General features: G+C 57.0%; 8 protein-coding genes across 13 annotated transcripts in view; 2 read left to right on the top strand and 6 right to left on the bottom strand.

Annotated features, from left to right (window-relative positions):
- The window catches only part of DMAP1 (DNA methyltransferase 1 associated protein 1), a 27,518-nt gene extending 7,402 nt beyond the window's left edge, over window positions 1-20,116 (bottom strand). Inside the window, exons 1-8 of the mRNA XM_058030554.1 lie at window positions 20,078-20,116; window positions 19,550-19,705; window positions 16,930-17,021; window positions 16,349-16,544; window positions 11,885-12,043; window positions 10,619-10,786; window positions 9,490-9,675; window positions 6,558-6,629 (exon numbers count right to left, since the gene is read on the bottom strand). Of these exons, the coding sequence (XP_057886537.1) occupies window positions 6,558-6,629; window positions 9,490-9,675; window positions 10,619-10,786; window positions 11,885-12,043; window positions 16,349-16,544; window positions 16,930-17,021; window positions 19,550-19,651 (975 nt within the window). The 5' untranslated portion in view covers window positions 19,652-19,705; window positions 20,078-20,116. The remainder of the gene's footprint in view (window positions 1-6,557; window positions 6,630-9,489; window positions 9,676-10,618; window positions 10,787-11,884; window positions 12,044-16,348; window positions 16,545-16,929; window positions 17,022-19,549; window positions 19,706-20,077) is intronic.
- Window positions 20,117-23,573: 3,457 nt separating this feature from the next.
- On the bottom strand, window positions 23,574-28,780 carry LOC131086938 (Krueppel-like factor 2). The gene is made up of 4 exons (XM_058030227.1): window positions 28,683-28,780; window positions 27,458-28,427; window positions 24,929-26,677; window positions 23,574-23,894 (listed from the first exon to the last, which is right to left on the bottom strand). The coding sequence occupies exons 1-3, from the start codon at window positions 28,773-28,775 to the stop codon at window positions 26,502-26,504; spliced, it is 1,239 nt and encodes a 412-aa protein (XP_057886210.1). The 5' UTR covers window positions 28,776-28,780; the 3' UTR covers window positions 23,574-23,894; window positions 24,929-26,501.
- A 31,684-nt stretch (window positions 28,781-60,464) lies between these two features.
- SLC6A9 (solute carrier family 6 member 9) lies at window positions 60,465-77,830 on the top strand. 3 transcript variants are annotated; one of them, XM_058030418.1, is made up of 14 exons: window positions 60,465-60,538; window positions 62,957-63,100; window positions 71,415-71,571; window positions 71,727-71,858; window positions 72,941-73,193; window positions 73,273-73,405; window positions 73,836-73,970; window positions 74,050-74,153; window positions 74,231-74,468; window positions 74,557-74,691; window positions 74,988-75,087; window positions 75,333-75,433; window positions 75,622-75,792; window positions 76,012-77,830. In XM_058030418.1, the coding sequence occupies exons 2-14, from the start codon at window positions 63,071-63,073 to the stop codon at window positions 76,222-76,224; spliced, it is 1,902 nt and encodes a 633-aa protein (XP_057886401.1). In that variant the 5' UTR covers window positions 60,465-60,538; window positions 62,957-63,070; the 3' UTR covers window positions 76,225-77,830. The 3 variants fall into 3 exon arrangements, with proteins under 3 accessions (XP_057886401.1, XP_057886400.1, XP_057886399.1); XM_058030417.1 differs by lacking the exons at window positions 60,465-60,538; window positions 62,957-63,100 and adding an exon at window positions 67,336-67,444; XM_058030416.1 differs by lacking the exons at window positions 60,465-60,538; window positions 62,957-63,100 and adding an exon at window positions 67,336-67,456.
- Window positions 77,831-78,336: 506 nt separating this feature from the next.
- On the bottom strand, window positions 78,337-84,885 carry B4GALT2 (beta-1,4-galactosyltransferase 2). 2 transcript variants are annotated; one of them, XM_058030427.1, is made up of 7 exons: window positions 84,783-84,885; window positions 82,182-82,568; window positions 81,587-81,822; window positions 81,325-81,515; window positions 80,927-81,049; window positions 79,771-79,875; window positions 78,337-79,637 (listed from the first exon to the last, which is right to left on the bottom strand). In XM_058030427.1, exons 2-7 carry the CDS (start codon window positions 82,495-82,497, stop codon window positions 79,487-79,489), a joined length of 1,122 nt encoding a protein of 373 aa, XP_057886410.1. In that variant the 5' UTR covers window positions 82,498-82,568; window positions 84,783-84,885; the 3' UTR covers window positions 78,337-79,486. The 2 variants fall into 2 exon arrangements, with proteins under 2 accessions (XP_057886410.1, XP_057886409.1); XM_058030426.1 differs by lacking the exon at window positions 84,783-84,885 and adding an exon at window positions 84,660-84,736.
- Window positions 84,886-87,486: 2,601 nt separating this feature from the next.
- On the bottom strand, window positions 87,487-93,887 carry ATP6V0B (ATPase H+ transporting V0 subunit b). 2 transcript variants are annotated; one of them, XM_058030429.1, is made up of 8 exons: window positions 93,753-93,887; window positions 90,811-90,859; window positions 90,244-90,327; window positions 89,726-89,803; window positions 89,079-89,148; window positions 88,715-88,766; window positions 88,179-88,369; window positions 87,487-87,803 (listed from the first exon to the last, which is right to left on the bottom strand). In XM_058030429.1, the coding sequence occupies exons 1-8, from the start codon at window positions 93,817-93,819 to the stop codon at window positions 87,780-87,782; spliced, it is 615 nt and encodes a 204-aa protein (XP_057886412.1). In that variant the 5' UTR covers window positions 93,820-93,887; the 3' UTR covers window positions 87,487-87,779. The 2 variants fall into 2 exon arrangements, with proteins under 2 accessions (XP_057886412.1, XP_057886411.1); XM_058030428.1 differs by lacking the exon at window positions 93,753-93,887 and having other exon boundaries at window positions 90,811-92,124.
- A 255-nt stretch (window positions 93,888-94,142) lies between these two features.
- DPH2 (diphthamide biosynthesis 2) lies at window positions 94,143-97,892 on the top strand. The gene is made up of 6 exons (XM_058030419.1): window positions 94,143-94,294; window positions 95,690-95,802; window positions 95,915-96,135; window positions 96,328-96,966; window positions 97,088-97,273; window positions 97,363-97,892. Exons 1-6 carry the CDS (start codon window positions 94,148-94,150, stop codon window positions 97,491-97,493), a joined length of 1,437 nt encoding a protein of 478 aa, XP_057886402.1. The 5' UTR covers window positions 94,143-94,147; the 3' UTR covers window positions 97,494-97,892.
- A 451-nt stretch (window positions 97,893-98,343) lies between these two features.
- On the bottom strand, window positions 98,344-129,371 carry IPO13 (importin 13). 2 transcript variants are annotated; one of them, XM_058030414.1, is made up of 20 exons: window positions 129,266-129,371; window positions 119,181-119,917; window positions 113,639-113,779; window positions 113,349-113,490; window positions 112,217-112,383; window positions 111,736-111,856; window positions 111,302-111,449; window positions 110,977-111,158; window positions 110,073-110,099; window positions 109,264-109,398; window positions 108,895-109,038; window positions 108,420-108,500; window positions 107,703-107,840; window positions 107,530-107,626; window positions 105,651-105,703; window positions 99,780-99,846; window positions 99,549-99,607; window positions 99,339-99,428; window positions 99,008-99,189; window positions 98,344-98,893 (listed from the first exon to the last, which is right to left on the bottom strand). In XM_058030414.1, the coding sequence occupies exons 1-20, from the start codon at window positions 129,329-129,331 to the stop codon at window positions 98,794-98,796; spliced, it is 2,877 nt and encodes a 958-aa protein (XP_057886397.1). In that variant the 5' UTR covers window positions 129,332-129,371; the 3' UTR covers window positions 98,344-98,793. The 2 variants fall into 2 exon arrangements, with proteins under 2 accessions (XP_057886397.1, XP_057886398.1); XM_058030415.1 differs by having other exon boundaries at window positions 98,344-98,890.
- Window positions 129,372-129,910: 539 nt separating this feature from the next.
- ARTN (artemin) lies at window positions 129,911-134,802 on the bottom strand. The gene is made up of 4 exons (XM_058030431.1): window positions 134,757-134,802; window positions 131,778-131,848; window positions 131,451-131,646; window positions 129,911-131,081 (listed from the first exon to the last, which is right to left on the bottom strand). The coding sequence occupies exons 1-4, from the start codon at window positions 134,800-134,802 to the stop codon at window positions 130,645-130,647; spliced, it is 750 nt and encodes a 249-aa protein (XP_057886414.1). The 3' UTR covers window positions 129,911-130,644.
- Between the last annotated feature and the right edge of the window lie 1,575 nt (window positions 134,803-136,377).

The raw sequence follows: 136,377 nt of genomic DNA, 5'->3' as shown, positions 1-136,377 counted from the left end.
CAACACAGTCCTGTTGTGTCTCACAGCATCACCACCTGGCAGGTAGAGGCTGTCATGGGGATCTGCAGTAGGAATGGAAGAGGTCTGCAGGACCTACAGATTCAGTCAGGGCCTTGTGAGTGATTGTATTTGTGTGGTCATCTTAAATGTCCTGCTCTCAATCCATCACTTTCCACATAAATGCTCCTTTTCTGATGCTCCCAATTTCCCACTCCTCCCCAAAAAAATCTTCTTCTGTGCTGAAACCTTTTGTTTGGTCTACCACCAAAATACAAGGTTTTTAAAATTAATCAGTGGTTATTTAAATATTTCACATGAACCCTCCCTGATGCTGCACTTCATTTTAATTCAATTTTAAGGTAAGTTTTTTCCTAAAATCAGCCTTCCCCAATCCTAAACAATATAACTGTCCTAAAACATTAACCCTAAAATCTCCACACATCTGACCTATGCCTGTACAGCCTGTACAGCTGTACCCGTGGTTTTATGCACCAGCACCAGTAACAGTATTGTTCAGCATTATAATACAGCTCACTGACATTGAAAACCACCTTCCTTATGGATTTCAGCAGCAAGAAAACTTTCTCATTAGGCACTTTCTTCATGGATATCTTTAGAGTACTGAATGGTTTAGTGGATTTCCAGGAAGGAGTGCTAAAGTTTCAGATGAATAATGTTTTTTGCATTTTCTGCCTGAAGGTCAAACATTCCTGAGTTGCATGGCTCTACTCTGCTGGAGCAGAGAGCCTCCACTCCTGTACAGTTTTAAGACCCAAGGAAGGAAAGAACCATATTAAGTACTTTAGTCTTAGAGCTCTGGAATTTGAAAAACCTCAGCTGAAAAATTCAGTTTTAGATATGAACTTGTACATTTCTGAAATTCTGAAGTGCTTCACTGCATGGAACTGAAGGGCTGCAGAAGAAAGAACTGCACAGGATATTTTTACTGGGGGTATTTTATGCTAAAAGTACATTACCAGAATGACACTACAGTAGTTTGTTTTAAGCAGATCTGCAGATTCCCAGTAAGTCCTACCCCTGCTCTCACTACAGACAAAGACCAAGCTGAGACCTGCAGAAAATGGAAATGGCTGCAGCCTCTGACAGAAAGAAACCAAGAGCACAGCAGTGTGTGCTGTGATTGCAGGGAGGACCCTAAGACTGGCCACAGGAGGGGGAATTCCAAGGACACTCCACCATAGTACAAGAACATTATGTAAACTTCCAGATCAGACACAGCAAAGTGTAGCAACACATGCATCTAGTCTTGAATTGATGCTTTTCTCTTAAATAATTTAAGTGAATCTCCACTTACACAAATACCAACAACAGAGTGACTAATTGCAGTCCAATCATTATATTGGTTACACTAATGAAAGAAAAAAGTGATATATATGGAGCTCTGCACACAATGAAACTGGCTGATGAATGACACCCCAGACTGTCTCACTAGAGCCACACAAAGATACTAAAAGCTTCTCAAATCCAGGACTGACAAAGCTCCCTGAGGCCTCATACTGCATGGACACTGTTTGGTACTGGATGTTTCAACAGAAGCAGCGACGTGGAGTGTCCTTTCCAGAACTGCAATTTATTTTAAAGATCCCACTCCTGGACCCAGAGTGATCCCACTCCTGTAGCCAGAGTGCTCTCCTTATACCCAAGAACCTACTAAGGCTTTGGTCCAGATGCTCTCCTACATCAATAACCTCCACAAAAAAGGTGATGGATGGATTTTCTTTCAGCAATTTAACATCAAGTGCCTTTCAGTTTAGCTAAACACAAGAATGGAGGAAAAGGCATGTTGGATTCACCTTCTCTAGTTCATTCAAGATTTTGTATCCTTTGCAGTTCTCTCTAAAAATAAATACACCAATATTTTCATCTTATTTCATTCTCTACAGACAGGAGTTTGATTAGGAAATGCACCAGCACTCTCTTGGCCCTAATTAAAGGGCATATAGTACAACAAATAGATGGCAATGCCACAACATGAATTCGATGCAGCCTGCATCATTTCTTCATAAGTTTTATTCACAGAAATGAGAGAACTACTTCCCTTCTACACCTGTCAGACTCCCTGTGGAAATTACTCCCAGCCACTCTCTTGAAGAGTGCAAAACATACAACTTCACTAATGAAAAATTGCTAGCAGAAGCAACAAGCACATCTCAGCTAACTAATCCATGGGATGTTCAGACCTGGAAACATAAACTTTCCCCACCTAATAGGGGCGTGCTGATCTCCATGAGATTGATGTCAGAACGCCTTGGAGTGCAATCAATACAAAGCAAATAAATAATTAATTGCTTCAAGTAATTAAATTTATCAAATCCAAATAAGAATAACTGGTATTTTATGGAACTGCTTTCAAAAGCTGAACCTCTGAAGGGACAGTATTGATCACAGGAGGACAGACAGATGTGTCACATGCTCACTGCCAATGAAGTCTGGGTTTGCATTAATGACAGGGAAGGAACAGAAGCCAGGAGCCTCCAGTGCAGGGTAAACAGCCAGCGTGCTTGGCCATGTAATTATTGGTCAGACCAAATACAGAGAATGAACATGTCTAAACACATACATACAACCCATCTTCCTCCAGAAATATCATTCACCTTGGACTTGCAGGAAGCACTTAGTTCTCACTCCAAGAAAAAAAAAATGGAAGAACTCACACACATGCTTCCCCACACAACCACAGTAAATTCTTATTCATTAATCAGTGCTAAAAAAGTGCTCAGAAGGCTACTAAACATTTAAAAGCTGGTGAGTGTGAATTTTTGAATCAATGGGTACTAAAGCTCTACTTGTAATTTTCCTTCCTTTATTTCTTTCTTAATTTGTTCAACTGGCAAAGGTCGACAAGATCCCAGTTAAGCAGATGGAGTCAGGCTGCTGGCTGGAAGCCTTTTCTGAGGGGAGGAGGCCAGCTTTGAATGACTAAGCTGGAGCATCCCTCAATCCTTCCTGCAGACTGAGAATTCTACAAACATCTTCTCATCACAAGGTTTCGTTTTGTTTCCAGATGAGACACCACTTAAATCAATTCTCTTCCAGTTCCTTTGCTTCCAAACCCATGAGAACTGAGCAAGGACACAGACATACACCTCAACATGCAGGAGTGGGTACAAACATCCACCCTTTCCCATGCATCATCTTCTTTCTTAAACCACTGCTGCAACAATTCAACAGCATTACCAAAATTGTAAGTTAAAATCCACTGACAGAGCTGAGAGAGAACTTAAAACACACTGCAGAGATGTTAAATATGGCAAAGTCAAGTGCTCTGAACACAACAAAGGTTAAATTTAAAAGAAAGCTGAACATACATGGTACAGAAACACTGTGATGAAATCAGAACAAACTCAGTTCTGCCATACTGAAGCAGCATCATGCCCAGATAACAAACATGAGGTTACTGTTTGTTTGTCTGGATCCTGGAAAAGATCCAAGTTCAACAGCTCCCATCTTCCTTTCCTTCAGGCAGACCCACAGCAAAGCATTCCCTTCTCATAGCTCCCTGCTTTCCCTTTAGTCTTTTCTTCACCTTTCCCTGTTCAAATTCCCTACACATCTCTCTTTTCCTCTGGCTCTTTGGCTGTCTGACCTCCCAGCTGAGCAGAGCTGGTACAACAGGAAGTTTTCCAGAAGCAATGCTTAGGATTAATAACACACTTCTGATGCTATTTTCATAACACTGTTTTACTAACATCAAATGCAAAGATCTAAAATTCTTTTCAAGAAACTCTTAGAAGGCTCACCCCTCTCCAAACATCTGCTACTGCCTCCTGTTCTCAGTGGCACCAAGGCAATACACTGCCTTGAATTAAGAGGGAGCTTTTCATAATGCCCAGCTTGCCACTGCCTTAGAGAAACGTGCAGTCTGTGCTGTCAGGAGGCAGAGGGAAATCCCAAGCAGAGCAAGGGCACGGGGGCTGTGGCCTCCTTTGCCTGTGGCCACAGTGCCATGGAGAACAATGGGACACTGAGGCCAGTCTGATAGCAGCCAGCTTGTCCAAGTCCCTGCAGAAGATTACTCTTCAGCGTCTGCTGAAGGAGAAACTTTCAGTTATGAAGAATAATGGCTCTAAGTGACCATTAATCCTCACAGGGGGAGAAAAAAACAGTCCTCAAATTCAGCCTGTCCATAAGATTGTGTAAGCTGTAATGACAGGGAATTTGAAGAGCCATGGCTATTGTCACAAAAACTACTGGGAACAAATTAAGTTGAATGCGGATTCCTAACTTTTTCTTCAAGGACTCATTTCTATAAATTAATTTTAACTCAGATTTCAGACTAATTGTAAATCCTCAGGAAAAAAAAAATCTCTAATCAAAGAGTAAGTGCTATTATCCTGGGGATGATATGGTACATTTTTCACACATGACAGAGGTTGAGCCCTGATCTCACTGCAAAATCCAACTTCACCTAACCACGAAAGGCATAAAGCACAGTAGCAAAGTATGAAACAAAGGAGGAAAACAGAAGCCTTTAGGTGAGGAACTCTTGAGGTCTTCAGGCAAAAAGAACTTACTGCAGGAAAGAACAAGCTTTTAGAAATCATTTTTCAATGTGCTAAGGGCAAAACATCTTATGCTGGATGTTGCCAGAGTATGAATTTCCAGCACTTCATTCCAATTCCTCACTTAGTCCTAGTCAGCCTCCACCCTGATCAATTCCACATCACTGGAGATCAGAGGGTTTACCATATAAATCCCACAAGTAAAATAATTTGGATTAGCATGGACTGTCAACTTCATAACAGTTGGCACTTCAGCACCTCTTGCCAGTTCAAAAGGCCTGTACTGACCTCATGTAATTAATTCTCCCCATCATGCATCTCTGAAGCAAGTGAGTCTCATAGCTTCCATTTTAAAAACAGGGAAGGCTTGGATAAGGAAGCCAGGTGACTGGCTAAAAGCCACAAATGAATTCATTTTTCTGGCTTAGAGGTAGGTTTCACACTTCCAAACAGCAAGGTGCTGTTTTTTCACCTAGATCAGTGATGAACCATCTTTTTAACTCACAAACCACTGGCAATCCTAAGAACAGCATTTATCTCCTTAAAAATTTCAAGAAGAACATAGAAAGTTGCTCTAGGTCACTCCAGGAGCTTGGACACTGCAGGCTAAGAGTTGCTGAATCAGACTGCCATGCCTCAGCTTAACACTGCATCTTGTGAGCATGAGGGAACAGATAAAAGCAAGTAGCACCCATTTTCATGAAGGCTGGGATTTGAATTGCCTGTTTGGCACACAAAAAGGCTGCTGGCTTTGCCAGATGGTTCCATCACTGATACATTATTGCTCAGCTTCTCTTCCAGAGGGGGTAAAAAAAAATAGAAAAGATCAACCATTACTTATTAGTTTTCAAAATCCAAATCAATCTCCATAAATTACTCTATTTATCTTAGTGCTGGAGAACACATCTGCCACGTCTCAATAAATCTCAACACCTGCACTGCAATCTTGCTTATCTCTGGACTGTGACTTCCTCAAGGCTGTAGCCCCTCACTCAAACACTTATCCTGCAGATGGTGGCACTGGTACACTGAAGGGGCCCCCCAGCAGTGGCCCTGCTGAGGCATCCCACCTCTAACACACACATGCACCAGTACATCAAAGCAGCATTATCCCAAACACATTTCTATTAACAGCCAGCAAGATCTGCAACCAGTCTGATATCAAAAGAGCATTCCATAAAAACTGTCATTTAAATTTACTGTGCCAAGTGAGGATGCCAGGCAAGGAATGTACTCATCCAACTTTGCTATAATAAAGCAATTTAAAATCCTTTTTTTTTTTTTTTTTTTTTTTTTTTTTTTTTTTTTTTTTTGCTAGGAAAAAAGCAAAAAGTACTTGTACAGGCACACAGGATTTTGATATCAAAACTTCTCTGAAAACATTCAGTTGACCCAGCAGGTTTAAGTTACTTGATATCCCAAAACCTGTGGCAAAGAGGCAGGGGTCAAGTCTTGCTGATATATGAAAGCAATACAAAAACAGCAAAAAAGTTCTTTACTCAGGAGTATCTCTGCAACAGACTGAACACGGGGGGTTTAAAAAAAATCTTCTAAGATAATGTAAATAGAAAAGCTAAAAATTCTACATGTTTATGTGTTTCTGGCTTTTTTCAAGATACAACCTGAACATGCAGTCCTTAATCATCTTAACTAGATGATTTTTAAGGTCCTTTCCGGCTCAAACCAATCCAAAAGAACCTCTCAGCTAGCAACACACATGCTCCAAGAGGCCCATTAGTTCTGGCTGTGAGCTCTGTTTGGACTAGAGAGCTCCATTTGGTTGTGTCACAGGTGTCTAACAGCAGAGCAGGCACATTAGTGACAAACACCAGCAAGTTCAGGTGCCTCTGCAAGGCAATGAGTTGGCTTCCACAGAGCCAGCATTCCAGGTTTCTGAGTCTCCACATTTATAGAATTCCTTTCTTATTTTAGAGGCAAGAACTCGACTTTCTTTAGCTATAAAAGGATGAGGAGAGAGGGAGGCAAAGTGAAAGACATTAACAGAGGTCCCATGGGAACAGGACAAGAGCCTACCCTCTGGCTCCGCAGCGTGACACCTGCAGATTTGAAGTCAGGAAACTTGATGCCAGCAGTCTCAGGAACAGCCTGAAAGAGATTGAAACAGGATGTGTTGATGGAGGAAACACAAGAAACACAACATTTCATATAGAGGCTATCTGAAGGGGAAACACCATTTCCTATGACAGAGAACCACCTGCCACGGCCACACGTCAGAGCTGAGGCAAGAGGAAAATCCCAGACAACAGGATTCAGTGGGAAAATCCCAAGCAATTCATTGAGAAAACTACTCAAGGCATCTTTGGAAAGCTCAAACATTTTTGGTCAGTTGGTTTAAATGCGCTGCTCTGCACAGGGACTTACATCCACCCACACAGAAACCCTGACTCCACATGGTAGTTATACATATTTGCACAGTATCATCCTCATCCAAATTTGACCCATTTCACTGATCAAAACAGCCCAGGACTTCCCTAAATCTTGCCTTTTGACTGTAAATTCTCAAAGGAATGAGCTGAGAAACCTCTGATCTGTACAGACCTGAGGCCACTAATGAGGATGCAAGGACTGCCCCCTCCCAGGGAGGCCTGCTGTTCATACGTGTTTTGCCATTTGTCCACACATTAGACAGTTTTATTTCTTTCTTCATATTTTAAGTACAGCATTAAAATGCAGCAAACTTCCATGTTTCTGCTGCTAACAGTGGAGCATATAGTTGCATTTCAATGAAATGGAAAAAAATAAATACAATCCCTTAAAAATCTATGCTGATGAGGAAAGCAAAAGGTGAGCAGATTTTTAAAATACTAAACCAGGCTATCTGTGCAGTGAATGGTTTGGGTTCCCCTGAGTGGATCAGCAATACTTATGATTCAAGCTAAGAATAGCCACAACCTCTGCAAAACACATGCACAATTGTGTTTTTCCAAAAGCAAGTCAACTCAAATCTCCCCATTTCTTTGGAAACAGCATTTGCCTTGCTGTACCCAGATTTCTCTGCAGAGAGGCTCTGCAGCTTGCTCTTTCTTTGTTCCAGACAGAGCTGAGACAGCCAGGACTGCCCCAAGATCATAAGAGATGCTGAAGGACAGTGACTCAATTTCTCAAGTTCCCTGCCAATAACTCTCACATCCCCATCAGCTATCTCTAGGTCTTGGTCTTGAGGTGGCACCCTGCAAACCACTCTGCATGGTCAGGCATTAAGATTATTTCAGTTATCTGCTGTCTGTCCAATAAAGAGAGGACCTGGGAAAAGACTCCTACACACGGCCATGAAGGAAAAAGTATTCTCTAACTACCAATAGGGCTAATGAACTTGTAGAGATCACTTTGATCTTTGGTAGGATACAGCCTCCCTGCTTGCCTTATTAGAGACAAACAAGGCTGCAATCAAAAACCAATCCTGTCTGCTTCCTTTGCACAAAGGCTGGCTTCCAAACTCCCTGAACTCTGCCCCTCAGCTTGTTGCTGAACACCCTGACACAAGCAGTGTGGGGAAATCAGCATCACTGCCTCAGCCAAGCCAACTCTGACTTGCATTCAGCAATAAGCAATTAAATGGGTTCTTTTGCCTCATGTGCCTGTACAGCCTGTACATGCTGTAAACGCTTCAACCTCAATTGACTCTTTGCTAAATGATTTTCCTTTGTTGAAATGATGCTGATGCAGCTCCCGATTCAAATTCTTAGTTAAAATGCCATTTTTTTCTTAACATTTCCTGGCTATAGTTGGTAATTGACTCCTAATGGACTCTGTCATGGATGAAATGATGCTACTGCAACAACAGAAACTGCTTCTCTGCCCACCCTGGTGTGCCTATGCACTACATGCCTGCAGACAGGTCCTAGACAACGTTTAGGGGTGAACTCCCTTGCCTTGGCACCCTCAGCATCTTTCCAGTCCCATTCTCTAGCCCCCTTTTGTTCATTCCCACCAGTGACAAACTGCTTTCTTCATGGGAGATATGCCAACCATGGCTGAGCTTTCCCAGAACAACCCTTTGGGGAATTCAATGCAAAAGGTGCCCAGTGGTATTATACTCATCACACAGCAGGGACACACACAGGACGTGACACACCAAAAGAGTGTTTTGAGCAAGTGGTGGCCATTAGGCACACTTCAAGCAATAACTGTCTAGAATTCACTGCTTCTCCCCGCTCTCTGTACAGAACTTTTTGGAGAAAAATTACTCAAGTACTCTCTGTTCACAAGGTGAAGGGACAAGAATTCTGAGGGACTCACTGGAAACATCTGAGATTTTTTTAACAGCCCTTTCCTACTGAAGGTGCTGAATTTAGATCAGTCCATGCTGTCCACCTCTTTCCAGTAAGGGAAGCTGAGGTAGCACCAAATGTGAAGTGAAAGCTGTGTTCTGGGCTCCTTAGAATGCAGCTCAGCTCATGGAGAAATAGCCAACAGCTCCCAGAATACAAGAGTCCCACAGCAAGGCTGCTCTGATCACAACTGAGGATCAGGAGAGAGGCATAGCTTGGGGAGATGCTGCTGAGATCCAGGAGCTGGGGACAAAAGGAAAACTTGAACTAGAAAAATAAGGCAGGTGAAAGACAATGGCTTTGTGGGCCAACCCTACACAGCAGCAACAGAGTACACTTGGAAGAAGCAGGAAGACATGCTCCTCCCTGCCATGATGCATTAACAGCTGGCATTATTTCATCCCTTTTCTCAGGCAGGGAAAGATAAACAGGACTTAAACCAGCATTTTTCAAATGGGAGAGAGACTGAGAGCACACCAGGGGATTCAGACAATGGCTGCCTTACACCAATCTGCCTTCCAAAGATGTAACCAAAAAACATGTGCCAGAAGGCAGCCAGCAGTTACTCCTATCACCCAGAAAGGGCCTGATCCCCACAGGACTGCTGCAGAAAACGTTACCCAGCCAGAGCATAAACAGGGTAAAGGGGAAAAAAAAGAAAGATAAATGTTTACAGGCTTCTCTGTCTCCTTCTTCTGTGGCAGCTTCTTCTTGGGAGCCTTGCGCTCAGCACGCCTCTGCTCAGTGGTGGTGTCGGCAGCTGTGATGAGCTTCTGCAGGTCTTGGGTTCTCTTTTCTCTCTCTTTCTTCCTGGTTTCAATTTTACGGAGCTCCTGGATGAGGTATTCTTCTTCTGCCACCTGCAGAGCAGAGCGCGTCAGGGCAGTCAGAGAGCAGAGGAGGCCTGGCAAGGCAAGGGGGCCCTCTACCGACAGCAGCTCTGCCCTGGGCCAGCCCGGGAATGATTTCATGCTCCTGCCTAACTTCTTGGATTTGTAGAGCACGTTACACTCCATAACCTTACCCTGCACCCACGGCAATGCCACTCTACAGTCTGGCAAGTACTGCACCACAACCTTTATGATGCACCCTTCAACAATCCATAAATTACTAATCCCATTTTCCAGAGATCAAAAGCACAGAAGGGTTAAAAAGCCCAAATGTGCTGTGGTTGTAAATACAGTGTTGTGAAAAGAAAAAAACTCCCCGCCCCAGTCATAGCATATAGAACCTAGAGCAGCTATGCCTAGTTCTCACACCTATCAGTGGGGTGAAGAAGCAGAGTAAGTCACATATGAACTTGTCCTTGGGGGGAACTAACTGAAAACTGAAACTGATGCTCTCCCCCAGCCTATGGAGAACACACTTTCTTAATCTCTGAACTGTAGGACCCTCAAATAGCTTCAACATAGAGAAGAACTAAGCATGTAGATTTAGTCTTTGATGCTTTCTGGAAAGATTTCTACTCTCAGATAAAAAATTCTCTCTCCACGAGACTCTGGTATACTCATAACAACACTGAGAATTTGCTTCTATCAGAGGACTAATACAGTCAGTGTCACTGAGAAGGTCAGACCATTACTCTGTTCATGTAGACCTTTCTCCTGGATAGTCAGGTTTCTCAATGATTGTCCTTTTAAACTCCTTAAAGGGACATTAACCCAACAACAAAAGCTGTACCCAGGTGTTGCTTTTTTCTTGTCCAGCCCTTCTTTACCTTTCCCACCCTCTGGCCTGCATCATACACCTCCTGATTCAACTTATCAATCTCCTGGAGAAGTGATGCTCTCTTCCCCAAGTTACCTGCTCTGGTGTCCTATTGTAAAGCCTTTCCAGCTGTTCCTTCCTTCGTCTCTCATGGCCAGCATCAAAGACTGGGATTTTTAGGTCTGTGCCGGGAGCTGCACGAATGTTTGCCAGCTTGGCACAAATGTGGTAATACCGTTCCTTCAGATCCTCCACTGACCTTTTCTGTGGAAGACATCACAGGATGACAACATTATGGAAGAACTAAGCAAAACCTTGTGCAGTAGCCACCGAAGGACCACAAGGATGTCCCATACAGTACAAGAGACAGTGCCTGGGAAGGCCTAGAGGGACCCTTGCAGTGCCAGGGGAAGGACGAGCTTCTCAGTGAGCTGCATGAATTAACTGCCAGAGTTTACAGCTACTGCTCTAAAAATACCCACCAAAAGATTCAACAGTGCTAAGGGTTTAGAGACAATACAGCAGTGGAGCATCCCAAGCAGTGAAGATAAAAGGATGCAAGGAGAGTTGAGAGGAGAAAGCCTGCAAGCAGGAAACTGCAACAAATGTGCAGGTCTCCAATTTGCTCTAGACAATGGTCATTCAAGTCACAGCCAAAGTATCAGCAGCATCGATTCACTGCCCATCATTTCACGAAGTCTGAGCTGTGCTCCATTAACCCAAGCCCAAAACATGTTTAGTTTTGGCTGCTTAGCTGGGCATACTCTTGTTATTTTACTTTGCTCTTCATGTAAGCATTTCAGAGGATAACAAGGAGGTGTTCTGTAGATGTCACATCATTCCCTATGTCACCAGAAAGCATGGAACCAGTATAGCAGATCAGCAATCATGACACCAGGGCTGCAATTTCAGACCACTGACAGTCCCTGTTTTACAGCAGAGATGATAGAAACCTGCACCATGTCAGACCACAAGTCAGGAGCAGCACCAGGGAGAAAGTCTCAGCCCCCAGGGTTTTGGGAGATCCTTCTCCAAGGGCCTAGACTGAAATACAGAACACCTAGCCTGCTCCAATAAACTCCCCAGCTGCCTTATCTTCAAGGAACAACGAGCTGTTCTACTGGCAGGTGCAAACCCTCTAACTTTCTAATAAAACACAACATGGAATGAGAACAAGTCACAGTGGATTTAATTACAAACAAAGCAAACAGCAATGCCTTGTGCTGGAAATTCAATATTCCTTGCTGCCAATAATTCATTCTTTTCCCCTAATTAAGTTGATATAAAGGGTAATTTGGTCTTTCAAGTGCAGAAAACCCTGCACATGCCACGGCAGCAGGTTGCTTGGCCCCCAGGACTCACCTTGAACTGCTGGTGATCGTAGCGGTCGTGAATGACCACGAAGCGCAGATCGAAGCGCCGAGCCAGGTCGAAGAGATGGTCTGTCTCAGCCTTGGTCCACGCGTCGTCGTGGAGATACATCTGGTACTCCTGCTCTGAGTACACAGGAACCTGCACTGTCTGTGGAGAGAGAGAAAACCATGGTAGCTCTCCTGCAGCACTGCCCTCCTCGCTGCCAAGACACCTGAGCCAAGAGCGTGAGTACAGCACTGACAGGAGGGGGCTGCCAGCACCCTGAGCAATGAGTCCGCATAGGAAACACGATGAGCAGGCAGAGGACCTGAAATGGAGCAATGTGTGATCCCAAGGCCATAACGTGACATTCAGGGAAGCCTACAAGGAACTACTGCCTAGGAGGCTGAAACCTATTTCAGATGGTTTAGGCAGAGGTCAGCAACCCACATCCTGACTATGGGTTTCAAAATTTCAGGCTAACATGACAGTGAAACCAAGATTCAGCCTCCCTGCATTCCTCCCATACAGCAAAACCAATACCTTGGCAGAAAGTGCTCTGACAGTTGACTCTTAGGTTGGGACATGCTCACTTGTACAGGAAGAACAGGAAAGGCAAGGGGCAGTAATCCCCAGCCTTTAGCACACCTTCTCCTTTGATACTCAGACTACTTCTTTCATGTTTGGTGCAGACAGTATCATGAAGATCTGAAAGACTGTGTACTGTACAACTGAAGGCTATAAACTTGGCAGATAACTTTGTCCCTCCCTTTCCCATAGATCTTTCCCCCAGCAGAATGACAGAGCCGAATGACAGTCCAACTCTCACAGTGTCCTAAAGGACCAAGCCCACACTCCTGTCCCCAGCCTGGGACTGCTCTGCAAGGCCTCTATCCAGAACACAAGTGTCACATGAGTACTAAAGCAACAGCAAAAATACTTACTACATTAGGGGAAATCCTAGCATGTGGTAAAGCAAAAGTGTAAATAACCCTGTGCTTTCCTCCCTTATTGCCTCTCACTCCCTCCTGCAGCAAAACTTTGCTCAGCCTGAGGAGGTCCTGCCTCCAGAAGAAAACAGTGTGCATGCAAGCAGGTGTGCTTCAACACCTCTGTGGTTTTGTGTCCTGTCACGAGGAAAGTCATCCTCATGAACTCCCTGGAGCTCAGAGGAGCATTTCTGAGCCTCCAAGTAACAGCTTCTTTAGGCCTACTGCCCTTCCTCTACCACTTAGACACAGAAACTCAAAGGTGAAGCAGATCTCTTGGGGATGCACTGAACCTCAACCTTCAAGTACCACCTCCACCAGGAGCAAAGCATCTTACCAGACACTATAAGGATGTCCCATGCACATCACGAAACAAAAATAATTTCTAGAGGAGCACACACACACTTGAGAAGAGCCAGCAGGGCCCTCTGCAGTGGATCATGGCAGATGCCTCAGTAGACAAGAGAATGTGACAAGAACAAAGATACTTCCAAAACACTTCCTCAGCCCCATTCATGGCTGCTCAGGTGAGAACCCCTGAAAGAAATCAGAAGGTGGGAACAGATGGAAAGCTTGAGCCAACCATGGGCTGACAATACATTCAAATGCAACATAACCATGAAAAGGCAAATATGATCCCCAGAGAGGGATTTCCAGCAGAAACTGGCAGTGTTTCAACTGCACAACAAGAATACTGGCAGGAATAGCAACTCCAACACTACTGATCCCTGGTCAGGAGAGATGCACTGAAATGGAAACAAGTACAGAGAAGAGCATGAGTAATGGGGTGGTGAGTCTGCCTTCCTAGAGCAGACTGGAAGAGAACACAGCCTAGCAAAGCAAGTCTGAAGGAGAATCTGACTGCAGGCTTCAAGTATGCTAGATGAAATGAAAGGAATACTCATGGGAAGAAAAGAACAACTGAAATAAGAACAAAGAAATTGACTTGCAAAGAAATGCCAATTTAACACGCACGGAAAATTTAACCTGGAAATGAAATGGAGCAAAGACAGCCTAGAAGAGCTTCCCAAGGAAGCACAGGGGCAGGAAAAGCCAAGTGCTATTCAAAAGGAACTTGATCAGTTTATGAAAGGGACTGGATTGTTGGAGGACCTGAAAGAGCCAAGAGGAGGATTCAATAGCCCAGAAAACCTCTCTCAGCCCAACATTTCACACTATAAATTCACAAAATTATGAGTATTAAATTAGCTGAAACTGCTCAGGATCCTGAAGCCACAAGACAGCTCTGTGAAAGCATCAGCACAATGCCTAATAGAGGTAAAAATTCAAACTGAACAGTAAAAATTATGAGAGAAATAGAGAAAATAGCCCACATAAATCCACCATGCTCTCCTAAGTGGAACACTCACTCCTAGTCCACACATTTCAAAAGAAAGGATATTTGAGAACAAGAGAGTGCACAGGAGGGCATGTCACATTACAGAGAACACAGCACACAGCAAGGACAATTTACTACATCATGTAACACAAGATCTCTGAGGGACTAAACCTCAAGGCAGCAGTTTGAAATGAGCAGAGGAAGCACCTTTGCACACCACACAAAATTAACTTGAAGAACTCATTAGCATGGGTTACTCACGAAGCAGCTTTCTGCCCTGAATGTACCTAGCAAGAATTATTAAACACAAATTTCAAATTAAGAAATCCTTAAGCTAAAGACCACCAGAAAATAGGAAAATATGTATTTGCCCCATTCTCATACTCTTTCACTAAGCCTTTACTGATGGTAATAAAAAAAAAATAGTATTGGCTGAGAGAGGGCTTTGCTCTGACACCAGCAAAGCTGCTTTTATACTCCTATTTCACAGCCTGAAACAAGGCTCAGTGTACATGGTGAAACCCAAGTTCACATTTTGGATCTCACAGCAAAGAGGAGGGAATTGTACTGGAGACTGGAAGCACAGAGAAAAGGGAAAGCAACTGAGCAGTGACCCAGGAGCTTGGTTAAAGAGCTGGAGTGATCAACAGGACAGACTACACAGGAAAACAGGCTCATGGCAAGGGGAGAGAAAGATTCAGGCAGAGGTATCAAGTATGTGAGAAGAAACCCACAAGAGTCTGGAAAAGTAGGTAAGCTTCCTCTGATAAAGCAAATATCTGCAAAACTCTTCATCAGTGCCTTCAACTTTCTCAACTACAGCACCACAAGGGTAACAACTTGCTCCTGATATTAGGTAATTGTGCATTTGCAGATGGCAGAGGTCTGTATCACTAATCTAAAGGTTACAGCCTTGCTGAAGGCTCTTCTGCCTGTCAGCTCACAGTACCTGATAAAGTTAAGGAAACGAGAATCATGTAATTAAAACACCCAGATGTGATGTGTGGCCCCCTCTGATAAACTCAGTTGAACTCAGCCAAAACCAGTTCCAGCAGTAGAGTCTTAGAGACAATTAGCCTCACAAAGTTTCACTCAGACAGCTAGGTAGGTGCCTCGACTGAGTGAGTCATACTTCAGACTTCCACCCCAGACATCAGAGAAGAGATACCACAGGAGGCTCTTACCAATGTCCCAGCTACAGGAAAAGCATCAGTCAGAGCTGGAGCCTTCTAACATATAAGGTCAACCAACCACTTAACTCTGCAGGAAGCCAAGCTTTGTTAGAGCTGATGCTCTGTGGGTTACAAACTTAAAATATTGTATACGGTTACACACAAGCAGAGCTTTTGTGGAATCGTGTTAGCACACGGTTTTCTCCCTCTTTCATATTTGCATCATGAAGGGAGTGAAATTACATTATGGAAGCACCCTAACTCTGCTCCTTCCTAACTTTGGAGGTCCTGACTTTGAAGTATAAATCTTGATGTAGTTTTCTTTGTGCATACACATAAAAGGCGCAGCCACTCAAAGCAGATACATCTGGGACAAAAGACAGCAGGAGATTACAACAACACATTGTGACAATTTAATGTAAGATGCAAAGAACAGGGGACTGCACCACACTGATACCACGGGAGCAATTTCAGAGGGAACACAAAGTAATTCAGCATCTGTGCTGGAATCTGGCCAAGAGGTTCCAAGCCACCTTTTTGGCCATGATGCTCAAGCCATTTTTTTCATACTGAGCAAAATAGCAAGATTTCTGACTTTTATGTCTCACTTAGAATAGAATACCTTTTACTATCCTGAGCCTGTAATCAGGGGGAGGGTGTTGGTCAGGAATAGAGGTAGTTATCACGAGTTCTCCTCACCAAATCACCAAATCCATGACTGCACACCTGAAACACCAGGGTCTCTACCAAGCTCTGACCACATACAAAGCCTGTTTGCCTGAATGATTTGGAGACATCAGTCCATGGTCACAAGCTTGCAGGTCATGCTGCAATTCAAAATGCAATTACCAAATATAACTCAGCCTTCACGTGTTGAAAGAATCAACTTCCCATCTGGACAGCCAAGGAACTGACTGAAGGGTATTTTCCAGCTGCTGTTCATATGCTTTTGTTTGAAAGTGCTCCCACTTACTTTATTAAATCTGGCAAAAGGGTAATCCTTCCCCTCCTCTGCTGCCCTCCTCCAGTGGTAGAACATGGCTCCATCTTTCCTCGCTGGGTTGGTGAAAGGCATCCACTTCCAAGGCCGGACTTTCTTGGAGCCCAGTTTTGCTTTGACTGTTCGATAACCCTGAGTTGTGTCGCTTGGCAGCAGCGGAGGTGCATCCCTGTGGGGGAGAAAAGTGCTGGTGATGAGAAGCAAGAAGCAAACCCAAAGAGATTTCAAGCTCAGAACTCTTTTTGCAGATGGAAAAGCAGGTGCTATTCCCAGCTGAGATTAAGAAAAAATTAGATACAAAGGCTAAGAGCACTGGTTTGTCTGCATTAACTGTTTTGCCTGTATCTAATTAATTTCCTGTATCAAGCAAACCCCTCAAATTTAGAAGAGGGAAAACAGACACTGTCCATGACTGAGAAGGGCACAAGCATGGGCTGAGCACAAAGGGGAATCAATCTGAGAAGCAAGACTGCCCCTGATTTCAAGAGGATGATGCCCTGCCACCAAAAGCCCAGGCCACCCCACAACCAGCACAGATGACCATGTGCTCTTACTTTTTGTCAGAATAGAGAAGTGCATAAACTTCTCGGTGCATTCCTTCTGGCCTCTTAAACGTCAATGTCTCTGAGGATTTCTTGGATTTTTTCTGAAACAAAAAAATTGCACTTTAGATTCAGAAGTAGAAATTCCTGAGGGAACATTAAAACTGTATAACCTGGTGCCGTGTGATGGCTTTTACTTTTATCTGGTTTTAGACACCTTGAATTTCTCCAGCAAAGTGCCTATTCCTGCTGGAAGACACTGACAGACAAAATGTACCCAACTTTCAGTGATAGGGCTCACCAGTACCCACATTTGCTCTTGCTGATAACACACTTAAATTCCAAGCTGAACATCTGGCTGTAGATTGCAGGGGCTGGTGCATTAAGCCCTTCCTTACTAGGCATGCACTCAGTGGTATTAATGCACTTAATTACGTGATTCTCCACCTTTTCAAGTAAGAAATGTCTTCTCAGCTCTTTATAGTTTTTGTCACTTTGTTCTGCAGCAGCTTCAGTTTTTCCATCTGTGATTACACCCTTGCAGTAGCCCCTCGGCAAAACCCCCAGTGTCACCTACCAAAGTTCTCTGGCCCCCAAAATTCTGCTCTCCCATTTACACAGCAAACAAATTTTTTACAGTTTCCTCATAAGAGGAATTCAGTGTACACAGCCCAACGTGGCCCCTAAACCCTTGACAGAGTTGATGGTCTCTAAGACACAGCCCAGCTCATACCCATACACAAGTTTATCAGTAATCACCTGTATCAGGTGACCAGCTTTGGATTCAGGTAGGTATAGTAACAGCCACACTAAAAGTTACATTTCATTCGAGTGGGAAAAGTTTAGTGAGCATTTGGTCTAACTGTACCATCTTTATAACTACTACCCCACACACTAATATTACATACTTGCTTACCATATCACTACCAAATTTTAAATCAGAATGTTTTTCGTAGTAAAACTAACATTGCATCATAAATTCTGCTAAATCCATACAGCCACCTTTACCAAGCAAATTCAAGATTGCACTGAAAAAATAAGTCCCTCTCATCTTGGACTACAGCTGCTTTCCATAAAACTTCATGACAGACATGCATTATATCAGCACCTTTTCATCCCTAGCCAAGCACCTCTCTCTAGTGTGTCCATCACTTTGCCCAGCAGCAATGTAAGGCCAACCAAGGCAGCTACCCACAGGTCACCACACACCCTCTATGAACACAGGCTTCTGGAACTCCCCCAAAGTTCCCAGATTTATTAAAAGTTAATATCAGAAGGCCAGAGATCAGCTCAGCCAGCCCTTTTAGGAGTTGAGAACAAATTACTTGGTCGTGCTGATTTAAATGTTTTTATGCCTAGTAATTTTTATTTTAACATTCTCAGTCACTAATGGACTGGAAAGTACTTCATGGTTCTCCTGTGATTTCAAGACATCAATCTGTTTCTTTTTTAATTGAGAATAGATCTATTTCCTGACTGAGAACTGCACTGTTATGAGCAACTCTGCACTCTCCATGTGATAACAGCTTACATCTTTGGTTTGGCTTCACTTCTGTACTTTGCAGAAATTCAGAATGTTTCATTCAATCCCTCCTGCATGCCTCCCAGAACTTTTCACTGCACCTTCCCTTCCTCTCTCTTCCCATTACAGCAAACTTGAGGAGAAAACCATCTTGTCCCCTGCTCCAAAGAGACAGCCAGCACCCAGTACTCCCTTGGCTCTCTGCTGCCTAACACAGACTCATTTAAATCAAAGAACTCACAACTCCAAAGGAACTCACAACTCCAAACACTCAGTGGCAACACTCAGGCTGAATCCAGCCATCAGGCTGCTCACCAGATACTGTTCACCAACACAGCCCATGACCAGCAATTCCAACATTTCAGTCTTTAAATGACTGAAACTCACTGGTTTTCCATCACACCAATTATACTGTGTGCCCTAGCCAGGCACTGAAACCACAGTGCCTCTCCTTCCGTTTTGTTTTGATTTTTTCCCAAATGCACAGGCTTTACTTCAAATCAGACCATCTCTGTACCAGAGAGCTCATTTCAAAGCACCTCCACATCCCATAACTACTCCTAAATTGACCTTCCCAACACCTTGCAAAACATGGAACGCCCATGACCCTGCCCAAATTTAAAACACAGAACACAAGTTACTGTAGCACATTACCACACAGAATGCAGCACATCATGTCAGACATCCTTAACAGAGCTCACTAACTTGCCACATTCCCCCAGGCAATGCAAACCCCAGTTGTCCCAAACCCCAGCCACACACTTTCCACACACAGTTTGGAAGACTTCTGTCATTCAGTCGAGTCAGACAATATTTTCTGTCTTCTAAAACAAGACGGTGTTGTATTATTTCCATTTGCTTTAGAGCTGGATACTTCACAAAATGAGAGTTTTAAAGACAGCTGAGAATGTCCTGAGGCCTGGCCCAGCTCAGCAAGACACAGCTTACACAGCTCCAGCTTAAATCCCACACCAGATGCCATAGCACAGGTAACTAAGAAGGTACACGCTTAATTCCATCCTTTCTTCCAATATTCACCCCAAACACCACATGCAAGGTCAGAAAGTGCCCAGGAATCACGCAGGAGCCCCTCGGGGCACTGCACTTCACCTTATCCGAGTTGATGATGTCCTTTTTGTTGATGGTGCCCGTGTTCTCTGACTCCACGCCTCCCAGCTCCAGGATGTCCCGTACATCTGCCCCCGTCGCCATGGCTCCGCCTGCCCTCTGGCCTTCTCTGCGCCGTCCTGTCCGTCCCCTCCAGCTCTGGGAGGGCGGGAAACCGGGGGTCGGGGGTTAACTCCCGCGGGGGTGTCCCGGACCCATACAAACACGCGTGGCTGCGTGTGTGTACACATACCCGCACGTATATCCGCGCACACACACGCGTATCCGTGCACACGCACACTCACACACTTATATCTACATAGACACACACCCCCCTCGGCCGCCTCCCATCCCCCCGCCAGGCCCAACAACGGGGCCTTGCACCCGGCGGGTCCCGGGGGTTCCGCACGCCGCGCCCGCGGCCCGCAGCGCCGCGGGGGGATCCCGGGAGGCCCGCGGGAGGGCGTGCGAGACGCGGCGCTCCCCGCGCGGCCGCGGCCGCCCCGCTCCGAGCGGGACCCGCGCACCCACCGGCGCCGGCTCCGCGGCCACCGGGACGTGCGGCGCATACGGCGGCCCGGGCAGCGCCGCTTCCGCTCCCGCCAAGAGGCGCCCGGAAGTGCCCGGAGCGCTTTGGGGAACGCACCGCGCGGGGGTGAGGGAGAAGGGTGGCGGGTTCGAGTCCCGCTCGCGGCACGTCGTGGCCGCCTAACCCGAGGCCGCCGGCGCCGCTGTCCCTGCGGGCCCGCGGCAGCGCCCGACCCCAGCCGGGTCCCGGCACCCCTCGCCCCGCTCAGGGCGCAGAGCCCGCCGCAGGCGCAGCTCGCTCCCGCGCCGGGAGGTGGCAGCACCGCCGCGCCCGACCGGCGCCTCCGAGTCCGGCCCGCGCGGCGGGGAGGGGGCGCCGCGAACGCGCTCGTCGCGCCCGCCGTGCCCCGAACTGCCGCGACCCCTTTCCCTCGGGGACTCTGAGATGGTCGCTGCTCTCCCGGGGTCCCGAAGCCGACCCTGGTTTCTCATCAGGAGTTTTCCCGTCTCCTTTCCCGAGGCGCTCGCTGGTGGCTTTGCCCTGTCCCGTTCTCCCCGGCAGCCGTGCCAGGAGCCAGCCAGAGCCACGGCTCACATGAGGCAGCCGGGAGCGAGAGTTTTATTAATAATACTGTCCTGTTTCCTCTTCCCTGTGGGAAGAGATGGGGGAAGAAGGAAAGGGCAGCAAACAGTGGTGTGGGGCCAGGTGAATCACCTTCCTGCGAGAGATCGAGGCAGGGCACGGCCGCCTGGCAGGGGTTCGCCTCAAGCAGATGGTTTCTGCACAGGGCACAGAGATACACCGGGACCTGCCCGCCACCCCAGGAGAGGGGTACCTCTGAGGGGAATCTCTTCTCCTTGCAGCCCTGGGATGAGCTGAACCCCACTTGCTCTTGCACGGAATCCCTCACTGCCAGCCAGGCTGTGCTGAATTTACCACCGTTCCCATCCTGCTGGTGAGCCCTTCCCACGAGGATTGGCACATCACCTCTGTAGCAGGGCGCAAACAATGCCCGTGTGCCACAATGGGAACTGGTGACACCCCCAGAGTACCATCTGTTGTCCCCAGAAATAATTTAATCCCTTTTCCACGCTACCAGGGATGGCTTTTAGCACCCTTCCCACAAGGACAGAGCTGTTCCCGAGGTTTTGCCTGCCCTATTTGCTCTCAGCTCTGCCTCACCTACCCAAGTCCTCCCCCATCAGTGTATGTGGACATTGATAATAATTTCTAGCACATTTCCTTGCTCTCTTGCCACAGCTGGCCTGGAAGTGGGGTCCATACTCCCCCAAGGTGGGCTTGCAGAGGGACACAAGGCTTTCCCAACTTTTGCGGTCTCTGCCTGCCTGGCTAGCCTGGCACTGCTGTTTCATGGAGAGCTTTGTAATACCAAAAAAGGGGCCTCTCTTTTTGCCACGAGTTGTTCGGTTGTTCACAGTCGTTCATCCTGTTAAAACGGCACTTAAAGAAAACAAAAACCAGTTCCAAAAATAAAGCCTTGAGACAGATGGGGCCATTCAGCGCTAGTTTTTGATTATATCTCCCACTTGTTGGCCTGCCTCCCCCACACCTCAGTGAGCCTCGGGAGCTGTGTCCCACCTCTGGAGCTGTATGGACCCGCAGGTGAAACACATTAGCCGGGTGCTTCTGCTAATGGGCTCATCAGCGGAGCAATTAGCACTGCTTCAGGGGGACCTGCAGTTATTGTTTCTGGCCTGGAGTTATTGTTAATGGCCACTGCATCCCCAAGCTAGCACAGAGCAAAGGGGAAAGGCTGGAAGGCTGAGTCACGTACCTGGTCTGTCATTGAGAGTCCTGCACTGGGACTGTGCCCAGATCTGACCACCAGGGTCCTGCCTCGCCAGGGCACAGGGAGTATGGAGGGAATGCAGGGAATCAGGGAAAGCCAGCAGCGACAGGGAGTTCAGCGCTTCCGTGCCCTGGAACTCTGGCATCACTGTCCTGTCACTGCAACACCATCACCCACCTCCAGCTGTCCTGGATACCAGGAATGTCCAGAGTGATCTGCCACCAAGCAACTGGGGGAGCGATGCGCCCCCAGATTTAGCCCTGGCAGGAAGGCTCCCTCCAAGCCAGCTCCTCACCCACGTGGGGAAGGATGCACCTCTTGCCCTTTACCCCTGCCCTGGCTGCCAGGCATGACCCAAGGTGGCCCCAGGCCAGAGGTGTGCGTGCCTTCTGACCAGGGCTCAGGGCGTGTGTGTCTCCCAGCCTGGCACCAGCGGAGGAGGACAAGTGCAAACACTGTGGCCAGTGGGGCAGGAGAAGGTTATCTGGGGCCCGGCAGTGGAAAAACTCTCGGTGTGTGACTAAGGCACAACAGCGCCAGGTGTGGGTCCAGGCAGGGCAAGGGAGCCGGGAGTTATCGCTGCCCGTGGGTTCAGGTGCCTGAAGCCAAATGTTTCCTAAGGGTGCGGTGACAGCCACAGCCCCGTTATCGGGCACCTGGCCCACCCCAAGCAGCATGGACATGGGGACAGGTTGCTGGACCTTCCCCCCATGGTAGAGATGGGGCACTTCCCACTGCTCCTCCAATGGGAGACTCAATCCCTGGGAGCAGACTTCAGCAGGGACACCTTGGTCCTAGGGATCCAAGCTCTGGCCTCACGGTGAGGAATAGTCTGTGTCAGCCTGTCCAAGCACCCCAAAATTATCCTCCCACCCTGGAGCACCCAGGCTGCATCCCACCCACAGCACTCTGGTCCCCTCCCCAGCTCTGTGCTGTCCCCATGGACCGCAGCATCCCAAAGGTCAAGCCCTGGCTAAGGAACCCTCAAACCTGCAACACTCCTCCTCCCTATGGATCAACAATCCCAGACCAGCTGTGGGACCTGTTGGCTGTAGCATGGGGGATCCCCATGAGTTGGGTTATCCTCAGACAACCGAAACCCACTCAAGCTTCTCTTTCACCCCTCTCCAGCTCTGAAGACCCCAGGGCCCTGCTCCAGCTGGCAGGTGCCAGGCCATACTGTGGCCATGACTCACACTTCTGCTGGGAGGTGTTTCTCCATACCTTGCTCCTTCCCTTACTCCCTTGCCTCCTCATTGGACCAGGTCAGCTGTACCCCAAAACCTTGGGGCTTAAGAGTTACAGAAGTTTCAGGGAGCTCTGCACAGTTCCCAGGGTCCTTTTTGACAGGAAGTGACCAAGGTGGAAAAGGAAGGGAGGGAGACATGGCCTAGCTTAGGGTTCTCCAGCTCACTGCAGGTGCACATACCACAGGGATTGCACCCCAGCCGTGCCTCCCTCAGTGCTGCCAAAGGTGTTTTCTTGCTGCCCTCATCACTTTGCAGGGCAGGTTTTACTGGGGACAGGACTGGCCTCCCTTCTCCCATGGAGAGTGTGTCTTGGCCCAGGCAATTGGAAGAGGGTGTTTTTTATTAACAACAAATTAACCGTAATTGTCTTTTCCACTACAGCCACTCCTCCCCAGCTATGCAGTGGTGATTCCCAGCATTGCTGGTCCATCCATTTGGCTGCCATGTGCCCCATCGTGTGCCTGAAGGAGTGCCTTGCCCCAGGCACAGGGGAGCAATCCCTCTGTTTGGAGGAGCCCAAAGCACCTTCCCCTGCTCTTGCCTCCCCGTGTAGGCAGTGGCAGCTGAGCCGGACCTCACTCCTGCCCTGGCACAGCAATGATGAAAGGCGAGAAAGAACTGGTTTGTGCTCTGATCTCAGAGCTGAACCTCAAAACAGCCGTGAACCGTCACTCCAGCTCCCAGGATGCTTAGGGAGGACAGGACAGCAGAGCCAGCCTTTCCAGTGGGACAGGATGGTTGGAGAAATTCATCGTTCCCCTGGAAATAAAAATAATAATCATAATAAAAACACAAAGCCAGAGATTACTTATACGCACACAAACACGCAGGCACGCACTCTCCCCATCTGGCTTTGCCAGCCTGACTCATCGCTAATTCAAACAGCCCACACCTTTCCCTCTCCCTCCATGTGACGTTTTGAACAAGTTTCCAGGGAAGAGGCAGAAGTTTTGCCCCAGCTATCCCCTGGCATTGTAGCCTTATCCTTGGGTTCTGGTGGTCCCAGGAACAAGACACCCCCAGTATCTCATCACAGACCACATGTGTCCCAGCACAGTCACCCCTACACAAGCACCTCTCAGAAAGTGGGGCAAGCAGAGGGTGGAGACAGCAGTGGAAAGGACAAGTGATTGAACCTGATGGATCTGTGACACCTGTGGATGCAGCCCCATGGTCCTGATCTCAGGCCTACAGGCAGAACATGATGTCCCAAGCTGCTGCCACCCTGCCTGGAATCACCCATGCTTTTGTACCTGCTCAGGGGCAGACCACAAGGGTCGGTGCTGGCCCCAGAACAAAGAGCCCAACACCAAAATATTAGCCACTCCTCAGGGGAACATCAGACCTGCCCTGCCATTCCCATCTGAGCAGGAAAGAGTGGGATCAGCCCAGCTACATCCCACTTCCACTTGCAGGGCAAGCAGCCCCAGGGCACCCTTCAGCCCTGACCAGCTGCTGGGGGTTACAGAGATGAGCAGCAGGAGGGAGCCACTGCCACCACCACCCTGGGCCAGGGCATCAAACAGCTTGTGTGCTCCCTGCACTGCCAGCATGGTGTCAGGTCTGGACAAGTTCCTGCCTTCAGAGGGATTCGTGCATCACAGGTAATCAGCTGTGGGAGGGAGGGAGGGATGGAGCCAGACCTGCTTGCTGAGCTCCGGGACCTGCCAGCATGCTTGTGCTGAGTCACCACCTATTAACGCAGGGAAACCTCAGCACCTGAGCCCCGCCAAGCTGCCAGGCCATCCCCAGGAGGACAGCAGAGACAGCACCCAGGACCAGCTGACACCAACCTCCCTGCTGGCTGTGACCACAAGGCCAGTACTGCAGAGCTCCCACTGTGAGGCACAGCAGGACAGGACTGCTCGGGAAGAATTCAGGACCAGCAGGGCTCTCAGTGGAGTTTCGGCTGCCATTCTCCTCGGAGATGACTCACCGCAGGACCAGTCACACCATCCCAGTGCCGCAATTGCCCCATCTGCAGATTAGGGAAACTGAGGCACAGGGAAGTGAGGTGACTCAAGAGCTGTTGCACAGGAGATGCTACTCAGATGCCGAGGCTTGGGCGTTCCCCATCGATCCTCCGCAGCTAACTTAAGCAGAAATGAACATCGATGTAAATATTTACTGACAAACAAGCTCAGCCTCACCCTCTCCTCTTAGAAGAAACCTTTAAAGTAAACTCTCCTGGCTCTTTCATGTTTACATCTTGTTTATTTATTATACAGCAGATCACAATATTTCAACAGTTTGCATATAAAGAAAAGTAACATTTCAGAGTGCAAGAGACCTAACGTGCCCAAGCAGAGAAATGTTAATTAACAATATACACAGATGGGAACAGTGCACTTCCCAAAGCTGAGACTCATCTGTGTTCCCAGCTGGAAAAAAATATATTAAAAAAAAGAGAAACATTATATATTACTGCTTTGTTTAATTTACAACTTGCTTTGCAGAAGCTGCACATAAAAAGACTCATTTTCTTTTGAGCTTTCTTTTTTGTCCCCCCCCCCCCCTACAAAAATTTCAAGTATAGCAGAGACCTGGGCATTCATAGCTGGACTCACTGTCCTTTACATACTAAATTTTAAAAAGCAGCATGGGGAAGGCAGCTGCAGCAGTACCTGGTGTCATCCTGAGGGGAAGAACAAGACAAAATAAAGCAGACAAGAGCCAGGAGAGACATTTTAGGCTCTTGAGTGGAAAATTGGGAATGGCCAGGGGGGTCCCAGGCTGGTGACAGGAGCTTCCCTGTCCTCTGTGCAAGGTGACGCTGTGCTGCCAACACCTGCAAACCTTTATAGCCATGAGCCAGTCAAATCCCACCCTCACCCCATCCACTCTGGGCTTTGGGTCAGGTTTGTTCTGATGATCACAACCGAGACAACCAGCAACCCATTTCCCAGCACCACATATAATGTGCCCAACTGGCATGGTTCTCCAGCCAAAAAGCAGCCAGAGTCAGCCACCACAGCCCCTAGAGGCAGGGGGGTGCCAGAATCTGGGGGAAGAAGGTGAAGCTGATGCCAAATACAAGCCAGGAGTTCTGGGGACAGACCCCTTTATGCACCAGCTCCCCCACTCACTGGGTACCTGGCTGGGGGGAACCCTCCAGGCATGGGGAGCTGAGTGGTGATGACTGGGCAGATGTTTCTCACAGTTTTGCTCCCCACATACATCCCCAAAGCAGCCCTTCCCCACCACTTGGCTGGGCCAGCTCTCACAGGAGCAGGAGGAGAAAACTAGTTATCAACTACAAGCGGAGGGGGCTGGGTGGCCAGGCTGCTCCCCACTGCCATCCCTGGCCCGACACTATTTACACCGTGAGCTGCCTCCGGGGACATCGAGTCCGGCCGCAGGCACCGCTCACATGTGCCGCTTCATGTGGAGAGCGAGGTGGTCCGAGCGGGAGAAAGCCCGCTCGCAGAGGTGGCACTGGAACGGCCGGTGCCCTGTGTGCTTGCGGTAGTGGCGGGTCAGCTCATCGGAGCGGGCGAATTTCCAGCCACATCCTTCCCAGGTGCAGTGGTAGGGCTTCTCGCCTGCAGAGGAGAGGGGGTGTCAGTGGGCTTGTAGGTTCCCACCCTCCTTGTGCCTTCAGTTCTGGGCTACCCTACCCAGCATCCCCTTTTCAAAGGGATGGGAGGTCCATTGCGCACCTCTGCCTGCTCAGCTTTCTTTCCCCATCTGTCCCCCATTTTTCTGCCCTTCCCCATGTGCCAAGGTGTGTTTTCTGGGCATCCCTGCCCCATTAGAGCACCCTTCCTCTGTGCCCCTGCTTCACTTTAAACTGTGGCTGGTCCCCTGCTGTGGGCTGGCACCGTGTGCCCTGTCCCAGCTCGGCCAGAGGGTCTCAGCGTACAACCCCTAGTCTGCCTCCTATTCTGTTTGTCCCTAGCCCAAATGGAGAGTATCTCCATGTCCCTCAGTCCTACCACCTCAGGCACCCCCGGGCCCCAAAACCAGCAACTGGAGGCGCCACAAGTTGTCTCGCTACATGCCAGGTCCCTATGTGTCCCTGCCCAGCGCCACCACGGGGTCCTTCTGAGCGCTTCGGGGCCATCCCCATTGCCCCCTGCCCTACACGCAGAACGCCTCCACGCGGGCTATCCCTCGGTGGCGTCACACAGCCCCACCACGGGACCCACCGTGCACTCCTTGACCCACCGCAGGGGTCCTCCCCACGCGACACGCCCCCACTCCCGGTGTCACCTCCCGCGACGCCCCTTCCCAGCCCCGGAACCTGCTCGGGGTCTCACCACGTGCCGCGGTACCCGCGCCCGGGACCCTCCGCGCGTGTCCCCGCCCCGGCGCGCCCTTACCCGTGTGGGTCCGCATGTGCGCCTTGAGGTGCGAGCTCTTGGTGTAGGTCTTGCCGCAGCCCGGGTATTCACAGTTGTGCGTGGCCGTTCGCTTGCGCGCCCACGAGCGGCGGCCGCGCTTGGGCTTGCAGTCCTCGGGGGGAGCCCCGGCCGGGAAGTACTCCAGCACCGGGGAGTTGGGCGGCGTGACCAGCAGCCCGGGCAGCCCCGCCGGGCCCGGGCCCTTCAGGGGCTCCCTGAAAACACTGAAATGTCCATGAAACTGCGGTGGCGGCTGGGGAGCGAAGTGGGGCGCATAGCGGTGCGGGGCCACGGCGTAGTGGGGCGGCAGGTCGGCCAAGAGGTGGGGATCGGCGCCAGGCAGCGGCTCCTCGGGGGGCCCCAAGCGGCCGTGGGGGAAGCCCGGGTAGGGCAGCGGCGGCCCCGGTACCGGTCCCGGCCCGGGACCCGGCGCCACCCGTGGCTTGTGCTCGCCGCCGCCTGGTCCCAGGTACTCGGCGGCAGACATCCCCATCATGCAGGCGCGCTCCTCCGGCTGCTCCTTCTTGATGCGGGGCCCGAAGGACTGCGCGGGGTCCAGGGGCAGTGGGCGGGCTAGGGCCGGGTGGAGGGGCGGGTGGTGATGGGGGTGAGGGTGGTGGTGGGGGCCGCCGGGCACCCGCAGCTCCGTGTACTCCCTCCGCTGCGGGTCGTAGTGGCCGGGCAGGTCCGGGGTGAGCAGCTCAGCCACGTAGCTGTGGCCCTGGGCCTCGGGGTAAGGCGCCGGGAACTTGCCCGGCGTGGAGTACGAGCCGTCGCTGTCGTACGTGGTGCCACAGCTCTCGGGGGTCTCGGGCAGGGGGTAGTTGGGGCCGGTCGGCCCCTGCCCGCCACTGCTGGTGTGCGCCAGGATGAAGTCCAAGTCCACGAACTTGCCCAAGTCATCCTCCTCCCGCTTGACGGCAGCGGGGCCATCCTGTTGTAGCATCCTCTGCGGGAAAACGAAGCGTCAGGATCGGCAGGAGACGGTTGCGGCGGCACCCGCCGCCCCAACACCGCGGCCCGCGCCTCCCCCCAACCCGTCCGACGGGTCGGCACCACTCCGGTTGCACTGCGCCGCCCTCGGGGCGCCCTCCGACGGCGAGAAGGCGGCCCGCCCCCCACTCCCTGGCCGGGCTGAGCCCCCGCCCGGAACGCTCTGTCCCGTACCCACCTTGCCACCCTCTCCCCGGTGCCAGGTGCTTACGTGGAGCATGTCGGCGGGCCGCTCCTCTAGCGGCATCAAGTTGGCGAAAGTGGAGATAGAGGGCAGAGCGCTCTCGTCCACGGCCGCCGCCATGGCGAGCCGGGCCGAGGCAGCGGGGCCGGGGCGGGCTGGGGGAGCGCGGTGCGCGGAGCCCGGCACCGCTCCGCTCCCCGTGGCAGCAGCGCTGCTCTGCGCCGCCCCGCGCCCCTAAGCTGTTAACAGCATGGCTGCGCCCCGATTGGTCCGGCCGGCATTGATATTCACCGCTGCCACTTACCATTGGCTCTGCTGCGGCCTGAGCCACGCCCCCTCCGGCGGGGCTGCCCCGGCGGGCGGGGGTCGGCGGTTGCCGCTGCCCCGACCGCGCTCGGAGCCCGCGCGGGACGGGACAGGACGGGGCAGAGCGGCGGGAGCTCCGCGTCCCGCTGTCCGCGTCCCGCTTTGCCTTGCTCTGCGACACTGTCCCACGGGCTAGAAGAGACAAGGGTGCTGTTGTGGATCGCGGAGGCCAGAATCCTGCCCGTGACGTGAACGGGGCAGCGGCGCCCTCAGGGCTTGCCCACACTACGAGCGAGGCGGGGGGCTGTAGGTGGCAGAGCTGGAGGTGCCCCGGCACCTTATCCCGAGTGGGGCAGGGGCGATGGCAATGGCTCTGTCACAGGCGCCCTGTGTGGAGGCAGAGAGTGCCGGTGAGGTCTGGCGCAGGGGTACATACAGGCAAATGCATTTCAGCCACTGTGCCGGGCGCTACACTCGCCACGGGGGTGCCGAGCGCGTCAGCGAGCGAAGGTGCAGTCCCAAAAAGGTGTGCTTGTGCCTCCATAGGAGATGAACCAGATAACCGAGCCCCGGTGCCCCCACACCCCCACGCGAATCGTTTCAAGTAAGCGCACCCATGAAGCCGCGTCCTCCCGCGCCTCTGCTGTCGGTGAGGCAATCAGCAGCACAGAGCGTACCAGCTCGCATCTGGCTGCGCGCAGGGTGCGTGTGCGAGCCGAGATAACTGCTCCTCGACCCTGCCGGGGGCTGGCACCCTGCCGACATTGCCTCATCTCGCCCCACAGCCCCCACAACACGTTTGTCTGCCCTCCCTAGGGACCAGTGCTGTAGCTGAGTGTCCGAACGCCCTGGCACAGGAGGACATGGGCCGGCTGTCCCACCCTGCCCACCCTGAGCAGCCCCTGGGACAGCGCTGTCCTGAAGACTTCCCACGGCGGGGGACACAAGGATACAAAGTGGTTATCCTGCTTTGAAGGAGACACTCAAGTCACCCACCCTATTCTAGCTAGTTGGATGATGGTGCAGAGACCCAGGGCACTGGGCAGGCCTCCGCGGGGGCTCTCTGCCTCCCTGTCCGGCTCACACAGCAAGATCTTCTCCGTCTGGCCCCCATCCAACCAGTACCAGGAATGGCCCTGCTGCTGTTGCGCTGGAGAAGCAATGTCCCTTATCTCTTGGAGCCTGTCTCCCTGCTCTCTGGAGCTGTCCATCTCCAGATACCTTTCTAAGAACTGAGGCTGTTGCCTGCTCTATTCAGAAGCAAGGAGTCAATTTAAAAAAAAACAAATATAAACACCAAAGGTGAGGTGTGCACACACACCGCACACACATGCCGCTTCTGAATCCAAAGCTACTCTACCAGTTGCTTTCATCACCGTGCTTTAATTATAAGGGTGGAGCATTGCAATAAATTATTTCAGTAATCCAGTGGAACAACAACAATTCAGATCTTCCCCCTTTTACCAAGAATCCCTGCCCTGGTTTCCAGAGCACATTTTGGGCTGCTGCCTGGGCCCCATCTGCTTGTCTGCTGGGAAGGCAGCAGGTTTATTAATGGCACCTATTGGGTCAAAACACATGGGCTCCAAAGTCCTTCCTCAGAAAAAGTCACCACCAAAGTAGCAAAGAAGCATGTGGGCATTAGTTGAAATTACTTTTAGCTTGCCTCCCAGAGTAGTTTATTGAAGTCACCAGTTAATCCCATTTCTTGTTTCTTGGCCAAACAATAATTAATAGCAAGGCAGTTCCTGCCCCAGACTTTTACAGATAAGTGAGAGAAGATGCCATAGGAGACAAAGTAATTCCTCTTGGTTTTCCCCTTTTCCAGGCAGTTTTGGCATTTGGACCCGTGCTGATTTATTTTGAGAGGCGTTGCCAACAGATCAGCTTAATTTTTACAGCCAATATTTCTTGCAAATGTGGGATATTCCCCAGGAAACTCTTTTTACTGATGCTCCGGTGGGAGGGCCAGCGCGGCGGGGAGCGGCAGCATGCCAGGCACCGCAGCAACACAGGCACGGCCAGCGCTGAGTGTGCAGGGAGCCAGCAGTGCGTCACGGGCAGGGCTTTCCTGCTCTGAGCCATGGGATAGGCACAGGGGGTCCCTGCCACAGCCCTCTCAGCCCCTGGGCCACAGGGGAGGCAAGCAGGAGCAGACAGTGCATGCACAGCCCGCTGTTGACAGGAGCCCATTTAGGAAACGTGGGTTATCTCCCGCGCCACTACGGCAGACTGTAAAGTCGCTGGCATCTCAAGAGATCAAACAGCAGCCAGGCAAGAGAGCAAACAGAAAGTGGGAAGGGCCACCCACCCAGGTGATGGCTAAAGAGGAAAGGGTTAATGGTTATCCTTACTTTTGACACATCTGGCAGCAGAGGAATGAGGAGAGTGGCTTGCCCAGCATGGTGTGCCAGAGGTGGCCCCGTCAAAACAAGAGCATTGTCAGCCCTGCCAACACTTCCCCAGTGCCATGGCACCCTCCCCAGTGCACACAGCATGGGTGGGATGGACAGGGGGACAATGCCCTGGGACACTGCCAGAGGTGGAATTGGTGCCCTGGTTGCTGAGCAGGGCTCCCAGGAGACCCAGAGGGGTCTCCTACCCCACAAAACACTGGGGACTGAAAAACACTTACCCTGCGTCCTTTTCTGTGCTGTCACCTGGAGTTGGGAGACTGGAGTAAACCCAAGGACTCTCCTCTGGAGCATCTCCAGTGTCCCCTCTCCAACATCACCTACAGCATCACAGCCCAGAGAGCTTCTGCTCCAGTGGGAGGCAAAACCCAAGTCCCAAAAGCTCCACAGGGGACCCCATGAGAGCTGCGGGAGATCCACAACACAGAACACCCTAAACAAAGGTGACACTTCAGGGTTATATCCCTGAGAGCAGAAAATGAATCTGGATGGGTTTTACTCTCTGTCTTCCCCTCTGCATGGTACTGGCCTGCCTAGAGAAGGGTCCAGGAGCCCCCAGACCTGCCTGTACACCCAAAGCCCCCTTCTCCTCCTGAAAAGAAAAGAGGAACTGAAAATGAAATTAAAGCATAATTCAATCCGGAGCGGGTCCAGAGTAAAGTCATCTGCTCTTATCGTGTGCTGGCAGGCTCTTCCCGCTCCGCAACAAACACAATGTTATCAGGGCACAGAGGGCAGATTCGTTTGCACCGGCCCAGCAAGCTGCTGTGTCCGCCCTGCCTACCCTGGGGTCTGGGGAGCGCCGGGATGCATGGCCAAGGACCAGGGCTGACGGGGACTCGGGGAGACCCGAGGCAGCACCCCGGCAGCACCGACAGGGAGCTCAGTCCCAGGAAAGGGTGCTTTGGCTGGAGGCCATATCCAGCCTGCCTGAGCAGCTCTCTGGCCATGGGAGATGGGTCAGGGTGCTCCCAGTGAATGTCAGCACAGAGTAAAGGCTACAGAGGGACAGGGTCCGTGAGAGATGTCTTTGCCTATGGGAATACACACGGCCTCATCCTCCATGGGTGCTGCCCAGCTGCTTGGCCAGGAGGCTGCCGAGCTGGCAGATCTTGGCATCCCACCCCTGGCAGAGCAGCCCAGCGGCACCCACAGACCCTGCACACAGTCCCAGCCCCACTGCATCGCCTGGACCGCATCCTGCTTTGATCTCTGCCTGCTGCCTGGCTGTGCCCTGGTGGCTGCAGGGCCAGTGCAGCCCTCTCCGTCCTTCTTTATATACCCCTGTTATTTTTAACTCTGCCTACGCAAATCCCGAATCCGGAATGAGCAGCAGCCGGGGGCCAAGGGGAAATGGACATGGTGCAAATTTCCTGCCCTTTTTACCTCTCTTCCTCTATAACATACAGCAACGTTTTTCCTCCACTTCTTAACTTTCACTGGTACAGGAAAGCTGAAAGCTCCAGGCTCTGCATAGAGCCGCAAGGTCCAGCACCACAGCGGACGGGGTATCCCACTCGGAAGGGACATCGCACTCAGCGTGGTGCCAGGAGTTGTCCCTCCCCACAGCACACAGCACAGGCTCCATCAGCAGTGCGATGCGCTGGAGGCATCCGGGCAGCCCTCGCAGCAGCAGCCTCACGTGCAAACACGTGTGCTCACGTGCCAGCCCAGGGGCCCATCCTTCCTTCCCTCTGGCCCGGCAAGTGCTCTGGCCCCAGCCACAGCAGCTGGGACTGGACCACAGCCATGGGAGCCGTTCCCTTTTGCCACTTACAAAAGTGCTGGACAAGACCTGTGACACCCCAGCAGCTCCGGGAGTAACAGCAGGAATTGCTGTTTTCCTTGTGAGCAACAAGGAGGAGGAACACAAGATATTTTTCCAACATTTCTGGCTTAATCTTTAAAAAAAAAGCCACAACACAGAGTGCCACAGCGAGCTGAACAGGGAATTTTGCAGAGGATATCATGGTATGGCTGCAGTGCCCACGGGATGTGCATGTTAGAACCCTTCTTTCACATGCTGGAGATTAATAGCTGTACATCATGTAAAAGCAATTTGTCTACAAAAGTTCCAGATGGCCCAGGTAAACATCTCTGCCACTCTTTTCCAAGCAGTGTCCATCCCTCCTCCCAGCTATACTCTGAGGTATTCAGTCTCCAGTGAACCTGGATTCTCAATGAATGGGGAAAACCCCTCTTAAACCATGCACAGAGATGGGAAAAGTGTGGATGCTGAGGCCAGTGCTGGTGAGACCTGATCCACTCAGATATATGGCATTTGCCAGCCTGGAGAAAGCCTGGCTAGCCCTGGAAGCTGGGCACTGCTGTGGCTGCAGTATCCAACCACTGCTGGGCCAGTGGGGGAACAATTTTCCAGCGGGAGCTGTGGGATAGGATTGAGTGAAAGGTCTGCACCATGAGTCACTGGGGGGACACAGCTCAGTGTGAGGCAGTGGGGGACAGCCCAGGCAACAGCAGAACAAACAGGGAGCTGGAGAACTTTGTGTGGAAACTGTTTTCCAGGTAATTTGGTTTTGTTATTCCTCCCTTGCAGCTATCTGCCCAGAGCCCCCCACCAGTGTAAATCACATAGCATAGCACATTGCATGGAAAACTCATCCTACCACCATCCCATGCCCCTGGGACACTGCAGCAAGAGCACCACTATGGCACAGGATGCTGAAATAAATCACAGTCAGCCACATGTGGCTGCTGCAGTGGTTTTACAGAAGCAGCCCACAAAACTGCATCCTCCCACCCACAATGCTCGTGGGGTGTCTGGCAGGATCAGTGGCCTCCCTGTGTTGAGAGCAAACCCTTCTGCACTGGCATTACACAGGGTGCTTCATTCTGCTCCAGGAAGTGGCATTTAATTACCCAGCCTCCTGGTAGTAAATAGGTTTCCAACATATTACAAAAGGCTGTATTACATTTTTTTTATCCCCAGCCTTGCTCATGCTCTGCGCCGGTGAGCTCATCTCCTGGGAATACCGTCTCCAAAATAGATTCACTCCCTTGTTGGAAATAATCAAATGGGAATCCAAGCTGCTGAGCCCAAGCCCAATTCCTCCCTTTGTTCTGGGGCTCTGGCAGCGAAGGGGTTCGGAGCAGGGTGACAGGAACTCGCCTTCTTTTAATTGACCTCCGATGATGAAACAATCAACCAAACGATTTAGAAATGTGCATCCAGTGAGATCATCAGGAAAACTTCTCCACAAAGGGGCCTGGGGAAAGGAAGGTGCAGTAATCCACCTGCCCCAGCCGCCTCGGCAGGCCTCACTGCATGGCACAACGTGGCACAGCATGGCATGGTGTGTCACAGCCACTCAGTGCCTCTTGGGCTACCTTGCTGTGGCTTCATGCCAGAAGCTGCCTCACTAGGTCCAAAATAGGGAAAGAGTACAGCTAGACCTGTCCAGTAAGGACATCTGCTCCCATGGGAGATTTATCCTCCTTGTTCCCAGCCCCAGCCCATCCTTAGCTGCTGGGCACTCATGTATCCCAAGCCAGCACCGAGGGGTAGTGCTGCCGGTCTCCACTCCCAGACTCACTGCAAGTGCTGCCACCCAGGCATTTCTAGGACAAGATTCCATGATATTGTGGGGGGAAAACCCTCCCAGCCCAACAAGCAGTGCCTCTCTGGGGATTTCCGTTTCTTGCACCCTTTCCCCAGCTTTTTGTAGCCTGTTGGGAGGGGAGCCACCCGGGAAGGGCTGGCATGGCTCCCTGGCCCCAGCTGCGCCACTGGGGCTGCCCCGGCTTCCCCAGCCCAGGGCAGTGCACGCTCCAGCTTGGCATGTGGCAGGCACTAATTTTGGCCCAAAGGTTTTCCCTTCAGCAGACTCTGCCGCCAGGGTGGTTTTGAAGACAATCTTAGCCAGAGTCTTCCTTCCTCGACTGCCAGCAATCCGGAGCCAGGCTGGTGTGTTTGTGTTGTGTGTACATGTGTGTGTGTATCTCCAAACCGCAACAAATACTTCATATTCGTTTTCTTTCTTTCCCTTTTTTTTTTTCCCCCTCCAAGCCCTTAGCTGCGGTATTTAAATAGTAGGTGTGGTCCCGGTGCTGTGTGCCAAAACCAACACCAGTTCCAGAGCAGATAACCCTGCGAGCAAACGCAGCAGCGAAACCACACTGAACTGCTGGGAGAGCTGTGCCGGGAAGGGCAGCGCTGCTGGCTGTGGCCACGGCATGGCCCTGTGGGCAGGCTGGCAGCAAGCAGGCACAGTGGCCACATGGCTCCCTGGCCCAACACGAAAGCTCAGCCAAAGGGGCCAGGTAAAGGGAGGAGGTGGTGGAGTCAGCACATCCAGCTGAAGAGCCATGCACTAGCTGTTCACTGTGTGCAGCCAGGAGTTGTTTGGGATGGACCCAGATGGTCTTTTGGAGTTTGTTTTTTTATAAATCAAGGCAAAACTTGTTACTTGATCATCTATTTTCCATGTTATAAACAATCAAAAAGATTTGTTTGTTAAAAAGGCTGCATTTCTCCCCCAAAAACGTAGACTGTGAGCAAGTGGGAGGAGAAGTCCCTCCAGTGTTTTAAAAGCAGTTCGCAAAGAAACTTTCTTACGCCCTGATGTTTTTCTCATCCAAGCTGAAAGCCCTGAAATATGGTGAACGTCATGTATTTCAGCATGAGTCACCCAGAGAGAACCAGCTGCGTCACCTTCCCTGGCAGAGCTGGCTGTGCTTGTGTGTACTGGGGACAGTGGGCATGGAGGGCACCCCTGGGTGACCAAGGATAGATAAAGATAAATCAGCTCGGGCAGGAGAGAAATGAAGGATTGCTGCAAACCCCAAGCCGGAATGCCACCCTCCCCTTCCCTGGGGCAACTGCCATTTTTGGGGATGGAGAGGGGTTGCCTTACCCATGAAGTTTTGAAGATTTGTGGTGTGAGCATAATCCCCAGGAAGTCTGCAAACTCATCCAGAGGGGAGTGTGCACACACTGCTGCAGGCAATCAAGTGAGTGAGGGCCACAGCACCCCAGCTCCAGGACAGCCTATGCCTTGCTGCTGGTGTCCCTCCAGAGCAGGACCTACATCCAAAAAGACAAAGGAAAATCCTTATTACAGCCTTCAATCCCCCAGCTTTCCACACGGCTGGCAGGGCATCATGTTTCTTGAGGGGGTGGTTCTCATAAGATTTTGCTCCAGATGGGAGCTGTTTGCTTTCTGCAACCTGTGGGGTAGTGGGCCAACATCCTGGGACAGAGACTAGGGGAAGCCTGAGCTTTTCCAGACCTGGCACTCACATCCCACTGTCTTCCTGGCTCCCTGGGTGGCTCTGGTATGGCATACCCTGTTTGCTCCTGCCCTAAGCCAGTGCCTTGTGGGAAGTAAGCAGTGACATCCCACAGTTATGGTCCCAAGCAGAGACCACTCAGGTGAACGGTCCCTGGAACACTCATCTGCTGCAGACAATGCCAGGACACGGGGATGCTCCTCTCCGGGTGAAGCCCGACACCCTGCCCTGAGGATGACCAGGGATAAGTGTCCCCTGGCTGGACAGTGCCTGGGGGTGGCCACAGGCTGCTTGTCCCTGGGCTGAGCTGGTGCACGGCGTGTGGCGGGCACAGGCAGCACCCCGCTCCCTGCCTCCCGGCCCCGCCGCAGCTGCAGCTGGAGAGGAGCCGGCCGGGCGTGCAGCGCTCCGCCAGCAGCACAAGGTGCACAGCGGGGCCGGATCCACCCCGCCCCTGGCAGAGGAGGAGGGTCCTTGGCAGACAAGGTTCTATTTGAAAACCCACAGCCAAGCCGGCTCCCTGCCCGACCTCAGCGCGTGTTCTGGTTATGGGCAATCCGCCTCGAGCCCAAACCCAACCTCTAGTGGCCTCCATTTTGCCTGGCTCCATCTTCCCTGACCTTCCTCAGTTCTGCTTCGCCACTGCCTCCCACATGCCAGCTCAGTGTGGTGTCCCGTGGCTCCCCAGGGACCTGTTGGCCCCACTGGCACGTGTCCCAGCGTGGAAAGGAAAATAAAGTTCGGATGTCACCTCCCCAATCAAGAGTGGAAAAATCTTTCCCAAAAAACACCCTTTTAATCCTTCACTGAGCATAGCCAATGCTGGAGTCCCCAGCCCCACAGATTCACAGCCAAACAGGGAATTTTCCACCTACATCAAAGCAAGACCACATGGTTTTACAGGAACGGACATGGAGGTTGTGTCCTGTGCACCTGCCCGGCTGTTTTCTTGTTTTGGAAAATTGTAGTAACCACGAGGCACTGTGCAGGATACCGAGGTCCCCTGCTCCACACCATGTTGTTTCAGTCCCTCCTGCCCCCCACCAGTGCCCTGTGTACTGTGAGGTGTAGGGAGCCTGGGGGCTTTCCCAGTGATTACCCTAAATCCATCTCCCCTCCCAGACACTTAAAATGAATGAGGTCTGACTGAACTCATGGCACATGTGATGGTGAGGAGGCTGCTCTGCCTACAGCAGGGGAAGAACTGAAGGGGGTGGAGAGGGGATCTCAGAGGTTTAGAGCTGTAAGTCTACCCTGACCCACTGCTGCCCCCCATGCATGACCCTCCATCCCTCCCTCTGCTCTGAAGGGGAGGATGCTGGGGGGCAGGGGGAGTTTCTAAGGGGCTGAAGTGAGGTTCTGTTGCACTGCAGAGCTCTCTCCATGGGGCTGGGGGACTCCACAGGACTGTTTGTTGGGCTGTTCCTGGGTCATTGGGCAAGGGATCACATGGGGAGAGCCCAGCCCTGCATCCCAGGCTTTCCCCAACACCAAGCCCTTTGCAGAGCCTGCCCTCACAAACTTAGAGACCAGGGGTGGGGGATAGGATCCATGGGTTGGTGGGCAGCCCGTCCCCCACCCATGACTGCGACATTCTAGTGGCCCAACCTCACTCTTAGCCCTTGGTTGGATTCAGGAAGCCCTTGGTTGGATTTAGGAAGCCAGGATGCCCCTAAAATTACTTGAACCCGGCTTTGCCCCAGCAAGCCTGTTCCAATTCACTTGGTGCACACGGGGCCACCACGGGCACAGGGACTTGGGGATTCCCGGTCATGCCTGGTTACCTCCCCCACAGCATCTGTGGCCTGGGCAGGGGAATCGCTCCTCCAGCCCTGCGGTGTGGATCAGGTGGCTGTACCTTCCCTCCAGCCCAATCTGATGCACTTCAAAGCCCGGCAGGAGCACGGGCCGCCTGCCCCGGGGACATTAGTGTCAGGCAGGGGGACATCCAGGCAGCCCCGGCTGCCGGTGGGGATGGTAGGAGATTGCTCTGGGAATCTGCACTTCCCATAAAGGGGCTGATTCCGGGAAGCAACCCCGGACCGGAGCCATCAGTGGGACCATTACGGGCCACTGCAGCCATCTGGATCTTTTAGTCTCCAGTCGGGTCTGCTTCCACAGAGGGTGATGTGTGGGGATTCTTCTGCCCTCCCAGCACACAATTGCAGGGTCATTTGCATCTAAAATGGGAGCTGGGCCCTTTAGCGGCTCCTCTGCTCCTGATAGGGGCCGGGAGCCTGCTCGGGCACTAAACCCGTTAATGCAATCAGCGGGGCCGGGCTCTGCACATCAAAGATCCCCGGCTCCCTTATAGCAGCCTCCCGGCCACAAACCTCCCCTCGGCCACCTTTCATCACTGCCAGAGTGGCTGTCACCCCTCTCCTGGGGAGCCCTGGCTGGGGGAAGTCCAAGGAACAGGGATGATGAAGGGCCACCAGGCCTCCTTGAGTGCAGGATGGGGTCAATGCTGCATCCTTGCCTGCACCCTTTTCACGGAATTGTAAGATTATTTTGGGTTGAAAGGGACCTTAAAGACCATCTAGTTCCACCCTGCCTGCCATGGGCAGACACCTTCCACTAGAGCAGGCTGCTCAAAGCCCCATCCAGCATGGTCACTCCCCCACTGCTGTACTTTGCTTCCCCGTAGGACTTCTTTTGTCCCCATTCATGTTGTGGAGGAACACGACCATGGAGAGACTGGGGAGGGGGCCACAGCCCCCATCACTGACCCGAGGGAACCGTGGGGCCAGCACAGGACAGGAGCACCCACAAACATTGACTCATTAATGGGGTTACAAATAATATCTGAAAGGAAACTGGCTGAGGCAGCCCTGCCCCACATTCTCTGCACCAGGGAGTGGCACCATCTTCATCCCACTGCAAGGTGTCCCTAGAGAAAGGACTGGCAGCCCTGGTGACACGTACTAACAGGGAGAGTGCTGCTTGGCATCCATGTAACAGGGTGCTGGATGCTGGAGGCTCAGCTGAGTGGTTCAGCCAGCCCCTCAGGGTGCCCTGCCTGGGGCTGCTACATCCCCCAGGGTGTGCTTGCAGACCAGCCAGCATCTCCTCCTCTTGGGAAAGTGCTTTCCTCCTTGTTCATCCTCTGCACCCCCAGGGTCACCACAGAGAACCTTCCCTGGGAGCAGAGAGGACACTGCCCAAGGTGGTATCACACGGCACCTGCAGGCAGGACAGACCTGAGCCATCCCTGAATCCAGAGGCGTGCACTGGGTACTCCCACACCATGGGCTGGTGGCCCTGATCCTCCAGCTCAGGCAGACCCTGGAGCACCCTTGTGTCACTGGATAACCCTTGCCACAGGCAGGTTCTGGAAACCATGCCCTCCCTGGATGGCTGCTGGCTACAGCTCTGCTCAATCCACAGCAGGGTCTCGCTCTGCTGAAGTGACAGCACAGTGCTCCTGGAGGGACACGAGGACACCTCCTCAGAGGCACGGGGGTGCTGGCTGTGCTGGCTGGGTGCCATGCAGGGCGCTGGCCCACGGCTCCTGGCCAGCAGTCGCTGCTCATGGCAAACACAGCTGCTTCCCCATCCTTCTCCATGCCCGGCTCCTGGCGCCAGAGCCTGTTGCCATATGGTGCTGATGTGTACACAGAGCCTGGGTACACACAGTGTGCCAGGAGCACTCCCCTGGGGTCTGCCTGGCCTCAGGGGGGCACAACACCCTCCAAATGGCTGCACCCTTTGGCAAGGAGCGGGGTGGAGACCCTCAAGTGCCTGTACAAGAGATAGGGACTCACCACTGGCTGAGCCATGTCTGATCTGGCCTGCTGGAGATGGGGATGGGCTCCTGGCACAGTCAGGAGCTGCTCCCCTTGTGGTGGTGGGGAGCACTTGGGGCACAGTGGTGTTTTTTCATGTTTTTTTCATGCCTGCTGGTGGCTTGGTGCTCCCAGTGCAACCAGTGGGATGCCAGGTGGCTGTGGCAGTCCCACCCTGGCAGGGAAAGCGGGCAGTGACTCACTACCCTCACCAGCCCTGCCTGCTGGGTGACTCCTCCTGCAACCCATCCCACTGCTATTGCCAGTCCCTGCTCCCTCCATGGGCACAGATCCTTTGGCTGGGCTGGCTGCCACCCATGGGGGATGACCCCTGAGCCAGGGGGACCCCACACCCCATGGCCAAGGCTGCCATTGACACCCTGTTCCTGTGCCCTGGCTTGAGGGTGCCAGATTCAGGACAGGGGGGAAAGAAAGTCATCCTCCGCTCCTTTTTCCCTGTTTTTCTGCCCTCTCAAGGGGAATCCCCAATGTCTTCCACAGGGTCCCTCAATCCTCCTGCTCCCAACCAGTGCATGGGACAGGGAGAGGGGGAGCCCTGTTGGGACTGCTGTGGTCCCCAGGGCAGTACCTGGGGCTGAGCTGAGCCCTACTCAGCCAACACCTCACCCAGCTGCCCCAGGGCTCACAGGGATGTGTGTGCATCCTGGGGGAAGGATGCAGGCAACGTTTGCATGCATGCAGGGAGAACGGAAAGTCACGTTGGGATGTGTCCCAGTTGTGAGTTGCCATTTTGGGAAAGGGGCTGTGGGTGTGGGAGGGGCAGATGGGCCCGGTAGGGGTGAGGCAGTAGGCAGGAGGTGGGGACAGGACTGGCTTTGGAACCCTCCCCAGAGGTTCTGTAGAGTTTAGCTCCCTGCACAGCTGTTGTGGCAGCAAATGGGTCCCTAAAGAGCAAGAGCCTCCTGCAGCGTGTGATGTGCTCTGCTCTTGCCACATCCAGGGTGGCAGCAAGCCCAAGAGGAGCCCCTGAGTGTGCATGGGGCTTGGCCCCTGCACACTGATTGCAGCAGGGAGGATGTGGGATGATGCCCAGGGTCTGGCAGGAGCAGGCTGGGGGCTGGGGCCGAGTCCTGCCTGGCCCAGCTGTCCTGCACGAGTCCTGCAGGCACTCAGCTCCCAGCCAGGACCCACAGGCTGCAGGAGCACTGATGCAAAGACAAGAATACAGAGGCACCGATGCTTTGCTGCTCCCTGCACTCCCATGGCTCAAGATTCATTGCATGAACCAGCACATGGAGCCAAGGACCCCAAAAACAGCGTTCCAGAGAAGTGTGGGGTGACAGCACAGGTGATGGTTGGGAGATGCAGGAGATGATGTGGTTGGTGGGAGCTGGTGGGGTAGGCAGGGAGAGGTAGGAAGCTGGACATCAGCCCTGCTGGGTGGTGGTGATGGGGGGATTACAGGGTGGTTTGCATTTTTGGGGGTCTCCCTGCAGCCCTGCTGGGAAGCTGGGAAGCGAGGGGAGGAGCAGAGGGATCAAAGAAGTGGGGGAGTGGAGAAGCTCGTGAGTTGTGGGTCATTATCTGCTATTAACATCTGTAATCTCCCAAGAGCAAACTGAGATTTACAGCCTGTTATTAGGCTGTTACTCAACCTGTTGTGCAACAGCTCAATTAAAAAAAAAAAAAAAAAAGCCCAACCTGAACGTGATTAATAGCCTGCTAATAAGGGGGAAATCTCTCCTATTTAATTCAAACAGCCTCTGCCTAGGTACTCCAGGAAGGTATGGGCTCTCAGCCCAGGTTCCCAGCCTGGCTGCTGGGCTCCTGCTGGGATTCCCCCTGGAGCTGACACTGGATGGATATCCTGGAGGGTCGGTGGGTGCTGCTCCCCACCACAGATCTGGACTCTGGGTTCCCAAAAGCTTCGGGGTGCAATTGCAACCTCCTCCCAACACTGCCTCAATGCTAAGGGAGCACCAAATAGTTCCTGGCCATTCTCTGTGGTCACCCTCTGGAAGAGGTGGAAACTCTGAGTCAGCTGCGGTTCTTATCCAGGCATCTCACCTTTTCTTTGGCCATGACTTGCACTTGAGTCACTTTGACCCCACAGCTTCCTGCCCTTCCACCTTTCACTGCCTGTGGTCCAGAGGGTGCTCTCTGTCCCCAGATGTTCATAAGTGCTATAGCTTCACCTCTTGACTCTCACCTCCATTTCCAGACATACAAACTAGTCCTTCTTGTAAACACCTCCATGGCCTTGAAACCACCCCACTGGGAGTGCTCCCTGGTACCTGAACTCTTCTGCTCCTGGGACTTTGTTTCTTCAAATTGTCCCTTCTTAGGAGAGGAGAAGCAGTGTCACATGGCTGTTCCCCTCAAATCCAGTCTCTGGACACTATGTGCACCCCACTGAGATCCCAAGGACTTGTCCCGTGTCCAAGGTGGAGTCTTCAGCACAGGCTTAAGTAGAAGAGAACATGCCAACAGACCCACTTACACTTTGCAGCCTGGATTCAGCCCATGCACTAAGTCAATGGCCTCCCTCAGCCAGCGTTTGACCCAGTGACTGAGCACCATGGTTAATTGGATTGCAGCCGGCCTCATTCCTGTCCCTGCAGCCAGCCCAAGTCCTGCCTGTGATCCTGGCATGCTTCAGGAAAGCTGCCATCCAGGATCCACCTCACTGAGCATTTTCCTCTCCCTGTGGCGTTAAATCCCTTGGCCACTTCCCTTTGGACACACGCTGGCCCTGCCCAGAGGGACTCTCAAGCTCTGCCCTGGGTGAAGAATTTGGCCACGCAGGAGCTGCTGCTGTCACCATCCCTGGCTGAAGGCAACATCACCTGCAAATGCTGGTGCTTCTGGTCTTGCCAGCAGTAGCTGGTCTCCAGGGCCATTCTTTGACTGTCCTGGGGTGGTTGGAGGCAGCTGGGATGAAAGAACAGCCCATGCCACCTCAAAATGACACCCAGGGAAGACTAAAGTGGCCCTGGGCAGTTTCTTCCAGCATCCTGGTGTCTGTTTGGGAGCGAATACACCTAGGGAGGGCTGGGCTGTGGTACCACAGGGTAGCATGGCCACAGACAGCATCCATGGGCACCAGGGCAGTGGCACATCACAGGGGGCACAAAAACATAGAATTGGGGTCCCTGCTCTCCACACCTGTCCAACCTGCAAGGCCAGGCAGCATCTGCTCACCCAGCCCACATACTGGTGATTGGAGCTGCCACTCACCACCACCTCCAGCACAGGGCTGCAGTGGGCTGGGGCTTTGTTGGTGGCCCCTGGGCCCCCAAGCATCCTGTCTGGTTGCTGCTGTGGGATGTGTGGGCAGCCACACTGTGGCAGCTTCCCTCAGGCTTGCTCAACGCTGCGTTGGAGGGCGAGCTGAGCCCGTCCTGGCCGCGGCCCACGCGGGTAATGAGGGCCCGGCGGTGCCTCGTCAGCAGCGCCCCGGCTGCCCCGGCCCGCGGCCCTCACCCAGCGCGGGCACGCGGCACCAGGCCGCCCGCAGGCCCAGCCCTGCCTGCTGCTCACGTGGCACTGCGGCCGGGCTGCATTTTCCACATTCTGCCCCGCTCTGAGTCATCCACACCTCTGCTGCCAAAACCTGTACCTGTGCCTGGCTGTGCCAGCAGGCAGGGCTGGCTCCAGTGGCTGTGCATGGCTCCATGCGAGGTGAGGGCACCTATCCCTGTGTGTTTGCTCCGGGGCACTCTCCCCTGCCTCAGAGATGAGCTTCCCAACCTTGGCCCCAGGAGAATTGCAGGAATGCTCCTGCCTTGCTCTGGGGAAGCTTTGGTGCTGGAGGTCCTGCACCCCATGGGGAACACCCACCTTTGTACCCTTTGCCCCAAGCATCTCAGGGAAGGGGTTTGCATCCTCTGCCACGATTCCCCAGCTCCAGGCACTAACCTGCTGCTGCCTCCTGTCCCGGCTCACTGTGGTGCTTGACTCTTTCAAAGAGTGCAGCAGTGCTGCCAGCTACCTCACCCTGCTGGCAGCCAGCCTGCCTTGCCCCAGCCCCTGCTCGTCTCCATGTGCACTGTCCCATGTCCCCATCCAGACATGCCAGATGTGAGTGCCACCCCCCAGCTCTGGGCCTGGACTGGCATTTGCAAAAGTAGCCACAACCAGGGCTCAGGCACATGGGAAGCACTTGACAAGGAGCTCCGTGTGCTGGCTGTGGAAGTGGGGTGCAGAGGCAGAGATGTGTGGGGCTCCCACCCACAATGCCCTGGCAGCACCTTGGCATGGCTCAGTCAGCAAGGACTGCACATGCCTCTCCTGTCACCTGGCTCTTCAGTCCACTGTGGAGCCTGGCACAAATATGCCAGAGATTGCCAAGACCCAGCACCAGAGCGATGTGTGACCCCCAGCACGGATGTGATTCCACCCCACCGTGGGGCCTTCGGCTCACACCGGTGCCGGTGTGTGCAGGGACTTTGCCAGGCCATAGCTGAGCCCAGGGCTGTGTGGCTGCATGGCCGAAGGAGTCTGGGTGATCAGCACACCACAGCACCCCACCAGCCCCACAGTGACAGCCCCTGGGGGAGCAGCCAGGAGGGGAAGCAGTGTGAGTGCTGGGTGTACAGGAGCATGGGGATGTGTGTTCTCTGTGGCTGTCCATGGTGATGGGCCCTGTGTCCATATCCCCGTGTGATGTGCAGGCACATGTGAGCCCAAACTGAGCCCATGTGGCCGGGGGCAAGGAAAGGAGTGAGGTGAAGTGGGCTGGTGAGTGGGCACATGGAAGCTGGCATGTGAGGGGCATGGGAAATGTGGGGGGATACATGGTGTGGCGTCTGGGCTCACCCACATGCACAGGTATGGTGAGTGTATATGTGCTGTGTGTGTATGTAGGGCATGTGTAGGCATGTGTGGGCATGTATATACATGTGCAGGGTGTGCATGCATGTGAGGGGTGCACATGCATTCCCATGGGGGCATTTCTGTGGTGCAGATGCATGAGGGGGTACTGATGTATGCACAGCATGTCTGGAGGGGTGTGGGAGGCTCGTACACGCCTGTGGGGTCTGTGTCCGGGCATGTGCCACACTCCTGGGTGGTGGGTGTGTGTGTGTGTACACAGAATGTGCACTGCAAGGTGCACACAATGTCAGGTGTGTGTCTGTCCACCTGTGCCACACATAAACATGGGCAAGTGCCCACAGCAGCAGCTCCCAGCACTCAGCAGAGTTCCAGGGAGCACCGCTGGCTCACTCGGTGCCAGCAGCCAGCGAGCTCTCGTGCAAGCAGGTGGCGGGGGAGCAGCCCTGAGCCCTTCCTGGTGCCTCTCCCCACAGCGGTGGCTCCAAGCCGTGACACAGGGGCCAGGTTGTCTCTTTCCGGCTGTTTCCCAGCCTGTCAGGCCAGTCGTGTTGGGTCTTGCTGCGATTTCCCGGATGGTTGCTTGGCACCTTCCTCTTCCCCATCCGGATGGACAAGTTCCTGGAGCACCAGGCTGGGGCAGCACATCTCCTTGGCTCCTGCCCTGCCTTTCCACCTGCGTGCCCTGGCTTCAGAATCCCTCCCCAGTGCTGGCCAGCTCCCTGCCTGGGTGATTTGAGGGGGTGGTGAGGCAGCGGGGCTGCGGGCGGGCCCTGAGTCAGGCAGGGCGGGAGGCACGAAGGGGACAAAGCTGCCGCCTCTGCCGGGGCTTGGGGCGGCGGGACTGGCTGGGCCAGTCAGGCTCGGGCGGGCGCCGCTCGCTCCTTCACCGCTGTGGCTGTGGGACGTGCCGGGAGCAGCAGCGCGGTGGGCATGGGCACCTCCCGGGGCTGGAGCCTGGGGAGAGGTGCCCAGAGGGGCTGGGCAGCAGGGCAAGGCCTGCCCGGGGCTGGGAGCTGGGCTGGGATGGCTCCAGTGAGCTCGGCTCTCCCTCCCACTGTGCAGGATGGCACCGGCCATATGGGGATGCTCAGCCTTGGGGACAGGCCAGATCTCACGCTGCCCATGGAAAATCCCTTCCTTGCCCGGAGCCACTTGCGGCTCCATGCCGGGGGTAAGGATGCAGTTTTGAGCAGAGGGTGTAGCCCTGGCCACAGGCACGCTCGCTCGTGGAAGCCTCTTGCCATGCTGAGTCCTGCTGTGCCTTGCTGTCCCTGCAGCCTGCCCAAGGTAACTCACCATGCCATCGCTCCTACCCTGGCAGCAGGACTGCTCACATGCCTGCTCGCCCACCCCTCCTTCTGCACATGGGAAAAGTGAAGCAGAAAGTGTGTTAGAAAAGACATGTTGGGTTAAGCCCCAGAGAAGCTGTGGGCACTGAGCCATCAGCCCTGCCCAACCCCACATACTGCAAGAGCATCCTTCGGGGAGAGCTGGAATATGCAGCTCAGGTACTGTGGTAATGCCAGACCCATTTCAGCGTCCCCAACAGGCAGGGGACAGCCCTGGGCACATGTCCCTCAAGCCATGCTAAGCTGTGGTTCTGTGCCCTTCTGGCCACACAGGCTCTTGGCTGAGGCAGGGGAAGTGCAGGCCCTCAGGCATTTGGAGCTGTTCAATTTATTCCCACAACCTGTGATTAGCATTGCTGGCAGGGTCTGTAATTACCCAGAGCTCTTCATGGCAGGAGCATGGTCCTGGAGGGACAATCCCCCTGCAGGGAGCCAGTGGCACCCCCAGGCTAGAAGTCCCCTCTGATACCCTGTGAGACCCAGGGGCTGCATCCCCATTGGAGGGAAAAAGAGTTTTCTGCATTCCTGGTGTTTCCAGGAACCCTTTGGCTGTGGTGTCCCACCAGCCACTGCACAGCAGGGGCAGGAAGCAAATGAAATGGGGATCACTGCCTTAGCCCAAGGGATGCAGGAGTAGGGCTGACCAGCGCCACTGCCGACTCAGGGTGTCCTCCCTGGCAAGCAAGGCCAGATCTAGGAGGGATAGAGCCCCTCAGTGCCCAGAGGCTGGGCCACTGAGCTCTGCTCTCCATCCCTAATGAAGTCCTTCCCACCCCTGCCACAGACATCTGGTTAATGAGCCCTGTAGTCCCTGCTGGGAAGGTGCTGGGACCTTGTCCTTCTGTGGCTGTAACCCTTCCCAGCCTGGGCTCCTACAGCCTGCCCTGTGTCCTCTCCTGGCTGCAAGTGGAGGGTGGGGATGCACCAGCCATAGGGGACCCAGACTTCAGGGCTATTGGCAAGTCTGGGTGCCCTAGCAGAGCCAGGATTTGTCCATCTTGTGTGGTCCCATCCAGCCCCACAAGTATCCTGGGGTATGGCTCGGGGGAGGGTCCTGTTGGAGAGACCAAAAGGACCTTGTGGACCCACAAGGCAGTAGGGTGGAGGTGCAGGGATGGGCTGTGGGAAGGGCCAGGCTGCACCCTTAGTGCATATCTGGGATGCAGGTCTGCCACTGCAGCCAGTGGCAGGGGCCTGCTGTAGCATAAGGGAGCCAAGTGCATTGCCCCAGAAGGGACAGCAGCAATATTCATCGCTGGAGGAACCTATTCCTGAGGGTATCAGAGCCTGGCACACCCGTGCACAGGGCTGTACATACCTGTACAGCACACACATACAGGGATGTGCAGATTCCCTGAAGCAGCATGTGGGCAGCACCTGCAACCCCTCTCCTGGCTCTAGTGCCATCAGATCAGTGTCCAGAGCAAGGGTGCTGGACATTAAGATACAAACAAACCTACCATTTTCCTGTTGTCCTCCACATTGTCCCAGCAGAGCCTTCACCCCATGAGTGATGCTTGCCTGGGGCCTGGACAGGTAGAGCAGGATCCCTGCTCCGGCCTGTCATTTTGTCTCTAATTGGATACCCTGCTGTTCCCCTTGGTCAGGACTGAATGAGGGCTGGCTAATGAGGGGAATGTGATTAGCAGGGCAGGGGGCTGGCTCTGGGCACAGGAGGTTACCCTGGGCCAAGTAATGACAGGCTTTTGTCCCCTCTGGTCCTGCTTCCAACAGAGGCAGGAGGATGAGGATGCCCCGAGCAAGGAGTGGGTACCAAAGGGCTGAACTCAGCAAGTCCTGGCTGTTCCCACTCATCTATAGTGTCCTGCTAAGGGAATGCTTCTGCTGCCAGAGCCTGACTGGAGACCTGGGAGTCCTGGCTCCAGTTCAACTGCCCAGACCCAGTGTGTCAGCTGTGGCGACATCCCAGCACTGTCACCCCCAGGCCTGAGGATCCCGGTCCCAGCTGCGAAACTCATCCAGCTATCAGGTCCTGTCTTGGGACACCACATTTCCAGTGGCCAGGGTTTAGCAGGATGGGACAGATGCATGGACAGCAGGCTCCAATTCACTTTGGCCCTGGGCCACAGTGCCACAGGCTGCAGAGGCATGTTGGGCCAGCTGCCCCCTGCACTGCTCACCTGTGCAGGTGCCAGCATGGGGACACATCAGGCAGCACTGTTTGGGAGACACATTGGAGCCCATGGATGCTGGGAGCCAGGAAGAGGGTCTTGTTCTTGTGTGGGCTGAGCTGGGTGCTGTACTTGGAACCAGGAGAAGAGTAGGACGGGCTCCCACTCCTGTGCATGCTGAGGGTGTCTCAGGCCTCGGGGGAGGGATGTGTGGGTCCCCACTTTAACCAAGGTCACACAGCCAGTGTTTGGTCGTACCTCAGCCCTGCTGGGGTCTTGCACCCTGTGAGGCTGCAAGGATGTGGGGAACCCAGGATGGACACGGTGTGCAGAGGCAGGACCCTGCAGTGGGAGCCTGGTGCAGCCAGCCCATGGGAGAGGTGCTGCGCCTGCAGCCTGGCAAGCAGCAGAGTGGAGAGGCAGACAGATTGCGTGTGACAGGCCAAGGATAATTCACTGCTCCTGAAGAGAGAAATCTTCCACCTGGAAAGGAATCTGCCCCCTCCACCCTCAGCCCAGGAGGCTGCAGGGCCCAGAGGGGCAGGGAGGGGTGTGCAGGTGGGCTGCTGCACTGTGAGCCTGGACAGGCAGGGCAGGCAGCACCCTGCACTGGGCAGGGCACCCGCAGCGCTGCCGTAGCTGCGTGGGTCCCCTCTGTCCCACCGACACGAGTCCTGACTCTGATGGGACACTGGGGAGGAAACTGGGGTTGGTGCCAGCTGCTCACCCACCTTGCAGCTGAACATGCATACCCAGCACAGCCAACACTGTCCCTATGCTGGGTGCACGTGCTGGAATGAGCTGTGGGTGCTTCTTGATCCCACCAGCTCCTGGCCACTGACAGCCTGGAACCAGCAATTCCTGTCCTGGCACACAGGTGGGGGGGAGCATGATCCCAGTGGGGTGCTTAGAGGCCTCAGCAAGGTGCAGTAATGCACTGCTTTGGAAAAAGGCTGTGCCAGGCAGTGCTGACAGGGCTGGGAGCCAGAGCGGCTGGAGGGCCCATGGGGAGGGTATGGCCTGCGTGCCCCAGCCCATCACTGCTGTGCTAGGGAAGCTGGCTGCCTGGCAGGCCCTGGCATGAAGCAGCGTCTTTGCTGAACTCCTCTCGTGTCTTAGCATCTCCCAGGAGAGGCAACGTGTTCCTCTCAGGGTGTCCTGGCCTTCAGGCTGCTGAGCACACACAGACACGTGTGTGTGTGTGTGTGTGTGTGTGTGTGTGTGTGTGTGTGTGTACACATATGTCTGAGCATGAGCATTCTGGCTGTGCACATGACACATCTTCAGTCAGGGCTAATTAGGTAGTGAGCTGATCAGCAAATGACCCTGAAAGCATTGGCTTTCTGGGGACAGCAAAGGAGAGAAATGAGGATCAGTGAAGACACATGCTTCCCCATAGCATCCCTCTAAGCCACACCTGAACCACAAGCAGCCTCACACCAGGGTGTCCTGGGGAGGACTTTCCCCACCTTCAGCCAGGTACATCCATCCCTGTTGTCCTTGTCTCCAGCTCTCTGCCTCGTTGGGAAACAGGCTGAGATGATGGGGACAACATGCCAGCAAGGATGCTGGAGCAGGCTGCTAGCAAGGGGAAGGCTGGGCACCTACGGAGGTGGCTTTGGTTCCCCGGGATGGACAGACACACCAGAGGGACACGGGGACACCCTGCTGAGCTGAGGGCAGCGGTGGCCGTGCCAGGCACCCTACCTGCAGTGGGTGGGACTGCAGCAGTGTGAGCAGTCCTTTGCCCAGCGCTGTCACACTCCCCTGCTGGTCCCCGTGTCGCCGCGCCGTCCTGTCCCGCACAAACATTCCCTCACTCCCGGCCATGGTAAATATTGTTGCAGGGCAAACAGTGAATCAGCCCTCTTTGTTCGAGTGCTGCTGGCAGCCCCATCTTGTTCGACTGCTGTTTAATGACCCTCCAGTTGTGTACCCTGGAGGTACTCATTAACCTTGGGCTGCAGATGGTGAGGAGGATGGATCTGAGCTAGCCAGGAATGGTTTGACAGTGCTGGGGAACAGCTCTGAGCAAATTCTGGTGACCTTTTACCAGGAGCGGATGTGCCAGAGGTTTCCCCTCACACCTCTGCAAGGTGCGGCCAAGCTGCTGACAGCTCAGCATAGCCACAGGCTGACGTTCTTATCAGAGCCCATGAGTTCTACTGTAGTTTCTTTCCTGATCCTCCTACCCAAGCTGTTGGTGGAGGAATGGGAAGGGAAAGTGAGGAAGCAATTGTGTGGTACTTAGTTGGCAGCTGGGGTTAAATCTTGACACCGCCTCACAGTATAGCACAATGGGGCTTAACTTTAGAGCATCCCCCTTCAGCCCAGTCCATGTTGCTGACACAGCTGTGGGATGCAGAGATGATGCCGGCTCTTGCAGAGGGATGCTCCAGCCCCTGTGAGCTACAGGAGGGTTTCAGAGGCCTCATGATGGGAGCTGTGGGTAGGAAGGCTGTGCAGGATCATGTTGGTTGAGGACCATGAAAGTGAACAATGGGACATCCTCAGACATGCAGGACACAGGACAGGGGCTGGAAATGGGTAGTCCAGGAACAACTAGGAGAAACGTGGGTGCTGAGCCTGTGGGAGCCTTCTGTCACTGCTGAGGAGCTGCTTCTGCCACTCTGCCTGGTCCTGACCTCCCATTCATGTGTTCCTGGCTCTCTGACAACACCTCAAACTCCACCCCACATTGTAGTGTGGTTCCTTCCCCCCAGTGTGGTCACCCCTAATGGTGGCAGTGGCTCTTGTCCCACAGTGGTCCCGTGGTGGTCAGTGTCCAAGGGGCAGTGCCAGCCCAGCCCAGAACACTCCATGCACTAGCTCTGGAGCTCGGCCCAGGATGCCTCAGGGTCCCCAGGGCTCCAGCACTGGTCGCACAGGTCCCTACCGTGGTGCCCACACCAGCAACAGCAGGCGCCAGGATGCCAACCCCAGTGTCCCCACACAAACTTTGTTCTCAGGAAGCCAGGAAAACAGTACTGGTGGCAGGTGACAGCACAGGGTCTGGGGCCATCCCCACTCCCACCAGCAAACTGTAAGAGTCAGCATCCCCACAGGAGCAAGTGCCTGCTGGAACCTTGCTGCTGGTGACCTGGTGGGATCAGAGCAGGGCCATGGTGTGGGGCAGGATCCTGTGACCGTGTCCCTGTAGGGCTGTGCAGGACCCAGCTGTGCTGCTGGCATGGGGGACAGCCTGGGGAGGACCACAGAGGCTGTGTGGGGTGCCTGGCATGTTGGATTGGGGCTGCCAGGAAAGCCCTGATAAACATCTAGCCTCTGTTTATTTATGACTGAGGATATTTATACCGCAAAGGCCTTTAAATTTAGCTGGGGACACACCCAGGCCCCATCAGTGCTGACGGCCGTGGGGAGCTCCTGGTGCAGTCTGAGCTGGCACACCAACTCAGGCAGTGGCTACACCAGCAGCACCAGGTGTGCCCTGGAACTGTCACCTCCAGGACTGATATCTACAGTGGGTGTGAGGCACAGGGGCATGGCTGGGGGCACAGCAGCACTTCCCATGGAGACAGGATGAGGCTGCACCCCAGTGGGACAGGCTCTCCAAAGATGATGGCACAGGCTCCGTGTCCATGCTGCGAGGACCCCAGTGCCACCAGGGCAGATCCACATCTCCTCTCACACAAACTGACACCTTCTTATCCCTGTGCTCAGTGCCATGTGAGGCTGGTTGTTGGGTCAGAAACAATCTTGGGGCTACATCCCGAAATTACAGCCCGGAGCTCAGCCGGGTGGGCTGTGGGCAGCCCAGGGCCGTGGGGCACGCTGTGCCACCCCGACTCAGCGGGCTGTGCCCCTGCTCGTGTCCCTGCGGCCGTGCGGAGCATCCCCCGCCGCCGCGGTGTCTGCCTCCCCCTGCCGGCCGCGGACACCGCCGCTCCCGCCGCCGCTCCCGGGGCTGGCGCTCCCTCAGCGCCGGGGCAGCACGGTCCCCTGCCAGCCAGGCCCGCTGTCCCCTTCGGCCCCTTCTTCACCCGGATTTGGGTGAAACGCGGCATTTTGCTCCCACAGTTTCCAGCTGCTCCATGTGTGGCTCTGTCCTGGTTGCTACGGCATCATGTGGAGAGAAGAGGTTTGGCATTTCCCCTACTCTGCAGTGAAGCACAGAGCAGCGTCCAGGCACCCACAGACCTGGCTGCCCCTTGTCCCACGTGGACCCTCTGTGCCGTGCCATGGGCACTGAGCTGAGCACCCTTTGGCACTTGCAGCTCTGTGCTCTGTGGACGTGCCACCATGCTCATCTCACCAGACTCCTTGCTGGTCTACTCAGCGCCTCTAACAGGTTAATTCCTTGTCTTGGAGAGGGTTTCAATAGTTTTGGACAGGCGAGGTCGAGTTTACACGAGGCAAAGGCAACGTGCATTAGGATTCCTACCCACTCAGTCTTTATTAATTAGATCCCATCTCAAACTCTGCTGTTTCTCCCGGACAAATGCAATGCCCACCAGCCTGTGATTGTCCTTGACAGCTAAGACAGCCAGCCCTGTGTCTTTCCATAAATGTGCTGCTCTTCATTCTACTCTGACACCAAGCATTTTACCTCCAGCTTGTCCTAAAATCCCTGCCTCACAGATCAGAAGAAGTCCTAAAAGACTCTGAGCAGTGGGAGCTTAGGGCTGGCCAGCCTGAGCAGAGCCTGCATGCCCATCTCTCCAGCACCTCACCCCATCCCATGAGGACCATGTTCCTGGCCAGTCCCCGGGCCTGGGCCATCCTTCTCAGTCTTTTCCAGCTGTCCCCTCTGTCCCCTGCTTCTCTTACTGCTGCCAAGTCACATTAAGAGCTGCGAAGCTGCACGCTGGAGCTTGTTGGGGCGAGTGTCCCTAGGACAGACAGCTCTGCATGGCAGAGCCTGGCCTTGCCTGGAGGCTGCTTATCCCTGTCCTCAGACATCCCAGACCTTGCTTTCAGACTTGGGGACACTCTCAGCAGGGATATCTGGATTTTATCTGCTGTGATATCTGATTTTATCTGCTCTCCCTCCCTCCAGCTTTACACATGGAGCTCCTACAAGCTCTGCACAAGGGAGACATGAACCGTTGTGGCTGGCACACACCAGCGTGGGACACAACCCAGGGGCACACAACCCTGGTACCTGCCAGCAGCCAGGGCTAAGGGACCCACGGGGGCTGTGCCCACTGCCTTTGATGGACAGATGGACAGCATCCCTGAGAGAGCCGTGGGAGCCGGGCAGGGCCGCGGTCCCGGTGCCTCGCCGGCGGCTGCAGTGAGCAGCAGCTGTCCGCAGAGGGAGCGCGGCTCCTTCCCGGCCCTCCTCCTCCTCCTGCTGCCGGCAGTTCCCCTTCAGGCCCCGTGAGTGCGAGTGCTCAGCATCCCCCGGGGACCCCTGCGCTGAGCGGGACGAAGAAGGCAGAGAGGTGACCCTCACTGAGCAAGGCTGGGTCCCGCCTGAGCTCTGTCCATGTGCCACGGGTGCCTCCATCTCTCTGGATGTGTGCTGGGGACATCCTCCCCCTCCAGCCTCTTAGCGGGTCCCCAGCATTCAGGTCTGGACATGCCTGATGGCAACAGCCATAGAGCCCACTCATCTCTGCCAGCAACAGGAATTATATTTAAAATCACCTGTCCTGAGGTCCATGGGCTCTCCAGCCCCCTCACACTCTGAGTCTTCCACTCCTAATGCAGTTGATGTACTTTATGCACCAGAATGTGCTGGATTGTCATTATTCCAGTGAGAAAGGCAGTCAGATTCCTTAAGTTACGTTTAAAATGCTATTTAATAAAGCTCATACTATAAAGTGACTACTGTAGATAATCTTAGATGCCTTGACATGCAGGAACCCCGGGTGGCCCAGCACTGAACAGACCTCCAGTCCACACACAGCACACCATGCAGACCCTGTCAGTAGAAAGGGTTATGCCAGTTTAACATTTGAGCTATTATAAAATTTCCTTAGAAGAAAACATCTCTATTCAGTATTTTACTGCCAAAAACAAAGATGCTGATGTAAGAACTTCTTGCTGGTGTTTCAGATAAAGGCACAGATATTCACATGGCAGGTACCAGGTATGAGCTCCCTGCAGACTCCTCTGTTACAGGCTGGTTTCTAATCTGGATGAGCTTAGCCTGGAGCCCAGGGATGCCCACAGCATAGGTCTGGGTCTGTGCAGGCTTGCTGTCCTGTGGGTCACCAAGCCCAGGGCTACAGCAGCACCCTGGCTGCAGTCTGTCAGGGCTGCAGGGAAATGGGCTGTTTGCTAGGGCTTATGTCATTGTGTCCCCTCTCCACCTGGATGCTCGGCTGATTTCCCCGAAGGGAATTTCAGCAGAAGTCAGGGGATGGGTGAGGAGAAATGTCACAGACATGCCCCAAAGGGAACTGAAACCCCTGTGTCATGCAGGGTGGAAGGCTGCATGGTAAGCTGGGTGGACAGCACCTCATCCTGCTCACTGCCCTTGAGGATGCAACAGAGATAGCCTTGGGGTCTCCCCAGGGACTTGCACAGGCAAACGTCATTTGGGGCAAGTACTGGCTGCTGCTTGGCCAGGCTGCTGCAGCCATTGTCCCTTGTCCCTCAACCCATTCTCTGTGGGAGTGTCACTACCCCAGGGACGCTGCCCAGCCCAGCCTCAGCAGCCAGCTGTGATTTATGCCTGGGTCCCTGGCTGCCCACCACCCCCTAGGGACTCAGCGCCAGCCCAGAGGGCAGCAATGCCACCCCCTTTTGCCAGGGCCCAAGAGCCAGCTGGCCAGGCTGGGGAGAGGAAGGTGCCTGAGGCAAAAGGGGAACGGGATGGGGAAGGGGATGGGGGCTGGGAGATGGAGGGTGTGCACCCTGCAGCACGTGGCTGGCTGCCAAGTTGCAACAGGAGATGGGAGCATTTCTGCAAGCCCTGCTGAAGCTCCAGGCACCAGCTATCCCTGTCTGGGGGGCAAAGGTGGGTTTGACAAGGCCAGGGCTACAGCCACACACCCTCCCCAGGCAGAGTGCCCAAGGGTGCCCTGGGCTGTGGCAAGGAGACAGGCCCGGGGTGATGCTTATCCCAGCCCAGGGTGCTGGGCAGCCCGTGGGTGGCAGGCTGAGCATTACAGTGATCATTTCCAGCTGGCTCCAGCTCCATGGGGCGCTGTCATGGGATAGCTTCCAATGGCCAGGCAGTGGGGAACCAGGGACAGCTATTTTGGGCAGCCCAAGGCACCACAGCTGTCATGTCAGGACCTGGGCACTGCCCTGGGAGAGGAGGACATGCTTCCCACGAGGGAGCCAGCACCCTGTTGCCCCCCATGCCCTGGGGAGAGCCACATTCCAGGGGCTGACCTGGGTGATGCTGAGCCCATCCAGATGGCTCTGTGCCTCCCAGACAGGTGTCACCAAGGCAGAGGGAGGAACAACAGCCTCGGGACCTGAAGCCAAAGTATGAGCTCGCAGCAGTGAAATCCTTGTCTGTAGCCAGGACTGTCCCCACCAGGCACACGTAACCATGGTGTCAAACACAAGCTCTGTGTTGCGAGCTGGGTGCTGTGTGTGCCACCAAAGCTGCAGGGAGGGCACAATGGGGCAGTGTAGGAGCCTGGCTTCAACCCCTGTGGCTGCTGTCCCCTGGGCATCCACACCCATCTTGCTGCCCATCCAAGCCAGGGCTTCTCCCAGGCTGTCTGGATAATCTGTGAAGGAATTTTCCTAGGTCATTAGCAGGCACGCAGGCACGGGAGTGGAAAGTCCCCAGGAGCTGAGGCTGCTGGGGATGCAGCTCCCTGTGACCACAAGCACTGATGCCTGTGGTATTTCCTCCCGATGTCACTTGCCTGTCCTGGCACTGGCCCAGGCTGTGGGCACTCAGTGGAAGCCTGGAGAGGGTGTGAGCTGCTGGTAAAGCCTGGGGCAGGGCTGGGGGAAGGGCAGCCCTTGGCACAGCGGGGATGGGGTGCCAGCTTGCAGAGGGGTGCCAGAGCAGGATCATGGCACTGCCCTCACTCCAGATCTATGCTGGGGAACAAGGCAGCTCTCACGAGGTGGCTTTGAATTGCTGGCAAATCAGGGACAATTTGGGGGATTTTCCAAGAGCTTTGATACTATCATGGGTGTTTTGGGGCAGGAGATGACATGCTGTCATAGAACAGTTCAGTCTCTCTGAATGTGTCAGGCAGGATGGAGATGATATGCCAGAGAGAAAAGAAATATGAGAAAGCTGGGAGGACAAAACACAATCTGGTGGCTCTTCTGTGGCATTTCTGCTGCTCCTCTTGCAGCATCCCTCCTGATAATACAGGGCCAGCTGTGAAATCGCCAGAGTGGGCACAGCCAGCCTGTGTGGGGACTTCCATCCCCATTCCTCCCATCCTGAAGGCAGAGGTTGCTACCCACCAGCTCACTTCCTTTCCAGGCTCCAGTGCACAGGTGGAAATTTGGGGGAGGGAGATGACAGCCACTCCAGAGCGTATGGTCTCCCAGTCTCTGCAGCTCCTCGGGCAGCCTGGTGCCCTTTGGGGCTGACCTGCAGCCTGGGGAGCTGTGAGCTGCCTCCAAGAAGATTATTTAAAAGAAAATAAAATTGCTTGATTTTGGTTCATGCCAAAGCTGAGCTTAAACTTTCCCCTGCCTCCTACCCCAGGATACACACAAGCACTGGAGCTGTCATTCCAGGAGGGGTGGGTAAGGAGCCCCCAGTTCTGCATGCAGCACCCCACCATAGGGACACCTCAAGGCCAGATCCAGACCCAGCAGTCCTGGGGCTCATGGTGCTCTGGAAATGCTTGGGAAACAACCCCAGGATCTGTCTGGGGAGGTGGAGAGCCAACCTCCATGTCAGGCACACAGCGGGGACAGCATTAAGTCCTGCTGCATTTGATGCACTCCTGAACTCAAGGACAAGCCCTGGACTCATCAGGGCTTCAGCCACTTGGGGATTATCACAAGCCTGTGCTGCAGGCCTGCTGCACAGGAAACCTTCAGAGATTGCTGGTGTTTCACCCAGCCCATCCCTCTCAAAGGTGCTGGGAGCTGGCATTTCCTCTCCACCCTTCAACCCTCTGGATCCCTGCCCGCATTTTGCCCATGGTTTCCCAGGCAACAGCACCCGTGCAGATAGGAGGGGAGAGGCTGTGCTGCCTAGGCAGCGGTGCCACCTGCAAGCTGACCCATGTCTCCCACAGAGATGGCACTGACGCCAGGAGGTCGCTGCACCTGCCCACGGAGGCGGAAGCTTCCAGGCTCACAGACTGGAGCAGCACTAGGGTAGGGGAGTGTGGCCCCGCCACCCTGCAAGGATCTGGGGGACACTGTGACACCTGTCAGCCATGGGGGGGATAGTGAGGAAGGAAAGAGATGAGTGCTCCAAGATGGGGAATGAGGGCATGATTGCTGCCAGATGGAGAGAGAGGGCTGAAGGTGCATGAGTACAGGCTGGAGCACTGCTCCTAAACCCCTTTGGCACTGCAGCCTCCCCCCACAGATCACATTTGGCCTCTGCTCCTGCTGTGGCTCTGGGCACCAGGAGAGCTCAGGAAACTTCTGACTGGCGTGGTAGCACCATGACCATGGGTGCACAAAGCAGCTAGGCCCCTGGGAAGGAGGTGTTTGCCAGAAGACACTGCAGCATCTCAGAGATTGCAGAGGAGAATGAGCACTCCCTTACTGACCAACTTGGGGCTGCAGGCCCGCTCCTCCTCTTTCCCCATCTCCTGAGCTCCTGTTGAGTGCTCAGAGGAGATGCATAAAAAGTGAGAGAGATCCTATGAAGGGTGTTTGAAAGCACGAGTTTCATCCGTGGAAATCCAGCCCTTAAGGATAAAGTCTGCAACTCCACAGCTGGCAGCTCCTCTCCAAAGCTCAGATCCTGGGGCAGGGGTGTGGGTTGCAGCCACATTCTGGCTCTGGCACGGGATGCTGGGTGTGGAATGCTGGGTTCAGGAAGCCAGGTGTGGGATGCTGGATTCAGGTTCTGGCTGCAGGGTTGGAGTGTGAGGCCACACGCAGCCGGGAGCGAGGGTGCCAGTGAGCAACCTGGCTCCTTGTGTAGAGCAGCCATGTGTAGGTGCTGGGAATGTGTGGGAGGACCTGAGCACTGTCAGTTTCACTGCTGCCTTCCCCTTCCTGCTGTGGGAGCCTTCACTCTGGCTTTACCACACTTCCAAAACGAAAGCAGTGGTGGTGCATGACTGCTCCCCTCCTGCAGCCCAGCAGCTGGTGAGACTGCTGCACTGGGGCCTGGACAGACACACCTGGGGCACTGGCCCGCCCCTGTGGAGCATTTCCCTAACCTGGCAGCAGGCCTCAGGGACAGAGCAGGGATCTGTGGACAGACAGACAGACAAGGGATGCTTCCCAAGTTGGTTGGAACACTGCGAGGTCAGCCCTGGGATGGTGTGCAGGGCTGTGGAGATGGAAAGGATTCTCAATGGGATGTGGGAAAGGCTGTGCTGTTGCCGCACTTGGGGTGCTGTGCTGCGCCCCTGCCAAGCTCCCCAAAGCAGCTCCTTCCTGAAGACACAGGATGCAGTGCCAAGGCCCCGAGGTGCAGGAACTGGAAGGTATTCAGGGAGCAGGGCAGGGTGCTGGGGAGCAGGCACACATCCCAGCACGTGGGAAGCCCGTTGGGATGGAGAGGGGAGGGAAGAGAGGCCTCGGCGAGAGGCCAAGCAAGGGGTGGCCCCTGGCGCACTCGTCATGCATTACTGGAAACATCTGGCCTGGGATGTGGGGGCGTGCTCTGGCTGCACACACATGTGTGCACAAGCACATGGGTGTGGGGAAACATACACACACATATGTGTTTATGGGTACATGTGTTTCAGTACATGTACCTACACCTGTGTACATGCATGCTCGTGTGTGCCACATACCCATACATGTGTACGTGTGTGCCCATACGTGCACAGACACACAAACACAGGCATGAACATTTGCACACACATGTAGATACCCCCAGACGTGTGTGTGCATATGGATGTAAGCATGTACAACTGCATGTGTACACACCCCTAACCACATAGGGATAAGTGTGCATACATACATGTGTGTACATGTGCCAGCAGCACACTTGCTGCAGCATGCACAGCATGGACATGCACACACAGCTGTGTGACACGCACGTGTGCAACAGACACCCACACAACACACACATGCACAACTGACAGAGTGACTTCACACATCTTGGCTGGAGCCTGCGGCCATCCCGCTGCCCGGGGTTGCCATGGCACCGTGCCCTGGCAGTATGTGCACGCTGCGTGTGGCCGTTCCCCTGTGTGTGAAAACGCGTGTGCCAGGGATGTGTGTGTGCGGGGATGCGTGTGTGCCCAGGGGGAGCCTCTGTGTGACCATACCTCGCATGTACCTTCACATACACCACATGCCCGTGCAAGCCTGCATATGCCCCTCCAAGCCCACATGCCTGTGGGATACCGATGGCTGTGTGTGCCAAGTATGCCATGTGCGTGCCCGAGTGCGCCAAGCGCAGAGTGCCCGTGCATGTCCATGCGTGCAGCACGCCCGTGTGTGCCGCGTGTAGCCGTGTGCCCACGCGTGTGTGTGTGCCATAGGCAGCCCGCTCTCCCGCCGTCCCCCGTGCGCTCTCGCCCTCCGCGGTGCCCGCGGTGCCCCCGGTGCGGCGAGGCGCGGTGCTGCGAGGCGGGGCGCGGGGAGCGCGGCGAAGCGGGGGGCGGAGCACGGCGGCGGGGGCGAGAGGCGGCGCCAGCCCCCACCGACCTCCAAACTTTCATTAACTCGGCAGCACCGGCGGCGGCGGTTCCGGGCCTGGCGGAACACCGGCACTGACACCGACACCGGGCTGGGCGCGGCGGAGCGGCGCCCCCGCGGGCCCACCCGGCGCGGCGGGAGGGGCCGGGCGTCGGCATGGGCACGGTAAGGGGCGCGCACCTCCGCCGGCACCGGGTGCCCGGCCCGTCCGGCAGCCGGAGCAGCGGTGGGGATGGGACGGGAGGAGGAGTGGGTTGGCTGCCGAGCAGGGATGAGAAGGGGACGAGGGCGGCGAGGGCCTCCGGAGCGGCAGGGTCGGGGACATCGGAGGCGGCACCGGGAGCGGCCACCCGTCAGGATGGTGTCGGGAGCGGAAGAGCGGGATAACGGGATGCGGGGCGGTCCCGCATCTGTTGCTCTCGCGGCACGGCGGCGCGGTGCCGGCGGAGCGCGGGGGCGCGGCACGCAGTGCGGGACCACCGCCGCCGCTCCCGGAACGGCGCCGGGCACCGGGGCGGCCCGGCTCGGTGACGGGCCGGGGAGGTTGGCGGTAATTTTCCACGGGCATGTGCCGGGGCGGGGCGGCGGAGCAGCCACCACGTGGCGGCTGATGTAACCGGGCCCCCCCGCCACCGTACTGCACCGGGCGGCGGCGGCGGCGGCGGCGGGAGGGAGCCGTGCGGCGGGCGCTGCCCGCGGGGCCGCCGCCGGAGCCGCCCCCGCGGGGCGGGAGGGGAGCATGGCGGCGGCAGGCCGGCTCACTTCCCGCCTTCCGCGGCACCGGGGAGGCCCGGTTGCTGTGGGCCCGGCGGATGCTGGCGGAAGAAATGGCCTCGCAGGTGGCAGCGGCTGCACCGGTGCACCGGGCCGCCCTCCCGCCGGGCGAGAAGGGATGGGGGCTCGCTCCATCCTTCGGTCGGATATCCGTGGCCTTCTGCTGGGTGCCGTGCGCTGCGTCCCCGAGCCGAGGTGTGACATGCTGTACGGGAGCCCCTGTGGGTGCCCAGTTGTGCCCATTTCCAGGTGTTGTCCCTCGTGCCGGCTCTAGGTACGAGCTGCGCTGCCCTCTGGTCTGTCACGGCATCACGCAGCTGTGGGAGAGCCACCCCGTGGCACCAGTGCTTTGCAACCTCGTCCCTGCTGGGCTGTCCCAGGGGATGATGCAGCCTCGGACATACTTGTATTCCTCCCATTGCCACACCACCCCTGGCTTCCCGCTCGGTCCTTGTCAGGCTGGGAGCCAATGCCAGCGGCACCTGCGGTGCTCATGGAGGCTTATCAGCACCTGGCAGACCCCGAGGGGAGTGGCAGCCGTCCGGCCCCTTGGGCACTCCCCCTTCCCAGGGCACGTTCCCGGTGTGAATTCAGGGCCGCAGGACGGAGGGCAGCTTTTGGCTGGCTGGCGGTAGGTGTGTGATGGGGAGGAGGTCTGCCAACTGAGCCTGCACCTCCCACCTTTGAGAGGTCCCTGTGCCATGCGAGGAGCCCGGTTTGTGGCAGTAATGACATGTCAGCTCCTCTGGAAATGCAGGCGCTGCCGAGGAGGGCATTGTCAGTGAGGTGCAGCATCTGCGGTATCTGCCCGCAGCAGCCTGTCTGCGCTGGAGGGGCTGGGGGCTCACACCAGAGCCCCTGGATTCCTGCCCTTATCTACACTGCCCAAGCACCTTCCTTATGTCTTAAGGTCTCTGCTGATTGCTTCAGAGTCATGGCAGCCTGGGGATAGGCCCCGGGGTGTTTGACTGCTGCTGGTGGTGGTCGGGGACCCTCAGTGCGGGTCAGGCGTCCTTCTTCAGCCTACAAGGGTACTGAGCACTGGTGTGGGATCTGCAAACACCAGCGCTTGTTGCACAGATAATCAAACCGGTGTTTTGCAAGAGCGTCTGTCCCTTCCAGTGAGGTCAGGCCTCAGTGTTCCCCTGGGGCCTCCGGCAGCCCCAGGCTGGGGCGGGGTGAGGGCCAGGGAGACAGATGCCCGTGCCCGTGCACTGTCCAGCAGCACCTGGCACCCAGCAGAGCCCAGCGGCTCGGCCCCCCTGCGCTGCACGTGCATGCGATGCACCGGGGCAGAAGGCAATCGTTTCCCATCTGTGTCCTGCGCGGCAGCTGAGCCCTGCGCTGGCCCCGCTCTGCGCCCAGTCCCGGCGCTGTCGTGTGCTGCAGCCACTTCAGCTTCATCTCTCGCTGGGGGAGAGCTCAAGGGGCCCCCGCTCCTGCCCGCGGCCCCTGACGCCCACCTGCCGGGGGGCCAGCAGCCAGCTGTCCGCAAGGTCGTCTGTCCACACCGGGTAAATCTTTAACTGCTTCTTGGGAAACACCTGGGAGCCGCCGCTCGTGTGGGGTGCCAGGGGGTTCAGAGACGCTGCAGGGGCTGGGAGCCAGCAGAGGGAGACCCCGCCGCCAGCCCACCCTGCCCCAGGCACCGCGTCCTCCGCCAGCAGTCCTGCTACCCAGCGGGCAGGTAGAGGGGAGCGACTCGCCTGGCACAGCCCCCCGGTTCCTGGAGGGAGGGGGAGGCCTGGGGTGGGGATGTGCCCACCCCGCCAGTCACATCTCTCTTGGTGTCTTCTCCCCTCTGCCCAGCTCGCTCTGCCAGTGGATTGAAGGACACTAGTGCTGGTGCTGCAGCCAGCGTGACAGAGAGCAGGCAGGCACGGGACCCTGCACGGGACCAGCACCGTGCTCCAGCCTCCAGGAATGGCCGATAAGTGCAGCGAGGGGCTGCTGGTAAGTGCAGGGGTGTGGGGAGCGGGCTGGTGTTCATCACTGCCTTGGGGACCAGAGAGCCTGGCGGAGGCAGCAAGGCACTGGGGCTGCCGTAAGGCTTGGTGTGCTCTCCTGGATTCTCCAGTTGGGGTTGTGGCACCATGGTGCTCTCCCAGCATGATGATTTTTGGGCTGATGCTCTCTCTCCATGAGCCTGTTGCCTGTGGGGCTCTTCGGGTGTGGTGTCTCGTGCCTGGAGATGCTATCGCCTGTTTTCAGGCGCTCTGCCCAACATTATCACCCACCCCAGCTCTGCAGGCAGGCAATTCTGCAGCCTGCTGTTCAGCAAAGGGTGCAGGTGTTCCTCCGAGCCACGTGCCCCCAGAGGGGCACATTGTGGGTGCTTCTCCTTGCCTTCACCCAGTGGGCTCTCTGAGGATGGTGCAATGGCAGAGGAAGGTTTCTCTGGGCACCGCTGTAGTGCCTGACTTTCCATCCTCACGAGCGGCGTGTTGCAGGGTGCTGTGAGCTGCCGTGCACTTGCCTGTGCCAGGAGTGGATTTGGTGTTCTGGGCAGATGTGGGATGTGCCCGCTGTATGTCTTTGTTGGAAGGCTGTGATGGCCCCATGCTTTTGGCAGCTCAGGTTCCTGTGACAGGATGCTGTGCTGCCTTGGGCAGGTGAGCCCCCAGGCTAGGCTTGTCGGTTTCCCTTTTTCCCAAAGGATAGGAGCTGAATGCTGAGATTGACACGGTCACCGGGCCCTCCCCTTCCCAGGGGGCTTCCTGAAATAGCTGCACACTCCAGCTGGAGGGCTGGGAGCCAGGGTTTGCCTGGGAAGCCAAGAGCCGGGGAGCGGCATGCTCCAGCAAGCGCTTCCAGCGTGCACACAGTTCCTCTGCTTGTGTGTCCCAGCGTGGCCCCGCCGGCTGTGCCTGCAGCAGGCAGCCCAGCGCCCATCCTGCCCCCAACAGAGGAGGGCTTGGGGCAGCTGGTGGGATAGGAAGGCAGATTTCTTCTGGGGAAGCCCTGGGATGGTAACAGGGAGGTGCTGAGGATATATCTGGGCACAGTCAGGGGTCTGTCATGGGGACACACTTCTGCACATGGCTTTCACCATGGCTCCATGCTGTTGATGTTTTCTTGCTGTGACCAGAGCAGTCAGCATTGCGCTGGGGCGAGGGCTGAGCCTGACGCCCATCTCAGGAGCCAGCCATTGGAGAGCCCACCCACTCCCCATAAATCTTTAACCTGCTTCTCAGAAGTACCTGACCAGCCCACCCCACAGCCAGGGTGTCACATGCAACAGAACCTGACACGTGTTGTGTTGGCTGCCCTGGCTCTCAGACCTCTTCCTGGGCCTCCCCTGGTTGCAGGGTGCAAGGATACCACTGCACAGGGCATTGTGCTATGGGATCTGTGGGGAGAAGGGTAGGTTCCTGTGAGAGCATCCCTGCTCCTGAAGTATCCCCGTTCCCACATCCTGTGAGCACCAGGAGGAACTGCAGTGGGCCAGGTTCTGACCACTGAGCTGCCTGAGTCCCTGGGAAAAGAACACAATCTCCTTGGCCTGCCTCCAGGGCCTGCCAGTAACCTCGTAAAGTCTGGTCCCTGCCTGTCCTCTCATCCCTGCCTGCAGGTGCTGCTCCCAGTCCAGCCAGGCTCTCACCATGCAACCCCTGCCCAGCATTGTGTGCAGTGCCTGGGGCTGGACAAGTTTACAGTGCCTGCTGTGCCCCACCTGGGGAGGGACAGAGCTGATGGAGGCAGCAGGTGGGCAACGTGCAGCTGTGCCTCAGTTTCCCCACCTGTCACCTGAGGCCTGGAGAACAAGGCTGATGTGTACTGCTTTTGCAGGATCTGTGGTTTTGGGTGCCTCTGTGAAGCTCTGAATGCTTCCTCCAGAGCAGGAGGCAGTTGGGAGGGGCTGTGCCCACCCTGCTACTCCCAACCCCCAGAAATGCTCTGATTGCAGATACCCAGCAGAGTGTGGGACAGCTCCAGGGGCTGGATCAGTCCCTGTGTAGCTGGGCAGAGGGGCTCCCTGTGAGCCACAGAGGAGGGTCTGGCTGCCTCTCCCTCCCAGGCCTTTAAGGACGTTTTGTTTTGTTGTCCTTGGAGTGCTTTGTTCAGACTCCAGTGGCTCCTGACTCCCAGGGCTGCCTTGCTGGCATGGCCAGGCAGCCTTTGGCTGCAGCCTGCCCAGCTCAGGTAGGTTCCTGCTGCCACCCAAGAGCACCCTGAGCACACACAGGGGCGCTGCTCCCCCTGCACTGCCGGGGGGAAGGGCTGGGGGGTCCCTGCCCGTTGCAGACACCCCCAGCGGCGCGGTGCCACTGACCAGCGGCAGGAGCTGCGGAAGTGGCTTTTGGCTGCGGGAGCCCTTCCCGGAATACCAAGGGGCAGGGATGGGGGGGCTGGCGGGGGATTTTTCTGCCTGAACGCCCCGGGAGAATCATGTCTGCCCTGGTAGAATGGGGCCGGAGAAAGGCAGCCCTGTCGGGAAGCACTCAGCTAGGCGATAGTGGCACTGGGACAGGTCCCTGGGCATCCATCCTACCCCAGTCACCCTGCAGCCGTGGCAGGGGCTGGAAGACCTCTGGACCACCCCCCATGCACCCATCTCCCCTGTCTCTCTTGTTCAGCACCAGGAGGCAGCCAAGTTGGGGACCAGTATGCCAGGCTAGGTGAGGGTCCTTTGTTTCTAGCAGTGTGCCTCCATGTATCTGGCTGTCCCCTCTGCTGGCTGGGCTGCCAGGGAAGCAGCACTTTGCTCCCACAGGGCAAGGCTGGCAGAGGGTCTAGCATCCCCAGGACAGGGTGGTGGGTTCTGCTGTGATGTGCTCAGGCTGCTCTAAGGGGCAGGGGATGGATGCAACATGCGCAGGGCAAAACATGGTGCTGGCACACAGGTGGTCCAGGCAAAGTGTTGCAGCTGAACTGGGTCATGGAGGGATGCCCACAAGGTGCCCACACACCTTGAAGGCTATCTGGGCACAGAGCTGCCTGGCTGTGTGTAGGGCAGGACTGGGCTGGGCTCACTGGGGCTGGCACAACATGAGGTGGCTCTTGGCTTGCACATTTTGGGGGAGCGTGGTTGGGTGCTGCCATCCCATGGGTGATGCATGTCCCAAGCTACTGCGTGGCTGGTGCAGGAGGGGACAGGAAGAAGCCCTGGGTGCTGGCATGTGGGAGGTGGAGTGCCCACCCCGCACACGTGTGCTGTTCACGTGTGCGCCCTCGGCCGCTGCTGCCGGACCCCAGATGGTCGCCCGAAAGCGCCGCCCGTCCCCCCGCCCTCCGCGCGCCATCATGCCTCGCTGCCGCCTTGGCCACGCTCCCCAGCCGGGACACGGGGCTGGCAGCAGCTGGGGCACCCCGAGCCTGGCTGCAGGGCACCCTCTGCCCGGCCTCCTGTGGGACACAGCACCCCACCAGGGTCCCACCTCGCGCTGCAGAGGGGTGAGCAGGGAGGCTGTGGGGTGCCTGGGCAGTGAAGGGGTCGTGGCACAGCCCTCCTGCCAGCCAGATGGTCCCCCTGGGGGCAGTGACCTTGTGAGGGTTGCCATGGAGGCCCATGATGTCACCAACAATATGACGTTGAGTGAAGTAGCATGGCACCAGGCTGGGGATGTGCCAGCAGAACGGCTTGTCCCTGTGTCCCTATCCCCATGCAGGGCTGTGCCCTGTTCCTGCAGCCCTTGGATGCCCAGGGTTGGGATTGGGCTGCAGGGCCAAGCTGCTGTGTGGATGATGGGCATAGGGGCGGGAATGCACGTGTGGGGCTCGGGATGTTGAGGCATGGAAACAGGGGGCTCTGAGGGAATGTCATCCTCTGCTATGCTCCAAGAGCAGCTCCTGGCCCCAGCCAGACGGGCAGCGGTGCCCGCAGGGAGGGCAGTGCTGCCCACTGGAGCGTGCAGGGCTGTGAGCAGCTGGACCCCGCTAATGAGGCCTCATTAAGTGGGACAGGGCTGAGCCCGCTGTGCAGCCTGCTCTGCCTTGCCTTGCCCTGCCTACCGAGCCAGGGAGGGCACCTGGTTTGTGGGGGTACAGCTCGTGGGGGGTAGCAGAGCCCTGCAGTGCCTGCGGGCGGGCCGGGCAGGCATGGTGCCAGGGCAGGTGGCATGGTGGGGTGCCGGTGCTGCATCAGGGCGGGCAACAGGGGGCCGAGCCTGGCTGGGAGGCAAGGGGGGAGCGGTGCCAAGCGCTGGAGGCAGTGGGCGGGGGAAGGCGGGAGGGCGGGTGGCTGCTGCTGCGCCGGAGCCCGAGGTGCCAATGAAGCTGGGGACTCCCGGAGCCGTCCAGCCTGGGCCCCCGGATGGCAGCTGCGAGCAGCCAGGCCCCCTCGGACCCTCTCAACAGGTCAGTGGGCAGGTGAGAGCAGCGTCTGGGGGGCAGAGTGGGCGGTGGACCAAGTGGAGTGGTGGCCATGCCCGTGCTGTCCCCCCACCACTCAGAAACCCTTTGTACTGTCTTTGGGGTGGTGGCTCTGCAGGGGGGAGCTGAAGCTGTAGATTTGTGCCATGGCATGCTGGAGAGGTAGCCCCACGCCCTACAGCCTTTGATGTGGGGTGCTCCAGGGAGGGAGGGGAGAGTATGGCACCAAACCCCTCCACGGCCTCAGCTGTGTGGGGAGCACGAAGAGATTGCCTGACCTACCTTGTGTTTGTTATCCCTGGAATCTACTGATTCTGCAGAAAGGGTGCACAGCACCTGGGTTGCAACTCAGTGCTGCAGGGGCAGAGTGTAGCAAAGATCCTCCTTGTCCCCCCTCCCCTGTTCCCTTTCATGGGCATCGGTGAGCAATGTCAAAGTTTGCCCTGTTTCCCCCCTGGCACCCCAGGGCAGTACTGGTGGCTCACAGAGCAGGCTCAGGGCTGTCCCTGGGGCTGGGCAGCCTTCAGCAATGAGGGGTGGTGAAGGCAGTGTAATACTCCTGGGAGGTCCTGTGGTTTGGGCGTGCCCCTCATCACTGTATTACCCCAGCCCTGGGACTGTCCCCAGCGCTGTGCCAGATGCCTTTTCTCCCACAACATGTCTCTGCTGCACTGGGACAGGGGCAAACATGGGGCTGAGCAGCAAAGAGAGAGGGTAGGGAGAGTTAGGATGTGCTGGTGAGGCTGGCAGAGTCAGGCTGCGCAGGGCACAGTGATCTCAGATGCAGGCATGACACTTGTGGATTCATTTCCCCATGCACCAGGGACAAGGAGTGCAGGGCCTGATTATAGGGCCCCCTGCACCCAGCACCAGTTGACAGTCAGCAAGGGTACCCAGGGCACCCTCTCTAAGTGACCCCATCCCTCCATCCCTTGGGACTCCCACCTCAGGCTGGGGTTCATCTGCCTCCAACATCCTTCCCTCCTCTTTCTTGCCCTGGAAGAGCCACTACTGTGGAAATTATGTAATTGGTGTATTTTTCAATCTTCCAGCAGCCCCTGCCTAAAACAGCCGTGAGTTTGTTGCCATTGCCATGGCAATGAGCAATGACATCAGGCTGATGACATCAGGGGTACTGGTACCCTCTGCTGGCATTGCAGGAGCAGCTCTGACAGCCCTCGAGTTGGAAGCTGCATGGCACCCTCTGGAGAAACTGGAGGTCCCTCACTGGTTAATGGGGGCTGGATAAGGTTTGTGCCCCACAGAGGGCTGGGCTGGCGTACCCCCATGTGGACAGTTTGAATGGGGAAAAAAGAGGAGGGGGTTCATGTTGCAGATGCCTCCCTTGAGGACATCCCTTTCCAGGAGAGACCCTGCCACCATCACAAGCTCACCAGCCATAAATCAGGGCCCCTTAGGGAAGTGGGGCGCATCCGGGCACCCCAGCCAAGCTGCCATTGTGTGAGTCGATGCTGCTTAGCATGAGAAAGACCTTGGTGCCAGGCAGGGTGATGGATGGTGCTTGCTTTGCTGGGCTGGGGAAGTTTTGACCGTGATGTATGGGGGGTTCCCTGGGGAAGGGGGAAGAAGGATGCCCTGAGCACCCCGAACATCCCCTTTTGGGATGTTTTGGACATTCCCATTCGGAACTTCCCTTCTGGAGACATTTGGGGTGCCTGTGGCATCCTTCCTCCTTCCTGATGTTATCACCCAAGCCAGGCATGCTTTGAAGCTGCATTGGGTTACATGCACAGAAAATCTGGGGCCTGGAAGCAGGACCTGGTCCCTCCAGAGACTGCACTGTTGCTGGGTGGCCGCTCTCCCTTTGCATTCCAGCTCTGTCCCGTTCCCATAGCAGGGAAAGGGGGGGGAGTTTCATCTTCCCAGATGTCTGGATTCTCTCTATCCACCTCCTTTTTTACCATGTGGGGTTGGGAGGGTGGTTAATGAGTGTAAAGGACAGGATGACTTTCCTAGATTTGGGGACGGGGGGTGTAGCGAGCTGATGGGTGAGCATGCAAGTGTTTGCGCACGTGTGCTCGCTTGTGCATGCATGGACACACATGTGGCTGCCCCTTATTGGGGACAAGTGCACCAAAGCCCAGTGCTGCAGGAAAGGAGGAGGGAGCAGCACAGGCCTGGCAGTTTCATTGCACTGGTGCCAAGCAACTCAAATTTGGGGTGCTCCATGAGGCTTGGGAGCGAAGGCAGGGTCACCTGAGCAGAGCGATGGCTTGGAACAGGGATGCGGTCCCCTGTGGGCACCAGGGCTCCTGGCTGAACTGGGGCCATAGAGTGTTTCTGGTCTCCTTACCAGACCCTTGGTCAGGGAGGCTGGAGCACTGCCCTCACTCCTGCTGGCTGTGCTGCTCATTAGGAGCCTCGTTAGTGTGAGCAGCTTAATCGGAGGCTTCCCGATCGGATCAGTCTGCTCGAGTGGGCAGTGTGCCCTGGCATGGGGACACTGCCAGCGTCCTGTCCCCTGCTTTGGGGACCTCTGACTCCCGCTCTTGCACAGCACCCACAATAAGACCCTCTGCTGGGAGGGAGGTCCCGCAGCACCTGGAGCTGCCGTGAGCTGGTTCCTGACGTCAGCTCACAGAGTGGGGTGGGGGCACGCCGGTTCCCGGCTGGGCAGGGCAGGGCAGGTATTGCCCCCGCACCCCTGCCCCGAGTGCCCTGTGCTGCCCGGCCTGTGCCGCTCCCCCCGCGGCCCGCGGCGCGTGCGGGCCCCGCTCAGCAGATGGCTTTGTTTGGCAGCGCCGTGCCGGAGTCGCTGGGCATCACGTCCCGCCTGTGCCGCCCTAATCAAATGACACGGTTAGGTGCACCGCGCCTGCTGCCCGCCCCGCCGGCCTGAGCAGATCCAAAGTGACGGCTCCCGGTTGTGCCCGCTCGCTGCCGGCCTCAGCCGTTGTGGGGGGCAGCTGGGGCAGAGGCAGGAGGTGGGCATGGGCGCTGGGGTGTCCGCGGTGCTGAGACCAGCGCTGTGGAGTTCCAACAGGCTCCTAGGGCTGCTGCCCCCTGTGCTGCTCCTGTAGGAGCATGGGTGCTGTGGGACTATGGACTGGCAGCCAGCACCCTCACCCCATGCACCCATCCATCACCTGGCCTCAGGTGGGGAGGGCTCGGGGCACCTCTGCATTGCAAAGTGCCGTCTGCCCTCAGCCTAACGTGCCAGAGCTCCACAGCATCCATGCAGCACATTGGTACGACCCCAGGGCTGTGCTGGGACAGAGCCATGGGGTGATGGGTGCCATCCCTGCTGCGGTGACAGGCACTCGTCAGCTTTGTTGTTGTCGTCCTTGGTGTGAGCTCACATTGTGTGGCAGTCTCACAAAGCGCCCTTTCTTGCCCCCTTCTGCCCCCCTGCCCCCCCAGTCCCCTGCCATGAGAGACAACTGGGCACTGGGGCTGCCCACCCAAGGGACCCAACTGCATGGGACCCCTGTGAGCTGCCCCAAGCACGGTGCCCTTGCTTACTGCTGAGCTGGCAGCAGGACCCTGGCTGAAGCAGGGTGCTTTTTCCAGGCCCCTGCCAGCTCCAGTCACTGCACATTGAGAGGGGCTTCTGCTTCAACCCGGGGGTCCCGCAGCTTCCCTCCCAGTCGTGGGCAGTGGCCACCCAGCAGGACCTCTCTCCCTGGGCGCAGGGAGGGGGGGTACGAGAACAGAGGCTCCTTTGTGCTCTGGCGCCTGGACCTGCTTTGTATGAGTTGCAGGCTCTCCCTTTGCTGCAGCCGGGCTCTGGGCAGAGCCATTCATGGGGGGGGCCCACACCGCTGCCCTCCCCCTCCTTGGCACTGCCTGTGCGTGGCGGGCGGCGGGGACAGGCAGGGGGGCGGCGTGGGCAAGGATGCCGGGGACCTCCCAGCCCCGCTCGGCGGCTGTCACCCTTCCAATGGGGCCAGCAGGGGGGTCCCCAATTGACACATCCCATGGCATCTCTCCGCAGAATGGCGCCGTGCCCGGGGAGCAGGGCAAGCAGGAGAAGAGCGTCAAGCGCGGCAACTGGGGCAACCAGATCGAGTTTGTGCTGACCAGCGTGGGCTATGCCGTGGGCCTGGGCAACGTCTGGCGCTTCCCATACCTCTGCTACCGCAATGGGGGAGGTGGGTGTCGGGGCCAGGGGAGGGAGGTTCCTCTGGGCAGGTGTGGGGTGTGCACCCCGGCCCTGCATGGTATTTCATGGGATAAATGCAGGGTATGGGAAGAACAGTCGTGCCTGTGGTTAGTGCTCACTCATCCTCTGGTTCCTGCTCACCAGGTGCCTTCATGTTCCCCTATTTCATCATGCTGGTGTTCTGCGGCATCCCCCTCTTCTTCATGGAGCTCTCCTTTGGGCAGTTTGCCAGCCAGGGTTGCCTTGGTGTCTGGAGGGTCAGCCCCATGTTCAAAGGTAAGGAGTTGCCTGTCTGTACTGGCACAGGCCAGCATGGGACACCTGCTGTCACAGTGCCCAGCTGCTGGCATGACCCTCACACACCACGGGGTGCATGCACACCTCTGGCACATCACATGGCCCAGTGTAGGCACCTGCAGCTTGTGCAGACGTGCACACACATGCCCTGTGCATAGATCACAGTCTGCATTGCACTGGTCCCCTGTGCCCATGCCCTCCCTGGCTACGCTGCCCTGCACAGCTGCCTGGCATCCCTTGCACGCATTACACGTGCCCCTGCACACGCGCTGCATCTCCTGCGCAAACCCTGGCCCTGCGCTGGCATCCACTGCAGGCATTACACACACATCCTTGCATACGCCACACGTGTCCCCAGCACATCACTCTTGCAGAGGCCACTCGGGTCCCCTGAACACACTGTGGCATGTCCAGCTGTCGGCATGCTTCTGCAGTCATCTCCCTGGACCATAGGTAGCAGGTGCTGTTGCCACATGCTTGCCCTGCCATGCCTGGGCCCTGCCATGCCTGGACCCTGCTCCAGGTGCGTCTCCTGGCCTACCAGTGTGCTCCCCTGCTGCTGCCTCCCCTGGCCCACACCTCCTGCAGGCTGCCTGCCAGGTGACATGCCCACAATGTCATGTCTGAGTGCAAGCAGCCCGTGCACACGCTCTTGTGTGCACTGCACAGTGGCATGCTGAGCCTGGGGTGCACTTCCCTGTGCTCATGTGGCCTGTCACATGTCACCAGATAACTGCAGGCCTAAAGTCACTGTAGCCAGGAGTGACCCCCACCCAGTTGTTCTCTCGGGCTGCAGACCCCAAGGGTTTGCCTGCAGCCTGTACGCATTGCCATGTGTCCCAGGGGACCCTCAGCAGCACTAGGATCATTTGGAGGTAGAGGATCCCATGCACAGTGCTCCTCACACCTGTGGCAAAGCCAGGCGCTGAGCTGCAGCTTGGCTGCAAGGCTGCTGACAGCATGGCATGCAGCCCGCTCCTCCCGTGCCACAACCCCGGTGCTGTGCGCCGTGCCCGTGCCGCCGCACCCTGCCGCTCACCCCTCCCCGGTGCTGTTCCCAGGCGTGGGCTACGGGATGATGGTGGTGTCCACATACATCGGGATCTACTACAACGTGGTGATCTGTATTGCCTTCTACTACTTCTTTGTGTCCATGACGCGCGTGCTGCCCTGGACGTACTGCAGCAACCCCTGGAACACGCCCGACTGCGTGGGGGTGCTGGACGGGAACCTCTCCAGCCGGGCTGCCCTCAACATCAGCCAGCTCCTCAACACCACCCAGAAGCGCACCAGCCCCAGCGAGGAGTACTGGAGGTACCAGGGCCTGGGCTCAGGGATGGGGGAGGTGGGGATGGCTGGACCCCACTGACGCTGCTGCCCCCTCCCCATACAGGAGGTATGTGCTGAACCTGTCGGATGACATCGGCAACCTGGGCGAGGTTCGGCTGCCCCTCCTGGGCTGCCTTGGTGTCTCCTGGGTCGTTGTCTTCCTCTGCCTCATCAAGGGCGTGAAATCCTCGGGGAAGGTACCTGTGTGCTCCCTCTCTGGGCCTGTCCCTGGGGGTGTGGGCGTGCCTTCAGGATAGGTGGCCATGTCCCCTCTAGGCATAGCCTCACCCCTACTGGGAATGAACCTCCCGTTGTGGACATGTTCCCAATCCTTTCTGGCCACAACTCCTCCCTTTTAGCATTGTCCCTGCCCTCTATGTGCTCCTCCCACTCTGGGAAAGGCCACACCCCTGTGACCTGGCCGCATTCCCTTCTGGACACAGCTCCTCCCATGTGGCCATGGTCTCACCTCCTTCAGGATAGTCCCTTCTCTGGACCATATCCTCTCCTCCTGGTCTGTCTCTCAACACTCTGGCCATAACCCCAGTCCACAGCCACACCTTAGCCACACCTGCCTGTGTCCCCAGCCCTGCCCCCATCACCTCTCACTGAGGTGCTGCCCCACAGGTGGTGTATTTCACGGCCACCTTCCCCTACGTGGTGCTCACCATCCTCTTCGTGCGCGGCATCACGCTGGAGGGGGCTGTCACTGGCATCATGTACTACCTGACACCCCAGTGGGACAAGATCCTCAATGCCAAGGTGAGCAGGGACGAAGGGTGGCAGGCAGCCAGGGCTGAGGGGGGCTGGGGGTGCAGCACTGACCATCCCACTGCCACAGGTGTGGGGTGATGCGGCCTCACAGATCTTCTACTCGCTGGGCTGTGCCTGGGGCGGGCTTATCACCATGGCTTCCTACAACAAGTTCAACAACAACTGCTACCGGTGAGTGCCCAACCACAGTCCCCCAGCCCTGCCACTGCCCTCGTATCCACTGCCAGCCCTGACTCCTCTTCCCACAGGGACAGCATCATCATCAGCATCACCAACTGTGCTACCAGCGTCTATGCTGGCTTCGTCATCTTCTCCATCCTGGGCTTCATGGCCAACCACCTGGGTGTGGATGTCTCCAAGGTGGCTGACCACGGGCCAGGCCTGGCCTTTGTCGCCTATCCTGAGGCCCTCACCTTGCTCCCAATCTCGCCACTGTGGTCCATTCTCTTCTTCTTTATGCTCATCCTCCTGGGGCTGGGTACACAGGTAGGTCATGGTGGGGCCAGCGTGTTCAGATGGGATGGTGTGGTGGGGCCAAGGTGGTGACATGCTGCCCCCTCTGCCCACTGTGTAGTTCTGCCTGCTGGAGACTCTGGTCACGGCCATTGTGGATGAGGTGGGCAATGAGTGGATCATCCGCAAAAAGACCTTTGTAACGCTGGGAGTGGCTGTGGCTGGCTTCCTGCTGGGCGTCCCGCTCACCACACAGGTACGTGACCATGGGACTGTTGCCACGGGGTGCCATTGCCATGGCCACTTTCAGCAGCCACATCCACTTTGTCACCACTGTGATGGTACTGACAGCCAGGGCCTGGTCTTGCCATGCCAACACTGGGGAGGGAACCCAGAATTAAGTGTCTCCGTGCTGACTCTGGCATGAGGCATTGCCGTGCCAGCTGTGGTGTCCCAGCTGTGTATTGCCAGCACAGTCAGCATGGCGTGCTGGTGCCCTGCCAGCAGTAGGTGGTACCGCAGGGCAGCTGTGCCAATGTGTCTGTCTTCCAGGCGGGCATCTACTGGCTCCTGCTAATGGACAACTACGCCGCCAGCTTCTCCCTGGTGGTCATCTCCTGCATCATGTGTGTGGCCATCATGTATATCTATGGTAAGTGCGGCTGCCTGCAGCCAATCGGATGTAGGGCTGATCCAGCCAGCCAATGGGGAAGGGTTTGCCCCAACAGCTGGCCAATCAGCAGGTTGCTCTGTGTTACATAGGGGAGGCTGTTGCCCAATCAGGAGCTGCGGCCTCGGGAGGCCCATGGGTCCCGCCTGATGGCGCTAGGGCTGGAGCTGGGTGGGCGCTGAGGCAGCTCAGGTCACCACCAGGGCTGATGTCGCTTTTCTCCCCAGGGCACCGCAACTACTTCAAGGACATTGAGATGATGCTGGGCTTTCCTCCCCCACTCTTCTTCCAGATCTGCTGGCGCTTCATCTCACCTGCCATCATATTTGTGAGCATCACAAGCATGGGGCCTTGGGCTGTGGGAGGAGGGAGTGAGGAGCTCACTTGGACATGGGACTCCCTAGAGAGGAGGGTGCTGGGCTCAGGAGACCAGCAATAGGGTAGAGCGGGGAAGCTGTGGGGGTATAGAGCAAGCTGACTGCTCCCCACTGGCTGATCCTGCCTATCCCTTCCCAGTTCATCCTGGTCTTCACAGTGATCCAGTACCGGCCCATCTCCTACAACGACTATGTCTACCCTACCTGGGCCATCAGCATCGGCTTCCTCATGGCGCTCTCTTCCGTCATCTGCATTCCCATCTACGCCATCTACAAAGTGTGCCGTTCTGAGGGGGACACACTGCTTGAGGTGGGTGGCCAGGGGCTACACCCCTTTGTCTGTGTTCCACCTGGGGCTGCCATCAAAGCTGTCCCTGACCTCACTGGAGCTGTCAGCAATGACCGTGTGCAGACAGCGTGCATAAGGCACCATGTTTGTGTGCCTTTGGAAGCTGCTGGCACGTTGCTGCAGACTGGTGCAGGGGAGCATGGTGGGTGCTAACCTTGCCTCCATCCTCTCCCTTTCTAGCGCTTGAAAAATGCTACCAAGGCAAGCAAGGACTGGGGCCCAGCTCTGCCAGAGCACCGCAGCGGGCGCTACGCCCCAGCGTTCAGCCCTTCCACCGAGTCCCACCTGGAGGTGCAGCCCCTGCAGCCAGAGAAGGGCCAGAGTGAGGCAGCGGCCGCATCCCCCGTGCAGGGCAGCAATGGCTCAGCCCACAGCCAGGACTCCAGACTGTGACCCCCCACAATCCCCGCACCCCCTCTAACCCCTCTTGCACCTTCCGCTGGCGGAGCCTGGCTCCGGGCGCACCGGACCACGGGGGCTCTCAGCACCCATCCCCGAGACCCCCCCACCTCCTCGCCGGTTAACCCCTCCCGCCCCTGCCCCCCGTGGCGTTTGTTAACCCTCGTGTTTACGGTAACCTTTGTGCTCGACGCTGGGACGAGAGAGGAGGGGGCGCAGCCCCGGGAGGGCTGGGAGCCAGAGGCACTTTGCAGGAGCCTTGACCTGGGGGTATGCACAGGATGGGGGGGGTGGGATGCTTCCAGGCTTCCACCCCCCCTTCCCTAAGCCAGGCAGCCTGCCCTGCCATGGGGCACCCTCCTGACCTTCCCATGGGGTGGGACCAAGGTTGGGCATGCCAGTATTGCCTGCGGCCTGTGTGTGCACAAGGCCATCATGGGAGGGGTGGGCACTGCAGGGACCCCCAGCCTGGGTGCACACCCACTGTGGCTCAGAGCCTGCTGGGTGGTCACACCCAGGGCTGCTGCCAGGCACGAGGCCAGCACAGGGAGATGGGGGCAAGCATGCTGCTTGCACCGGCAGGGGGATCTGATGGCACAAGACACAAGCACTTAGAGCACACGTGTGTACATACACGTGTGTCCCTCACAGACACAGCATGGGCACAGATGTGGCGTACGTGGGCACGCACATATGCACGGTACGCCGGGCCTGTGCAGACAGTGAGCTGGGATGCTCCCCTCCATGCACCCCTCCACCCTGTGGCCCCACTGGGGTCTGTGGGTGCCCTTCTGGGTGGCCAGGCATTGCCTACAAAGCTGGGCACAGCCACAAGCAGCGTGGGCACAGCCCAGTGCTGCTGCCTGCCCCACAGTGGGGCAGGAGGCTGGGGGAGTACTAAAGCCTGGCCGGGGGGTCACCAGACAGGGATGAGGTCCAGCTCTCCCCAGCAGCCCCAGCACTGGCAGGGGAGGACCCTCCACGGTGCTAAGGGGGAGCAGGATGGACCGGCCTCCCCCAGCTGCTGCTTAGCAAGAGGTACCAGCGGAGACACGAAGGGCTGCACCAGCCCACTCGCTCCGAGCCATCTGGGGATGCTCAGTCCCCAGTCAGTATTAGTGGAACAGGATGCACTGGCAAAGGCCGGGGCGGTTTTAAATCTGTCTTCCAGCTCCAGCCAAAGGGCTTGGAGCTCTTGATTTGGGGGGGATGGGATGAGACCCTTCCTACCCCGCTTGCTCCCCTCCCAGCCGGCGCCCTGTGCTCCCTATGTTGCAGCCCCGAGGCTGGCACAGGGACACGGCACAGCTTGGCACGGTGGCGGGAGGCAGCGGGCGGCGAGCCCCAGCAGGATGTTCCAGCTCCCCGTCCCGAGCCCCCCGTCGTGCCGCGGCGAGGGGCGCAGGTTCCCGCATGGTGCCCGTGCCCTGCCCCTCGAGTCACGCCGCTACTCTTCACCTCTAATTGTTAGCAATAACGCGCGCGTCCCTGGGCAGCGCCGCCTGTGCCAGTGTCCCTGGGCAGCGCTGCCTGTGCCAGTGTCTCTCCTGGTGTAGAGTTCTAAAGTATCCTAGATTTTAATGAGATTTATATTCCTGAAGTTGTGTCCTGCTGTGCCCTTCTTTGGGAACCATGTTGAGGTGAGGGAGGGGTTGAAGAGTGGGGGACCACACTTAATGGGTGGAGCTCTTTTCCCCTCTGATGCCAGGTATTGGCACTCAACAGCCAGCTAGGTCCTGGGGCATTCTCCTTTGCCCTACCTGGACGTACAAAACCAGCTGGAGGTAAGGCACAGGATGGAGCATGGGCTTATCCCTGCTGGAGGAAAGCATTGTCCCCAAATGGACAGGAGGGCAGCAAATATCCTCCTATGGCACAGTGAGGACAGCTGGCTTTGCCCTGTACACTTTGTCCCACGTCGGCACCTTGTTAGGCCTCCCTGCATTGCTGAGTGAGCTGGGGGATCCCCCAAGGGCTGGAGGGGGTGACTCAGGGGCTCTGCCTTCCAGCCAGCAGCTGGAGGCAGCAGACAGGACTTCCCCTCTGTACTCCACAATCCTACTTCCTCATCAGATGGTGTTTTCTCCCACCCCCACAAAGCCTGCCAACTTTTCAAACTTTTATTAAATACAAAACCCCCGGTCTCTACGACCGAACGCTGCATTCAACGTACGCTGAAAAAAGGGTCAGACATTCAAATGTACAAAAGTCGCCGGTGGCCCCCAGCCCTGGCGAGCTGCCCTGCTCCCAACCCCACTGCTCCCAGCCCCCCATGGAGCATCAGGGGTGCTGGGGCTCCCAGTCCCATGGGGGGGCACAGGGCTCCTGCCCTGCATGGTCCCGGCCTCTCCTGCCTGCAGCCCCCTGCCCCTAGCCTGGAAGCGGGAAGGCAGACAAGGGGAGACCTCAAGGAGAAGATTCCCTCCCTGCTAGAGGGGGGCTGCACCAGCCCCCACCAAGAGGCCCTGGGGGGTTCAAATCAGCCCTATTTCCCCCACCAAAGGGGGAGGGCAGGTGAGGGCAGGCGCAGGCAGGGGCTGCACACACACACAGCACCTGCCTTTGGGGAAGGGGGATGGGATACAGCTGCCATCCCCCCAGCCCTGGGGAAACTGAGGCACAGCAAGGGGCATTCACTAATCAGAGGTCTCTGTTTGGCAGAGCTGAGACAGGGCCCGGCTCTAAGCACCAGACTAAAGCAGAGGAAGACAGCAAGCCACGTCTGTGTGCCCAGCAGCAGGGGCAGTGCCTGGCCAGGGCAGCAACCTCACCCTGATCCTGCCTGCCTGGGGGCCCCAGGCTGCTCCCATCCCCAGCTGGGGCAGCAGTGGCTCCAGCGCTTGTAAAGGGGGAAGCCTGCACCCCACTTCTCACAGCGCCGGTGGGGACCCTCCAGCTCTCACAGAGCAGTGGGATTTCACCCTCCCCACCCAGGGTGCAGGCAGGAGCCGGCACGGACTGGGGGCTCCTTGCCAGGCCTGGGGTTGCCCCCTCCCTCTGTGCCAGGAGCTGCTTGCAGGGCAGCTGGGCTCGTCCACCAACACACCACGTATGGGGCAGGGGTCCTGCAAACACACTCGTGGGGATGGGGGAGACAGAGAAATCCTAGGGACCAAAGGGCCGGCTGGGGGGCAGCCGTCTCCAGAAGGCAGCAGAGTAGGGAGAAAACATCCCTGTCCAGTCCTGGCTCTTGAGCTGGGGCAAAAGGCGCCGTGCCCAGCCAGCCCCAGGCACAGGGCTCGCAGTGGCAGGAGCCCTAGCCGCGGGCCAGGCGGGGCGGGGGCCTGCCGATCTCCACCGTGATGTTGGTGTACATGGGCTGGCGGGAGATCTCCACCAGCCGGTACTGCAGCGAGCTGATCCCGTCCCGCTTCATCGTCATTTTGGTGTTCTGGATCTTGGTGAATCTGGCAGAAAGAGCAGCAGGATGAGGATGGAAGGATGTCTTGTTGTAGTGCCAGCAGTGCTGGACCTCTGTAGGGGTGAGCAGCCAAGTGATCTCCCAGAGTCCCAACTGCCCCAGCCCCGCGGCTCACTCACCTCTGCGGGTTGGGCTCATTGTGCTTGTCGCGCTCATGCTTAATCATGCGGTACCTCCCAATGCGGATGTCGGGCCTCGACACCTTCATGCCATTCAGGGATATGCTGGGGGCCAGGAGAAGGGTGGGATCAGTGTGTGGGCACCAGAGTGGGACATTCCCCAGCCCAGAGACCTCCAGGGTCAGACCCCAAGCAAAATAAACCTGTCCCTGGTTAAACAAAGCTGTGCCAAGCCAAGATAAGCAAAGCCAGGCCCCTCCCAGGCCAGTGTCATGACCTAGGGTGCCACATGCCCCATGGCAGTGTGCCCAAAGCACCACTCCCGTCGAGGAACGAGCAGCTGCATTCAGCCTGTGCTGCACACAGGCAGCCATCCATGCGCAGCTATCCCTCCCTCCCTCCCTCTGCGGCCCCTGCCCTTTTCATTCCCTGAATGCCGCTGCCTAGCCCTTCCCTTGGAGCCCTCCCCTCAGATCAAGGGGCGCCTGAAGCTCTTCCAGAGCTCCACACACTTTTTGTCCCCCACCCTGAGCCCACCTAGTGTGGAAATAACAACCGTGCCACATGTCCAGTGCTCCCACAAGGGTGCCTTGCTAGTTTGGCCACTACAGGCTGGTTACACCCCACTGGCTGCACACTGCTTCCCTGGGCAGCACCATGGGGAACCCATGGGAGGTGAGGTGGCCATTGTCCAGCTCTGGCTCCCAACGCAGGGTGTGGGGAGACTGGGCTTTGTTCAGCTTGCAGCTGTACTGCTGCCTGCCGGCTGCTGGCAGGAATCACTGTGTGGCTGCTGCACGGCCACAACTGAAATGTTTCTAAGTTTTTAATCTCAGCCCTAGACACATCCAAGTCTAGCATCCCAGCCCCTGTATAGAGCAGAGCCCACAGGCACACCACACTGCAGGCTTCAGCCACAAGAGAGGCAGAGGAGTGTCCTGCAGCCCCCCAGCACCCTGGGAAAGGCCAGTTCCACCCATGAGGGTCACAACCCCAAAGCCAGAGTTAATTAAATCCCTCCCTGACATGTGGCACAGCCCATGTACATCCCCCACAAAACTGGAAACACCGGTGCTGTAAGGGTGCTAATTCAGTGCTCAGTGGGGAGCCTGGTACAACCCAACCAGTCAGTGCTAGTGAGGGGCTGGGCACCTACCGATTAAAGATGTCATCGTCCTCTCCGCCCCAGCCCCAGTACTCATTGGGAAAGCCATTGATCTTCAGGAACTGGGACTTGCTCAGCCCAGAGACACCACCAAAGTAGCCAGCATAGGGCAGCCTGCAGGTTGACAGCAAATGGGTCAGCCCCAGGAACAGGCAAAGATAGAGGCGAGCACCATGGGGATCCCAAGTACAAGTACCAACCCTTCCCTGTGTCACCCTCCTACCCAGGGTTCTTTCATCTCAGGTCTCTGCCATCTCAGGTCCGCAATTCGAGCCACTGACCTCATGCCTGCCCCAGGTGGCAGTCAAGGGTGGTTGCCCTGATGTCATCCCAGAGAGATATTCCAGCCCTGCCTGTGCAGAAACACCCCAGCACCCCAGGGCACCCACCTGAACCCAAACTTGTCCATGCCAACAGCAAAGTGCCGTGGCTGCTCGTAGCAGCGATAGAGGTTGCGATCGTCCATGGGGATGAGATCCACGTCGCTGAAAATGAAGCAGTCATACTCCTCGTCGTCCTTGAGCGCCTCCATGAATCCCACGTTGAGCAGCTTGGCCCGGTTGAAGGTGTCTTCACCGAACTGCAGGGCAAAGCTCAGCAATGCCTGCTTGTCCACCCCAGCCCTGCCACCCCTTGCTCCCGCCCCCTCACCTGGTTGATGATGTAGATACCGTAAGCCACCTTCTGCCGGCGCAGGATGGGGTGCAGGTAGTGCAGCCAGTACTTGAGGTGGTGCTCGCGGTGCCGAAAGGGGATGAGGATGGCCACCTTCTGCCGGGGCAGGCAGTCTGGGGGGGTGTACTTGCCACCCTGGCGCACATCAGGGTTCTCCCGCTGCACTCGCTCCATGCTCATGGGAGAGCTGAACTCGATGAGCAGGCGCCCAACTGTGAGAGGGAGGGCCGGGCAATGCCCGCAGGACAGGACACGGTCAGGGTCACGGTCACCTGCCGCTCCTGCCCAGGGCGGCAAAGCAAACAGCGAGGGGGACCTGCAGGGGGGACCAGCACTGCTGAGGGCAGAGAGTGCTCAGAACATTTCCTAAAACAGGGCAGAGAGACTGGGCTAACAAAACCTGAAACCAGCTGTCCTGATACGCTTCCAGGCTGGGGTTTCTCTACTGTTTCATGGGAAAGCCATACCCAGGGCCCATGGGATAAGGATGTCAGCCATGAGCACCCACCTTAGCCCCATGTTCAGAGTCAGAGCCCAAATTCATCCCAAATGCTCACCCAGCATGTCTCACCTAAACCAGGAGGTGTCTCCTGGCAGGGCTGCAAGGGCTTCTCAGTGGCAGACTGGTTGGTGCTGGGCTTGGTGCTGGGGGACGGGGCCTCAGCACCGGCTGGCCCGTAGCTGGGAACGGTGCCGTTGGGGCGGGACGAGTTGGAGAAGGGGTGGGCGCGCGAGGCGTTCCTGGCGTTGAAACGGCTGAAGAAGTCCAGGTGCTGCGCGTAGACGTCAAAATAGAGGATCATGATGATGACGAAGTGGAGCAGGCAGAGCAGCAGCACGGCCTTGCAAATCCTTTCCAGGGTCACCCCCAAGAGCAGCCTGGTCATCTTCTGGGCACGGGCAGGCGGACATGTGCGCTTGGCGGGGCAGGGGGGCGGCTCCAGCCACGGTCCTGATCCTGCCAAGACACCTCACGCTCAGGACACCACGAGCCTGAGCCCCCAGCCCTGCCCAAATGACAGTGGGACAGCAGGAGCAGGATAGGCCTGATGCAGACGGGAAGGGCTTGCAGGCTGGAATGCCAAAGAGCACCCCAGGGGGAATGCTGCACCTGGATCCCTGCTCTGAAGGCACAACCATGAAGATATGAGAGGTCCTCAGGCCCACATAGCAAATCATCTCCTTGCTTTCCTAGGCCAAGACCAGAACAGGACAGATCCACTCCCCTTTCCTTTTCCCACCCATAGAGATTATGCAGACACCTCTAGACATGCCACAAACAGCCTCCACAGGGGTTGAGCCCTTGACAAAGGCTTCGCTCTCCAAAAACAGCCTGAGATGTCACAAGAGCACCACAGGTGTCCCCACCTGCCGCCCCTCTCTGAGGCACCCCACTTCCCTGTTCCCCATCCTGCTCCCACCCCACAGAGCTACACCCCAGCAGCAGCACCAAAGCCGGGCAGCAATGAGAGTCACGCCAGGCTGAGCCAAGCAGAACATCCCAGCCCTCCCCCCCGAGTCAGCGTTCCCTGCCACATCCAGGGGGGTCTGGCATTCAGCCAGAGGTGCAGATCCTCTCCCCTCCTCCTGATGGTGAGGCCTCCTGGGACACTGGACTGCTGGAAGTCAGGGTCCCCTTATCTCCCACATGACGCCTGGAGCTGGGCCAGAGCCCTGCTGGGAAGCCAGCTGGGAGAGTCACTGGAGAGCCCCAGAGAAGTCAAACCATGCGGCCTTTCCCAGCCCTGCCACAGCACAGCCATGCACCCCAGCTCCTGCCCTGAGCCCTGCCCTGCTAGTCCCTGCTTTTAGGGAAGCTGCTGGACACAGCAAAGCAATCTCAAGGGACAGGCACCGGGGTTCACAAAGCCCTGAGGATCTCAGGACAGGCCAGAGCTGCTGCCTGGTCCCTGTGGGACCCTGGTGGCCGAGGGTCTGCAGCAGGATCCCCAGCAGGAGTGCAGGTAGCACCCAACAGTGCTGGCAACCAGTCACTGGCAGCTGCCAGCCCTGTCCAGAGGGGCTCCCCAGGGAGCCACAGGGCACTAAGCTGGCAGTGATGGCCACACTGGATGGGTACGGGGATTGGAGCTGATGTGTGAAGGAGGATCCTCTGCCCAACCCTGCTCTGGGGTGTCCCCTCCCCATTGCCGGACTGACCCTGGCAGGCAGACCCTGGAACCCATCACAGGCAGAGAGGTGCTGGAAAAAGGTCTGAGCCCAATGGCCCAACCATGCCTACCCTCCCTGTGCAGGATGCACAGCAGCACCCCTGTGGATAGGGGGGTCCTGGCATGTGTCAGCAGCACATCCCCACATCCAGTTTTTTTTCTACAAAGTAGCTCTCTGAAGAAAAGCTTGCTTTGCTGTTATTGCTCAGACTTTCCCCTGGATCACAGTGCCTTGTCACCCCACACAGAGTGACACAGGAACCTGCCTGCCCCCAGCACCTGCCAGAAACCCTCCTCAAACACCTGTGCAGTGCAAGGAGTGGTGGTGCCTCAACAGCAAGATAGGGATGCAATAGGGAAAAATCAGAGCTGGTTATAGGGGCCCTTTGGTTTGGTCCATGAGGCAAGTAGGCAGCGACACTCAGCAAGAACAAAAGCAAAGCACTCCATCAAGCAGCAGCCACAGGACACCATGAACATGAGTGGGCTTAAACTGCTAAGGAGGGGGTTATGAAATATGATGTCATCTCCCCCCACAGCAGCATCTGTGCAGGGTGTGAGAGGCCAAAAGCAAGCTGGGGATGGGGAGCTGCTCCCCAGGGTTTCAAGCCAGTGCAGTATGTGCCATGGGGCCGGTGATGCTCGTTTTGCAGTGGGTGCTCAACCCCGTGCACTCAATCCTTCTTCCCTCAAGACATCCCATGCCTGAGAGAAGGGAGGCACGGTGGGACCCGGTGGCCCCGATGCCCTAAAGGTGACAACCTGCCGGCCAAAAGTGGGGCGAGGGGCCGCATTCAGCACAACTAACACTCCCCCACCCCCTAATTTTTCCCAGTCCCCGACACATGCAGAAACTTATTTAAAAAATGAGAAACAACCTCAAAATCAGTCTTTTTCCCGAGTCGGAGTGGTGCCGCCCATGAGTGGCCGGGATCGCATCCCGCGGGTCGCATCCCGGGCCTCACCCGCCCGGCCAGGCCTGCCCGCGCCGCTCCACTCACCGCGGCCTCGGGGCTGCCGCGCCGCCCCGGCGCTGGTCAGCGGCCCCCGCCGCCGCCTCCTTCTCTTCCTCTTCCTTCTCTTCCTCCTCCAGCCCCGGCCGCCGGCCCGCGGGCTCCCATGCCCGGGGCTGCGGGGGGCCCAGCCGGCCGGGCCGCCGCACCGCCGAGAGCCGCAGGGAGACGGGGCCGCGCCCGCACGCCGGCTCCGCCCGCCGCCGCCGCACCGGGCGGGGCCGCCGCCGCCGCCCGCCCCGGAGCCGCGGGCCGAGGAGGGCAGTCCCGCAGGCACCGAGGCCTCGGGGCGCCGATCCCAGGGATGCAGACACACCCGGGGGTGCCCGGTGCCTCCGGCTGCGCCGCGGGATGCTCAGCCCTCGGCACCGGGCGCAGCAGCGGGGACCCTCCGAGCACCGCCGGGACACCGGCACGGGGTGTCCCGGCCTTTCTCCGTTCCCTGGCTCCTCGTTGCCGGAAGGCAGCGCTTCCACGGACCCACCTGCGGCGACTCCCACGCTCCCGGCCGTTGGTGCTGGCTCAGCGACGGTTGCAACCTATTTGTGGCTCCTTCCCCCCCACACCACCCTTTCTATGTTTCATTGCTAGGAAACACCGGGAATCTCACTCTCCTTACCACAATGGCATAAGTGAAAGATCGTGGTTTGGTCCCACCACAAGTTCGGCCCACCACAAGGAGTTTTTGCACTGTCTGCAGCCTTTCCCTTCTGCCACCCGCTCAGCTCCCTTCCCCAGCACTTGTGCCTGTTTAGAGCAGCCCTGTGCCCCGAGCCCCTTCCTCCTGCCATGCCTGGCTGCTCACCCAAGCGAGGGCTTTCCAGCTCCCTTCAGCAGACAGCCTTTCAGCAGAGAACCGAGTGGCACCTACCCAGCCCAGCCCTGTTCCACCCCTGCAAACAAGCCCTGCTGAAAGCAGTCCAACTCTTCTCCAGCTCTTGGTTTGGCTCCTCAGCAGGTGGCATTTTTATCATCCATACCTACACATGGATACCAAAATATCTTTTAACTCCTGCTGCTGCTGGTTCTAAATGAGACTAGGTGTAAGATCCTGGAGCCTTGTTTTAGCTTTTTTTTCCCTCTGCTTGAGCAGCAGGTGTTTAGTCCAAGTCCTGGAACCCGAGTGCACACCTAGAACCACAGGGCGTGCTCACCTTATCAATGCTGGCTATGGTAGGCAGGCTGTGGGTCACCCTGAAAGTAGCCCTGATGGGTCCCATGTCCTTATAAGGGGCCTGTGGGCAAGTCTGGAGCCCACTCCCCTGCCAAAGCTGTGATATTCACAGGCAGGATTGGGAGAGTGGAAAAGCACCTTATGGAGGCACATTTCTGATAGCAGATGCATTTCTATCTGGGCAGGGCAAGGCCCATCACTGAAAAACAAGTGGGTGAGTCTTTCAAGACAGCTGCTAACCAGGAAGATGATTAACCCACACAGCAACTTCTCTAACTCCAGCACAGCACAGCCCCTCCGGCTCCAGACATCTCCTTCCTGAGCTTGGTGTGGATCTGATGAAATGGCTCTGCAGCTCCCACACAGAACAGGCAAAAGTCTGCCCACACCTGACACTCTTTCTTCAAACCAGGCAGGGCCCAGTTTGTGTTCTGCCACTACACAGGTGTCACATTGCTCCTGTGAGAGCCTCCAGCCCCAGGGGACATCCAGCACGGGTAGCAGAGGCAGTAGCTTGGTTTTCCTCCCACAACTGTCATGCAACCAGGGCTGAAATTCACTGCAGCCCCAAAACTCATAGGACAGTCTGGAACAGAGGCAGGAGAGCAGCAGATCTCAGAGGGGCCATGCAGAGGCAGCTGCCCTAGTTCAAGGGCAAGAATCAGCAGACTCCAGCAGTCTCACTGCTGCCCCAGCCTGTGGCATCCACACAGGAAGACAGAAGGACAGTTCCAAGAGTGCATCTGCTCTGACACAGCACTGGAAGATCAGTGCTTTCTCTATGAAGGTATACTGGTAGAAGAACAGTATGAGGGCCTTGTGCCGCATACAGCAGATGCAGCAGCCTCCAGGCTCTCAGCAGAGCACATGCAGAAGGACCTTGTTCTTCCCTTCCCCCAAGCAGCAGATGAGCTGCAGGTCCAGCTGTCTACAGCCAACTTCCCCACACTATTCAGCACAGCTAGGGACAGGGAACAGAGCCAGCACAAAGTGTCCCCACCCCTGGGACCTCTACCTGGACAGAGGGGCACTGCAGACTGGAGAGCCCCAGCATGCAGCCCAGTCCCACCAGGGAGCTGCTGGCTGAAGGATGCCCTTTGAAGGGGCAAAAGTTTCACTTTGTTCTTCTGGTGCTCTCCAGCTAGACAATGGGGCTATGGACACTGTGTACACCCCCCTACACTAAACTACCTGGATGGGAGCTGAAAAGCACAAAGCAGCTTGTGTTGGGCTGCTAGGAGCCTGGCAGAGGCAATTCAGAGCTGCCTGCTGCCTGTTCCAACAGCCTTGTACCTGCTCCAGGCAGCAAGGCACAGCTCCACGTTCCCACAGCCCAAAGAGGGTGGCTCTTGCAGCCTGAGAAAGCAACAGAATTAACACCACATAGGCAGGACAGCACCAGGCTCCTGGAACAGGACAGGGATTTTGCCAGAGGCACAGAGAGGAATCTCTGGGGGAGCCCAAACCAGCAATTGCTCTCAGCAAACCTCCCCAGCATGCACAGGGAAGAGAAAGAGCTGGACAAGAACCATATTTATTTCACTGACACAGGATTGCACTGATGGTCAATTCTACACACCGGGGACGGGCAGCAGCAGGGCCCCACGAGCTGGGCCAGGCTGCTGGGGGCAGAATTCACACAGAGAAATTTGTTTCTTCCAAGGGGCCGACTGATCTGCAGGACGGGGCTCTAGGCGGTCAGGCTCCTGCTGCCGGTGCCAGCATCTCCACCCCAACCGAGTATAGAAACATTAAATAAGTATGTACAGAACCTCTTGGGGTGCGCTGGAACAGGCTGAGTGCAACAGGGCTCAGCCCATTTTTACTTTAGATGTCTGCAAAGAAAGAAGAGAGGTTAGGTTGTGGCCCACAAACCCCAGCTTAGCACCCCAGTCCCACCCAAGCACCCCAGGACCATCCAGAAGCTGCAGACAGCATATCAGGCCTACTGGTAAGACACAAATGTCACACAAGGTGCATGCAAGTTGACATTCCCAGTGACAGAAGGGCCATCAGAAGGGTTCCCAATGTTGCAAATAGGCACAGTAAGGTCTGGGAAGAGCTGTGCCACCCCAAGCCTTGTAAGCAGCCTCCCCATCCCAATACAGAGATTGTGCTGAAACCCAGGTGTGTCTCCCTGGGGCTGGAAAGCATCCAGGGTGACAGCACCTTGTGCTCACTCAGGCCTGGTGGCCTCAGGAAGCAGGTACCTGCAGGATAGCAACGATGACTCCAAACAGCCCTATGGCACTGCCAAAGATTTCCACGATCAGGATCTTGACGAAGAGGCTGGCATTCTGGGCATCAGCCAGGGCAGCCCCGCTGCCCACGATGCCCACACAGACCCCACAGAAGAGATTGCATAAACCCACGGTCAGACCAGCTCCAAACATGGAGAAACCTGTGAGAGAGGAATGCTGCAACAACAGGATGTAACCCCTGCCACTTGCACCCAGGACATGCTGCAGAAGCTCTGTCTGAAGGTGACAGAATACCAGGAGCTGCGAAGCCCCAACAACGCCCTGTTTGGGGAGCAGGATTGCTCCTAGGTGTGCCTCAGGTCCCACAGTGCCAGGTCACTGCTCCACCCAGGGAAGGAACAGTGCTGCTGCTGCACAGCACAGCCTGCTGGGCACAGGAGGTGCTAGAAGAGTCACATGTCCTTCAGACACCAGCAGCCGACCATGGGTGGGTCAGAGGTGGGGTCAGGGTGTGGCAGTGCTCACAGAGACCCAGAAGTCCTTACCTGCGTGGTAGTTCCTGGCTCCAATCTCTTCTGGGGTGACTCCATTGAAAGGCTGAGAGAAAGCACAGGACCTGGGTTAGTGACAAGTCTGTGGTCTCTGGAAGAGGTACCTGTCCCTGATAAGCCTCATTTTGGCCAGAGCCAGTCCCTGATTCAACATCATGGCTTCATGGAATCAGCCTTGTGTGTGCTCTCCCAACCCTCTCTTTATCACAGGCAAGGATCCCTACACAGACCACCAGTCCAGGGGCTCCCAAAGGCACAAGAGTGTTCCCAGTGCCCACAGGGCCACCCCTCACCATACTGGCCCATGACCAGCTGTGCCATCCCTGCACCAGCCCCATGGCCTCGGGTGCTCCCATACCTCAGCCATGTTACTGATGACTATTGCCATGATGATCCCGTAGATGGCCACGGCCTCACAGAAAATGATGCTGTGGGAGAAAGGCAAAGCCTGAGCACAGCACTTCAGTCAGTCTCACCAGTGTCCTGGGGGAAAGACCCCACCCCAAGGAGCCCCTGCCAGTTCATGCCCAGCCAGCCAGACCCTTCTATAGCCATATGGGAAGCTACCCACTGCTTAACTTTCAAACTAGGGGAGCTGCCAAACACAAAGGCTGGATGCTGGTTCTGCTGTGGCACCTGAGTAAGCTGCAAGGATCCTGTTGGAAGCAGGCCTAGGAAGCCTTGCCCTTCACCAGCCTGTTTCTGCTCCTTGTGGAAGGGTTGTGCAAGGAGAACCCTTGCCTGGGCAGGATGTGTGATCTCAGGGTGTTTGTTTTGAACACACTGGGCTCATTCACAGTGTGATATCACACAGTGACCCTTCAAAGCAGCACTCTGGCTCCTTTAGGGCTCTTTGTTTTGAAAGCAAACAGCATCAGCAGCTCAGCAAGGAGCAGCCTGCCAGCAGCACCCAGCTAGAGAGCAGACAGAAGCCTCTTCACTGGGTTGTGACCTGCCCCACTCAGGTGCAGCACAAGAACCAACCCCAGGTGTGTGGGTGCTTACCTCACCAGATTCTTTGTTTTGATCCGCGGGGCTTTGACTCCACCGCCAATGATGCTGGAGCCTGTGATGTAAATCCCCCTGTAGCAGACAAGGGTGGTTGGTAGAAGATCTGGCACTCACAGAATTCTATACAGAAGCCAGGATCTTTCAGCTGAGCAAAGAATCAGGCATGCAGCTGGGGGCACTGAGCATTCAGCCGAGCCACTCCCAGGGTATGGGTGGCCCCAGGCTGCACCACCTACACCAGCAGAACTGCTGGGGCACAAGAGCCACCATGGACAGCCCATGCTCAGGGTACAGCTTCCAGAGACTTCCCTGTCTTTCCACTGCCACTACTGCCCGTGGGCTGGTCCACCCATACCCCACAGCAGTCCAGCAATTCAGCCCCGGTGGTGTGGTGACCCACAGCCCCACATGTACACACTGCTCTACCCTGCTCTGCTGTGGGAAAACTGCAGTGCATACACAGCTACTGAGGTGGGACAGCAGGAGAGTGCTCAAGAGCCAGTCCCACTCACCAGGCAGCTCCCACCACAGACAGGGAGATGGCCAAGCCAATGCCCAGGTTGGACCACATGTACGGTGAGGTCTCTGTCAGAAACCTGGAGAGGAAGAAATGTCCTGAGTTAGCACACAGGCTGAGCCCCCACAGTCACACCACACAGCCTATCCCAAACCAGGTACCCCTCCACAAAATCATGAAGCCCAAGATGGGTTGGGCAGCCAGACAGCAGGACATTGAGAACCTCTGTCTGCCAGCCAGAAACACAGGACCCTCACCTGCATGGATCAAGGTCTTCCTCCCAAGCCCTCACTGTGAAGCAGAAGCCTGGGCTTGGAGACGTGGAGGGCAGAGCAGCAATAGCTGCACCAGGACCTTGTAGGGAGCCAGCCACAGGAGCACAGGGGCTGCATCCATCCCACCTCCCGGGGAGCAGAGTTCCTGCTCACTGCAGCTCGGGTTCTCCTGCCATGCAGTGACCACTGCCCATCACCCAAAAGCAAGTGCTGCTCCTGGGAGGCACTGCCAGCACTGCCAGCCTCTCACACAGCCCTGAGGGTGCCCGAGCTTACAGGGAACTCACCAAGCCACATCGAAGCGGAAGCCCAGGTCAAATATTGTGTAGCAGATCCCTGGAAAGCAAGAACAAGATGGAAACCTCCAGGGAGGCAGCAGCTGGATCCAGCACTGCTGGTTCCTCCCCCACCTGCACAGCCCCAAGGCAAAGGCCCAGGAGCACAGCACAGCATGAAGGAGGGTCACTGGGAATACTGGCTCAAGCATGCAGAGCTGTGGGCCAGGGTGTCCCCTCCAAATCCTACCCCTGTGATGCCAACACTTCCACATCAGCACAGGACAGACAGCCTGTGCCTGAGGTACTGTCAAACCCCATCCCAGTCTTGCCCAGAAGATGATCATGGTTGTTGTCACACCCGTTTTCCATTCCCTGTCCCTGCTGAGCACCCACAGACCACGCTGAGCTACAGGGTCTCAATCCTCAGCCCGTGGCTCTCCAATGGCTCAGCCCTGCTGGAGAGCCACAGGGACCAGCTGTGAGCTCTTCCCTGCCACAGGGGGGACAAGAGGAGCCAGGCTGTGCCCTGACTGACCACCACATGCTGCTGCATCACCATCCCATCAGTGTTTGTGCTGCTTTCCAGGAGCCCACCAACACGAGAAGCTCCAGCTTTGCTCCAACACCCCCTTTCCAAGGCTGTGGGCTCAAGACATGACTGTTGTTCTCAGCATTTCCCCCAGGATAATTTCCAGGTAAATTTATACTCCAGCACAGGTGGGAGACACCACACCACTGTCCTGAGAAACTTAGAAAAGCCTTTCCTTTCCAAGGAGGGCTTGCCCTGCTGTGCTCATCTCCCACCAGGAACCACAGCCAAGAGTCACATCCCTGCACATGCAGAGGTGCTGCACCAAAACCCTGCCTTGCTCTGAGCTCCTGAATGTGAAACGTGGCTGCTGACCAGGAGAGACACTTGCTCTTTGCTGGAAAAGGGAGGGTGACCAGCCCTAAGGAACAGATAAGCACAGGCATCGTGGCACCGTGTGCTCCATGCCAGGCACAGGGGGAAGGCACAGCTCTGCCATATCTGACTGTAACCAGTCCCTGCCTGTGTGACGCTGATCCCACGAACAGTTGGGAAAAGGGGAAATGGGAAACCTGTGGAATGCTCTGATGCAGCAGAGAGGTCACTGCCCGTGTGCCACTGCTCCCTTCCACCCCAGAGCAGCAGCCTGCAAGTAGGGGGTGATGGCAATCTGCCCAGCAGAAATGTGGGGGCAGGACCATGCCCTTCCCTGAGCACAGCAGGACAGCTCATGCCACTGGAAGGGCTCAGCACTGCAGATCCCTGGCAGCAGGGATGTCCCCATCATTCTCATGTGCTCACCCCTCCATGTGCAGCCCAGGTCTCAGCACCGCCCAGAGCACCCTCAGGAGAGCACACAAACACTGTCAGGCCCCATAACGGGAGGTGGTAATGCTGATCACTCTCTGTGCCACACATTTGGGGTGCCCCCCTCCTCTATAGAGACACACAAGAAAGAAGGATGGTGCCAGCACAGCCAAGGAATACAGAGGAAAGCCACAGCCCAGCCTGCACGTCTGGCAACCTTCAAGGATGATCTCTAGTGCTGGGTCCAGCCAGTCTGTTTACTTGTGTTTTGGCTTTGCTGCTTGGCTGTCAGAACAGGAACTGAACCCAGCCAGCCTCAGCTGCCTCCACTCCCCAGAAGTGGTAAAAGAGAGCTACAACCAGCTCAGGGCAGGTCCTCAGGGCACCTTTCATCTCTTCAAGAACAGGTGCAACCTTAGATTCATATGCAAAAGAAACAGGGTAAAGGACACTCTCCTGTGAGCCCTGACTTGCAGCCCTGAAGCCAGAAGGACAGAAGACAGGGCAGCAGGACTGAAGGATCAAATCAGGGCTTAGGACAAAGACAGAAGACACAAAGAGACCCTGCTGCAACACTGCATGGAGCAAGACCACTTCCTGCTCATGGTCCTTCTCAAAAACGGACTGCAACAGGGCAGGGGAAGTTCAGACTAACTGGGCTCAGCTCAGCAAGATTTTCCAACAGTCTCACATGCACAGGGTGAATGTGCACTGCTGTGAGCTACATGATTCAGAGAGCCCAGGGAGGCAGCTCTGGGCCCACAGTGGGTTCACCAGGTGCTGCAAACACGAGGGAGTGAGACACCCCTCACTCCTGACTCATTCTCTCCCCTCACCCCAACACTGAAGCAATGGCCAAGGTTTCCCCAGCCTCTGCCTGGTTTGTGGTCATTCTGTGCTAAGAGAAAATAACCAGCAGCACCAGCACAAAATCCACCTGCTGGCCCTAGGGCATTAAATCCATCCTCCAAAAGCCCAACACCCTCAGCAGCACCCCATGGACTGCCATGAAGCAGCTCCACCATCATCCAAACTGCATGTTCTCTCATGCTGCCACAGCTTGGCAGAGCAAGGCGATCTCTCCACCCGAGAGACATCAACCAGCAGAGTCTGCAGCACCGGGCTCCTCCTGCCTTCACCTGCCCCGATCTACCGAACCCCCGATGGGCACCGGCACCGGCACCCTTCTGCTCTCGTACACACAGAGAAGCAAATCAACTGCTCAAGCCACACACGCTCAGAGCTGCGCATGCATCAGCGACTGGGGGTGACCCGGCACCGCTGGGGCTCGGGGGCAGCAGCCACAGGCCCGCTGGGGGTGACCCGGCACCGCTGGGGCTCCGAGGGCACTGCCCGGGCTGGGGAGCCCCCAGCAGCACCCCCGGCCATGCCAGAGAGCACGGGGCAGCCCCACGGAGCGCCGCGGCCACCGGGGCCCGACAACGCTGCACCCCTCACCGCCGGGCTGCCTTTCGCACATCAAAGCAACCCTCCCGCCCTCCGCAGCACGGGCAGGAACCGCAGACGCCCCTCGGGCCCGGAACCCCCTGCCGCCCCCCGGCTCAGCCCCGCAGCGCAGCCCCCGGACCCCCCTTCTCCCCGCCCCGGCGCTGACCGACGCCGAGCAGCGTGGTCCAGAAGGCGAGGCCGAGCCCCGAGTAGAGCAGGGCGAGCCCCGTCATGGCGGCGGCGGCGGCACCGGGCGGCGCGGCGGGAGCGGATCGGGCCGGGTCACCTGACCCCCGCGCGGCACCTGACCGGAACTGCAGCGCCCGCACGGAAGTACCGGAACGTCACTGCTGCCACCGCGCCCGCCTATTGGCTGCCTGGTTTGACAGTGGTGGGGGAACTACACACACCATAATGCACCGCGACCAGCGCGTATTTCCATTGGCTACCGTCACCTCTCCACCCCGTTGTGGGCGGGGCTTGTGGGGGCGGGTAATGCAGAGCCGAGCTTCCATTGGCCAGTGCCGCGCCGCAGCCCGGAAGCGGGTCCCGCGTGCCACCATGGCCGCGGCCTTCAGCAGCGATGGGGAGGCTGCGCTGAGGCGGGAGCTGTGCACGGCCGTGGCCGCGGCACCGCGGAGCGACCTCGACGGCTTCTACGAGATGGGCCGGGCCACCGCCTTCGTACGGGATGGCGGGTTCCGCAAGGTGAGTGGGACCCAGGGTGGAGCCGGCGGGGGGCTGCCGGCCGCCGTCTCACAGGATTGTTAGCACTGGGAGGCTGATCTGAAGATCATTCTGTCCCACCCCCTTGCCAAGGCAGGGGCACCAGAGCAGGTTGTACAGAAACGCGCCCAGATGCGTTTGCAATGTCGGCAGTGATGGAGGCTCCACGGCTTCCCTGGGCAGCTGTTCCAGTGCTCAACCACCCACAGTATAAAGAACTCGTTCCTGTGTTAACATGAAATTTCTTTTGCCTTGGTTTATGGCCATTGCTCCTTCCTCTGTTCTGTTGCTGGGCTCCACTGAAAACAGTCTGGCATTGTCCTCTTGGCACCCACCTTTGAGATATTTATATTATTAATGAGATCTTGTCCTCGTTCCAGGCAGGACAGGGTTAATTTTTGCAGTAGCCCGGAGGGGGCACGGCCACGACCCAGAGGTTACTCTGTCCCACTTGCCATCACTTTCTGGGGACAGGGAAGGGGTCCTTCCCGGTTCCCAGAGTGTGGCATGGTCAGGTATAGTCAGAGCCCTGCATCGAGCACTCATGTGTGAGTCGTCTGTCTCTTGTACATTGTTATTATTACTGTTGCTGTTACCATTGGTTTTCTTATTTAATTTGCTGTTTCCAGTAAACTGCTCTGATCTTGACCTGTGATCTTTACCCTTTGTGCTTCCAATTCTCTGCTCCAGCCCGCTGCAGGAGGAAGGGGAGGGGGGAGTAAGGGAGTGGCAGCGTGGTTTGGAGAGGCTCAGTGGGAGCACTGAACTGGGGAGTTCCATTCCTAAACCACAACAGATATCCTCTCAGTCTTCTCTTGTCCAGACTAAACAAGCCCAGCTCCCACAGTCTCTCCTCTCAAGAGAGATGCTCCAGACCCCCGTGTGGCCTCTATTGGACCTTCTCCAGCAGCTCCTTGTCTTTCTTACCCTGAGGAGCCCAGAACTGGAGACTGTACTCCTGATGTGCCTCACCAGGGCCAAGTAGGAGGGCAGGATTATCACTCTGAACCTGTTGGCCACACTCTTGCCAGTGCTCTCCAGGATCCCATTGGCTGTCCTGGCTGTAAGGGCCCTGCCAGGTCCTTATCTGCAGAATTGTTCTCTAGTAGGTCAGCCCCCAGCCTGTGCTGGTAGTTGGGGTTTTGCAGTACCCTGCACTTGCCCTTGTTGACCCGCATTAGGTTTCTCTCTGCTTAATTCTCCAGCCCATCAAGGTCCTGCTGCATGGCACAGCCTTCAGGTATATCAGCCACTCCCCCCAGTTCCATATCAGCAAACTTGCCGAGGGTCTATTCTATCCACTCTATGCATTCTGTCCCTTCACCTCACCCTCCCCAGTGCCTCACTCCCGTCTGCCTCTCCCCTTGCTCCCGCCAGGTCGCCCTGCAGTTCCCTGACGAGCTCCTGGCAGACGCGGTGCAGGTGGCAGGCGGGCTGGAGGCAGCCACCGGGGCCGAGATGTTCGTGCTGGGAGACACCACGTACGGCAGGTCCGTGTGGGGCTCCTGGGCTTCCCCCGCGGGCAGGGACGGGGCGGTGCCAGGGAGGGGAGAGGGCTCCGCGCTGCAGAGCCTGTCTGACACCGCGTTGTTCTCCTCGCAGCTGCTGCGTGGATGAAGTGGCTGCCGAGCACGTGGGTGCCGAGGCGGTGCTGCACTACGGCCCGGCCTGCCTCAGCCCCTGCAGGAAGCTCCCGGTGCTGCACATCTTCGGGCAGCAGCCGCTGGACGTGGGACGCTGCGCAGAGGCGTTCCGGGAGCTCTACCCCGAGCAGCAGAGCCGTGTGGTGGTGCTCAGCGATGTGGTGTACGCCCATGCCATGGGTGAGTGCTCCGGGGCAGGGAGGGGGGCTCTGGTACTGCTCTGAGCTCTACAGGGCTGCCAGGGTCAGACCAAGCAGGCATTCATTCCCCAGACACTGGCAGGTTTGATTTCTGTGTTCTCCCCTGATCTGCTGCACCTTCTCCACGTCAGGACTATGGCCAAGTTTGGTTCTCACTCCTCTCTTTCCTCAGGTGAGCTGGAGCAGCAATTGCGCCCCGAGTACCCCAATGTCATCTTCTCCAGGCTGGTGTGGGGAGACCCTCCTGGCCCCGCGGTTCCTGGCGAGGAACGGAAGTTTGGTCGCCAGTTCCTGGTGGAAGCTGCAGGAGGGCTTCAGGACTATGCCATGTTCTACGTGGGAGCTGAGGGCCTTGCCCTCACCAGCTTCATGCTGACCTGGAACCGCTGTCCTTTCAGCTCCTTCAACCCCAGCACCGGCTGCGGCCGCCGCGAGACCCTCAACGTCAACCGGGCCCTGATGCGGCGGCTGTACCTGGTGGAGCGTGCCCGGGATGCCAGCGTGGTGGGCATCCTGGTGGGCACCCTCGGCGTGGCGGGCTACCTGACCGTGCTGCAGCACCTCCGGGAGCTGCTGGCCCGGGCCGGCAAGCGCAGCTACACGCTGGCCGTGGGGAAGCCCAACCCCGCCAAGCTGGCCAACTTCCTGGAGGTGGACATCTTCGTCCTGGTGGCCTGTGCTCAGAACTCCCTCCTGGACTCCAGTGACTTCTACAGACCTGTTGTGACCCCCTATGAGCTGGAGCTGGCCTGCAACCCAGCCCGTGAGTGGACGGGGAACTACCTCACAGACTTCCGAGACCTGCTGCCAGGTAACAGCTACAGACAGCTGCCCAACACCCTCCCAGGGCATATTGCACCCAGCTGCCCTGCCTGTAGGCTGTGCTTGCTCCAGGACAGATGGGCCAGGCTAACACTACCATTCCCTGGCAGGTGCCTGTGCGCATGTTGAGCTCCCCCCGGCTGTTCCCGCAGAGGAGGCTGTTCCTGATGTCTCACTGATCTCAGGGAAGATGCGAGCTGCCCACCTCTGTGACCCCCCCTCCTCTCAGCTGCCCCCCAGCACCGCCCTGGCCTGCAGGGACCAGACACGGGCGCTGGCAGAGATCAGCCCCGCAGGTTGGTGCTGGTGCCGTGGTGGGGCTGAGCGCTGGTGCAGGGCAGTGCCACCTTCTTGCTCTGGGTAACAATTCCCTTTCTCCTCCCAGCCTCCTTCCTGGAGTCCCGCAGCTGGCGGGGCCTGGAGCAGCAGCTGGGACAGACCCCGGTGTCCAAGGCGGTGCAGGGCCGACGAGGGATTGCCATTGCCTATGAGGATGAAGGGTGTGAGCAACGCTGATTCAGCAGCACTGGCACCCAGCCAGGAGCGGGGCTGTGAGGGGCCCTGCCATTGCCTCCCACTGGGTGCACTGCCGGCACCTTGCTGGATGCAGCCTTGGGTCATTAACACTGCAGTGGGAGAGCAGGAGCTGCATGTGTGTTCAGGAATGCCTGTGGCACCCTGAGGCTCATGGCCAGGGCAGCAGCAGGGCCAGGAGAGACAGGCACTTGGCCCAGAGCCAGTCTCCGAGGGCTCCTTCATCCAGGGCAGCTTTGTCCCTACATGGAAAGGTCACAACTTTGCAAGAGCTGACAGTGCTGCGACTTGAGGCTTTTGTGGACTACTGCTGCTAACTAAAGCTGAAGAGGATTTGTGAATGAACTGGTTTTTAGAATAAAACATGGGCTGAGGAGCACAGATTGTCCCAAAGTGAAAAACGTATCATAGTGCCCACTGGGGACCAAAGCCCTGAGTGTCAGCTAACACCAGCCAGAGGGAACAGAAAACCAGAACCAGGACCTCTGACAGTAAAAGCACAGGCTGGGCTGGGGAACTAGGGCAAGGGCAGGGGAACTCTGAGCATGAACAAGCCCCTTACCTGCTTTTATGGATGGGAGTGGGGTGCGCATATCCTGTGCTGCAGGAAGGACCCTGTGTTTGGCAGGGGTGGAGCCCAGCCTCCCTCATGTGAGGCAGGGCTGTTTATGCTCCATGCTGGGCAAGCAGGACAGACTGTTTTTTGCCATCCCTCCCAAACCCAGGGAGACACTGAGGTGTCCCAGCCTTGATTTTACTCCTCCACTCAGTTTTTTCCCCAGAGGGAAGAGGCAGGCAAGGTCTGGGGACTGCAATAACGACAGCCACAACATAGAAATATTCTTAATATAATTAGGTGCAGGGCCTCCCCCCTCCCAACCACACATACAAACGAGCAGGGGGCAAATCCCCCTGCCCAGCCAGCCACTGCTGCAGGCACAGGGTGGCCTCCCTGCTGCGGGGAAGGGCTGGGGAGGGGCTGGTAGCCCGGGGACAGGACAGCCTGTGCTGGGGCAGCTCTGCCCAGGCTTCCCCTGCCCCACCACCACCTCCTGCAGCCAGCACTCCTGTTCCCTGCGAGGAGGGAGCATGCTGGGGGAAACAAAGATGCTGACACCGAGATGCGGCCACCAAATCTAGCTGAGGAGCGTCCCGAGTGGGTTAATTCTAGGTGGAGGGTTATTCTATGAGCCGTACTGCAGCAGGGCAGGGAGGATGGGGGGGCTTTTCCTTGTGGGGAAGAGCTGGTCCAGGCAAATCGTCCACGGTCCTGGCCAGGTGCTCAGTAGTCTGCTGTGTATTCTGTACCATGCAGCCCTCGGCACAACAAGGTGAACTCCTTCACCATCTCCTTCACTCGCCGCTTGTTCACACGCTCTCTGCTGAGACACAGGCATGGGACAAACATGAAGTGGGACAGCTGCACTGGGCCATGCAGGGGGGTCATTCCTGTGGGAAATGTGGGGCACAGCTGCCAGGGCAAGTGGCACACAAACCTGAGGATCTGCTGGCTGAAGTTTTCCTTCTGCTCTGGAGTTACTCGGGCTGAGGGGAAGCCATCCTGCTGCATGGCCTCCTTGATCCAGACACTCAGGAGGCTGAAGCAGTGCTTGTTCAAGGCAAAGAGGATTTCTGCAAAGTGATCCATGAGGCTGCGGGAGGCCTGGCCACCGATGCCCTGCCACGGAGCAAACGACACGCTGAGCCCACATTGTCACTCCCTGCTCCCACCCACGCTGCTGGGCTCTCTGCCCCTGGCTCTGCAGGCATGCTCTCAGGAATAGAGCCCAGTGCTGCCTGGGGAGCCCGTGGTGCAGCATCTCTCACCTCCAGCACTGCCTGCAGCAGCGCTTTGCCATTCTCATGCACGACCTGTCCCACCGGGGCGATCTCTCCACAGCGGGGCAGCAGCTCCGTCTGCAACACACAGGCCAGGCTGCTCAGTGCCAGCACAGGCTCCACACTGCAGCACTGCCCAACCTCAGCCCCACGCCCAGTCCTCCTCTCAGGAGGACTCCACGATGGCATCATACTCACAAAAAAGCCACAGGATGCTTTGACTGTTGGGGCCTCGGGAAACTTGAGTGAAAGGACACCTGCAGGCAAAAATTACTCAAGTTAGCAGCCAGAAAACCCCCTGGCCATCCCAAATCAGCCCTGTGGTCCCCAGCCCTTCGCCCTTCCTGTTTTGCACCCAGTTCTACAGGAGGAGCAGGCTGGCTTCTCCTCAGGGTAATTTGGAGCACATGCCCATGCCCATGTACTCACCACACTGAAACACTGCTTTGACATCCAGGTTGCTACACAGGAAGAGATCCGGCTTCCTTTTCAGAGCCTGCAAGGCACACAGACAGGCAGCATGAACCCAGTGCTGCAGAGGCAGCCAGGAAGCCTCCAAGGAACCCAGTGCCCCAGACAGCCTCTGCCTGGCCACACACTTACCTGAGCACACCCCCAGGAAAGGGCAGATTCACACAGTACAGCAGGAAACCATCACTTTACCCCTCCCCAGAATATAATTCAAACAGCCAGGCAGTTTGCTACACCCAGGATCTGGTGGCCCCAGGAGCTGAGGAAAGGTGCCACAGTGGTGTGCAAACACTCAGACACAGAGGGCTCCTGTCCCATCAGAGCAGATCAGGCAGCAGCACCGCTCCCAGGACAAGGGCAGCCATGCAGGGCTCAGCAGAGACCAGCCACCCATGTACTTTTCTCCTCTCCTGAAGATGCTGGCATCCCTGGGGTCACAGCAACTAGTTCAAGCAGTAGCCCCAGACTGCACCAGATGATGAGATGCCAACATTTCTTGGCAGTTCCTGAGCAGCAAGTCTGAGATCAAGAAAGTTTGGGGTTTTTTAATGCCACACAATGATTCCACCAGCCACTGTGCGGGTCAGGCACTGCTGCTGGAGACACCCTGAGCTGTGGTACCTTGTGCAATGACTTAGTCCCCCTGGTGCTGGCACTGAGCAATTACTAGGTGGAAATGTTTCAGCCCGCACCCTCCACTCAATGGGAAGGGTTTTTGACCTGCCTCAGTGAGCCCTGCTGTATTAGGCAGCCACATCCATACCCTGACCACCATGCCCACTGCTGCAGAAAAGCACTGGGAATGGCAGCCATGCCTCCTGCCCTGCTGTCACTGCAACACCAGGGACAGCAGCCATAGCACTGGAGCAGCCCTGCTGTGTGCCTGGAGCTCAGAGAGCAGCATACCAGGGCAAGCAGCCCTTGGGCTGAGCTCTCTGTGGGGCCACTTCTACCCTCTGAGCCTTTTCCCAGGGATAAAAGCAGGGACAGCTCTCAGTCAACAGCACCCAGGACACACAGCCATCTGCCCCTGTGGTCTATACTTGGAGCAAAACAGACTTAATTCCTACCCCATCTTCTCCAGGGAAAGTCCAGAGCCATCTGCCCAGTGCAGATGCTGGAAAACAAGAAGCTGAGAAGCAGGTTTCAGAGTTACTCCATCTCCTTTCTGACCTTTCCTATCACACACTGCAGAAGAGGATTCAGTTTTGGGCACAGAAGGCATCGCTGTACCAGGTGGAGAAGGCACAACTGCAGGTACCTCTCCCTGCTGGATACAGGCAGAGAGCTTCATGGGGCGACCAAGGGCCACGTTATACCTGTGTGTGTATATACAGGCTGTGCACCACTGCTCCTGAGGCACTGGCACCAACATCAGCAGGTGAGCTGCTGGCTGAGCAATGGTTTAGGAACATATCCACTCATCGAGGCTGCTGCTGTACAGCTGGCCCCATACAGGACAAATGCTTGCGAGAGATGTTACAGTTTTAGCCCTGGGACACTACCCCTGCTGGGGCCCTACCGTGAGCTCCAGAGCAGGGACTGTGAGCCTTTCCCCTAGCAGCACCTTGCCCAAATGCAGCTGGCTCCCATGATAACCACCCAGCTGCAGGTTCCTCCACCCTGCCCGTCCATGGGTTTTAACCCGAGTCCTGCATGCTCCAAGTGTTCCATCTGGCACAAGTCTTCCAATGTGCTCAGGTTCCCACCTACCTGGGTGCTTCTCCCAGCCAAACCAGACCTGCTGCAGGCAGAGCCCCCCAAGATCTCCTGCAGATTCACTGCAGCATCTGCTCCTCACTCCAACAGTGCCGGGGTGAAAGATGTTAGTATTGGGACAGCTCCTTCCCATAGGACACTTAGCAGAGTGCAAGCCCAATGCAGACCTGGGTACACATACCTAAGTCTAATGTAAAAAGAGATGCTTTTTACCCCCACAAGGTGTGGCCCTCTTGAGCTTCTCCCATAAGAAAGCAGCACCAGGCAGGTCCAGCTACTCTTTCCCAACACCAGGTATGTCCAGCTGTTCTTTCCTAGCACCAGGAACCCTGCTCCAGCTCTAGGACCTCTTCTTGCCAGCCCATCTTCCCGGTCATCTGCCACAGCACCTCTGCTCACATGGGGGAGGGTCTTTAAATGCTTTCAAACATCCCTCCCATATCGTCTGCAGGAGCAGCCACTGCAGAGATAGGCACTCACTCTCCAAGAAAAACTGTTCTGCAGGATAGCATTGAGGGAATGTTGGGTTCTTCTCCACAGCACTTCAGAAACCACCAGAGAAGTCTTCAGAGCAGGTTCTTCTGTGCCCATTTCTTCATAGGCATGGAAGGGACACCCACTCCTCCAGTAGACAGAGGACAGTGGGGGCTGCACTGCCAGTTTCTGCAGCTCTCCAGAACACACAGCCTAAGTGCCCAGTATCCAGTCTCTTCTCAGAACCCACACCTGGCAGAGCAGAGCCTCTTGCTTTGAAAAGAGCCCGTAAGGCTGGCCAGGAGGAGCAGTGAGCCTCAGCGTGGGGATGCTGAACCCCTGTCCTCCATGGGGTTCTCTGAGTCTGGCTGGAGCAGGTGAGGTGGAGAGCTCAATGACTGCTGCATGCAGCCTGGAGCAGACCACGAAGGGAGGGAGGTGGGGATGAAGCTGGCTGTGCTTGGCCAGGCACTGTCTGTGCCATCACAGGAGGTTAGTCATCTGCCCATTAAGCCCCACACACTCACACTGCCCCAAAGGTCACCAAAACACTCCCAAGGTCTGCAAGTGAGAAGCCCTGCTGGGATGGGGTGGATGAGGTGGAAATGCAGGCTGGAGAGTCCCAAAACCCTACCTGCAACCAGGAGCACATGTGATACCCACTGGCTCCCCAAGTTCAGAACATGCCTGGTTTTGCCAACGCAGACTGGGTGCAAGCCCCAGCCACCATGGCACGTGGTCCTGGGCAGAGCAGCTCCAGATGCCTGGGTAGAACCGAGCCCCATGCCCTCCAGGTGGGATGCTCACCCTGGCACTGCAGCAGCAATGCTCTGCACTGATCCCAGCATGCAGCAGAGGAAGGAGGGAGCAGCTGAGAACAGGATGCTGGCACTGCCCTGTGCAGCCTTATGGCAGATTGGTTATTTTATCCTTGAGCATTATGCTACTTTGTGATTTGGCTTAAGCCAGCAGCTCCCATGATCAGCCAGCCATCAGAATGATTTGCCAATTAACATTGTGGCAAAAGGATCACCTGCAACAACTGGGGAGTTCCATGATCTGCAACCAAGCCCAAAGATGAAGTCAGCAGGAATGCTGTGACAGAGAGAGATGGTTCCCCGTGTGCTGGTGACAGAGAGCTGATATGCAGGCCCCAAGAGCTTCTCCTGAGTTACCAGAAGGCAGGACAGTACTTATTGGCAGAGAGGGCAGAAACAGTGCCTGCAAGGAGTAACCTGACAAACTTGAAACAGGGAAGATGATATTTCCTCCAAGGCAATCAAAACAGATCAAAACACAAAAACAGATGGTCAGGGAAGTAGGAAATTTCCACCTTGACACACTCTTGTGTCCAAATTCACTGCTGCTCCGGAAGATGCATTACTTTGCCAAGAGGTCTGCAGGCAGAGCACGCTGGGTGAAAACACAGCTCTCACCACGCAAAAATCTGGTCTGAAGAGATCTCCAGTTCCCTCTGAAGTTAATCCTCCAATCTGCAAATGCTCAACAGCATCACTGCAGAGTATGGTCCTCTGGAAGAGGACAGGCTGGACCCATCTCTGCTGTCAGACAGCCCTCAAAGTTCTGAGAGCAATGAGTCAATCAGGGATGCCATGGCCAGTTCTTGATGGGTTTTAAAGCACCTCACTAGATCATCAGTCTGTGAGAAGGGTCAGGCAAGGAAGAGGAAACCTTGAGCTCTATGTGTGAAGAGAGAAGACAGGGATGGGATCCTTTGGTCTCCATGGGGTTTCAGGAATACAAAGCCCAGGAAAACAACAGGTCTTGAGTGGGCAGTGTCAGATGTCTCACAGTGATCCAAGATGGAGAAGACATGGAGGTGGGAGCCTCTGAGCTGCTCCTGCAGGAGTGCTTCTGATGGATATCTGGAGATCCACACACGAGACAGGGCCAGCTGCCAGCACATGGCACAAGTAGCCTTGGGAGGGTCTTTCAGAGTCACCTAATGCCTTACACCCTGGCAGGATCACTTCTACCTACCCTCCAAGAGCAATGGGCTTGTTGGGTCCTTTCAAGAATTCCACCCAACAGCTCTCCACAGGATCTTCCAGTGCTTCCCTGCCCTCTCAGGAAGACTTGCTTCTGCCAGACCTGGATCCTTTACCATGATTTCCTCCAGTTACTGATTGTCCCACTCAAGGAGAACAATTGTTTTTACCTACAACTGCCACATTACCTTTTACACATTCCCAGACTCACACAGCTCCACAGGCTCCCATCAGCTTTTCCTCCCCACCATGTGTACAAGATGGCCATCTTCCCAGATGCTTTTCTCAGTGGTCTCTGATATAAATCTACAGAAATGTTGTGCCCCAAACTAAGCACAGTGTTCAAATGGAGGTCCTGCTAGCAGTGAGGACGCACCAAGAACCTCATGCACAGACCCCATTTACCACCCTCCCATCATGTTCAAAACCCTTGTTAAAAGGTCACAGCTTCCAAAACCAAAAGCAGAGCAGAAGTCTGATAGCCTTGATTATGTTATGTCTTTCAAGGTGAAAAGCAGGGAGGAAGAGGCTTCATTATGGCTTTGAGATGCAATGGGTCTCAGCAGGCTCTGGGCATCAAGGTGAGAACTGTGAGGAGAAGACCCTGCCTGGGGGAGGTCAGGTGCAACCCTCTTGCCCACTCCAACCCTCAGGACCTATGGGAGAGTCTGACAGCTTAGCGCCAGGACATGCCAGGCACCCTCCCGGGGCTGTCAGGGTAGGATGGCCACAGCTCTGGGAGGAGCCTGGGTGCGTGCTCCTGCACAACCACTGGTCCAACATGTGGTTAGGGGTCTCCCCATCACAGAAACAGAGCAGAAAGCAACTCTGCCAGGCCCCTCCTCACCACAGACCCACCCTGTGGGTAGGTGGGCAGGGAACACATCTCTGCCAGGGACACTGAGTGCACCAAGGACATCAGGGCTTCTCCCTTAAGGGCCACGGGGGCTGAGGAGCACCCTGGGCAGGTGTATATACACACACAGCATAGCACTGGCCCTGCCTGCCCAGTGCCACAGCAGTGACACAAGTGCCAGCCCACAGCCCCTGCCACGTCATGGCAAACTGTCCCCAGCAGCTCCTGCACAGAACTGCCACCACCCAGAGAGGCTGCTGGGGCAGGAGGCAATGTGGCACGTGCCAGATCCAGATGCCATCACAAGCACATTGCTCAGAGCCAAAGCCTGGCAGCTGCCTGCTCCTGAGGGCAGGAGCTTCCTCCCACTGGCCCCTGGGCAGGGCAGCCAGCTCAGCCTGTCCCCGCTCCAGAGCACCCATCAGAGGGCAGGTAAACGGGTTGGAAAACATCCACTTAATGCTCTGATTTGTCTGTCACCCAAGAGTGACTGCAGCAGCAGCATAAAGCGCCCCATGCCAGCTTCAGCCCAGCAGGGGGGTGGGAGCTGGAGCTGCCTGCAGAGGAGGGCACTGCCCTGGGGATGGTGTGAACCCAGAACTAAAGGAGAATGTTTTGTTTTCAACTTCCACGGAAACAGATGGAGAAACTCGATATTCAACTAAAAGGAAAAAAAAACGTTGTCAACAGAAAGCTAAAAATAGGTTTAAATTGAATTAAAAAGAGAAAGAGAGAGAACAGAAAGTGAATGAATAAGAAACTAAAACACACCTGTGCCAGGAGTTGCATAAATGAATCAACAATATCAGGATGATCCCTGGGCCCTAAAATATAATAAAGATGTAACTTAAGAGAAAAATCATACAAACAGCAACTCAACATCATATAGTTATGTGATACAGAAAGAATTTACAAGTGAAAACAGGAGTGTAAGGGAGGAGGGGTGTGTGGGGAAGGGGATGGGCAACATGAGCAGTTTGAAGCAAGTTAAAGAAACAAAACATACAAAAAATCATGAAACTTGGAGAACCCAAGAACAGAAAGAAACTGCAAAGGAAAGGGTCTAAAGCCCCAGGGTCTCCAGCTAGCACCTGGGTGCTGCAGAGCCAAGGAGGAGTTCTTCGTTTCCTTGGGGAGGAAGAGAAGGAGGAGCAGGGGCTAGCTGAGCACCATCTCCACAAGGAGAATTAGAGCTTTTGCACTGTGGGGACTGAGCAGGTGTCTTCAGAGCACTGTTTGGTCCTGGAAGGTAACTGCAAGTGAACGACAACACCTCAGCAAATGTTTGACAGGCCTGGCTGGGCTCAGGCGTGCACATGCTTGTCACCAGCTCCAGCTGCTCAGGAGACCCTGGCACAGACATCCTTCCACCCCATTCCCAGATGCTCTCCAGGACGGTGAGTCCAGGACTCTCCTGGAGGTCTCCTCCAGCATCCTCATGGGAGAGAGCAGCTCAGTGCCCAAAGATCTCTGTGCCAGCACCACTCACCCTACCTTGGCATCTGACCGTGCACACTCACTTCTTGGCCCCTGTAGGCTCAGGCATGCCCCCCTTCTCCTGCCACACGTGGGCTCAGCAGAAGGGGCTCGCCCTGCTCAGAGCTGGCCCTCTCAAGGGGACAGTCCTGGGCACACACCAAGCTGAACAGCCTGAGCAAAGCTTGCATCCAAGTGTGGGCACAGCTCGGGCTCTGGCCCCTCCCTTTTGCTCCTGCCTGGAGGCACTGCCAGCTCCCCAGCACCGAGGCAAAAGGGCTCCAGCACAGACACATCCACACGCCACTGGCACGAGCAGGGACCTGATACCCGAGGAAGCCTGGCCTGCTTGTCACTGACCCCAGTGACACCTGAGCACAGTGGGATTTGCTTGGACTGCGGTGTGGTGATGAGCAGGGCTCCTCGTGTCTTTCCCCCCACCTCTCTAGAGAGCTCTGACCCTTGAGCTGGGGGACAGCATCCCCCTACCTGGCACCCAGCTGTGAGCAAAGGATCAGACCCCTGGGGGCTGCATGTGGTAATGCTGAAGGACCAGATCCAGCAGCTCCAATGTACATTTGTCTCTGTCACAGGGCAGGTCACTGAGATGCTGAGGGGAGCCATGGTGCAAAGGAGCCTGTTCTAACCCCATTTGCTTTCTGTAGGGTGGGCAATGAGCCAAAGATGGGCCCCTGCCCTGCAGGAGAACACCAGCATCCTCAGCATCACAGCAGGGACTCAGTGGCCACCAGTGACTCTGAAAAGGTAATTTCCCATCTGTTCACACACACATTCTCCTGCTCATATGAGGGCTTGATTTCAGGCCACTAGAAGCAGCAGTGGACCCCAGAGAAGCCCCAAGATCTTCCTGTGGGCACAGCCTCCCTGCCAAGCAGGACTGCAGCTCCAGATTGAGCCTTGCTGCATGTGACATCCAGCCTGGGCTGCTGTAACAACACAGAGGCCCAGAGCACCCAGGGGTTTCCTGCTTCTGTTGCCTGCAGGGAAGGTACCCACCTTCCAGGGGTTGGGATGAATCCAAGAAACAGAGATGGCCCCAATTAGCTTAGCTAGGAGTGAAAACAGCCATTCCTGGTAAGAGGCCTCCAGAGTCCACGCATGCAAAAGCCTGACAACAGCCCCAGCTGTAGCAGGGACAGCTAATCCTACGTACCTTGCTGGAACAGGGTCAGTGTGACTGAGGTAACGAGCAAGAACAGGGCCTTGATGGGAGGGAAGTGGGCAGGCTCATGGGCAAAGATGTGAACCAGCTGCAAAAGAGAGAGAGAAGGACTGAAGCTCCTGCTGGCCCTGCACGTCCCCAGCCGCCCAGGCACAGTTCCGTACCTGCCGCGTGAGTTCAATGGCAGAGACCTGGGGAATGGTGCTGTACATCTGCCCCAGCATCTCACACAGCTGAGGCACCATGGGGGCAAAATCATCCAGGAGGGTCTTCACAGACTTCTCAAATATGGCACAGACAGACTGTGGGAAGAGAGGGACTGCATGAGCAATAGGCATCAGGAGACCTCTCCCAGGGCTTAATTTATGGGTCCCAGGGGAGCAAAGAGCTGGCACTGGGGACAGGGACCAGCCAGGCAAAGGGCTCAGACCTGCTCTGATACTGCTGGCCTGCCCTGCAGCACAGGATGTCCCAGTGACCAGGAAAAACCCTTCCCACCACAGCAGGAAGGGTCCCCAAGGGCCGGGGAGAAATGGCTGCTGGGACATTGCACAGTACTGGACTGAACAAATGGACAAGCACCAGATGATACAGGTCCAGTTCAGAACAGAGCTGTTCTCTTAGGGAACACAGGTTGGGTAGATCCCACCTCCCTGCTCATGGCAGGACCCCAGCTACTGGAGAGAAGCAGAGCTGATGGAGGAACAAGACAGACAAGAATGACTTGATGCTGCTGGTGACAGCAAGCAGCACCGGTCCAGATAACCCAGCAAGACATCCCTCTCACAGGCCATCACACAGAGTTTGTCCTTTGCTGTCCCCTGCTCAGGTCAGCAAGGTCAGGCAGAGCTGCAGGCAGTATACAGGTGAAACCAGGTTACCTCCACCACCTGGGCATCATTCAGCCACTTGCTGAGAACCTTCTGTATGAGCTGGAAGACTTGCTGCAGAACCACCACCACCTGTAAGGAATGAGAAACACTGAAGAGAATTGGCCTCTCTGGGAAAGAGAGATTCAACACTAAGCATGGCCTGGACTCAAACCTTCAGGCACCACCCCTCTGCAAAGCTGGACAGCTTTATTTCTGAAGCAGCCTGCCACTGCTCACAGTTGGCAGGTAGCACCCAGGCCACCCTCCAGAGCAGCACCTAGCCAAGAGGCATCCAAGAGGTAAGTCAGCTCTGTCCACCTCAGGAGTGGTGGGATGAGCTGAAGGAGCTATTTTAGCTGGAATAGACAGGCACCACCCTCTTGCTGGCACATGCTGCATTCCCCATTAACCCCCCTCTGGTGCAGTGAGTTGTGAGGCTTTGGCCAGTCTGTGGCAGAGAACTTGGAGCTATTGCTCTACTCACTGGGTTGGGTCCTTGCTGCACTGGCAGTTTTTTGACCTCGGTGCTCTCATGGTCGTCATCGTGGTGGCTGATGTCTAGGGTGGTGAAGAGGTTGGAAAGCAGGCCCAGGATGTGGATGATGGCCAGCCTGTTGGAGGGATTGGGCTGCCAGGGAAAATAAAGCCAAAGTATGACACAGCCTGCACTACTCAATCGTAGTCATGTCTTTGGGATGCTGAGGAACTGAACTGCAGAGGCAAAGTGCCAGAGAGGGGTCCCCTGCACTGCACTTTCCCTTGAGCCCATGTTTAGAGTGCTGCTTCAGCACAGCAGCCCCAGGGCTACAGCCAGCAGGAGAAACCTGGATGGAGGCAGCACACAGGCACTCACCGTTTCATCAGCCAGCTTTTCCAGCTGCTGGATGTAGGGGGTGATCAGGGAGTGCAGGTTCTTCAGGATCTCCTCCACTTGCAGTGCAGAAAGCAGGAAACCAAGAGCCTGCATCAGCCACATGCACTGGCTTGTCTGGGACAGAGAAGACACAACAGGGAGGTCACTGCCTAGCCCACAGCCCATGTTCTGACAGCTGCCAGGGTCCCAGCTGGGTGTGCTGCAGCTCCTGAGCTGCTCTATCTGAGTCCCTCTAGGTGCATCTCGCTGCAAGAGAGGGGAACAGCTCCCTAACAGCTTCTGTTCCCAGGGAACAGGAGCTCTGGCTTCAGCACACCTGGCCTCCTCCCAGCACCTGCCAAGGAAAGACCAGTTGGTGTCCAGAGATCTCCAAGCTGGCAACACTCATCCTAACTTGGCACACCATCCTTTGCATAGCCTGTCCCAGCCACCCTGTCCTAGTCACAGGCAAGGCTGGGGCTCAGTTCCTACACTTATCTCCCTTTCTCCTCTTGAAAACATGCCTGTCATCTAAGTATCCTTGGGTTTGGAGAGACTGGGAACTGCTAGAATTAAGCCTCCTCCTCCTCCCTCTCTAGGGGACATACCCTCCCAGCAGAACCCCAGGCTGTGTGGGGAAGTGAAGCCCAGCAGCAGTGAGAGGCAGCCAGCAGATCTCCTGATCCTGCACACCATGGTTGCAGTGCTGAGCTCTCCTCTGGGGACAGCTCTGTGTCTTCAGCTGAGCATGACTAAGGGGGCACGGGGGGCAAGGAGAACCAGCAGAGGTGTGAGTCAGCCTCTCTTACCTTGTGAATCTGCTTCATCAACACCTCCTGTCAAAGGGAAAGGGAGAGGAGAAGAGAAGGGTGAGTGCTGCAGAAAGGCCCTTCCCTTCCAGGCAGCAGGACTGGCAGCAGGAGGTAGGATTGACACAGGAGGTTGAGACAACTAACACCAGTGTGAGCACAAACATTGTGTGCTCCCCACAACCTGCCACAGGCAAGAACTAAAATTCATGTCCCCTGAGCCAGCCCACTCAGCCACCCAGCAAGAGGAGCTCCTGGTTTGGATGGGCTCTGCAGCAGGATTGCTCAAGGAGTCAGCCTCAGCCAGGGTTTCCTTATTCCAGTGACAGTGCTCCCCACGCTCTAAAAGCAGAGATGCTTTTAAGAGCCATTCACTCCTCTCCTCCCATGTACATCCTGGCAGCTTGCCCAAGTCCAGCCCTTCTCCTGGTGCCTCAGGATTCTGAGCCCCAGCTGCCACAAATCTTGAGGATCAAGAAGAAGCACAGAACAAGCTGCCCCAGGACTGCAGGGATCAGCTCAGGCTCCGGGAGAGGCCTGAACAGCAGGGTGCTGCCCTCCAAGATGCCCAGCAGTGGCACTAGCAGCGTGGCAGGTGCACAGCTGGCAAACTGCTGCTCCCAACAAGGCAAACAAAACCCTGGGGGAAGGACAGACACCCACATGCAACCCCAGCAGACCCCTGGCAGTCGTGTCTGTCAGTGGCTGCCATTTCTGCATTCACAGCAGGACACAGGGCCTGCCATATGGATTTACTAGCCTATGAAAAAAACTGGCAAGAAATCTGTGCCAAGCAAGATGCCCTGAGCTGCTCTTTTGTCCCCCTGCCCTGGACCTTACAAAGGAAAAAGCGTGCACAGAGCACATCCCAGGTCACCCAAAACCTTCAGCACTCAGCTCCTACCTGTGACACAGCGACAATGTTGGCAGCATAGGGTGGCAGGTCGTACTTGCACTCTCGGCAGATCTTTTTCAGGGTGGAGACACTGGAGATGGAGAGCTCAGGGTTGCCCAAGGCTTGGAGCACCAGTGGTAACACGTTGTTAATCATGACAGGGTGATCAGCCAGCCACTCAGACAGGGATCCTGCATACATGGATGGGGTCAGACTGCAGGGCTGCACCCAGGTTCTTGCTCTTGCATTCCACAATGCCCAGCTTTGCTTTTCACCACTGGTATTGCTGGGCAGATGTGGTCTCAGGGGGGCTTTCCCTGCCCTGCCCACTCACCGATAGTGAACATGACGGTGTCAGCAAGCTGCACGTTGCTGATGCTGATCCGGGGAATGAGGCCGATCAGCCCGGGCACCACGTCGGAGTAGTTTACATCAATGGTCTCAGCAATGGACTGGAAGCCATAGAGCAAGGCCTCCGTGTGCTGCCAGGGTGGGAGAGGCACTGTCAGAGCCTTGCACTGATCCCTGATGCCCAACCCTGCCCCAGCTCCAGGCACCAGCTCAGCACCCCCACAGTAGCTGAAGAGGCTGATCCCTTGGCAGAACTAAGGACAGCGAGGCAGAAGATCTATTCCTCTCCACAGCAGACCCCAGAGAGACTGTTTGTGTGCTCTGCTCATGCTCCTTACCTCACGTCCCACCCACTGCTTTCAATGCCCCATTGAGGGTGAGGACAGGGAGCTGTCAGCCCTGGGTCCCCTTGCTCACCTGCCACGTGGACGGCTGCTCTGTGTTGGTCAGGAGACGTCCCAGTTTGTCATAGAGGCTGCTCAGGAGCTCAGCACCCAGCATCTCATACACATACATCAGCGTGTCAGAGATGTCCACCCTGCAGAGAACACGGGTGTCTCCAAACGCTGTCCCCAGCCCACGCAGAGAGGACACGTGTGTGGACACGTCACTTTCTCTCCAGGGCACAGGCACTGCTCATACAAGCACACTGTCCCAACCAATGGAGTGATCCTATGGCCTCTTGGGCAGGGTAACTGGTGCTGTGCCAAAATTTTGCCAAATGAGCCAAACCAGCTCATTTTCACATTACCACCACAGCCAAAACAGCTCTTGATGGAAGGAATCTCCTCTGTGTCCCTCCTTGGCTCATCATACAGCACTCAGTCTCCAGGGTGGCAGAATGCTGCCCCTGCATCCTCACCAGCCTGACAAGCAAATCCAAATCTCCCACTTGTACCTGTATATCCGAAACTGCTCCTTCTCATCCGAAGACCAGAAGCCGTACTCCTCATCGGAGGGGAACTGGGCTTTGTGCAGCAGCACATCCACCAGCTGGAAGTAGACAGGCCTGTAGACCTGCTGGTACACTGCCTGCTTGTCTGGCTCAAAGGAGAGGATATCATCCTGGAGGCAGGAGGAGGAATAAATACATCAGGCATTGCAGGGAAAGGCAAACAGAGCTAACATGCCTGCTGCATAGGGGACTCAGGCACATCTCCCAGTGCTAGTGGGACCTGTCACACCTTGGAAGGCTGCATTTCCAGCTCCCTAAGATTCACTTGATGCTGTGCCCTTCTGCAGTGGCAGCATTATCTGGAGGCAAGATGCCAGAAGCCCCAGAAGCTGGGTGGACCTTCAGACAGCATCGTCATAGGGGGTGGCAGTGTCCTGCCATGTCCTACCCTTGGGAGCACCCCTAGACCAGGAGCATGGGTGCCTCAGACTGCTGTGAGAGAGATGACTTGAGCACAGCCCCCTCCTGCATGCACCTGTAATCTCACACCCATCTGGAGAAGCAGCAAGAGGTCGTGGGAGCCTCAGCCTGGCCTCATGCAGCAGAGGAGCTGCTGCCACGGCACTGTCTTTGCTAACCTCCCTGCCCACGCTCAGCCACGCCACTGGATTGCAGAGGAATGGAGCTAAGGGATGAAAGGGAGCTAAAAATAGAGCACAGTGTGGCAGGGCTGCTCTGCTGATCCAGGGAACATTGACCATGGGAGAGGGACCACACACTGGGCTGCCACTAGGGCCATGCTCTCATTCTAGCGTGCTACAGGCATGCAGAAGGAAGCTAAACAACCAGGTCTGCTGCTGGGAAGAAAAGAATTAACATGAAATTTTAATTAGTTTTGTTACAGAGGCCCTTAAAGGATGGCTCACATTTCTAAGGAGGACTGGTGGCAGAAAGAGCCAGCCACAGGGCCAGCATTTCCTAGGTACGTGCCCTGCCCTAGCTGCAAGTGCAGGACAAGGAGTGGGGACATCAGAAATCCCTGTGACCAATTAAACCGAGGCCAGACCCCAGTCCCCATGCACTGAGCCTGCCTGGAGGACAGAGCCCAGGCAGGCTGTCCACAACAGTCACTGACCTGCAGCGTGTACCAGAAGGTGAGGGTCAAGGAGCTGGTGGTTTCGTTGACAGGGTAGTGTCCAGGGATTCCAGTGCAGAACATAATCATGTTGACCAGGGCCAGGAAACTCTGCCAGTGCTCCACCTGGTCCAGGAGGGCTCTGGGAAGCAGACAGCACGGTCAGAGTTTCCAGCTCCTCTGCCCTGACACACTGGGTGCAGGACAGGTCCTGGACAAGGCAGGGTGTGGGGAACAGCTTGGCTGCTCCAAGCTCAGTGCCCCTCCCGGGGAGCATCCCCGGCACTCACCGGGAGTGGTTCTCGCCCAGGGCCACGGCGATGCGGCAGATCCCGTGCGACGTCTCCATGTCCCCGCTCTGCACCGCCTGGCGCAGCTGCTCCTGCAGCCCCAGCACGGGCGGGATCAGCTTCAGGAGGGTGTTCACGTACCTGCAAGCACAGCCTGGGTCAGTGCCAGGCATCGCCTCCCTGGCATGGGCTGCCATGCCATCCATCCCTCCTGATGCTCTCCCAGGGCTCCTGCCCAGCTCTGCCTATTGAAGGCTGCTTTGTGCAATGGGTTAGGGCTCCTGCCTACAGGAGCCCCTGCTGCTCACATGAACTCTCCTTGCAGCCTGTGGCAGTAGGACAAAAGCAGCAGCCTGAGCACTGCTGCAGCAGAGCCTCTGCAAGAGAAGTGCTGAGCCAGGGGCCATCAGCTCTGGGCAAGCCCCCCTGCACCACAGTGTGGACCCCTGCCTCTACCCACCCACAGCTGCCAGCAGGGCTGCCAGCACCTCCAACCTGCCAGTGCCACAAGCAGCTCTGGGTGAGCTGTGCCTGTGCCCAGCAGCATCGATGTGGAGCAGAACAGCAGCAAGGGCAGACCTGTGGGCTCTTCCCACCGTGCCCTCAGATTAGCACAGAGGCAGTCCAAGCTGCCAGTGGGAAACCAGGTGACTCTCCAGCATGGGCACATCCAGACTGTGCCCCATGTCTGGGATGCACTGGGCAGCCACCGCTGGGGAGTCCCACCCAGGGACAGTGCAGGCCCCTGGCACATCCCGCTGCCACAGGCCAGCAGCACTGCTCTCCCACATCCCATCCCATCCCATCCCGCACGTCAGCCTCCCCTCCGCCGCCTGCAAGGGATGGTAACCAAGGCAACGAGAAGGAGGCAGCCAAGGTGAAAGGCAGCCCAGGGCCCCCGGAGAGAGGCCGTGCTGGAGGCTGACGAGCAGCCTGCCTTTTCCCTGCCATTTCCCTGCCCGCCCAGGCGTGTTATCTGCAGCCACAGCCTGTGCTCCCTGCCCGCCCCCGACATGCAGGTGCGGGGCTGAGGATGCTTGGAGTGGGAGGCATACATGATTCCAGCTCTCTTGTGCCCACCCTGGGGAAGAGATGTGAGTGCTGACACCAGGACAGCCACACATCCACCCCGGAGTGGCAGGGTGGCTTTGCTATGGATGATTTCAGAGAGAACAAAGCCATTGGTGCCACCAGTGCAGGGACAGAGCTGTGCTCTGGTGGCAGCTTTTCTTCAGGGCCAGCAAGAGAAAACAGAGGAAACAATGTGTCTACAATCCCGATGTCGTCCCAGCACTCCCTCTGTGCTGCTGGGGTCACCCTCCTCTTGCCCTCTCCCCCAGAGAAAACCACATAGCAAAGGGTTTATTTTTCCATAAATCATTTCCTCTGATGCCCTGAGTTATGCATGTGGCAGCATGAGAACAATGTGATGATGGCGAATTTGGAAATTCAATAGCTCCTCTCCCAGGGAACCAATGCTGCGTGCAGGGTAGGCCCAAGGGAACCAGAGCAGTGCCCAGACAAAAGCCACAGGGAACCTTCCACTGTTCCAGTGAAAGCCAAAGCCTTCCTTCCTCCACAGCACTGGGTTCACAGTACCCGAGGGAGGCTTTTATGGCTTTGTGACTTTTATGACTTTTTCTGACAAGGATTCTGCGTCTGCCAATTACCTTGAAATGCTCACAGTGCCTGGACCTGAACTGATCCTCTGGAATCTCTGCACAGCCAACAGAGATAAACACCTAGATTTGCCTCCATGCTTCAATCCCATATTATTGAAGACTTCTGGGAAATGTTGGGTGAACCACATCTCCTGAGCACCACCTTGCTCTGCTAACTGGTCTGTAGACAAAAGGGCATCCTGGATGCAAGGTCCCTAGCCAGGAGGGAGATGCTTGCTCTAGATGAGTTGTTTTAACCAGTCACACAACAAGACCTGCAGACAAGTCAGCCAGAGCTGAGCTGCTCTATTCCACATCCAGGAGCACAGAGCCCCAGGTCACTCCACCTGGTCAGTGCTGCTTTCCAGCCCAAGGCACCAGCTGATGCCACATCCCTGACCAGGTGCAGAGCTTGCCCCAGGAGATGCTGCCAGCCACTGCTTCCCTGCACCACTGTCAGGCAGAAGACAAAACCATCCCAGCTCAGAAGAGCCCCTGGATGCCCAGCTTGTTTCCAGCAGCCAAAACCTGTGAATGCCTGTGAAAGAGTACATGAACATGGCAGCCACATGGTGACTCCTGCCCATGCAGTTCCCTGAAGTGATTTGTCTTAGCCTTCCTGAGAAAGATTTGCAATCCTGGTATTTAGGAGCTGAGCAAATATTGCTTTCATGACCTTGTCTGGTCCCTTCTCAAAGCCCAGCAGCATTTGCAGCTCCCTCTGTGGGACCCACTCTTGCTCTTCTGCAAAGTGCACCAGTGTGGGGACAACCTGTAGAGGGAAGATACGGGCATATGGGACAATCTCATCCTTCCTGATCCAAAATCTGAACCACATCTTGATGAGACAATAACCCAATCTTATTAAAAACCTGTTTTGAATGAAGCTCTTGGAAAACTCAAGTGAAATTCCTCTTCAGAAATTCAGCACCAGGTGCCAAGACCAGAAAGACATGGCAGGCAAGACACCAGGCAATCCCCTACAGTCACCTGCAGTCCTGCCAAGTCCACCACTGTAGCAACACCCTGCTGCTTTCAGAGAGGACACTCAGTGTCCAACATCCACGCTGGGCAAACACCACAAGGAGGTGCATCCTTTTGCATCCTAGGTGCATCCCTACCCCACTCTGATGCCACCCACTGCCCTACAGGAAGCCAAGTGGCCAAATGCAACACATCAGCTCTCCCCTTGCAGCACGTGCTGCCAAGCTCTCTGACCCATTTAGCTGAGGGGATAATCCTCAAATGAGATGGAAGATACAGCCTAAGCCTCTCCTCTGCAGATGACATACAGCATCTCCATTCCTCCCCTCCTGCAACTCAGGAGCATCCCACCACCTTCAAGGGCAGGGTGTGCTCAGAGATGCTCCAGTTCCAGCTCCTGGCCAGTCTCCAAAAATCTGAATTTCTTCTCGGGAAGACCATGTCCTAACAGAGGAGCAGCATAAAGACTCCAGCAACACACAGCACATCCCCTTCTTTGGGCTCACAGGGCTCCCACCCACCTGGCAGGTACAGAGATCAAACACTTTGCACCTACACATCTCTGGTGCATCATTTCTAGTAACACCTCAGAGGCAGGAAACCACTCCCTGCTCCTTGCAAGCAGGGAAACTGGAGCCGCCAGCACAAGTGACTAACCCAAGAGCAAGGCAGCACCAGGGCCACGTGGACACAGGTGCTGCAGCAGAAGAGCTGCCTTGCAAGGTGGTGCTCCCCTGGGAGGATGGCTGACAAACCATCTAACCCCCAAAGTCAGAAGCCAAGCTCATGAGGCACTAGGACTCCTGCTGGTGGCAGAAGCACACCTGCCTCATCATCTCTGCAGCAACGTCAGTGAAGACAGCTGGGAGGGAGCAAAGGGGGAAAGACAACGCAGAAAGCACTCAGGGAACCCATGGCAAAGTGGTGAGCCCCAACACTAACCCTCTCATGGAGCAATGCTCTAATAAGCTCTGGAGAGGACCATGCCAGCAGCCCAGTGCCAAGAATGCTCTGAGCCTGCAGCCAAGGGCCTTGCAGGAACAAAGGCAAGAGACCAAGAGCAAGACAGCAGCTGAAAAGCAGCAGGGATCTCCCAGACTATCAACATAAGAGACAGAAAGGTCAGTAGACTCCCTGGGGGCTCTGGGAAAGAGCTGGATCCACTCTGGCTGCGTGACAAAGCCAGAGGGGTGGGACAGCTGGCACTAGGGGAAGCAGGAGGAAGAACACATTATAGTGGACACAAGAAACAAAGGGGAGGAGAGCACCCACCAGGGCTGGGAAGCAGCTGACACCACACACTGCCTGGTAGGGCACCCTGTGACAATGCCACCGCTGTCCCCATGTGCCAGGGCAGGAGCTGCACCAGGCTCACACACTGCAGAGCCTTTCAGGCCAGCTGCTGCCCTATCCTGGCCACTGCCCACACGCCTACAGACAGGAGGGTGCTCTGCATGGCTGATGACGCCTCCAGGAAGAAGGATGGAGAACAAGTACTGAAGATTCTGTAAGGGAGCACCCAGCATGGTAGGTCTGAATGGGGACAAAAAAAACTGCATGACAGGGTCAGCACAGAAGCAGAGAGGAAACCCCACTGTCAGTCGCTCCTCTCCACAATTCACTTTGAAAGCTCAACAGAAAACTCAGCCTTTAATGCAATCAAAGAGCAGCACTGCAGGCCTAGACTTCTGCACAAAGGTATGGAATCACTGCCAAGGGACTTCTGAGACTCAAGGGAAATTGAAAGCAGGAAGACAGAGTCCAACATTTCAGAACTGCAGGTGACCTTCTCACACCTTCTCACTTCCTGCCCCAGACCTGCTACAAGGGTCTGAGCTGGTCCACAGCCTTTGCCAGGCACAAGAAGAAACAGCTTCTGGTGACCTTCTAAACACTAGCAAATGAGGCAACCCCTCACCCCATCCAGCAACACATTAAAATCCTTCTGGGTCCCTTTGTGCACCAGGATTTGCAGTCCACAGATGCAACTCCTTGTCATTGAAAAGGACAGCCCCAGGCAGCCCTAGAGCTGGGGAATGTGCAGGCTGCCCCTGCCCTTAACCAAGGGGAGGACCAGGGCTCACAAGGGCAGTGGCAGCATCATTCCAGGCTGGGGAGGGTCAGAGCCTGCACGATGTGCAGCCATGCACAGCCATGCACAGGGCATGCACAGTGGCAGCAGCTCAGCCAGCCTTCAAGGAAACCCTCCTCTTGAGGGGAAGGTTGCTAAGCAGCCAGGAAGGGATGTGGCCATGGGAAGTGGAGATGTACTGTCCCTTCTGCAGGCAGTGGTCCCAAGAGCTGACAGCAGCTCAGGCAGTGCAGCCAAGCAGACAGCTCGGAGCTCCACAGCACAGCCCCAGCAAGACCAGTTCAGCTGCTCCCAGGGCAGCCATGGCCACAGACAAAGGATGAGTCCTTGGCTTGCACAAGCTGCTGGAGCCAAGAGGAGGGGAAAAATGACAGATCTGGTTTTATTATCTCTGCATTTAATCAGCTCCTTGGCTGGACCAGCAGTGCAAGGCAGAGGAAGGTCTCTGAACTCCTGCTGGCAGGAGTCAGGCAGTTGCTCTCTGGCTGGCTGCTGCAGGATCTGACATGGGGAGCCAGAACCATGCATCCCCATCTTCCTCAGAGGCCAGCATGGACATGGGCTGCAGCTGCCAAGACTTCATGGTGTCTACAAGTCAACCATAGTGCAAAGCCTTCCAGGACAACCATGAGTAACCAACAGCCTCCAACTGCTTTTGATACTCTCCCATTTCCAAACCTTGTCATCATTACCTTCAGAGCCAACAGCAGCTAGAAAAAAAGCCTGAGATTTTTCCCTCCCACCCCGTTTCCCTGCTGATGTCCAGGAGCACAAGCCTGCAGCACACAGGAGAGGCTGCCCTTACCTCTGGGCATCGGGCTGGGAAATGGCATTGACCACAGCCTCCACCGCTGTGTCAAAGAGCTCTGGGTCCTGCAGAGAGGTGAAAGCTGCCTGGATGAGGTTCTCGCAGTCCATCAGCGGGATCTCCAGCTGGACCCAGCTGGAGAAGCACTTGAGCACCTTCTGCTTGATGAAACCCGGGGAGTCCTGCTGCTGCAGCAGCTGCTCCAGCAAAGGGAAGACGGAGCCGCACTCCTGCGCCAGGACGCTGCGCACCTGGCCCTTGCGGTACTGGGGGAGGCGGCTGGTCTGGAACTCCTCGGGCAGCACCGTCAGCAGCTCCAGCAGCGCCAGGCACCGCGCCCGCCCGTCCACGTTGGAGTCCTCGGCCTGGAACATGCGCACCATGTCTGCCACGGCGCAGGGCCAGGCCTCGGGCATCATGCTGAGCGCCAGGGAGGCCAGCGCCACGCACAGCCGCGTCAGCACGATCTTGGAGCCGCTGGCGAAGCGCGTGATGTGCGTGAAGAGCTGAGACTTGAGGCTCTCGTACTGGTCGGCCGGGATGTCGTTCCAGTAGCGGGAGATTTTAATGTGGAGAGCGCTGGCACCAAAGTACTGGATCTCAGGCACCTTGTCCATGTGGAGAAGCAGCCAGCTGAAGTGCCATGCCTGGGGGGACACCTGTGCCTGCATCAGCCATTTCTGAGCCAAGTTCTTGTTCTCGATGTTTGGGTCATAATACAGCTGATGGAGAGCCTGGAAGAGAGAAGGAAGCACCCTAGAGCAGCTGAGGAGCACCACTGTGGCCTGTCCTGCCTGGAAAAGGCTGACCAGGAAGGCTCACTAGGATGGAGCCCAGTGCCCAGGCTGCCCTGCACAGCCCCCCTTCCCAGGGCAGCCCGTGTTAGCTGGCCTCCCTCTTCCCATTCTCAGGGAAGTCAGAGTGATCTGGCAGCAGGAGAGGACCTGCAAAGCATCCTTTCCCTCCTCTCATGCTTCACTCTAGAAATGTCTTTTCTTTAGTCATTTCCCATCTTCACACATGCTGAATCTGCCTGCTCCCCTGCTAATGTGCCATCACTGGGGTGGGCACAGGACCCTTCTTCCACATGAGGACTGTAAGGGATGTGGCTGACCAGCACTCCTGCCCTCCACTCACACCTGCTTTCTGAAAGGTGCTGTGGTCCACAGCTTGCATCCATCAGCCCATGGAATGCAAGAGCCACTGCAGATCTTTGTTGTCAGGTTATGCAGCATCCTGAAAATCTACAGTCACTAAATTCAGGGATTAATCTCTCCATTAAGCACCTTCAAAATATTCCCAAGCCCACCCAGTTACAGCTGAACCAAGAGAGCTGGCATCCAGCCCTACCTCTGCCACTGCTTTCTGCAACATCCAGTGCTGCTTAGTCCATCTCTCCATATAGAGAAGGGAAACATCACTTACCTGCTCCTGCAGCTTTGTGAGATCTAGTTATTGCTTTGCGTAGCTCAGATCCACATGAACAGCTTCACACAGGCTACAAGGCTTTATTTGCAGAGGAATATTACACAGATATGAAGCCCAACCTTAATTAGCTATTTATCCTGAGTGGGTACAGCCAGCAACCAGTGATGTCCTCGCACAAGGAGAAGAATAACTATCTCTTGCCTGACTCCATCTTCCAGCAGTGAGGATTTCTGCCTGGCACTGCACGTTTCATTTCAAATTGCTGACTGCACATGCCAGGAGCAAGGAAAATCCATGGCACCTGTTGGGCAATCAGGCACCCATCACACCCCACCAGCAAATCAGAGGATGGCTGCAGCAGGTGCAGAGGATTTTTTTGTGTACCCACCCTGGCTCCAGGTCTCAAATAGCCTCCCCCACCCCCCAAAAAAAAAAAGCCCTATGAAATTCTTGTGGTTCTTGTGCCCAGGAGAGGATTTAAACCCTATTTTTAAGCATGCAGAACTGGCAGCTTGGGGCACAGGAACGAGCTTCCCAAGCAAGTGCTTGTGCCTCCTGCTGCCTCCCAGTGTGAGACCAAGGAGCAGGACAATATGGCAGGAACTTTACAGAGTCGGCATTGCCTGGGCCATAATTTGAATCACTGCTGTTCAAGACTTTGTGATGGGAGAAAATGAGGATAAACCTCTCTGTAAGAAAGAGGTTATGAAGTACATTGTAGGAGATGGAGTCAGCCAGCATGGGCTGCAGAGGGACAGCGTCTGACCCACTAAAACACCTACCCTGACACAGAAAAGGTTAACCCTACACAAGCAGGACATGGCAGAGAGAAATCTGTCCCAACAGAGCAAGCCAAGGGGAGACCACGAGCTCTCAGTAGTTAGCCAAACCTTTGCTCTGTTCCCAGTTATCTTGGACTTGGATGCAGGAAGTGTCACTCAGCTGCTGGGGCAGAGGTAAGCACTGTCATCCCTTCCAAGCAAAGCAACAATTTACTTCACTATAGAGCAGCAGCTGCAGATGTGCTAAAAGCTCAGCCACTCCTGGGGGTAGGAACCTGGCTCCTACCCCTGCTGCCGTGCTAAGGACTGAGTCATCCTGCAGCAGGGCTGGAGCTGGAGCTCCCAACCATTACCAGCTCAGTCTCTTGCTCCCATCAGAGCTTGCTGCTTATTTTTCTTCCCAAATAAATCTCACTTGAGATTCCCAGAATGCTGACAGCCCACTCTTTCCCTTCCCTGCTTGCTGGGCACTGTCACAAGGTGAAACAAGCAGTGCCCTCTGCATGCTCCCTAGCCCAGCATCCTTCCCCACTTCTTCCCAGCCTCTACTTTTACATCTCCATACACTTCCCAATGAATTTATTTCTTCTATTTTAAATGGCGCTACTGCTTAGAAAATTGTGGGGAGAAAAAAATCCCTATGCATCATATATTACAAGGTACAATGTGTACACAGGAGCCCTAACCTCTAAACCTGCACAAGCCTTGTAAAACACGAACCTCACCATGTGTGCAGGATGGACCTGGCCCACAGCGTTGGGTTCCTGACCCACAAACTCCCCAGCTGCTCACCTGTGCTGGCCACAGAGCTGCTGCATGCCAGTCTCACATCAGGGAAACTGCCAGGCAAAGCATGGCACTGTGCACACTCCAGGCACACCACAGTGAGCCCCAGGAGCAATGAACCTGCAGGGCAAGACTTGCACAGCACCACAAGTGACTGGGACCGTGGCAGGGCAGCAGAGCAGGGGATGGCAAACACAGTCTGCCTGCTGGGAAGCAGCTGAGGGCTCATCCTCCTCCGGCTGGGGCTGCCAGTGCTGCTGGCTAAGGCCTGATGCTGCCAACAGGATCTGCTTCAAGCCAGCAGTGCTGGTGCTGCCATGTGATCATCCAGCTGAATGGAGAGGAGTGAGCAACCAGGAAAAGCCCAACATGAAGGTGAGATGCAAACAGGTGCACACAGACATCCTGCACACAGCTCCAGCACACAGACATCCTGCACACAGCTCCAGCACACAGACATCCTGCACACAGACATGCTGCACACAGCTCCAGCACACACACATCTGCACACAGCCCTGTCAGAGACTCCAACAGTGGCTATGCTAAAAAATCCCAGCTGCTGCATTGTAACAATGACAGAGGGAGCACTGTCATAGCTGCTCACCGCAATACTTGTGCTGGGGAGATGTTACTACCTCTGCAATAAGAGCAACAGTGAGCAGCTGGGTTGCAAGACCCCTTCCCAGGCAGGGCCAGCTTTTCAGGTATGTGGACAGCTCTCCCATCACCACCATCCCAGCATCTTGCCTGCATCCCTCAGCTTCCACCCTGTGCACCAACCCCACCATCCCCAGTGAGCTCTCTGGAGAGGTGTCCACACCCAGCAACGCCAGCCCAGAGCCCTGCTCCTCCTGCAGGGAGTCTCTGGGGAGGTCTCCAGCAAAGGTCCCCAAGGACATGCTGCAGCCTCCACCATGGGTGAGAAGGTGAATGGCAAGATGAAAAAATCTACCAACTACACAAAGCAATTCAGAGGATGGAAGCAAAGGTAATGCTGAGAGCTCACGCTACAAGCTGTTGGAAGTCAGATGAATATTCTGGAAAAAAGCATCCATTCACTATCTCAGCCCCCTTTTGCAAGTATCCTGCCTGGGAGGGAATCAGTTGTGGTGGCTCCTGAAAAAAGCATGGCTCTTCCTGCCTGCATGGAGGACACCAGGTGGAAAGGAAAGGCAGCATGTGCCCCAGGGCTACCAGCAGCACAGCCCATCCAGTGCTCTGTACAACATGGGAGACCCTTCCAGAGGACCTCCAAGGCTGGGCATAAATACTGGGACCATCCTGAGCTCAAAGCAGCAGAAGAAGCCCCTGGGAGCAGACTAGGCTCTCTCCCTGATCTACCATGCACATCAGCTGAGTACCATCCTCTGCTGGGAGCATGGGGCAGGGGACAGCAAGGGACAGAAGGGCATGTGAACACCTCAGCATGCTCCTCCTCAGCAAGGAGATATTGCCCTCATGCCAGACCAGGCACCAGCATCGGCTGCTGCTGGACTTTAGTGTGACCCCTCTGGCCAGCACCCTGGGACCCATTAGGAGGCACTGGAGATGACAAGGGGAACTCATTAGTGCCAAGAGGGAGAAGCAGAAGGCATGAAATCGGGTGACATCTAACAGGGAAGCTTTGTGCATTCCAATTGGAACGGGTGGCTGACACCAGACCTGCCTTCTCCGCAATTAGACCTGTAATGTGAGAGCTGGTAAACAGCCTGGCTGTCAGCTATGCCCTTTGGCCGGGGAAGAAGCCTTCTCCAACATCAGCTCTGCTTGGCTGAAAATAATTCTAGCTTATTATGATGGCTCTTCCCTGCTCTAAAAAGCTGTGACCAAAGCCTCAGTCAGGCTTTAGTTGCTAGAGAAACATCAGCCCCTCAAGTAAGCTGCTGTGGTGCAGGGCAGCCTGCCCAAAAGGCATGGGTCAGAGATCCCATGCTGGTTCCTTCGTCAGGTGGAATGGGAGCAGTCCAAGGAGAGTTACAGACAAGCAGAGGCATCTGATCTTAGGCTGCACCCAGGCACAGCAAAAGAAGAGGATCTGCTACAAGCACAGAGCCCCCAGCTCTCACCCTTCTGCAGGGAGCCCAGTGCCAGCAGGCTGTCTCCCTCACTGCACTGCGTAAATACATTACCATGGGGTACCCTGCAGGGAGGTGCTGTCTCCATGCCATTATGGGGCGACAAGATGAGCCACAGACACACGACTCTGACCCCAGAGCAGGAGCGCGCTGCCTCCTGTTCTTGGGGGCTCCGTGGGGAGACAGCTGCCCTCCAAGGGCCAGTCTGCTTGAGCACAGAGAGCTGACAGCAGGTACAGCTCTGAGCGAGGTCTGCATCGCAGCTGGGGAAACAGAAAGCTGCAAAATACATTCCTGCTCTGCTCCTCGTAGCGTGTCCACAGCCACGGCATGGCGGGGGCAGCAGTGGCCACGGCCCCGTGGCACCCCCAGCCCCCTGCAGCAGCACCCCGGGGACGTCCCCGCTGCCGCCTCTCGCTGTCCTTTCTACTTGAGCGCACTCGCAGCGTCAGTGCTCCAGGCCTGCGGCAGCAGCACAGCCATTACCCCGGCTCTGCCAAGCGAAGGGAACATCATCATCATCATCCCTGCCTCCCCTGCCTGCAGCAGCTGGCCCCCCCGGCCCCAGCGGGGCAGGCTCAGCAGCCGGCGCCCCGGCAAGGCGGCAGCCTGCCCACAATAGCAAATGGATGCAAAGCGAAGCTGGGTGTGTGCCGCTGGGCATGCTGCTTCTGTTCAAGGACCCACATTTTGCCAGCAGTTCAAAAGAAAAGGGTTTTCTCTTCTCTCCTAATAAAAGATGCTGCCACTCTGAAGCCCCTCTTTGAGCCCAGCTTGTCCACACCAAGTCCTTGGCTGTCCAGAAGAGGCTGCAGCCTTAACACAGCTCAGCAGCTTTGGCATCACTCGCACTGCTTCACTGCCATCAGCCCTCTGCAGAGCACAGCATGCTCCCCAGCAGGGACAGGGGCTGTAGGAGAGGTGTGCTCCCAGCCAGAGTGGGCAGGGGCCTGAAAATGCAAAGGGTGAGCAGGACCAGAGAGAAACCCTGGAGATGCAGAGCCCAGGATGAATTACAAGGGTGAGCCAAACACCCCTGTTCACTATCCCTTCTTTCTACCCAACACTTCCATGATGGAGTAAAGAAGCAATTTGTGAGAGAAATTTCTGCTGGAGCCCAAGCACCAATTCCATCCATTCCTGCACCATAATACATCACAGCTGAGATGAGGCACCAGCAATGGCCCTTGTGGGGCTCAGACCAGCACTGGACAACAAGATACTGCCCTCTCACATCCCATTACCACCACACCATGGGAAGGAGCCATGTGTTCAGCCAAGGTTGGCTCTCGCTGGAATCAGCTTCTGCAAGAACATTTGCTTTAACATGTAACAAGGTGACTCCCTACTTCCCTCAGTTCTGGAGGAATCTCTGCTCCTAAGGCCCACAGCTCACCATCCCCAGTGTGGCTGCCACATCTCACACATGCAGGCTGCCTCTAAGGCCCCAGTGGTCAATCCACTACCAGAGAGAGGATGCCATTCCCTCACCCTCGAGTATTTGTAATTCTCTTGATCAGGTTTCTGAAGACAGGCAATAGCCTTCCAAAGGAACCAGATGCACTTGATTTCTCCTCCCCATCCTCCTGGGCAGAAGGCAGCCCCAGCAGCTGCCACATCCCCGAGGCTCAGCATCTCTGAGGAGCAGTGATCAAAGCCATCCCTCTCCCATCGCGGGAGGCTCCGGATGTCAGCTCCATGACACCCCGCCTACCCATCCTGCCAGAGAGACTCCGTGCATTCATCAGGCATCTCCAGAGAGGCACACGGCAATCTGGAAGGCCCAGAGATGCCAGACCGCTAATGTGCTAGGGAAAAGACGTCAGCAAATATTACAAACACCCCAGAGGATCAGAGGCAGGACAAGGGAGGAAAGACCTGGAAGGAATTAGACAAAAAAAGAGGGCGAGAGTCTGCACTTGGGAAATTCATGGAGGAATGGCACTGTCTTTTTTCTTATTTCAAAAAGGGTGATACTGCTGAAGCAGATTCAACTGCCCTAAGGACATGTGAAGAGGGTCTCGCATTCTTCCTCTCCTGTCCAATACTGCAGTATTAAGTGCTGAGGGAAATCAAGATTGCAGGGCACAAGTCCTGCCTGTGCATTGCTCCTCTGAGATGGACAGAGCAGCCTGGACTAAACATCTGCAATCCATCCTCATCATCACCCCAGCACCAGGCTGTCAGTCACACCAGGGACAGCTCCTGGGCACACAAAAGCACACACAGGTCACAAACCACATTGCACCATTTAGGCAGTGAAAGGCTGAGCATTCCCACAGCCTGAAGCCCTTGGCTTTCCCAGCCTTCCCTATCCTCCACCCCCTCCAAACACAGCAACAGAGCCCCACTCAGCAGCAGATGCAGGGGAAGCAGAGCCAGTCCAGAGCTGCCGGACTCCCAGCACAGCGTGGCCATGCCAGCCGGCTCTAGCTGTGCTGAAGCCAGAGCAGCATCTAGGTCAGGCTCAGAAGAAAACAAAAAGCAGACAAGCAGCCCTCAGCTAGGACTAGGGGATGCTGACACAGTAACCCTATCAAAACAGCTCAGCCCCAGTGCAGCCCGCCTCCTCTCCTGTGCCACAGGAGCTCCCTATGGAAAAACAAATACAGGGAGCAACTTTCAGATGGCTCCTGAAGTGCAGCACCTCAACCGGGCACTTGTCCCCAGGCTTTTAGACCTGTCAGCTGGCCCTGCCTCCAGCATCTGCACCCTCCTGCCTCCCTGAAACCACTGTTCACAGCTGGAGGTGTGTCCCTCTGGCACTGGTTACACATAAACACAGTAATGATCCTTTTCAGCTACACAGGCACCCCAGAGCCCTGCAAAGCCCCACTGCATAACAACAGTAGGGGTACAAAAGGATTTTCCAGGGACAGAATCTTCTCCATGAAAACCATCAGAAGAGTGTGACAGGCACAGTCTTGCCAGACTGCCCTAGCTACAAATGTCACACATGAAGACCTCCACTGCAGGGGACCTGGAAAGGCTTCAGCCCTCTGACTTATGAGATAACCAGCTCCTCAAGCTGTTCCTAACCCCAGCACTTATCACTGACTGACTCAGAGTGGAGTCAAACCCTGACTTAAATCAGTATTCAGTATTATTAATAGAGCCATGCACAAAATCTGGCAGGTGGAAGAACCCAGGCCAGTAGGAGCATCATCACTCATCTGCCAGCATCAGCACTGACAAAGCGGCTCTACCCACCTGCCTCCCACCAACCCTGCTCCCAGCAAAGCCCATCTTTCCTTCACTTTGTACCCCACAGACCTTCCTGGAAAAGCCTGCTGAACCTCTGTGTTTTTTCTGATCCCACCCCATGCTTCTTTCCCTGCTCAGGGACTGTGCTGCTGCCCCCCGCCAGCAGCTCAGAGCCCCACTGCAGTCCACAGCTGCACCTTCAGAGGACACCACTGAGATGGCAAAGCCTGCAGAGATCAGGAGAGGCAGAGGCAGGCTGGGGGAGGGGAGATGAAGCATCCTGGAGGGCATCTCTGCCTCCTCCCAGGCACTGGGAGACTAAATCCCGAGCAGCTTGGCAAGGATGAGCTGCCTCTCGGCACAGCCGCACCTCACGCGGCCGGCGCCGGGTGCCCCCACCCTGGCACTGCCCACCCTCCCCGGGCAAGTGTGCGCCTCATTGTTGGTGCAAACAAAGGAGCGGTTTGTGCTTGATGAAAAGAAAGGGAGTCAGAGGCAAAATCATCCAGCAGCCCTGGATGGATGCAGATTAAGCTGCAGAAGGTTGCACGAACGTAGCATTTTCCAGACATCAGTTAATCCCCCGGCTGTGCTCTGTCTCCATCTCCCTGGGAGAGGTGGGCTGTGTCTCACCTGCAGCCACAAAGGCAACCAGCACCCAGTGACAGACCTGACATCCCTGACCTGACATCTCCTGTGGGGCCAGGCAACCTACTGGGGAGGGACGGGTGTGAAAAGCTTTCAGAAATGGGTTAGCAGTGGGCTCGACAGGGCTGCACTAACCATTGGACATGAGAGGTCTTTTCCAAGCTAAATGATTCCATGATTCTATGTGCCCACCAGTACGCCCATGAGTACTGCTTTGGCAAGGATCTCAGTCTATTCTTATAGAGGAAAAATGAGGACACTGGGATTCCCACTAACTGTCTGAGGACCAAGCTATGGATGTCTGCTGGATGTCTGGCTACAGGGTAAGTGGAAGAGTGATGCACTTGCTGTTTGCCCTTCAGGGATGCATCCTCTGCTGCCCTGCCCCCATCACCTCCAAGGTGACTAAGGGGAGGTTTTTGCCCCGCTGCCCTCCCGGGTGTGCTCACTGAGGTGCCCTGTTTAGTCTCTGTGATGAACCCCAGGTCCCACATCAGCTGCTCAGAGCTCCTTCCAACAGGAGCGTGATGCCAGCAGGCCTTGGTTTGCCGTGGCTATTCCCTGGATCCCAGATTTCAGCAATCAGCCTCACTCCTGTTGCCCTGCAGACACTTTGAAAGACCTTGAGCTTCAGCAGGAGCAAAGGAGCTGGATTCCCGGTTTAGAAAGGTATCAGTGGGCCATCCACGCACTGAAGGCTTTTCCCAACCGTAATACCCAATAACGCCCAGCACCTGGCAAAAGTTCCTTCCTTCCCTGCCTAATGCAGACACTGATAATGGGTGTCACACTGATGCAGCTGGTTCAGCAGCCAGGACCAGACCCGTGGGCTCTCCCTGCCCGGCGCTGCAGCTGGCGACCTAGAGGACGCCAGTCAGAAACACAACCCCTCCCTCCTGCTCCCATTCCTGCCACATCATTTTCCCTCCGGGGCTGCCCCGGCGGCTCCCCCTCCAGCCCGGTGTCCGGAGCCCAGCAGCGGCAGGGCGGGCGGGCACAGGGGACGCCGCCCGCCGCCCTGGCCGGGCCCGGCACGGCCGAGCAGGTGCCCCCCCGCTCCCCGAGCCGCATCCCTCGCAGCGCCGCGGCACCGGCAGCATCCCGCCGCGGGCCCCCCCGCCCCGCCACGGCCACCCGCGGGCCGGCGGCGTTCGCTCACCTTCTCCACGTTCTCCACGGTGAAGTCGAGGCCCTGCGGCGGCGGCGCCTCCGCCCTCCGCTCCATGGCTGCGGCGGCGCTCAGGAGGCGGCGGCGGGCGGGCGACAGCGGCGGCGCACGGGCAGCCGCATCGCGGTGGGACCCGCCTCCCGCCCCGACGGGGGCGGCGGCACCGGGGCGGCGCGGCTCGGCGCGGCGGTCGGGCCGGGAGGCGCCCGCGGGACTCCCCGAGCAGCCCCGGCGCCCCGCTCCGCTTCTCCCCGGCCCCGCCTCGCCTCTCCCCGCGGCCCCGCAGGCGCGGCCGGGCAGCCCAGGACCTGCCGCAGCGCCGCGCCGCACGCCGGGAGCGGTAGTCCCGGCCCAGGCGCGTCCCCTGCTGGGCACCGCGCAACGGCACCGGCACCGCTCACCGGCACCGCTCCCCGCGCGGGGCGGGCAGCGCCGGCCGGAGCCGGCTGCCACCTCAGGGACACCCTCCCGCTGCCACCTCAGGGACACCCCCGTCCCCGTCCCCATCACGGGCACACGCAGGGGTTGGACGCGCAGCCCATCGCTTTATTGCTACAGGAAAAGGCGGCTGTACAAAAATAGAGTTTATCCCTCAAATTTTACAAATAATAGAAAAAGGGTGCGGGGGTGCACGGGGCGCTGCCCAGGGCTTCAGTGCAGCGCTGGGGTTAAATTACACCCGGCCGCTGGGGGCCCAAAGTCATAAATAGGAGCTGCCGCTCGAGAACAATAAATAAATAATTTAGAGTAATAAATAGTTTAGTGCCACAGCACCACGGAGCAGCGCAGGGACCCTGCCACTACCCTGGGAACCAGGCAGGGGTGGGGGTCCCAGCGGGTGTCTAGGAACGAACACCCTGCAGAATACTAGGGTCTGCTGCTGGTCCGGGTGCAGAGCCCCCACTCCACTCTGGTGCAAATTGGCCCCACTGCATCCCTGCCCTCAGGGACACCCCTTCCCTGCACCACTGACCCCAGGGTGCCCGAGGGGACAGGGAGGGTTTGCCCCCTCCGAAGCCTGGGTGATGCTTGGCCCCTGGAGCACAGGTGCAGGGATGCTGCTGATGGACACTGGGCTGGCAGACCCTTGGCAGTGGTGGGGATGGTCCATACTCTCTTCAGCTCTTCTCCCAGGGCTGAGCTAGGACTCCATGCAGCCGCTGGCACCAGCTGCTTGGCACTGAGCAGGAGCGGGCTTGGCCACCCACACTCCAGTCATGACTCCGTCTCACCTCGGTTCTTTGTGGCCACATAACAGCAGGGGCACCAGCCTCTGCCAAACCCTCGTTTTGAGCCACAGTGCCACCGCATGTGGCAAGCTGGAGTCTGTCGGCATGTGTCGAGCTGGGGCCAAGCCAGCGGCCCCCCCCTCAGCCAATACAGCTGCATTCGGCTGCTGAGAGCTTCTCCACCGTCTGCCACGTGTTCTCCACATCCATGAAGGAGACAGCCTCATAGCGGGTGGGTCGGCAGCAGGGGTGGCTGAGGACGCGCTCCTGCGGCCCCGGGGCGATGAGCTGCTGCCGCAGCAGGCTGCCCAGCGTCAGGTCGTAGTTGCTGCGCGCCCGGTGGCAGGACCCGCTGCAGTACTTGAAGAGCACGATCTCGTCCGAGTTGAAGCCCAGGCCCAGGTCGCGCACCTTCACCATCAGGTTGCGGATGTGGCAGTTGCGCCCGCGGGGGCGCCGCTGGGATTTCCCCGCCGCCTTTTTGGCTTTGCCGGTACCTGGCGGGGAGCGCTCGGCACGCAGCAGCAGGTCCTCTGCCAGCTCTGCGGTGCCCGGGCTACCTGTTGTCGCGTTGTCCCCTGCACATGGAGGAGATGGCGCTGTCATGACCTATCCTGCACCCATCGCCCTCCTTCTGAGCCCGCCGGTCCCCGCTGTGACCTACGGGTCCCTCCTGATCACCCACCATGGCAATGCCTGGTGCCTGAGAGATTGTGCCGGTGGGAAGATACTTCCAGCCAAGAATCTTGTCATCTTCTCATTTCTAGGGCTCTGCCACTTGCCCGGCATGAAGCTCAGGGCCCCATGTGTTGAGACCCCCTCCGCCCAGCCCCAAAGTGCAGCCACAGCCCCACATGGGCTGGGGCTCCCCACAGAGGCTCCCAACCTGCCCATGCTCCACACACGGGACCGCCATGCCCAGGCTGGGGGCCTGTCCCAAAACGCACCGTACAGCTGGCTCCAGGCAGCAGCAGCAGCAAGGGGCGCCTCCACAGCGTCCTCCCCAGACAGGCTGGCAGTGGCCGTGCCCCGGGGCGTGGGGGCTGCGTCCAGCGTCTCGTTGCAGTGGGGCGTTCGCAGGGTGCCTGTGGCCAGCCCAGCCAGCAGCGACAGGATGGCAAAGAACCCCCACAGTGTCCCCTCCTGCAAGGAATCACAGCACAGCAGGGTCAGCCCTGACCAGGGTTCATTCCCCACACCAGGAATGAGGCTCCACGAGCTGGGAATAGGGTCATGCAGTCCTGGCCATGGCAGCCAGACAGACCTGGGCTCACCTTGGGCTGCAGGTGCGTGGCAGGTCCTGCAGGCCTTCGCTCTGGTGGCCGCTGTTGCTGGTCCATGCTAGCTGCAAGTACAGAGGTTAGAGTCAGTGCCCACACAGGGTGGGTATAAAGCTGGCGGGCTCAGAGTTGGCACATGCCTCCCTGCCCTGGCCAAGCCTGCCATCCCCTTCCTCACCCCCCAGAATCTCACAACAGCTCCTGCACTCCCTTCATGGCCCACCCCTACCCCTCTCCTCTCCTGGCATAGCCAGGCATCCTCACCACATCGAACACCACTTCCAAGAGATTGGGCAGCTTGGGCAACCCAGCCTTTGTACAGCACATCTCCTCAGGGGCCATGCAGCCATGTCCTCGTGTGAACAGCCTGGGATGCCAGGCTGGGCTGTGAGGCAGCGGCTGGGCTGGGAGTGCTGTGCGGGGGGGCCCTTTCCCATGGCCCTTCCCTGGGAATGTTTTTCTTGCTCACAGTGGGAGCCTGACCTTGGAAACTCCAAATCCATTAGCAAAGGGTCCTTGGGTGCAGCCACCCCTTGGCCCCGTGCTGGCTCCCCAGGCTGCTGCCTGCGCCAAGCTGGGACACACATCCCCTGAGCAGCCTGGATGAGTGGGACTGCAAGGGGCAGGATGCTCAGGCAGGTCCTGTGGGGACACAGCAGGGTACAGAGCACCACGCTGGGCTCACTGTGGTGATTCACCACAACACCACAGCTTGGCATCCACTGCCCTGACACACAGAAAGGCACTGCATCCCTGCTGTGCGTGGTCCCAGAGGAGCAGCAAGCACGGTCTCAGGGGAGTGATGTTTCCCAGGAGGTGCTGCAGCAACTCCCATTTGCAGCCACATCTTTGCCTCCTTTCCCAGCTCCCCTCTGTGGTGCAGGGATGCCCCAGTGTCCAAAGCTAGGATACCCTAGTTTGAAGGGCTTTAGAAGTTGTTCCAAAAGGGGTTGTAGTTTCCTTGTCCCATCTGCTGCATATCCTATCTCTCAAGGGGACTGTCCCCTTGGAGCTTAGTGGCATTCTGCATTCAATGACTCTATGACTTCGGCTTTGCCCAAGCACGTCCCAGTTGCTTCCATGGCAAAAGAAGCAATAAGGGATGGAGACATGCTGAGGAGAGCGCTCCTGACCAAAACAAAGTGAAAGCACATACCTGGGCACTGCTGGGACAAAAAGAAAACATAATTTCTTCCAGTCCCTCTAGCATCTCAGAGGATAGTCCCCAAATCCCAATTGTGGAATCTGATGCCACCCTGCACTGGCCACACTGTGCCAAGGGTCTGTAGTGGGCGCTGCCCGGCCCATGCGTCCCCTCCGGGGGCCGTGCACCAGGCGGGATGCGCCCCCGGGCCGTGCACCAGGCGGGATGCGCTCCCGGTGCCGGCAGGGCTCGCACCGCCCCCCGGCCGCACCGGCCGCCACAGCCCGGGCAAACTCAGCCCACGCTGCCCTTCGCTCCCGTGGCGGCCGTGGCCCCACGCCAGCCGCTGCCGCCAGGTCACGGATTTCCCAGGCCGGAGGGGCCAGGCGAGGGTCCCTGCGCCCTGCTGGAATGGGACGGACTCCCCTGTCCTCGCTTCCCTGCTGCGGCCCCTCGGCTCCAGCATCCCGCGGGACGGGACGGGACGGGACGGGACGGGACGGGATCAGCCGGTGCAATTCAGGCTTCCCCCGTCCGGCGGCAGCACGGCCCCGGACTCTGCCGCGGCAGCGCTGCCGGCGGGGCGCCGAACGAGGGCAGCCTCCCTTCGCCACCGGAGCCCCAGCGCCCGGACTAACACAAGCAGCGCCTCCTCAGACTCGGGGCCCCGTCCACGGGGCAGCTCCTCGAGCCCGCGGGACCGCAGCCCACGCTGGCCCCGCTCGGCATCTGCTTTCGTCCAGCGCGGGCAGTGCTGAGCCCAGCACCGGGCACCCCACGGCGGTGCCAGACCTGCACAGCCCACAGCAGACCCCCATGTCCTGTACGGGGAAATCCGGCTGGATCTCCCCCAGACACGGCTGCCAGAGCCCTGCCGGGCGATTCATACACACAGGAGGGTTTTTTCCCGGGGTCGGAACCGAGCTCATCCATGTGAGCACCTGTCTGGACCCCCGCCACACGTGTCCCCCGCCCGGGGTTAAACAACAGCAATTGTTGGCGCAATCCCTGAGCAAGCCACCTCACACTCACTGGTGCAGAGCCCGGCGAGAGCGCCGCTGCCCGCCCTGTGCACGGGGCGCTGGGAGAGCATGTCCCGGGCCGCCCCAGGCCCCCGGGGAGGCACAGACACTCGCCAAGTGTCCCCAGGCCCGCGGTGAGTGTCTCGGCTCCCGGAGTAGCTGTGGCAGCCCTGCAGCCGCGGGGCCAACCTGGAAGCGCGGGGGGATGCCCAGAGACCCCTTCGGACACCTGCGGGCACCGGCGGAGGCCCTGCATCCCTTCGCGCTGACCATGGTAGAAGAAGTGATGGGGATCAGAAATCAACCCCACGTATGAGGACTCGGACACGCGGAACACATGGCAGAGACCAAACTCGGCCCCAACTCAGGGACAGCAGAGCCAGGGAGCACAGGGTACCCCCGCCCCTTGCCTCTCGCCTGCCCACCGCCCGGGGCGCACACCTGTCCGACGTGCCCAACGGGCCGGGCGGGAGCCCCGGGAAGAGGCGGGCGAGCCCGTCCCCGTGCCCCTCGGGCGCCCGCAGCGGGGTGCCGCCTCTCCCCGCCCCGGCAGGAGCCCCGGCCCCGCCGCGGCCCCCAGCGCTTCCCGCCGCCGGGTCGGGCTCGGCTCCCCGGTAGCCGAACGGGGGGGACTTGCCCGGGGGCGGCCCGAGACTCCTCACCGGCCCGCGAATATTGCCGGGAGGTGGGCGGCGAAGCGGGTTCCCCTCGTCCCCCCCGTAGTCCCGGTCCGAGCCTCCGCTGAGACTCGGGGCCGCCGGCAGGCTGGGGCGGGCGCTGTCGCCCGCCACCCCGGCCCGCACTCACCGTGCCCGCGGCGGGGACCATCCCCCGGGCCGCCGCTGCCCCGCATCGCCTCCGCTCCCCGCCGCCCCCCGCCGCCCGCCGCCGCTGCGCCGGGGCGGGGCGCTGGCGGGGGCCGGCGCTGCCCCGCCGGCACCGACTCCCGCCGCTGCTCCCGGTGCCGCTCCCGCTGCGTCTCGGGGTGCGGTGGCGGCGGCGTCAGGCGGACGCGCAGTGCGGGGCACCGGCGGCTCCATCCCGCTCCCGTCGTCGCTGCCGGTGTCAAATTCCAGCCACCGTCACCTGACCGGCGGGGCGGGCACCGGTACCGGGACCCCGACTCACACTGGCACCAGGATACCAACCGGCGCCCCGATCCGCACGTAGTGGCACCGGGACTCCGACCCTCACGGGCGCCTGGACCGCACCGGGATCAGGAGGGCACCGGAATCCCGCCAGCAGCAGGATCCGCAGCTCAACCCGCTTCAGCACCGGCTCTCGCCGTGATCCGCACCGCCTCCGAGCTCCCGCGGAAGCTCGCACCCCGCCGGGAACAGCACCGGGACCGCCGGAGCCCGACCCCCGCTACCGCCACCTGCCCGTCGGCCGACCCCCGGGCAGGCGGACCCGCAGCCTGGACGGACGGACGCCCCGTGAGCGGTGCTTCCTGCCCCGACAGCGCGACCACAGCGCAACCCGGACGGACACACGGACACCGTCGGGAAAGGGTTCAGCCCTTCCCGGAGCGCTCCGGGAGCAGAGCCCGCGGGGGACCCCCTGCACACGTGGGGATCCGGCGGAGATGGGCTGTCGGGCAGGGTCAGGGCTATCCCGACGGCTCCCGGCAGCGGCGGGGCCGGCCCGCGTCCCAAGCATCCCGAGCTGACTCGGGGCACCGGCGTGCCTGCCGCTCGTGTCCGGCCGCGCCGGAGGAGGAGTCCGGCCTCCCGCCCGCCCGCGCCCCGCGCCCCGCTCCTCCTGGGCCGGGCCGCCCGCCACCGGGCTCCTTACCTCTGCCGCCGCCCTGCCTCCCTCCGCCGGGGCCGCCGCTGGCCCCGGGGACATGGGGGCCGGCTGGCGAGTCGAGCCGAGCCCGTGCGAGTCCTTACGTCACCGCCCGGGGCCCTCCGCGTCCATCCCGGGGCTCTCGAGTGCTCCTTGCGAACGTGCCAAATCCCGGGGCCGCCTCCGCTCGGCCCCGCTTCACACGTGCTCCCCTGGCCGGAGCCGAGCTCCGGGACGCGCCCCGGGCCAGGCGAGCCCCCCGGGTCCGGCCCTCATGGCTGCGGGCTCCGGGGGCGCCCGGGCGGGCTGCGCGCCCCGCTACGCCGCCGGCCGTGTCACCTGCCCCGGCGGCGCTCCGCCGCCCCGGCGCTGCTCCCCGCGCTTATGCAACTCCCCGGCTGGAGCGGGGCCAGCGGCTCGGTCGCCGGCTGTGCCGCGGCTGCACGCCCAGGTCGCCCCGACGCCGGGCCACCCGCGTGGCTTTAACCTCCTGCTCGGCAGCCCGGGCCCCGCGGTCCCGCGGAAGGGTCGGATGGCCGCTCCTGCAGCCACCTGCGGAGCCGCCGCCTCGCCTGCTCTCATCTCCGCGGATTATCCGGCGCGGGGGTGACAACTCCCGCGTCCTCCTGCGACATCACCT

The sequence above is a fragment of the Melospiza georgiana genome, chromosome 9, assembly GCF_028018845.1.
Source record: "Melospiza georgiana isolate bMelGeo1 chromosome 9, bMelGeo1.pri, whole genome shotgun sequence".
Lineage (NCBI taxonomy): Eukaryota > Metazoa > Chordata > Aves > Passeriformes > Passerellidae > Melospiza > Melospiza georgiana.
The sequence above is the reverse complement of the archived record's forward strand: the minus strand, read 5'-3'. Positions and strand labels throughout refer to the sequence as shown.

What these genes read in the sequence shown, in the direction of transcription:
- LOC131086938 (XM_058030227.1), bottom strand. Translation starts at nt 28,775, where the DNA reads ATGGCGGCGGCCGTGGACGAGAGCGCTCTGCCCTCTATCTCCACTTTC. An exon ending in GGCCCGCCGACATGCTCCAC is followed by an intron (nt 28,428 to 28,682) that starts GTAAGCACCTGG and finishes GTTTTCCCGCAG; the next exon opens with AGGATGCTACAACAGGATGG. An exon ending in GCACATGCGGACCCACACGG is followed by an intron (nt 26,678 to 27,457) that starts GTAAGGGCGCGC and finishes TCTCCTCTGCAG; the next exon opens with GCGAGAAGCCCTACCACTGC.
- SLC6A9 (XM_058030416.1), top strand. Translation starts at nt 67,358, where the DNA reads ATGAAGCTGGGGACTCCCGGAGCCGTCCAGCCTGGGCCCCCGGATGGC. An exon ending in CTGCTACCGCAATGGGGGAG is followed by an intron (nt 71,572 to 71,726) that starts GTGGGTGTCGGG and finishes CCTGCTCACCAG; the next exon opens with GTGCCTTCATGTTCCCCTAT. An exon ending in TCCTGGGGCTGGGTACACAG is followed by an intron (nt 74,469 to 74,556) that starts GTAGGTCATGGT and finishes CCCACTGTGTAG; the next exon opens with TTCTGCCTGCTGGAGACTCT.
- B4GALT2 (XM_058030427.1), bottom strand. Translation starts at nt 82,497, where the DNA reads ATGACCAGGCTGCTCTTGGGGGTGACCCTGGAAAGGATTTGCAAGGCC. An exon ending in ATGGACAAGTTTGGGTTCAG is followed by an intron (nt 81,050 to 81,324) that starts GTGGGTGCCCTG and finishes GTCAACCTGCAG; the next exon opens with GCTGCCCTATGCTGGCTACT. An exon ending in GACGATGACATCTTTAATCG is followed by an intron (nt 79,876 to 80,926) that starts GTAGGTGCCCAG and finishes CCTGGCCCCCAG; the next exon opens with CATATCCCTGAATGGCATGA.
- ATP6V0B (XM_058030428.1), bottom strand. Translation starts at nt 91,145, where the DNA reads ATGATCATCTTCTGGGCAAGACTGGGATGGGGTTTGACAGTACCTCAG. An exon ending in TCTGTGGTGGGAGCTGCCTG is followed by an intron (nt 89,804 to 90,243) that starts GTGAGTGGGACT and finishes TGTCTGCTACAG; the next exon opens with GGGGATTTACATCACAGGCT. An exon ending in TCATCAGTAACATGGCTGAG is followed by an intron (nt 88,767 to 89,078) that starts GTATGGGAGCAC and finishes GCTTTCTCTCAG; the next exon opens with CCTTTCAATGGAGTCACCCC.
- DPH2 (XM_058030419.1), top strand. Translation starts at nt 94,148, where the DNA reads ATGGCCGCGGCCTTCAGCAGCGATGGGGAGGCTGCGCTGAGGCGGGAG. An exon ending in GGGATGGCGGGTTCCGCAAG is followed by an intron (nt 94,295 to 95,689) that starts GTGAGTGGGACC and finishes TGCTCCCGCCAG; the next exon opens with GTCGCCCTGCAGTTCCCTGA. An exon ending in GGCAGAGATCAGCCCCGCAG is followed by an intron (nt 97,274 to 97,362) that starts GTTGGTGCTGGT and finishes TTCTCCTCCCAG; the next exon opens with CCTCCTTCCTGGAGTCCCGC.
- IPO13 (XM_058030414.1), bottom strand. Translation starts at nt 129,331, where the DNA reads ATGGAGCGGAGGGCGGAGGCGCCGCCGCCGCAGGGCCTCGACTTCACC. An exon ending in CTGGGCGAGAACCACTCCCG is followed by an intron (nt 113,491 to 113,638) that starts GTGAGTGCCGGG and finishes TCTGCTTCCCAG; the next exon opens with AGCCCTCCTGGACCAGGTGG. An exon ending in CACCGTCATGTTCACTATCG is followed by an intron (nt 111,159 to 111,301) that starts GTGAGTGGGCAG and finishes CCATGTATGCAG; the next exon opens with GATCCCTGTCTGAGTGGCTG.
- ARTN (XM_058030431.1), bottom strand. Translation starts at nt 134,802, where the DNA reads ATGCGGGGCAGCGGCGGCCCGGGGGATGGTCCCCGCCGCGGGCACG. An exon ending in TGGTCCCCGCCGCGGGCACG is followed by an intron (nt 131,849 to 134,756) that starts GTGAGTGCGGGC and finishes CTGTACTTGCAG; the next exon opens with CTAGCATGGACCAGCAACAG. An exon ending in TGCCTGGAGCCAGCTGTACG is followed by an intron (nt 131,082 to 131,450) that starts GTGCGTTTTGGG and finishes CTCCATGTGCAG; the next exon opens with GGGACAACGCGACAACAGGT.